Raw genomic sequence first — 109,970 nt, 5'->3', positions numbered from 1 at the left:
CATATACACTCATTTTATACACTATACTTGTTTCAGCAGACCAATTTAAAGCTCTGTTATGGAACTACCCCCCCCCCCCCCATGCCTGCGTGATTATTTATGTGTTTAATTTCCATCCTCATAATGCCCTTTTCTATAAAACACTGACATGTACATATCAAGTTCCCATAGCCTTTTCAGAAAAGGCAGTTTTTTCCAGCTTCTTCAACATGAGAGAAGCTTCCCACAGGATGGTAAAAAATCTGGCCATCCCCTGGATAACATCCTTGCAGACGGCCAATTCTCTCACACCAGAAGCAAGTTGCTTCTGACAGGAAAAAAAACCCTGTTTGATTTGACAGCCTTTAGTGAGTTCTCGCAGTGGACATAAAAACATTTTCTACACATAGTCGTTAATAGGCCCAGCCCAAATGATTATATTGTCTGAGGCAAAGGAGAAAGCGACTTCCTCTGTTTGCTCAAAAACCCAAATTAATTGTTAGTTCAGTTGGTCTTCAGCACTGAGAGTGGGATAGCACCCGAGGTCAGCATGGCACACCCAGTTTGTCTATTTTGTCTCTAGTTCCTGTTTCCATGGTGGCTGACTCATTCTCCCTTATGGTAATGCCCAGAAGTAGGAACTAACTTGGTAAAAAAGTTATACCATCAACTACAGACTTCCCCCATGTATCAACTCCTTGCTTTCTGACAATTTGCTCATTCAGTGCATTACTTACAAGTTCCAGTAATGTGATTGAAGTCGATAGCAACTTTAGGAGGGTCTTCCCCAGGAGGAGGCACCCTGAGACCCCACCAAAGAGGGATCACTACTTTGGCGAGCTAGGAGAAGCCTGATTTCAGCAATTTTTATTTGGGGATTTGTTACAAAGTTGGGGCTTGGCAGGGAAGTGAAAGGAGAGAGCATATGGCTGTGCAGAGTCCCTGGTTGAGCTTGCTGTTGGGGCACATTTAATCAGTTTGGCCCAATTTTAGCACCCAGGAACTGTGGAACTCCCTGCTGCTGGTCACACCAGCTTGAAGGCAGGGGCCTGGGAGGCCCTCGATGACATGACAAGGGGTCCGCTCTTTTGACGGTGGTTCTTGCCTATTAGGTTCACTTAGGACTGCTTGCTCACATGTACATAGTTCCAAGAAAGAACCCCTTCCTGAATTAGTTTTGAATGCATGCAAAAGTTCTTTTAGGCTTTTTCACATGCTAAAAAATTATATTGAATTTGTTGTTTACACATTTCAGCAGTCAAAATGCAATTTCAAGATAAAAATCCTGGGTTCCACTTTTTAGCTGATTCCACTTTCTGACAGTGCTCCAGTCGCTAACCTGTCATACAAATGGGGACAATCCCTGTTTGCGTACAGTCTTTACCCATCCCACAAGCAACATACTCCACTGTCAAACAGCTCTTACTGTCAGAATGTTTTTCCTAATGTTTAAGTGGAATCTCCCCCTCCCCCCAATATTTTAGAAATATTCTAATAAAACAGAGAACTAAATTAAATTTATATCTTTTCCCCTTAAGTGATAGGTTTCGGCATTAACTTGATACCAGATTAGATTAACTACATTTTTAATTAGTGGAACAAGAAATCACTAAAGAGCCAATTTTTTATTCTTTAGATCTTTTCAAAGTTAACATTTTAAGCCAAAAGAGGCAGCCATTTTTGTATTGAAGTGCATGTATTGTGTTCTGTACAGACACTGTGTAGTCTCTTAATCTGTTCAGGAAACTGAGTTCTGAAGCTTGCCACCTGAGAACATTAGCTGGATAGATGTGGAATCAATCATAAATCAGGAAAAGGTGGTATTTTTCAGGTTTATTCTGGTGTTTTAGTGAAGTTATTTAACATAATTTTAAATGGCAAATTAGCGTGCTCTTAATAGCTAATATTTTCACCTCCTAAAAAGGGCAATTGCATGTTTAATAATATTAACTATTGGCTAATCACATTAACCTTTTTGATAATTTTTCTATCTCTGCTATTGATCGTAACCTCCACAAACCACCAAGGACCTTAAGATCATCTGGCGAGGCCCTGCTCTCGGTCTCACCGCTATCACAGTTGCGTTTGGTGGAGACGAGATATAAGGCCTTCTCTGTGGTGGCCTCTTGGCTGTGGTACTCCCTTCCTAATGAGATTATATCTGCCCCATCCCTCCTGACCTTCCGGAGGAAACTCAAATCCTGGCTGTGGGATCAAGTGTTTGCAGAATAGACTGATTTACTGGTGATAAGGTTTTAGTGGACCAGCAAACTGTTTTAATGTATATTTATAACTGTTTTTAATGTTTGCTAATTTATTTTTATGTTATGTTATTATATTGTGCCAACAACAAATAGTTGCCTGTTGGAAGCCGTCTTGAGTCCTTCTTCTGAGGTTGGGAAGATGGGGTATAAATGTTCTAAATAAATAAATAAATATTGCCAACCCTCAATATTAACACTGATTAATTCCCTAGGACAGTGGTTCTCAACTTGTAGGTCCCCAGATGTTTGGGCTTTCAACTCCCAGAAATCCTAACAGCTAGTAAACTGGCTGGGATTTCTGGGAGTTGTAGGCCAAAACATCTGGGGACCCACAGGTTGAGAACCACTGCCCCAGGATAAACTCACCCTTTCATTTTTGTTTTATGAATACATACCAATATATGACAACTAATTTAAAGAAATAATAGCTAATTTATCTTAAATAATATTGGTATTACACCACAGCTGTGAAAACTGAAGGATGATTGTACATGTATTACTTTCCTATTTAAAACAAATATAAGCAACTTATTGATCCATTATAAAAATAACCATCCGAAATTTGTTTATTATTTCATCAATATCCTGCCTCCCTCCCAATATGGGGCTCAAGATATCTTAGAACCTAAAATTAAAAGGTGATACTACTGAAGTATTATTATTTTACTGACACAAAAACACAGTATGTCGCAGCAAACAAGATATATATGCTGTATTTCCAATCACAAAATCAGAAGGCGAACACTTCCCAAGCTTCTAGGACTGTGTGATATATTTTTGAATGATGAGGGCAGATCCAAGGAAGGTGGCCTTTTGCAGTTGAAGTATTATTATTATTTATTATTACTACTGCTGAAATAAATCCTAATGGCATGGAACAATTACATAACAGTTACATAAATTAACAGTAATTAAAATAGTTTTGAATTAAAAACCAATTTTAAAATATTTAAACATACCAGCTGAGAAAAGAAAATACAAACTAACAACAACTAGTTAATTATACAGAGCCATTCTAAATAAAAAGTACTTTAGCTGCCAACCATTGGAGGTCAGAGTAGGGAGGAGTCTGACTTCTTGTAGGAGAGATATAATGGAAGTAAGGAATATATTCTTGAAAGGGGAAGAGAACATTTGAGCTTCAGTAGCACACATCACTGGCATTTTAATGTTAGATTATCTGAAAAGATACTAGACAAAGGCTAACAGAACTAATTATACTTAAAACCCGTTAGTAGCCAATCTTATCACCATCTACTACACCCATACATTGCCCTTTTACAATGTAATAGGTGTGTTATAAAGCCATGCCTTGGGCATATTTTTCAAAGATGTAGCTGTAGTACTCTCTTGCAGCATAAACAGGAGGAAAGCAAGGAAGGGAAAAAAAGAAACGTGGCAGAACCTTTAAGGATAACTGGCTTTTTAAAATTAGCTTTGTGGTACAACTCCATTTTTTTAGATGCAGTAATGTGTGTTGCTAAGGGGTCAGGTTTAAAGCATATTTATACAGTTCTGGAAGTGGGATATAATGTAGTGTGATTCAGAAAAATATAAATCACGTCCCTGCCATTAATTTTCAAAGGGCTAGATGAAGCCATAGAGGTCTTTTAGATCTTTACAGTGGTCAGCGTTATGTGTGAAAGCAGTACATTTGCTCACCAAAAATAATTTTATTGGGTTCATTACTCATAAGAAAAATGTTGTTATATGTGCAAGCTTGTATCAATATATACAATGGGCCATGAAGCCATTATCTTTGGTTATGTCTCTGCTAATGGGTTGGAATTTCTGCATATAATTCAATTCAGCACTCTCTTTCTGTAGTCTTCTTTTGTAATTTCCTTCTTCAAGGACCATAGCTATAACTCTCTTATTGTATGTATGTCTAGGAAGGTTTAAATATTCTGAATATGATTTTTAGGGATTGCCATTTCAAATGTCTGTTTTACACCCATTAATTCCCTTGCATACGGACTGTTCTGTTTTGTCTAGCGTAGGTTATTGCTGGCATAGGATGGCACGTATCACATTGGAGGTAGAGAAAGTAAATGTACCTCTCATATTGTGATGTAATTGTCCCCAGTAATATTGTTTATGTAGATGTGAGCACCCGGTTGGCATCTGGGTTTGTGGCAGGGTCTGTATCTCTGTTGTAAGTTCAAGATTTGGAAACTGTAGGCCAATCAAGACCTGTCTCCCAGAGCGTATAAATGGCTGTGTTATTTTCAGAATTGGTTCTAAGCCTCATCTGGGGACTAGAGGTGACCACTAGGGTGTTCTGCCATTTTGTGTTTTTGCTCTGTCTTGTAGGAAATGGTTGTTGTTTCGGTTATATGTCTTCAAGTTGTTTCTAATTAATGGTGAGCCTAGGGTTTCCTGGAATTTTGTTGGCAAGGATTTGTTTAGAGAAGTGGTTCTCAACCTGGGGTCCCCAGATGTTTTTGGCCTACCACTCTCAGAAATCCCAGCCAGTTTACCAGCTGTTAGGATTTCTGGGCGTTGAAGGCCAGAAACATCTGGGGATCCCAGGCTGAGAACCACTGGTATAGAGGAAGCCTGCATTTGCCTTTTTCTGAGAGAATGTGACTTGTCCAAGTTGGTTTCTGTGGCTGAGTTGGGATTTGAACCCAATTCTCCCAGTCTTTGTCCCAACACTTAAACTACTATTTCACACTGATCTCCAAAAAATGGTTCTTAGCTATTGATCTTGCCATTTGAGTTCTTTCTTCACTTTCTTATGGGTATGCCTGCTGGAAATCCAAGAGTTTTGAGTGCTTAGAAGACTGTCTTCTGAGCAGTTGCAGTTGTATCAGTGGGCTAGACCGTCAACAATAGATTTAGTAGTGTGTTCTGGGTAAACACTGAAGGTTTTCACCTTCCAATCTCTGGGAGTACACACAGTGGATGGCTTATCCAAAATCAGGGCCTACAACTACTGGGCAAAACTGATGGCCATGGAAAATGATAGACTCCCAAAACTGTGCCTGTTAGAGCAGATAAAAAATCAACATCAGACCTCTTGGTTAGTTCTCCTGACAAAATACATTAGGAGCTGTGGACTTCCGACTCGGTATCCGAATCTCTTAGAAGAGTTAGACCCAAAAATAGTTGCTCAACGAGTATTGGATATAGAAGGCCAAAAAGACATCGCTACCCTCAGTAAAGCTGGCTCACTGAAATGGTTAGGCCGCTTTAAACATACCTTCCAAACAGCTCGATATCTAAAAACAGAAATGCCTTAACACCTTAGGGGGGTATTTACCAGAGCTCGTTTTGAACAGCTGAATACAATGGACAAGCATGGAAGGTTTAATCAAGTCCCATACAACGAACGATTTTGTATTTGTGGAGCACCAGAGGTGGAGGATATCACACATGTATTGTTCAACTGTGAGCTGTATAAGAAAGAGAGAGACCATTGCCTAGGACCATACATTATTCAAAAAACACACTGGGACCCATATATTAAAACCTCATTTTTGTTGGCCGGCCAGAACCCTAAAATAACACACAAAACAGCCCTTTTTTTATTCAAAGCAACACAGCTGAGAATTGCACATTTGGAATCGATTGGGGTAAGCTGTGGACGTGACGCAGACATTTGACCTGAACGAGATCTTGTTGACAGCTTGTTTATTTTAACTTCTTTTATACCGAGGGTTGTATGTTGTATGTATGACTATGTATGACTATGTGTTAATTGTGTTATGTGTTAAATATTTTGATACGGCCAATAGGCCAATCAATAAAACGTATCTATCTATCTACCTTCCAATCGGGATTTTCATAATCTTGCCTTATCTTGCCAGAACTATTTATTCTCCAACCCAATTTTTAAACTCTTACGATGAGTTCCCCACATTGACCACAGGGTGGTAGTATTTCTCTTGCAGACATTTTTAAAAATCTAAATCTCAGCATTGTACCTAAAGAACCCAGCAGGTAGGTAGAAGTCTGGGTAGGATTGTGAATATAAAAATTGTGCTTCTTCTGAGTGGTATCTTAATCAAGACTTTCCAGATACATAACTGTGTGAATTACAGGAAATTTGCGTCCCTTTGTTTCGTGATATGTTTTGCTTTTTCAAATGCTAGCTGAAAGATAGTACAGGATGTCTGTTGAGATTTTTGGATGGTGTTATTTTCTGACACTGTCTTAAATGCCCTTTTGTATGTGATTTTCACCATAATTTCTATGATTTCCCATGTCAGCATGGGTTTAATTATAACTGTATATAGATTTATTTCAAATGGACCCTACTCCATCTGCACATTCCAACTTTTGAGCAACTTTCTTTATGCTAGTGGTAAAGTAGGTATGGATTTTCTATATCAATGATGATCTGATTCTTCAAGGATAAAGACTGTATTTATTCTAATATAATGCAGAGGGGTTTTTTTTTTTTTTTTTTGCTTAATTGCTTAGCCAAAATGTCGAGGTCCTGAACCGGTGCTTGGCCGCTGTGATGGTCTGGATGAGGGCGAACAAATTGAAATTTAATCCAGACAAGACAGAGGTACTCCTGGTTAGTCGTAAGGCCGAACAGGGTATAGGGTTACAGCCTATGTTGGATGGGGTCGCACTCCCCATGAAGACGCAGGTTCGCAGTTTGGGTGTGATCCTGGACTCATCGCTGAGCCTGGAACCTCAGGTTTCGGCAGTGACCAGGGGAGCATTTGCACAGTTAAAACTTGTGCGCCAACTGCGCCCGTACCTTGGGAAGTCTGACTTGGCCACGGTAGTCCACGCTCTGGTTACATCCCGTCTAGACTACTGCAACGCTCTCTACGTGGGGTTGCCTTTGAAGACGGCTCGGAAGCTCGAGCTAGTCCAACGCTCGGCAGCCATGATACTAACAGGAGCGGAGCGCAGGGAGCATACAACTCCTCTGCTGCACCAGCTCCACTGGCTGCAGATTTGCTACCGGGCTCAATTCAAAGTGCTGGCGTTGGCCTATAAAGCCCTAAACGGTTCTGGCCCAAGTTACCTATCCGAATGTATCTCTGCCTATCAGCCCGCCAGGACCCTAAGATCTTCTGGGGAGGCCCTGCTCTCTATCCCGCCTGCTTCACAGGTGCGGCTGGCGGGGACGAGAGACAGGGCCTTTTCTGTGGTGGCCCCCCCGGCTGTGGAACGCCCTTCCTATAGAGGTAAGATCAGCCCCCTCGCTAATGGTGTTCCAAAGAAGATTAAAAACTTGGATGTTTGAACGGGCATTCGGTTAAACAGTGCAATGAATGTGATGATTACAGGAATGGAAATTTGGACGACTGATTGGATCACGACTCTAGTTATGAGATGCATTGTGTTGTCTATTGTTGTGTCAATATTGTATATTATGCTTTTATGGTTTTAAATTGTATATCGTTGATTGATTCTTATCCTTGTTGTAAACCGCGTTGAGTCGCCTGTTGGGCTGAGAAACTGCGGTATACAAGTAAAGTAAATAAATAAAATAAATAAATAAAATGGAGATGCATATTTCAGTTGATGGCGCATTAGGATCACACGCCAAAAGGTGCCTGCATCCCTCCATTAGGCTGAGTGTAATAGATTCACCAGGCTCTGCCTGATGGGGGAGTGACAGCTTTCCAAGTGGCTTAATTCAGGTCCCATAGTTGAGCCTGACTTGGCTTAGTGGGGGCAGTCACTTCTCCTCACCTCCCAGCTGAGATGCGAAGAATGGAGCCCCCCCACCCCAGCTGTTCCCAAGCCGTTTTCCTTAGCCTCCCATTGAGACAAGGAAAAATCTGTTTTCCTTTATTTAGTGTTTTACAATTATATAGACATATTTATAAAACGTAAGTTCACCAGTCTTATGACTATACATTTCCCCACCCCACTCCTTTATTCTCTCTCATCTCCCTGCTCCTGTTCTCCAAAGCCATATATTCTTCTAAAATCTCACCAAAAGTTAAGTTCTTCATATAGAGGTAAATTCCCATTGTCTTTTTCCAATACTTTTTCTAAAAAATCTTCTCCAGGTGCTTTCAAAGTCATTTTTTCCATAGTCCCTTTACTTTTAAATTTGATGTTAAGTTTATCATTCAACATCATTCTCCAGACTTCCTTACACCATTCATCAATTTGTATTGTAATTTCCCCTTTCCAATCCCAACACATATGGATTATGATTTAGATGGCATGATTTTAATTGATGTTTAACAATTTATGTTTAAATTGTTGGTTTTAATTGTAATTGTTTATTTTTTAATATATGTATGTATGATATTGAATTGCTGCCTGTTGTAAGGCTACCTTGACTCCCCTCCAATGCGAAAAGGGTGGGGTATAAATATGGTAAATAAACAAATATGCATCTATGTTTGAGTTTCTAGACGCTAAGGAAAAGGGCATTTGAAATTAAAAAAAAATTATTGGAAAAAAAGAACCAAAATCCCCTATCCAGCAGGTGGGAAAAAGCTAATTTGAAATGGCCTTTTTTTTAAAAAGGAGAGAGAAGTTCTTGGAAAAGTTTGCTTCTTTTAGGGGCTGCATGTCCTAGAATCCTCCACTCAGCTATTTTATGTAGCCTTTTGGAAAATGTCAATTTTTACAGTGCAAATGCGAGAATGCCTCAACCAGCATGGCTTTTTAAAGAAGTAGCCATCTTGAAACAATCTTTATAATAAAAAAAGAGAGAAAAATACTTGGACAAGGCAGATGCAGCTTCTCCTTACTTCTCTGGCAATTTTTTTCTACTGTGTACTTCAAAACTGAGGTGCGCATTACAATCGATGGCACACTAGATTTGAGTAAATATGGGTATTCAGTAAGTAAACCCAGACTGAAGGCATGATAGCCAGCAGTTGTGGTACAAGTTTTTGTTTTTAAAATTGCATCTTTCTACAAGGACTGAATACCACAGAAAGAAAATAAACTGTACATTAAAGTCATGTTCTCATGTTTCCATTTGCTACCATGATTAATTTCTCTGATATCCATGTTGAAAATCCAGTACCAGTTTTTTTGTATAAAAACTGAAATATGCAGAATTGGTGATCAACTTATAAATATATAGGTTTAGAGCCAATTTTGGTTGAAATTTCTTTAGTGGGCACCCTCACTTAAAACTCAGATGTTTGGGTATAAAATACATCTGTTATGTTATGCTATTGGAAAAGTGCAGTCTAGGGCTCTTTTATATTACATAGTGGACGCCAGTTTCCAACTCCTGGAACATGCACAGACATGCCTGATATGAGAAGTCTGTCCAAGCAGCTATGATATGTTGCAAGAGATTCTGGCATACACGCCTGGAATGACATGAGGCTTCATGCAACCTCTTGATTTGCTTGTGCTGAAGAACCAGTTCTAATGAGGAAGAAAAAGGTGCTTTTCACATGCTAAAGAAACTTGATCCATTGCAGACAGAAACAGAGTGGTTTGAGTGTTAGTCTGGAATACTGGGATTCATATCCCTGCTCAGCAATGGAAACCTACATTCTCTCAGCAAATTGGGCCAAGAAAACCCTGTGACAGGGGCACATAATTCAGAAACGACATGAGGTCACATAACAATTGGAAAACCTGTTGAGGGTAAACAACAAACATTGCTTTCCATATGGTTATAAAAATAACAGCAATACTAACATTTTATTATAACTCCATATAACAACTGATCTTAAAATGGTCTGAATCATACTTTGGGCTCACGATGAAATGTTCCAATGATTGATCAACCACAACTATGCTTGGATCCTTTCAGTCAGCCTGGATTGGATAGGAAAAGACAGTTTTCCAAATATCGAAAGAGAAGTGTAGATCCGGCTGAGTCATGTGCATTCTGGCTTTGGCCTAGTCTAAAACTACATATAAATAACCACAGAAGACAATGATTAACCACAATATGTTTAATTATTCTTTAGCAACAATAAGGAACAGTATGTTTTGCAGATTCACATTTACAAAGAAATTGGCAAAAAGAAAAGAATATCCAGTGTAATTTTTAGCCTATCTTACAGCCTTTGAAAGAAAATAGAGCATTAATATAAAACAGTCCATCCATGTTTGTGTTATACCTAAGTGCCAGTGAGTTTTAATGATTAACCACCACTGTAGTTGGATGCAGTATATAAACCCGGGAAAGGTATATTCCCAGGGCACGTACTAAAACAAATTCAAAATGTCTACTTTTAGGGGTGGAAGGGTATATGACACCCTACGTATTACTCAAAATTTCTCATTTCAACAAGGAAATGCATAAACTGAAATAACTCTATCACTTAACCACAGAGATTTACCTAATTCCGTAGTCTGCTGTGTGAGCAAGACTAAGATACTAACATTATTTGTAGCTTTGTAAAAGAAGCAGACCCAATTTACTTTTGTTCTGGCAAATCTGAAAAAATCCTAAGAATAGTGTGTGTTTATAAACCAACATTTTAACATTCGGTCCGATTCATATTTAGTCAGAAGTCAGTCGCATTGAATTCAGTGATACTCCCAAATAAGTGTTATGGAATTCCAGTCCTAATCTTCTGGCACAACAGGTATAGTACCCATTTTAAATTTTATCTAAAGAGCACTGGACAAATTCTGACAGAGGAGCCTATCTGAATAGCACCCAACTCCTCGGAAATCTCAGGCTGATCTACTTCATTATATGTAGTTTTCCATAAGACTACCACACATTCTATATATGGTAAGAAATAGTTGAAAAAGCCATGTGATACTACACTGGACATGGCTGCAGAAATGCTAAGTCAAACCATCAGTGAAGTGGAGCAGCAAACTAATGAAAGTGTTATGCCACACCATCCATTTTCCAAAAATATGTTAAGGGGAGATGCATTTATTAACATAAAGTGTGATTTGATTTTCAGGAAATGGTCTTATTTAGATACTAGGAATTAATATTCCCAGATAATCAAGTTAAATTGTCTCAGTAAGATAAATCTCAAAAGACAACTGGAAAAGGCACACTATGAGGTAAAGAAAGAGCAGGGGCTTTGGCATTATCACACAGACCAAGTTAAAGGAGTTGTTTTTACAGCTGAACTGGCTCAAAAGTGGGAAACAGCAGTAACTTTTTATTCTATATAATAAGATGTAATAGTCTTGTAATAAGTGTCACAGTATCTGAGAATCAAAGGGAAACATGTATTCCTTCACTCACTCCTAACCTGTGGGTACTAATCAATCTCTAAGACTCATCACATTGTTACTGGCACAGGAAATGCCCAAAGCACTGATTTCACAAATTAACAGGCTTGACTGTTTCCAACAGATTTTTTCCCTTTACATTAAACCGGCCAGCCTCTTACGAAGGAGGTAAACTTTGTTCAGTCTTGTTAAAAAATCTGCACTCATTTCCAAAACGACGGGAGGAAAGGATACCAAAGACTCCTGTTTCAGAAGACCTCTTCAGAGACACCAAAACAAAGTAAGTCAGATGCATGAAAAGGATGGTGACTAAGTCCCACTGCCCTCCCATTTCTTGTCCTCTTTGGAAGACAGACTCCTATTTGTGGAGTGTGATCAAGAGCACAATGTTTCTACATCTTCACATGTGTAAGTTACTCTGCCTAACAATGCCTGAACAGGGCTAGCGAGTTGCCAATATTGTGAAAGGAGAAGGGAGAAGCAGGACTGAAACTATAGTAGTCCTTCCTTGATTAGAACAACATAGAGTCCAATTACTGTGGGGACAATAAGACTCCTGCATCAATGAGAATCCCAACATTTTAGGAAAAGGCAGAATTGAGTTACACAGGAATATCCCATTCTTGAGATGGCACATGAAATCCTCCACGTGTGGGTTTCTCTCATGTGCTACCAACTTTTCAAGTTCATTGTGACTTTCTTGGCCTCCTTTTCCCTTTCTATCTAGATATTTTAATTTAGGGTTTTCAGACCAGATGTATTGACTGGATATGACATGGGAAATTCCATAATCAGATCTTTCTATATTTTTTGAGGTTAGGGGGGGGAAATCAGGTGCTCGGGATGATGTTGGATTTATATCATGGCAATAGGAAAGGGTGTAGTTAACTCTATCTTCTTCATACAAGTTCTCCAATTTATATTGGGCACATGAAGCTTGTATTAGAGAGTGGGGGGAAAGACAGGTATAATATATGGATCTACTTGTTTTCCTCACTCCATCGCTAATGGCACCAGAAGGGCAATTAAATACCGGAAAATGATAAATAAAGGGTTAATCTCAGTGCTTTGGCCAAAAACCAAAGTTGCTGAACTCTTAACAGTTTGTTTTAACCCAAGTGGGAAGATACCAGAAGATCTGTATCATGTGAATAAGCCTGGGTGAGAAATGGGAGCACAGAAAACCATCTTGAGGGCAGCAGAGGTAGCTGCTCCTGCTTGGTTCCAATAGTTTCACAGCAACTTAATACTTGATTTTAGTCTATGTCGGAGAAAGGGGAAGGGAAGCAAGAGTCATCATGATTGCAGCCTACCATAAATGGCAATTTCCCGTCAGAGGGAATCCTAATCGTACAAACTATTTACATTGCTATGGCAGAAAGTCAACTTAGAAGGCCTCAAGGATCTCTGCAGTATGAGAAATCTAATCCAAGCACTGGGACAAAAAGTAGTTTGAAATTTAAACAGCCTCTTTCCAAGATACAATGGGTAACAGAAAGGAGAAGCAGCTTCACTGCTGAAACATTCTGCGGTATTCCAAACTCCAGCCCATGACTGTTTTTACTGTAAGATAGGGGTTTTCAAAATAGCACCCAGGGGCTTCATGTGACCCCTTCAAGGCTGTTTTTCTTTGCTCACACGTGTCATTATTTTGCTATGGTGAAAATGGGGGGCATTTTCACCATGCTTTTGGCCTGAGCTATTTTTTAACAGGACGTGAATAGGATGGGAGTGGATAAAATGTCTCTACAGGACATTTGGGGGCAAAAAATGTTGTGGCTATAGGAGCTGGAGTATTTTCTGGGGGCAGAAATATGGCGTCCTAGGCTTTAGCAGTTTGCTGACCCTGTTGTAAGAACATGTCACTGTACTTATGTCTCTAACACTGCATCCCACTTAGTTCTTTTAATGTGGACAGTGGTGAGAAACAACCCCAACATTAAAGAGATTCATCTAGTGTTTCATAAGCTGCGGCTGATCTGCTGCTAAGAAATGGAGTCCTGGGAATGGTGTCCAAAAGGACAGATGCCCTTTAAGGTGAAAAGTTACTAGTGAAGGATTAAGCCAATAAATGAAAATGTCAGAGCTGATTGTTCTGTTCTAAGGCCTGGCATAAACTATTGCAGCCTGAGAAGGCAATTCTTTCTGCTTTGGGAACAAAGCAGATGTAAAGCACCCAGTTTTTAGGAAGTGGAAGTAAAATTCCAATAATATAGATGTTCATTCTAATGAATGAGCATTTAATGTACAGAGGATTTCCCAGTGTAAAACGTAACAGGTTGACACATTTTGCTATGAAGCAGTTGCACCGACTGACATCCTTATTTGCCTAGGAAGCGGCTAGCAGAGGATTTCAAGAATGACTTCATACATAGTCTGGGATTTGGCTCCACAATGTTTCAAAAGTCCTTCCGATATGGGGCTTTTTCAGTCATCAACATCCTGGCTTGGGTTAAGAAATACCTATTAAAAGGAACAGAAACAATCCCAGGAGCCTAGAGGCTGTAAAGGGAGAGATCCAAGGCTCAAGGAAGGTATTATTGGCAAGAATTCCTTGCTTTCTTCACACTCCTGTTTGAAACCAAACCATCAGACCACTCCTTTGATAAAGTTGGTGTCCAAATGTACAATTAGCATACGTAGGAAAGACATTTCTTTGCGGGTATTTTCAAAAATAATTCTGGGGTCATCAGACTGGCATCGCAGACAGTTTGGAGCCATCACCATGGCTAAGTTGTTTACATCCATCTTGGTTTTGCCCACATTAATTGGCTGGGCAAAAATCTGTGAAATAAAGGTATGTAAAGCTCAAATGTAGCGGCAACAATAATAACACTGTAATAGAGATACAGCAATAGCATAGAAGATGTAGGGTGCATATACAATACATAATTAATACAGTCTAGCACCACTCAATGCTATGGAATCATGGGAGTTGTAGTTTTTCAAGAAGCACAACTACACTGACCATTTAAGGTGGGTGAGGTTGGCAGAGGAGGAAGCAATTTCAACCGTACATGAAAACTTAAAACCAGGATGGCCTGGGTGATGTCTATACACACCAGAGGCTGGCTCCAACCAGGATCTACAGTGTCTGTGGCTTCATGGTTGTGGAGGATTTGGGGTTGTTCTCCATCTTCCCCTCCCCAATGTGCATGTCTGATCCCCAGAACACCCACCTCTTAATCAATTTCACCATGTGATGCGGTTCCACCTAGTTTCGTCTAGGCGTGCTAATGCACATTACAAGCTCTATTTTGGAGTATCCCCTTAATTTTGGTTATCTTGGCTTAGAGACTTTAAATCATATTACTCTGTGAATTCTTGCTATTTGTCATTTAAACATTATGTTTTAGGTCTTTATCCTTCTCTGCCAAAGTGTATTGGTGCCTCACCAAACTACAAATCCCAGGACTCCCTAGCATTGAGCCATGGCAGTTAAAATTGTGTCAAACTGCTTTAATCCTACAATGTAGATGCACCTTTAGTTTAACTGCCCCTTAAAAGACTGACCTGCTTCTGCTGGAGCTAGTAATCTGTTCAATATCGAAAAGCAACTTTTGGGTGAAGATAATAGCTTTATTATGGCTATTTGTAAGAACTACAGGGAACACTAACTCTGTTATACATAAAGTCAATACAGACTGAAACTTCAAAATTATTTATACTGTGGAGCAGAAGATGGCACCTCAGAACAGAGCTACCATATGGGATAATTGTTTTGAAATGAAATTCTGACTGCATATACCTGCAAGAAGTGAATGAGGTAACACAAGACCAATCTGTTGAGATCTGGCAGGAGGTCCACTACTGCTACAGCAGCATCAGGGTTCTCATAGTTGCTGATACACTCTTTGTAGAATTGCTGTGGAATTACAGGCTCCTCCAGTTCCCGATACCACAACTTCAGCAAAGAAGCTTCAAGAACAAGAAGAAAAAACACACTTTTTAAAAAGGTATACCAGATGAACTCTCTAGCTTGGAGGATGTGTCTGCTGTTTGACAAGACATGTGGTAGTTACTGTTCCAAACTGGATCTTTCACAAAGAACGTAACATCATCCTAACTGACTCTGTTATTTCTCACAGGAAAGATACCATCATCTAATTTAATGAGAACTACAGCTTCAGACCTTTGAAAATTAAAGAACACAAATACTAAAGGGAAATGGGCAGCAGTTGTTCTTGGCTTCAGAAGCAAGTACTAAAAGTTCTGTAGAAGATGAAATGTGAGCAAAGAAACACAAGATATACAGATACATTAATCTAACAGCTCCATTCAAATTCTCAGGCTAAATGAATTGCAAAGCCTCTCAACATAGCTATGTAGCTGCTCCATACCTGGTATATTGGGATCACTCAAATTATTAGGAATCTTCCACTGATCCACCTGTAGTTTTAGAAGATTGACTTCATCTATGTCACCAGGAATTCTGTAAGAAGACACAAACAGCCAGAAATAAAATCCAGTAGTGAAAGCCCTGAATCACATCGTTCCAGAAACGAGGTACTAGTATAGATGAGGCTACATATATTCATTGGAGCACTTCTGACAGGCAGACACATACTGGCTTGATAAGAATACCACAGTTGGTGAGAAACAAATGAACCTGATAACAAAAAATTGCAGCTAGGAGCAATTCTATTCAGGATTCTACCCAGCATCCTTGTTTCATGACATTCTGGTTCCGCTTCCCCTGGACTTTCTCTTTTGTCCCAAATTTTGTTTTAACCCTTTCAATAGTCAGTCAATATACCATGGTAACTAAGCACATGGAACTCTCCATAGCCTCTCTGTGCTTCCTCTTATTCCCCCCTCCCAATCTTTACCATAATTGTGCAAATTAAAACAACCCCCATATTTTGCTGGCTCTTCCCTTTTGTACATCAGTGACATTGTTTTGATCACATAAAGATCAACACCAAGAATGCATTTATCAAAATAAGACACACTAGTATAATCAAAATGTTGGTGTGTGTGTGCGCGCACACACACGTATGTATTTTTCTGGGAGTGTTGGCAATAGCAGAGAGAAGTACAACCACAAAGTAATTCATTTTCTGTAACTATGATACTGATTTCTAGGCAGTTATTAATCAGAATCTGAATCAGAATAATGTAAGTGATCCTTTTTTCTTCGGATATGTTTGTAGCATTGCCACTGGTAGCCAATGGGCCCTGTAACTCCTGACACTTTTTTTGCAGTGCTATTTGCATTTGTCACTTTTTTCCAGATTTGGTTCCTTGCTCTGCATCTTAGGGACAGAATACAAACAAAAAACAAAACAACACATTCCTGATTTATTACTATTGCTCCTTGCTTTCTCAAACAAGAAGCCTAGAGCTATATCTATTTAGTGGAAGAAAAGGGAATGGGAGGAGTAGCTTCAGGAAACATCTATGTGTTTCCCACAATTTATCTTTCCCATCATAGCTACCTCCAGAGAAGATAGCAATAAATTGGATACTCATTGGTAGGGTTATAATACTGGAAAAGAAGGAGAGGCAAAACTGCTGATGAGTTTATAGCTTATAGCCCTTCCCATTTGAACATGCACTTGTTTAGACTAGTAGTTGTAGCGTCCTCTGATTTGGCTAGAAAGCAAAGAAAATCAATAGTCAATGGGAAGGGAAATTGAGAGACAGTTCATTTGCAACAGAGCTTCTCCCTAGATTGACCTGTTAACCAATGACTTCCAATCGATCATAGTTTTTTTTCACTCCACTGGGGTTAAGCTGGGCTTTGTGAAACTGTTTGAACTTTACAGAAAATGTCTATGGCAACTTCTCTGCTAATGCATATTTTCAACAAGTTGACCAGAGCTAACATGTCTAACATGAGGGCTAACAAATTGAAATTGGATCCAGACAGGACAGAGGTCCTCCTAGTCAGTCAAAAGGCCGAACAGGGCATAGGGTTACAGCCTGTGTTGGATGGGTTTACACTCCCCCTGAAGACGCAGGTTCGCAGCTTGGGAGCGATCCTGGATTCATCGCTGAGCCTGGAACCCCAGGTTTCGGCAGTGGCCAGTAGAGCTTTTGCACAGTTAAAGCTTGTGCGCCAGCTGCGCCCGTATCTTGGGAAGTCTGATCTGGAAACAATGGTCCACGCTCTTATTACATCCCGAATAGATTACTGCAGTGCACTCTACGTGGGGCTGCCTTTGAACACTGTTCAGAAACTTCAACTAGTTCAACGGACTGCAGACAAATTACTAACTGGAGTGACATACAGGGAGCACACCACCCCCTTGTTTTGTCAGCTCCACTGGCTGCCGATCCACTTCTGAACTCAATTCAAAGTGCTGGTTTTGACATATAGAGCCCTATGGTTCTGGCCCAGCTTACTCATCCAAATGCATCTCCCACTACATCCCACCTTGCAGTTTAAGATCATCTGGGGAGACCCTGCTCTCACTCCCGCCAGCGTTGCATATACGTTTGACGAGAGACAGGGCCTTCTTGGCTGTAGCCTCCCGCCTGTGGAACTTGATTCAACAGGAGGGATGATCGGCTTCATCCCTCCTGTCCTTTAGAACGAAATTGAAGTCATGGTTCTGGGACCAGGCTTTTGGATAGCAGACATAAATAACGCTTTGGATATAGAATTTGACTGGAATGGTGATACGGCGGTTAATACTGTTTTTATTGTTTTAATTAATGTTCTATTTATTGTTTTAATTGTTGTTATATTGCTTTGTTATATTTAATGGTATCAAATTGTGCCAAATGTAAACCATCCTGAGTCCCCCTTCGGAGGCTGAGAAGGACGGGGTAGAAATGCTGGAAATAAATAAATAAATAATCAATAAAAAAGGGTAAAATTTTGGTGAGGTAACAATTTTCACAAGCAATGTTTGCATTTCTGTAAATTTAAAGGGCCAGTGCTTTGAATGATAAAAGGCTCTTGCCATGCTCTACTATAGAACATCCTATCAAGATGGGAGTGTAAGTATTAAGCTAGAGGTGAAAACTTAAATGGACGCAATTGGCGCATTATGTTTTCATGGCTGGAGTTAAAATGGTCGCTGTTCACCTTTCACCCTTTCAGAAACAATGGCTCATCTTTGGGTTGTATCTGAAACAGATAATAACCACTCTTGTAACAGTGGGCAGTCTTGATCTTGCTGCTTCCATTTCAATCTGCCCTGATGCAAATGTATAAGCAGTAACATAAACTACTTAGAAGTAAATGTTGAGAAGTACAAACTGTCACAAATTCGTTTGCTGCAGTGGAGATATTGCTTCAAAGCATACAATTCTATGTGGATTTGAAGGAACAAATCTTGTGTGGCCAAATACATGCTAGATTTCACATCAATAGCATCAATAAGAAATAATCAATGTAGCTTCTTAGCTAAGCTCACCTGAATATTCCTTCAGTCTGTTCTCCGCCCAGTTCTAGAACTTGCTGAGATAGCTGTGTCTGTACCCAAGGCAGCTTGTGATCTGGAAACATGTCCTGCTGCCGTAGCATGATTTCTTCCAGAGAGCTGCCGAACAGTGAAGGTGTAACAATAGCATTCTTGGCATGTATTATCTCCTCTATTGTAGGCTTTCGGAGGCCCTGTACACAAAACAAACAATAAAGTTTAACTGGCAATTAGTGGACACTGCATAAGAACCATCAATCACAGGGAGTGCTCCCAGCACCATCTTCTACAGAAGTGATTAGTTTGAGCTCCAACTTTCTAGTTAGCTGAATCAGTTTAACCTTCATCTCTTTGAATTTTTCATTCAATCTTAAGTAAGAATCCAATAATTAAAGACAATCATAGAATCAGAGAGTTGGAAGAGACCTCATGTGCCATCCAGTCCAACCCCCTACCAAGAAGCAGGAAAATCACATTCAAAGCATATTCAAGGTTACATGCCAAGACTTGAAGAGGTTCAGGGATACACTGAACTCAAGGCTCTTTACAATCAAACATGTGGAGACAAGCACTAAAACTGCATTTGGACATCACAGTAAGTCATCCTTATGGCATTATCAAAGGGAGGAGAGGTTTGGAATCTTTCAGTTGAGGTTTGGATTAAATACAATTTCTTATTTTATTTGAACTAGCAAATTCTGTTTAATATTTACTATTATATGTTTGAAAGAGGTGGACATGTTATCACTCCTAGAATAAGTGCTTCATGTGTACAGATTGCAAGACTAGGTAAAGGTTTTTCCTTGGCATTAAGTCTAGTCGTGTCCAACTCTGTGGAGTGGTGCTTAGCTCCTTTCCTAAGCCAAGGAGCCAGCATTGTCCGTTGACACCTCCAAGATCATGCAGCCAGCATGACTGCATGGAACGCCATTACCTTCTCACCAGAGCGGTAGCTATTGATCTACTCACATTTGCATGTTTTCAAACTGCTAGGTTGGCAAAAGCTGGGGCTAACAGTGGGAGCTCACCCCGCCCCCCAAAATCAAACCGCCGACCTTTCAGTCAGCAAGTCCTGCAGCTCAGTGGTTTAATCCGCTGTGCCCAATTACAAGACTGGCATATCTTAATTCTGAATATTGGAACAGTTTCTCATCTATCTCTTATAGGACTACTCAAGACAGATTAACATTTTAAGGACTCATGCCTTTTAAAAAGACAAATAGAAGATTTCAAATAATTCATTTCCAGTTTACCACAGATTTTGAATGAATGTATGCATCTATCCAGACAATCTTTCTTATACCTATCAGAATAACAGCAACAAATAAAGAACCCTAAGGTAATAAGGATAAAGGAAGAGTTCACTTAAACAACTAGACACGAATATCATGACTGACTCACCTTTTTGCCTCCAGTGACTGCAACCTTTTGCAGTTTCCGGTAACAGTATCTGGCATAAGTGCTGATCGGCAAGCCTAGCAGACAGAAATGAATAAATGTAAACAGCCTCAGAGTGGCACTGGAAATTTTCAGAGAGGAGAACATGGTTGCAGTACACACATTTCTGAAGATTCTCTATAACTGACCCTCAAACTTCCCTACTTAGGAAAATAAATGTTAAGCAGAGTCTGTTACTGTTTTACTGTGCAAGTAACTCATCCTTATAGTAAATCTTGCATTTCTTTATAAAACACCACTTTTGTCAGCATAGCACTCAAAGTATTTTTCTATAACAACAATAAAATATTTTGCAGTGATAGAAGGTGCATTTTCCTTGCTTACAAACATTACTATCTATCCCAAAAAACTGTATCATTATCTATATTTCTTTTGTTGTTGTTTTCAATGCAAAACCAAATTAGAAGCCCTGATCTGTTTGAGAAAGACAACTTTTCCCACTGTGATTTCCATTCTGTGACACATTTCTTTTAATATTTGTATGGAGAGGTAGTTGTTTTTAAATTTTATGGTCGCTTTCTTTATCACAAATTTCTCTGGTTTAAAAGATAAACAAAAAAGCCATGAACAGAGAACAGTCTCTGCCCTACATTATGCAGAACTTTAATATAATACCAGCTTCTGCTGTGATTTCTACAAATAATGGTGACCCATTGATTTCCTTAGATAATTGTTCCTTAGTGGAATAACTTTCAACATTGTACTTCTGCAATAGCATATAAGCATTCTCCAGCCGGAATGCCCCATATTACTAATTGAATTTTACTGCCTGAGGCAATATGGCTCAAGAGTTTATTTCACTGATGGGATTAAGAACAGGAAACACTTTTAAAAACCTAATGCTTTGCTACTGAAAATACTTTCTCTTTCGGTTGTTATAAGTTTTTTCGGGCTATATGGCCATGTTCTAGAGGCATTCTCTCCTGACATTTCGCCTGCATCTATGGCAAGCATCCTCAGATAGATGCAGGCAAAATGTCAGGAGAGAATGCCTCTAGAACATGGCCATATAGCCCGAAAAAACTTACAACAACCCAGTGATTCCGGCCATGAAAGCCTTCGACAATACATATTTTCTATTTGCTGATACACCATATATAGGTTGTGTGTCTGACAAATGTGAAGCACAGTTGATGGAGAATGACATGCCAGCATCACTGAAAAGGCCATGGTGTGATTAGTATCTCAGGACATGAACATCTTACTTTGGAAATATGGATTCAACTAATTGTTGTAGTATCATATCAACTGATTCTTATTAATGCATTTTTATTCCATGCTGGAAATCAAAGGCCAGCCTCCTAAATCATTTATTTTCCAGTTGAAATCCAATTCATTCCAGCATGACTTTTGTTGACATAGTGCTTTCTTGATGGCATTAAGGAAACATCAACAATTTTTTCAATTAGATTGGGAATTCCATGTTACAAGAACTTTCTGTTCTTCTGCACTTCCAGAAACAGGGTTATTGTACAAAAGCCAGAGTGAAAAAGACTGAAGTAGACTGGGTATTATGAAAAACAAGGCAGCCAAGTTCTGGGGGACACAAAATTATTTCAAGATGGTAACAATAAGAAGAACTGGGCAGTGTTCCAAATGGATTCCCCCTAAATGACAAAATGGCAAATGCAAGTGTAAAATAGAAATTGGGCTACATGTGAGTCTTAAAGCCATTTTTGGGGACTCCTAGCCTCCATGCACAATTTCTAAAAAAATCAAAATGCTTCTCATAGGAGAAGGGGATATTTCATCATTTCCCCCCTGTTTTAGGTCCAGGAGATGCATCTTTTTAAAAGCAGGAAATACACTGGAAGTCACTTAGGTGATATGAGTATGCAGTGAAAAGGGTGCGTAGGTATCACAAGAACTGAAAATACGAACGCCAATTATAAAGTTATATATAAATCAGTTGTGCAACCATGGGCTTCATCTCAAAAAGGGTGTTGTAGAGAGGTCAATGACAGAGAAATGGACTAGCAAAAAGAATAGAGAATTGGAGAAACTTGCCTATGAATAAACGACCTCTGAATCTGGTAAAATGGCAAGAGGAGAAGAGAGAAACATGGCAGAAATGTATAGAATATGTATGATATGGATAAAGAAGAGAGAGAAAATTCTTATTCTGTTGATAATCCTAGAATCTGGTAGTATCAGAACTAGTAATGTAGATTTAAAGGCAGAGATTTAAGATAAACAGAAGAAAACAGAGGTAAATGGAGGAACTCTCAACCCTAAGATGTGATGACTGCCTACACAGATGGTTTTAAAAGAGGGTTTAGCACATACATGGAGAATAACGGTTATGTATTAGTGTCTACCAGTCACAATAACTACATACTACTTCTAGGATTAAAGGTATCATACTTCAAAACATCAGCTGCTGGAAGACAATATTGTGATAGGCCCTTTTCCTTCACTTCCTGTCTGTGGGAATTCTGGGTGGCAGCTGTAGGAATAAACTGCTGGACTTTATTATATTTTTCCTACCATTGAGGAAGTCACTAGGACATTCTGACTTGTGATGTTTTTTGGGGTTACTTCCATCAGAAGTCTTTTTTAAAAAACCAAGAGAGACAAACAGAAGCAGGAGCAAGTCAGTCTATATACGTACAACAATATTATTATACTCAGTGCCCAGATAACATACTGAAACGCAAAGCCACCTAAAATAAAGCAAGAAATGACTTCTATAGATTCTTTAAATTCTTAAACATTATTTGAATATAATTCAACTAATTTAAAAGAAAATGAAGAGTCCAGTGCGAAAAGATGCTCATTTAGAGTTAGGTAAGGTGGAAAAGTAACAGTTTGTTTGATTTTACTTCTTCTTAGTTGTTTTGGAATTAGTATCACCTACAGATTTAATTCAGACTGCTCAAGCTCCAAAAGGAGGGGAAAGCAGCTCTCTACTCTAAACACAGAGGAGAAATAAAACATATGACCCAATTAGTTCTTCTGCTGGACTTCCATGTGGTTAAGAGCCAATGATTAACTAATGCCACCAGGATGAAGGGATACAGATTGTTTCAACGAGGCTGCAACTGCATACATATTTATTTGGAAATATGTTCAACTGAAATAAATCAGACCTTAAACAAATTTTACCAGCAGCAATTTTGCATTTCTCTCCATTCCTGAAATGTTGGTGTTTGCAGAAGCCCTGGATTTGATTTTTCTACAATAAAACACATACAACTATACCTGAAATTGACAGTATACACAGACATATGTAACTGTGTCTCCTCATCATTAGCCCTCCTCATAATCCAGGGTGTTTTTACCTTCGTCCTCTGTGTTTTGCTTCCTCTTTTTCCTGGATTTTGAGTTCTTTTTGTTTTTCAGATCCAGAAGCTCCTTAATGCGGTGTGCAACTGAAAATCCAAAGCATCATTGAGTGATGGCAAAAACATAAATCCACCTTTACATGGTGAGACATGGCAGAACAAGGGCCTGTGTTTACTGAATTTACTCATCACAATGTTTGTGCCACACTTTTTTTTTGCTCTTTTGTTAGAAATCATCAAGCTCGGAAACATGGGGTTGAGGAGCAAGCTGAATACTAAATCAATTAAATTGAAATAAGTTTCAAAATAAGTTTCAACATTTTTTCATATACCATTTCTTTTACTAAACCTCAGTTGGCAAATTTAGAACTCCCAGCCTTTAATATTTTTGAAGATGATGGCTCAAGTCAGATAAATGGAGAGAATCACAAGCCATGTTAAAGAATGATAGCCAAAACAGCTTCATTACTAGTCTAGGATGTGGATAGTAGATGGAAAAGCACACAGATGAGTTGTATTTGTCAAGGTGTCCTTCAGCTACAGAGAGATGTTGTGAATCTTGGTGTGAATTCATTTTATATGTAGTTCACAACAAAATTGACTTATTCCCACACTTTCAAAAGTATATCTCTTTATGTAAAGATATCTAGGAATGAATTTCTTTGTGTTCTTTATCATCTTATAAATTCAAATAATTGGTTAATTATATATTGAAGTAAACTCCTTAATGTCAGGGAGCATGTTGATTTCCCCCTTCCCATAATCCAATAGGCCTGGCTTCTTCACCTGGTGGCCCTCCAGATGTTTGGGCCCCAAACTCCTTAACCAGCTTGTTCAATGGTCAGGAATTCTGGGAGCTGAAGTAGAAAACACCTGGAGAGCTGCAGGTTGAAGACCTATAGGCCATCAATCTATTCAAGTGGGCTATGAAACCCTAGAAAGGTTTTCAAGTTACATAATGGACTGTTGGTGACAGAAGAAGGGAAATAGAAGAACCCGCAGGGCTAGCATACTTTTACTAGGATAACACTTAATTTAATCCTTTGGTTCCTATAAGCTCACTCTATGAAGATAAAAAAGAATCTACTTTTCTAAATAGTTGACAAAGCATCCTAATTAATTCTATCCTTTCTAAAACAATTTATTTTCCTCAGAATACAGAATGCGTTCAGAACACACGGTACATGGTGAGAGGGGAAAAGGACCCATTACACTTTCTACAGTATTTTACTTGGAGAAAAGAGATTTTTCAGCTTTTCAACAATATAACATCAACTTCTCAAATGTATATTCAGGAAACAGAGCAACATAAAAGCAAATCTAGCAATGTTGTCACAGTTATGCGCTAGCTGTAATCTAGAAAGAAAGAGAAGTGATAGAAATAATTTATACTTATTGCCATGATCCTTAGAATCCTTATTATTAGTATCTTAGGAGGAATCTGCATATTTCTACTTGTTACTAAAAATATAAAGCTTTTTATTCATTTAATTTAACTGGACCTCTGCTACTTAGTCCGCCACTTGAACTAAGGTACTTTTATTATCTTAACCTTGGGCTATTAATGTCAATCTGCAGTACCAAATATATCAAATTATTAATAACATATATTACTTTTTTGCCTATGCTTTCTTGCAGACTGAGGTGAATGAAAGCAGAGCTTGAACAGAATCGATATTTCATTTATATCTGCTGTTGCATTTCCTCCTTGCTGGGGAAGGAACTTACTGTTTTCATCGTTGACCTGGCTGAGGTGACGATAGATGTAACCTTCCAGATAAGACTGGAACTTAGGCGATGGTGAGAAAAAGGCCAGACTGATGGCCATGAGTTCCCAGCCCCATGCTAGGCCGCGATAACACATATTGTCTGTTGTTTGTCTGATTAGCTGGATATATAGCTCATCCCGTAAGCCTTGAATGGTCCAGCACTTGGTGATGGTGATCAAAGCCACATGTTCTCGGTCCATCCGGGCTTGCCGATCCCCCATGTAGATCTGTACCAGTTTAAACATTTCACAAGCTTCTTTTTTGATAGTATGGTTGCTGGTGATGAGCATTGGCTTTTTGATGGAGCCGCCATTCCAAGAGAGCATGTTGGCGATGGAGAGCCTTCGGCGAAATATACCCTGAGTGTGCATATTTAAGTTTTTGGAAGCCCAGTCAGCCATGCTACTTTGAGAAATGGGCTTCCTTATGGTGTGGAAGGGAAATTGGTAGCCCATGTTTGTAGAAGGCTGGTCATTGTTTTCTTGCTGGGAATCAGACTCCATTGTGCCAGACTGCAATGGAGAACAGATAGAATATTACAGGGAAAGAAATCATCTTGGCTGTTCACTTTTCACATGCAGAATAGCTAACAACCAATCCCTCCTCAAGGGAGAGTAAAACCATTACAGAAAGCTTTGTTTATTTCAGGCTTAGAAAGTCTAATCTCTTAAGTAAAATATTGTTAATCTAAACAATGCATTTAATTCCCACTTCCACACTTCTGGTTTCACCCTCTGCAAAATTCAACCCAAATCTACCCTACTTATTTCTAACAGGTTCTCAGAAGCTCCAACCTTTCCTCCAAAAGGGTTCTTCTTGAGTATTCATCATGGTACTGAACAGTGACTTGAGAATTCTACATAAGCATATTAATGATAATTATATTTCTTCTGCTTTGCTTATGTGGAGCTATAGTCTCTGTGCAAAGCTAAAAATGGCAAATGACTTTAATCTACAGCCAATATGGAAAGTCAACTAGCTAAGAAAGTACTTTCCATCTTGCTTTCTGTAACATAACATGCATCCATGTTTATTTCATTTATTGGTGGGGGGTGAGCAAGAATGGAAATCTATCTTTCTGGTGTAAAAACACCACTGAAAACTTGAAACCTTAAAACACAAGAGGTTGGAGACAGGATAGAAACCCAGAACGAAAGCACAATTTGGAAGCAGCCGACAATGGTGGCTCAACATAAGGAGAACAAAGAAGTAGTGGGAATATTTCAATTCTATAAAGAATTCAGTATGTTCCACTGAGTATCATTGCCCACCAATTTCTCTCCAGCCCAATGACATTCTAATGCCCAGAGAGGTGGCTCTTTCAGTAATCTAGAAAGATGTCAGATCTACTCCCAGCTTCATGAATTTATACAATAAGCACTCTTTTCTAAATAATGCTAACAGAGTCACAGTGACCTCTTGATTAACTAAGATCTTTTTCATTCAGTTCCCACCGCCACCACCACCACAACCATCCAATCATTGTTCAGTGACACTGGAACAACTCAACCAACTTAGTTACTTACTTAGGTGATCCCCTGTAGCCCATAAGTAAGTAAGTTAGTTCTGTGATATTGGAACAACTCAACCAACAACTTCCAGGGGTTTCATCCATCTCAATAAACATTGAACATCTTTCTATCCAATCAGTCTAATTATGATAAAAATATACCTGGGGTGATGTTTGTGTTCTGTCTGATGAAGACAGGTTTGTCTGACTTGCCTTGTTCTTTTCTAAAGAATCTATTTTTTCATAAGTTCTCTTTTGCCTCACAGTATCTTGCTGTACAGTTGGGTCATTTGAGGCACTTGCCCTACTGTCCATTCTAGGCCTGTATAAGGACCTGTTACTAGAAGTCACATCATCTCTTGAACTCCTGCTGTTACACTTTTTCAAGCGTTCTGATTGAAACTTAATTTTATTGACCTCTGGCAAACTAGCATTTTCCAGCATTTCTGCATCTAAGCTGCCTTTACTCCCTCTGCAAGCGGCAGACCTATTCACCACAGCCCGCATCTCTGCAATTAGCTTATCGTTCAGAGCACTGAGTTCACTGCTACTGCCTACAGAGCCGGGCCTTCCCTGGCCTGGAGCTTGCCGTCTCCCTTTTCTCTTTCTCAGGCTTGGAGAAGGTCCTGTCGAGTAGCCTGAATCTTGCTGACTTATAACTGTAGGATATTCTTGCGCTTGAAGACTGTTTTGCCGACAGTGGTGAGCCTCCATATTTTTGAGAACATTTGCTTCTAAGACTTTCCAAGACTGCTTGAAGCTGTCTCTGGAAATAAGCTGCCCTAGCTGTGGTTTAGCAATGCCTTCAATGTGCATCACTGGAGAGTGAGTGTTCTTGGATGTTTGATCAATGTTGACCATATGTTTAATATATTCTCTTCCAACAGGGCTGTATTCTGTTGCAGATGGGCTTCTCACATGTTTTTTCCCAGCTTGGTGTTGCTGCATACTTGGATGCTGTAATAATTTAACTGGTTGGGGCTTCTTTTTCAAGCTATTGCTTGGTGACATTTGTGGTGTTATCCCATTCACATTTGCACTTCCAGTGTCCATATCTACAGGAGGTTCATCATAAATCGGGGAGTCAATTGATGGCTCATCATATATTGGTGCTGGCGAAGCATACTTTGGAGATGCAGGCTGTGGTGTTCGTGTCTGACTCCCTGAAGGAGGCTGAGAAGGGAGTCCATTAGTTAACACTAGGCAAAAACCACCATTCTCCGTCTTCTTAATTTGCATGGACTGCTTTGTTTCAACTGGAGCTGCAGGTTTTGGAGCCAACGAGCTTGGTGTTACAGACTGAGGTTGGGCATATACAACTGGTTTTGGCTGCAGAGATTTCTGACTGCTGGTTTCTGCATTGCTTTGCATTTGAAGTAAATTGCTTGAAGAAGAATTCACTTGTCTCAGACTGTTGACTTTGACCAGCATGGCTGCCTTAGTGCCTGGTAAAGGCTGCCACCGAGTAGGAGTATCTCTGCAAAAAATTAAAACACAATGCTTAGAATAATAAAACAAAAACACTACACTGGATTCATATATAAAATTTATATCTGAATTCCTAAGTGTTGTATGTCTATATCTTGCCTTTTAGCGACAGTGGTGCTCAAGATGGTTAATACATTGGAAAATAACTTTCTAATTTGCCCACCAAGTTATACATCTGGTAGGTTTCTTTTAGTAGTATCATGTAATTTATTATATTCCCCAATTAACACAGGATGAAAAATATCATTTAGTAAAATAGGTCATTGGAATTCACTAGAATGGGCACCTTCTCTCTTTCTCAGATTCAGTGAAACAGGAACATCTGCTTGATTCAGAAAGAGGAGGGTTAGGAATGGAAGAAATACATTACATAACTGTTGTTAGGCAAGTGAGCAAGAGAACGATCTTCCTGGAGATCAGGTCAAGAGCTCAAGAAACAACAAATGTAAAAAATGTACAAGAAAGAGGAAAGTGAGTCTTGGAAGGGGGGAGAACTTGATTTGTCTTGAGACCAGGGCTATTTGGCAGCCAGAATCCTTCAAAACAGAAGGGCCTTTAGACTTGAAAGGCATGTTTCCCTTGAATCCCATGGAATCTTGGGAACTGGAACGGGTGCATTGGTTTTTTTTTTTTTTAAACTCCTTCTCTATTGATTGTATCCTGGACTGGTTTTCATTCATAAAGCTCTCTCAATTGGGAGACAGTTTGGGAGCAATTAACAACCCATTGTATTTCCATCTCCACATAATTATCCAACTGCCACACTGTAGCAAGTCTTTTTTTTTGCCTTCTGTTGTTACAATGACCAATCTTATTTCCATTTGTCTTCTCCCTCTTTTAGAAATCACACCTCTCTTGCTCATTTAGTTAATTTACTGTATTTAGTAGTTGCCTTATAAACATAAACACACCCAATAATAAATATATCCTGGTTTAAAACTATTTAGGCTTTTCCTATGTTTATGTCAGGATTATTACAGTCGCGAGTGGAAAATAACCAATCATAATAACAACAGGAAAATGCAGGTGTCAGGACATTTGTCTCCTATCAGAAATACAACGTAAAGAAATACAATGTAAAGGTGAGTTTTGGCAAACCCCTCCTCAGCACAGGTGTGATTCTATAAAGCACCAAAGTACCAAGTTCTGAAATTCGGAGCACTAAGTATGTTTTACTGCCCTATTTTCCAGTGGTCAGTAAAGAAAACAAAAACAGATTTTTGCCATCCATAGATAACTGGGCGTGATGTGGGCGAAGAGATGATGACAATGATTTTGGTCACTTTTTTCAAAGAAAAAAAAACTTGGTTGCTGTGAGTTTTCCGGGCTATATAGCCTACAGCCCAAAAAAATTCACAGCAATCCAGGGATTCTGGCCATGAAAGCCTTTGACAACACACACACACACACACACACACACACACACACAAAATCTACTTGTAAAGGTGAGTTTTGGCAAACCCCTCCTCAGCACATGCTCCCCTAATGAACAAAAAACACAGGTGTTCAACACCTGCGTCCTTCCCTGTGTACATAGTAACAGTTATCTATTTTATTTCTATACATCTTTGGTAGGGACTACAATAAAAGACAGGTAATTCAGCTTGGCAAAGGTGAGTCATTGGAGAAAGTCAAATTGCTGGCAATAAACTATTTTGTCTTTCAGACCAACAAATCAGAAACAAAGAAAATTATTTCACAAATCTCATGTCATTGTGGTGGGTTTGAGAGCAGGGAGGAAGGGAAAGTGAAATATTGATTTCATTCTGGACAACTGCTGTACATTTGTCCAAAGAAGAATACCTAGCAATAACTAGATGTAAACTTTCTCTTCAAAGCTGCCAAATATGTTTGAACCTAATATGAATTATAATATCCCTAAACTGTTTTCTATCTTTAGTATAAGTATTCTCTCAAGAAGGCACAAAAAACTACATCTCTATATTATGACAGTATGCATATAAAATAGAAGACAAATAAAAACCACAACCTAAGGTACATTATATAGATAAAATGAAGGCAATAAGATTAGACTTGTTAGTATGTTAGATAATAAAGCTTGAAGTCAAAATGATGGCAGCATCAAATGTAAATATTTGATCACATATATACCACTAAGGAGTTCAATTGAGTTCTGTATCTTGGGAGATCATGAAATCATCATTTTTAAAAACAATGACCCATCAACAGCCCAGGGAGAATCTCAAACTTTCCAAAACCACCAATAAAACAAATAAGCTCTGCAGCCTTTAGGACAAATTCCTAAAATGTTATCTCTCCAAAACATTCTAAAGAGAACTACGTCTGTCTCGATGGTCAGGGAATTCCATTGGTCTGTTGAAAGCAGGAAATTGGAAAATTAGGTGGAGGAGGAGCTGAATAGTCTGAAACCTATACCGAGGTCCACATTTGCTCGGTAAACAATATTACCCGACTAAGCAATTATGTCAGAAAGGATTCATTCTAATCAGATATGCACACTAGCAAATAGGATAGTTAAATAAGAATTAATCTAAACATCACTGGAATACACGTCAGCATCAAAGTAGCATAAGGATTTCCAGGCAAACAGCATCTGCAAATTCTTTAATGAAGTGCTTGCACAACAGAATTATCCAGAAACAAAACTCTCATGTCAAAGCGGCAGAGGATTGAAGGAAGGACTTCAATATGCAGTTTTTATCTTCTGAAACATTAGTAGTAACGATGATGCAGAAGAGTTAATTTGATTGCTCCTAATAAGTATTTTTAGCTTTGTCAGTTATGAGCGGAAGCATTTTTATTTCAAAACAAAGGAATATAGGGAAACATACAATGCTGCATCCTGCTCACAAAAGGATACAACTGTGTTCAGGACAATCACAATATCCTTAATGGAAACTGGCATGGCAGTTTGAGTTTGGTCAGGAAAAGCCTATGGAGATGTAAGAAGCACTGTTTCCAACACAAAGCTTTTTATTACTCAAAACTGTAATTGCCACAGCTCCAAATGGCTGAAAAATACAAAGCTACTCTGGAACAATTCCTCTTAACTTGATATGTCATTCCCTCCTTTCCTAATAAATCTTAAAAAGTACATAATCTAAAAAAGTGGGGACAAAGGAATGGACTTACGTATTCCGAACCTTCAACTGATGAATTTTCTTTAAATCACAACTCTTTGACTTGACTACTAATGCAATAATGTTAGAATTTTGAAAATTTGGGAGTATAAATCACAGAATCCTCAAGCAACCTGACCAGTGGCCATGGTGACTGGATAGTTCTGGGAACTGAAGTCAAAAATAACTTTTACACACTGTGATTATTGTCCTCTGAAAGTTGGTCTGAAGATGAAAGATAGTGCTTAAGAATATCACGTATATTCATCTGAGATCCATAAAAGAATGGTAGAATAAAATATAGGACTTATTAAAAAAACCACATATTTCAGATGCATCCAGTCCACAATCTCTCCAATGAACAATTCACATAAAGTTTTGCATTTCAAATGTAGTTTATATAATATGTTATACAAACTGTTTTTGAGTAGTGCAGTCTTTGGATGCTGTTCAGACAGAGGGTTCCCAAAGCTCAAAAAGAACACACTGTTCAGCTATTTTGACTTTTTTTCAAACACAAACAGAAAAACAAAAGAGGGAAAGCAATTGCAACAAATGGGAGGATGACAAATTGAAGATAATACAGCCAACCTCCTGCAAATGTTTATGAATGAAGTACTGTGACAGCAAAGTAAAATTCTTGTCTGGAAGATAAATTGACTGATCTGATTCAAGTTCCGTTCATTTAGAAATCTTGAAATTAATGGTACTCAAGCCACACTTTAACTCATATAACATATAAGCTCTCACTGAGCCCAACCAAATTACTCATACAACATGTTATACGTGTATTTTAAAAGATATGGGGGAGATACACTATAGGCATGAAAGGTTGCTCAACACCTAAATGCTCCAAACATGGTTTCATACGTTTGAATAAATGGTCTGGATTTCATTTGCATTTGGGACACTCACAGTGGTCACCATCCCGAATTTAGTATTAACTCTTTGTATATTGTGTGCAAGTCTGAACCAAGAAAGAATAGAACTTAGAAAGCCCCAGGGAGATGGATTCCATTTCCACAAGTTAAGCTGGACCTTTCTCTTCCCCACATGCTCCTCTGAAGTCACACAATTCACTTCGTTCTGCTGAACAGATATTCTAGCCCTCAGAAAGGCATTTTCAGGGTTCTTCTGGAAAACTGTGTGAAAACACAATACTCTGCAGGAAAACACATCACTCTGCAATGTCAAAGCACAGTAGCTTTCTAACAAAACAAGATGGACTTTTAAAGAAATCACACAAGTGTGCATGTGTCAAGACTAAACTGTAGGAAATCAGTATGTCTAATTGAAAGCTGTTGCCTTGCTATTTTAAGCACCACTTTCTTCCTCCCTCTGTGAAAGCTGCTCTTTGAACATCTCATCCACCTGCCATGTTGTTGAAACTTGAGAACTCTAAATGTAATAAACTGATAGGTTAGAACAGATGCATCCCAATACCACCAGAGGAAAAGCAAGCCTGCCAACTTGGGCAATTCTATTACATCTTACCAGCTTTCAGTTAGAAAAATAGCTGCATAGGTGCCAACTCTACACATGTTTGTCAAAACTGCAAAAGGGCTTGTGTTTTTCACCATTATTAGACAGGTGTTCCATTGGTTTTGTATAGTTGTCTTTGTTCATATCAGAAGATAATTTTAAAAACCTCATAGGCAGCTGTTCATACAGGATTCAGTGAACTTTGCAAGCTATGACCTCATAGTATTTTGTCTGCACTTCTGTCTCAATGTGCTTTATCAACATTTTGTGTAGTTATTCCTATTTATTTTCCTTTAACTACATAAGTTTAGTATTCTCAGACCCACTGCTATAGACAGAAGAATGAACAGAAAGGGTCTGACCAATGACGCCAAATTTTACCATAGTTCAGATAAGATTTGTTAATGACAGATACTCAGTGAGTGGGAAAGCAAGAACTGCCATATAGCTTTTAAGACTGGATCAAGAAACAAGGTCAGGAAAAGCCTATGAAGATGCATAAAGTTGGCACTCCTGCATACAGAACTTCTCTTTTAAAAAGTATTTTTTTAAAAAGGAATATCATTAATCCAGCTAGCAAATATTTATTCTGTCATCCTGAAATATCTTCGCAGAAAGAGATCACTCTGGAAATAACAACTTGGTATATTTAGATTTTTTAAAAGAGATTATATGCCTAACACTGGGAGAAAATATTGTTTCTTGTCTTTTGGTCAATGATACTATGGATAGTTTTCTTTTCCTGTGAACAACCAACAGAAACAGGCAACTTCACTCAAACTTTGAGTCACAAGGAACTATGTCCCCTTAGTTTCAAGAACAGAGTTGTCTATACAATACTGATCAGAAGACAATGACTGGAGCTCTTGTCTTGTTTTGCAGTGTTGAATCTTCAAATGGGTTGCAATTAAAATAAATCCCTTGTGTCGATACACTTTGGAAACAATCAATGTTGGTGAAAACGCCCCAGAAGAGACCACTTAAGACTCAGCCTGGGAATAGGATTAAGAGGCTACTATTTATAAGACAAGAAGGTAAAATATTATCCATTTTTATTCTGGTAGAGCCCCAATGCTTCTGTATTACTGTTAAATTGCGGGACTTACCAGCTTTCCGCAGGGCATGTAAGACATACCTGTTTTGACAGGCTTTTAATGTTTGATATTGTTGTTTTTAAATTGTTTTAAATTTCTTTTAAATTTTGTTAGATTTTAGCTATTCTTGTAAGCCGCTCCGAGCCCCAGGGGAGTGGCGACATATAAGTTTAAATAATAAATAAATAATAAATAAATAAATTTCATCTGTTACTTATTATCTAATCTATTGTCCTTAAAAATGCAGATGTGCCAAGGATAAAAAGCCTGGCAATCTTATAAGCACATTGGCGTATGATATTAACAAATGAAATTTGTCAAAAAAGACTCAAGGCCCGAATTAGATGTAAACTTGTTATTTTTTTACTTGTACAGTCAATGCTACCCAGCAATCAAATTATGCACCTCTACAACATCTCACATAGAAGACAGTGCCCTAAGCAAGGTTTAGCAGACCTGCAGGAGCCAATAATTAAAATGATTGTGAGTAGATTACAATGCCTCTTCCTCTTGCAGGGTGCTCATTCAGATTTAAAAACATGTTATGTCAAAGAAAAAAAAAACAAGGACCCATTCAGTCCTTCATTACAATCACTATACAGAAATAATGCCATCTTTCACCACCAGGGATGTTAAAATAACTTCACATGTCCCATGGGTTGCTCTTTTGAACTTAATCACTAGATAGGTCATGCCCAAAAAATAAATTGCTCCTGACTCTTTCATTATGTCAACATATAAGCCTGTAAGTTAACTTCCAGATAGAGGGGTAAAAAACATGCCAACTGTGCTCATAGCTTCTGGCAGTACCTTACACATAATTTTTACAAGCAGATGAAAGGCAGGAAACTGTTCCTGGAATGCCTAAATTCACTATAAAGTGGGAGATTTCAGAAATCTCTTCCTCTGGTTGGTTAGCTGAAAGTCAAAGCACACACTAGAAATCTGAGTGCCCACCTGCAAATTGTGTATATTATAAGTATTCAGTTTAAAATTGTGATAACAGAAGGAATTGTTACTTATCTGTAACCGTGTTCCTTCGAGTGGTCATCTGTGAAATCCGCATATCGGGTAGCTATTGCCATATGTGCCATTTTACAGAGACAACGATGAAGAAGGAATGGTTGCTTACTTGTAAACTTTAAGTGGTCATCTGTGAAATCCGCACACATGGCAATAACAACCATATGTGGGGTTTCAGAGACCATGATGAAGAAAAAGGAAAGACAGAAGTTATTTTTTTAAAATCAGAAATACTGTTTTGACTGGATTGTCCTGAGGACAAAAAATGCAGAAAAATGCCTAGACAGGACCAAGTGGTGTGCTACTTCTTACAAAATACCTCACATCAGTTGGCAAAGAATGTAAAAGAAACAAAGCTAAAGTGTGGACTAATTAAATGAGAATCCATTTATTGTATCCTTAGTAAGTTGTTGATATGCTCAAGGATATGACTTTCAGCACTTCTCTGCATGCCTCTAGAGAAATAGTCCAACAAAGCTTATCCAAGAGAACGAAAGAAAGAATCAGGCTGACAGCTGCAGTCTGAAAAAAGGATTTTGTTGTTCTAAGTTACAGCCAAAAGCTGGGAGCTCTGCTTTAAGGAATGTCATCTCAGTTTTCAGAGTGTTATAGCTATGTTAATCAAACTAAATAGGGAGCAGAAGAAATGAAGGAGACAAGGTAAGTATTAAAAACGAATCAGTGATAGCACACAACAGTCTTGTCATAGCTACCAAGACATTTTTAAAAAAAATCATGACAGATGCTACATTTGTGCACCTAATTTCTGTACCCTTTTTATGGTAAACAATAAACATATCTTTATGAAGTTTGGCTCTAATTATAATCCTTTACATAAGAACATGTAAAGAGCACAAATTACCTATCTACAAAATGAGAATTTAAGACTGTAATCTTATACACATTTATCTGGGAGTAAATATCATTAAATAAAGTGAGGGTTACTTTTGGTAAGCACCCATAAATTTGGACAGCAAAGCTCTTATATCCATGGTAATCTCAAGAAAAATATTAGAAAATTAGATCTTCATTTATATTGTGCCACATTTCCCAAACTAAAAAAAACAAAACACAAATCTGATGAAAGTGTGTTCAATCTATATGTATAAAAATGCTCTGTTCGTTTTGAGTGACATCATAACTCTAAATCCTCTGGACAAATTGCCACCAAATTTGGCCACAAGACACCTACTAACCCAAGGAGTGACCATCACTCAAAAAACTTGATTTTGTCATTTGGGAGTTGTAGTTGCTGGGATTTATAGTTAACCTACAATAAAAGAACATTCTGAATTCCACCAATGATGGAATTGAACCAAACTTGGCACACAGGACTCCTCTGACCAACAGAAAACACTAGAAGGATGGGCATTGACCTTGAGTTTTGGAGTTGTAGTTAACTTACATCCAGAGAGCACTGTGGACTCAAACAATGAATGATCAAGACCAAACTTGGCACAAATACTCCATATACCCAAATATGAACGCAGATGGAGTTTGGGGCGGGGGGGGGGGGGAGAGAATAGACCTTGACATTTGGGAGTTGTAGTTACCGGGATTTATAGTTCACCTACAATCAAAGAACATTCTGAACCCCACTAACAACAGAATTGGGTCGAACTTCCCACACAGAACCCCAATGACCAACAGAAAATACTGTGTTTTCTTATGGTCTTTGGCGACCCTTCTGACACCCCTTGCAACCCCCCAGTGGTCTTGACCCCCAGATTGAGAAGTGTTGCCTTAAGGCCATCTAGTCCAATTCTCTTTACCAGGGCAAGAAAACATAATCAAAGCCCCCCTGACAAAGAACCATTCAGCCACAGATAAGAGATAGATATGATTCACACACATACACACATATGTATATGACAGATATGTTGTCATAGATTTGAAAGGAAGCCTATAGAAGGACAATTATATGTTGTATGTTCCAGAGTAGGCAAACCAGACAATCTCTACATCAACACTGACAAAGAAACAACAAGAAATACTGTTTACCCACAAGCATAAAGAAATTACATATATTAGAAACCAACACTTTCTCATTACTTTATTTTCCAGATCACCAGACTGGGCCACAGCAACATGTGGCAGGGGACGGCTAGTGTTTTATAACTGCATGTTTTAATTTTGTAATTTTGTCTTTCACACATAAACTAGGTTCAGTTTAATGTCTTCTGATAACTTATTATTAGACTTTTTAAAAAGTAGTGACATTCCTTATCACAATGAACAGTCAGACTGACAATAAAACTATTCTTGACCTATTTTTTTCCTGAAACTAGGGATATGGATGAACATATTAAATAGCTGCAAAACTGTAATATGTGGAGGTCATTTACCTTCCAGTCTCTGATCTTTTCTCCAGGCTGTTATTTTCTTTACCCTTCTCCATTTCTTGAACAAGAGCCATTTGGATAGGAGTGTTCCGCCCATCGCTACTTGTGCTGCTCCGGTGCTGGGATGTCCTGAAGTCAGACTGGGAGTTGCGTTTCATGGCTTGGAGCTGAGCCAGAGGCACAATGTCACAGCCCTGTGGCCTGTGCCATACTGTCTGCTGTGTAATGGCATTATAGTAGTAAAAGCGGTTGTTGTTTTGGTCAAAGAGCTCCCACCACTGGTTCTCATCAGATTGGCGAACTCTGAGGTTGGCTGGAGCATCCCAACCACACTCTCCAGTTGTCAAGTTGACATACATTCGCTCCCGAGAACGGGGTTCAATGATCTCCACCCAATCTGAGCTGAAATAACAAAAACAGGGCACCATTAGTCTGGTCTGAAATAACAGGGTAATCACATCAGAACTAGGTTTGGTATCTGTGGTCACCTACACATCAGATGTGAAGTTCTTGATTGCAAACACCTCTTATATATTACTATGACTACTTCTACTATTGCTGCTACTGTCTCTCAATCTCTCACTTACACACACACAGACACACACTAATGGCTGTTTAGACAAGCTACAAAGATTTTCTAGCTTTCAGAAAAAAATGGTTTATTACATTTATACCTTGTCTTTCCATTGAAGTACTGGTCAATATTATTAAAAGCATAAAACAAAGTGAATAATAAAGCTATTATACCTCATCCATGTAATTTCAAAAAAACCCTTTTACTGAGTGACTTTTGGTATTATTGAGCATTCCAATGAATTTCAGGGATAAAAGCGTCCCTCTTTCTACATGAGTGAGGATCTATAATAAAAGATATTCCTCAATATAAAAACATCAGAAGATTTATTCTGAATATTGTATTTGATAGACCTCATTTTCTGCAAAAATATTCATGCAACATAATTTTTGCTTTAAAAGTATTAGTTATTTCCCAATAAACATAATATAAATCTTTATAGCAACGTGCCCAAATCAGCAAATTAACATAAATCCAAAATAATCAGTTTATTTATTTGCAGAAAGGCCTAGCTGTAGCATTAATGATATTGTGGAGTAATTTTCTATCTCAATAACACAATTATCCCTGCTGAGGGAATGAAGGATCATTCTCTGTGCCTGTCACCCTACAGACAACAGTATGTCACTTGGATGCTGTAATGATCCTAATAAACTAATTCCCCACATGTGGTGTACTGTCTGCTAGTTTTTAATCTGCTGCCCAACTGTACAAATAACAAAGGCGGTACGGGGGGGGGGGTGTGTGTGTGTGTGTGTGTGTGATATAGCTTATTTTCCTGAATAATGCTAATATACATCAGGTTTTTCATTAGCAAGCCTTCTGTCTGTTATAAACCAGTGAAGAAACACTGTTTCCCACCTTTTAATCCAGTGCAGCAATATGGGTCAATTAATATGTCATCTGACGCCAATAGAGAGAGGATTCACAATGTATACCAGGTTGTCTATTCAGGTAGCTGTCTCATTTCAGATGAGATGATCTCTTAGTACTGCAGCTCCAGAGCACTTTTTGCAATCTTCCCCTGGTTTATCTAGTATGTACTATGAGAAGGAGCAATTATCTATGAACTCAAACAGGTACCCCTTAATTATTACATATGTCCCTGGTGTGTGTAGCCCATTTGAAGCTGCTCAGTAAACACAGTTTATCAGTAACTCTACACTTCACATATTTTCCTGTCATTGGACTTCAGTAATTTGTGAGTAACAGCTTCCGACTCATCATTGCTCTGAAATAGCAGTACTTGAGACTAGATGCTACACTTCTATATATCAGTCTCCAAAACAATAGACAAACATATGAGTCTACTTTTGTAGAGAGAAAAAGTGGTATAATAATAATAATAATAATAATAATAATAATAGGGCTGTGACTCAGTAGTGTCCCTTTCATTCCATGTTCTGAATACATACTCTTTTTCACTATTTGCACCACAAATTATGTACTAAAGAATGCTTTCTCTTAGAAACAGTTCCAAGATTTCTAGCATTGCTTGTTTGTTTTTTGTTCTGGCCATTTCTGAATTTTATCTCTATTTGCTCTATGGTCAAATGTCTGTGATGTCAGTTTCAGGTTCACAGCAGCATCTCTACTTCGTCATTCATAGACCATATCAAATGAGCATGAGCTTGTTGCCCTTCCACCTTTGCTTCCTCACTTTTTAATGATCAACAAAGCATTCTAAGCATCAGGTTTTCTGTATCCCATTTCAAACACAAATGACAGGAGAATGTATGTCTCAAGACATGCTTGTACTTTGTAGGGGGAAAAAGTGTCCCAGTAGCAAATGCAATAGATTTGTTGGAATACATTTTGTTCCAGCTGTTCATTGTCAGTACATAACACAATGGCAGGTGACTGGAACATTATTTTAAACACTTCAGAATGATGTTCTAAAATACAGTGAATTATTTGTGAATTCTTCAACAAAACATGACATTGGGGTACTGAAACATTTAATCTGGAGGGATTAATTGATATTAATGCATTAGGTAATAAAACACTCAAGAGCAATATTCTACAGGTATCAAAATGATTTAAAAAGCTAATCTGAATATGCTTTATCTACAACAGGTCATCTTCTGTTTAAAAGCCTTGAAAGTAGGAGCTTCCACCACATCCCAAGGCAGTAAGTTCAAGTCAGTGTAAAAGGATTTGTTGAGATGTGTCATTCAAATCTGTAAGCAGAGACAGACAGAGAAAATGCAGCACAGGAAATTCAACGTGGCATGTGATTCATTTGAAGTAGATAGATATACCCACGTGGTTTGCAGAGCTCTTACCATGTGGAGTGATTTCAGACAAGTTCCTTGTCACATGGATTTTCTAAAACAAAGCTTTTTTAAAAACATTACACTCCACATATGGGTCACTGCCTCAAAGTATTTGCATTAGAATGTTATAACAGTTCAACACCACTTTACTTATCATGGCTCTATATGAGAGAAAAGTTTGGCTTTGTAGTGTAGAGGCATTTACAGTTCCCTGCAGGAAAACCAGTGCCCTCCCCTGAACTACAATGTTCTATAAGTCCAGCAAAGAATTGCAAGTGTCTTGCCAAACTACAAATCCCAAGATTCTGTAGGATGAAGCCATGGGTATTAAACAATATTACATTGCTGTAACTATGGAGCAGAGATATACTCTCACTTAACTTTGGAGGACAGAAAAGCAATACTGTTTTACTACATGGGAATTTTGCCACAAGAAATGACAAAAATTAACTTTTGTATATATACTCCCCCCAAACGCTTGAGAAAGTATTAATCACAAACTCAATATTGAAACATAATTTTAAAAAGTAAACATAACTTTTTCTGTTGTAGATTTCTTTAAACTCTGCATAAATAAGATAAACTGCATATTTGGTGAGATGAAGGAGAATTAGACAAGAGTTAGCAGTAAATTCTACCAGCAAGAGAGAGGGGACAATGCTACGGGAATTAATGCCTGGGAGCCTTTAAATTCCAAAGTATTATTCTCAGAAGTCTGAACAAAAGAAATTCCAACTTTGACTGACCTGAATACTACTGCTTTGTCAGGGAAATCTGCAGAACACTCAGATCGTATTTTGTAACATTCAACATACCATAGAAAAGTCTGCCACATCCCTCACTGGAATCTTATAAACAAGGCTTTCGTTTAAAAGAGCTCATTTATAACAATGAATTTGTTACACATTGTTCAGAATTAAACCAAAATGAAAGTATTTAGGAGATATCTTCCTTTTAATTAGAAATGTGCTCTTTTAAAATTTCTTACTTCTTCTCTTCTGAAGAAGGTTATAATATATAGTCAGAATTATAGTATGTGTATGCTTCTCTAACTTGCTCTTCTTCTAAGCCTATGTTTTACCCCTATTTCTCAATGTAAGATTTCACAGTCTGTAATTAGATTCAAGGATATAAGTTTTTCTAATGATGCCAGAAGGAATTCCCAAGGTTACATTTGCAAGAGTCTTTATTAATTTCTATTGGGATTCTACATTTAATTCCACAAATTCTTCCAATTTCACCATGTCTAACAGTTGCTGGTATCCTCACAGCCTCTGAGGATGCCTGTCATAGATGCAGGTGAAACGTCAGGAGATAATGCTTCTAGAACATGGCCATACAGCCCGAAAAACCTACAACAACCCAGTTGCTGGTATGTACTGTATGTAATCCTAATACCGGTGCTAAATTACAAAGTCTTGTTTTTTGATTGAGATGCCAAGACAACACCATGCAGAGAGAATACAAAAAAATTGTCAAAAAGTACGCATTTGTAACATTGTTATATTAAATTTTTTAAATTCCATATCACTGTCAAAAAGTACGCATTTGTAACATTGTTATATTAAATTTTTCTTTGTGTACCTATGTACTTCTATAATAATAATAATAATAATAATAATAATCTTTATTTATACCCTGCCACCATCTCCCCCAACAGGGACTCGGGGCGGCTTACATGAGGCCAAGCCCAAACAATAAAATAAAACAAAAACAAAAGCAACAGCATAATAATTACATAAAAACATATAATACAGTGAGCAATTTAAGAAAACAATACACACCATCACAATGACAATGGGCGGGCCGCATGTGCAGGATAAAATGTTAAAAACTCAGGGTCAGATAAAAGAGGAGCAGGTTATTTGTGAAGGAGGGCTCATAGAACGGGGTTGTAGAACCAAACTTTCCCACGTGGGGGGACGGACGACGACATAGAATCATGTACTCCAATGGCAGAAATGTTGAGGGGAGCAATAGTATGAGGTTGTGTGCCTACTCACCAAAGGTGCAGCGGAAAAGCCAGGTTTTCTTTTTAAAGATTTCTAAGGTGGGGGCTTTCCTAATCTCTCCGGGTAATGAGTTCCAGAGTCGGGGGGCCACAGAGGAGAAGGCTCTCTCCCTTGTACCCACAAGATGAGCCTGTGAGACTGGTAGGGGCGAAAGGAGGGCTTCCCCCGAAGATCGAAGGGCCTGGACTGGTTCATGGAGAGAGATACAGTCACGAAGGTAGGTGAGTCCCAAACTATTTAGGGCTTTATAGGTGATAACCTGCACCTTGAATTGGAACCAGAAAATAAATGGAAGCCAGTGAAGCTCCTTGAACAGGGGGGTCGACCGCTCCCTGTAATTAGCCACAGTTATTAATCTGGCTGCCGAACGTTGGACAAGTTGTAGTTTCCGGGCCATCTTCAAGGATAGCCCCATGTAGAGTGCACTGCAGTAGTCCAGTCTAGAGGTAATTAAGGCATGGACCAACATGGTCAAGTCAGTCTTCACGATGTCAGGTTGCAGTTGGCGCACGAGTTTTAATTGTGCGAAGGCCCTCCCGGCCACCGCCGACACTTGTGCATCAAGCATCAATACTGAATCCAGGAGGACCCACAAACTGCGGACCTGTGATTGCAGGGGGAGTGCAACCCCATCCAGCACAGGTTGCCACCCAATACCCCGGTCAGATGGGCGACTGAGCTGGAGGATCTCTGTCTTATCAGGATTGATCCTCAGCTTGTTCATCCTCATCCAGATTGTCACAGTGGCCAGGCACTGGTCCAGTATCCGAGGGGCTTCCTTGGATTCAGGTGGAAATGAGTAGTGGAGTTGGGTGTCATCTGCGTAAAGGTGGCACCGAACTCCAAAACTCTGGATGACCTCTCCCAGCGGTTTCATATAGATGTTAAATAGCATGGGGGAAAGAATAGAACCTTGCGGGACCCCACAGGTCAATGGCCAGGGGTCCAAGCAGGAGTCCCCCAACTTCGACTGGGAACAACCCTCCAGGAAGGATTGGAACCACAGTAAAATTTTGTCCCCGAGTCCCATCTCAGCGAGTCTTCCCAGAAGGATACCATGGCCAATGGTATCGAAAGCCGCTGAGATATCCAAGAGAACGAGCAGGGTCACACTCTCCCTGTCCAGTTCCCTGCGGAGGTCATCCACCAAGGCGACCAAAGCTGTCTCAGTACTGTGCCCAGGCCTAAAGCCAGACTGCGAACGATCCAGAAAATCGGTGTCATCGAAGAATCCCTGAAGCTGCGAGGCAACCACCTGCTCCAGGACCTTGCCCAAGAAAGGGAGGTTGGAAATTGGTCTATAGTTCTTACATATGGTCGGGTCAAGGGAGATCTTCTTTAATAGAGGTTTACCACCGCCTGCTTAAGGCAGGACGGGAATTTCCCCTGGTCCAATGAAGCATTTATTATTGCAACAATTAATGCAACAAACCATTCCAACAACCCCTCTCTGGCCTGTTTAATTAGCCAGGAAGGGCAAGGATCCAGAGCGCAAGTGGTTGCTCTCACCAACCCAAGGATCCCCTCCACGTCATCAGGGAGAACAAGATGGAAAGTAACCGAGGCACAGACAGGTGCCTCGGTTACCTCATCTGACACTGCGTTTAAACTGGAGTCCATCTCAAGGCGTATCTGAGCAACTTTGCCTGCAAAATAGTGCGCAAAATCGCTGCACCGAGTTGCTGAGTCGTCAGTAAACCCCCTGACCTCAGGGAGCTGGAGGAGCTCCCCAACCACTCGGAACAACTCCAATGGTCTATTTGCTACATGCTATGCTTCATGATTTGGTTTGCTATACTGACTTTTCACCTGTTTCCCAGTTATGCAACCAAATGCACCCTTTTCCCTGCTAAATATTGGAAAACACATGTACCTATTTCTATAGAGAAATCATTTTGTTCGACATCCTTTGATGAAGGCAATCTGCAAGCAAGGAGACAAACACTTGCCTAAGTAACACCTATTATCCTGTTTGAAGCTTGAACACAAGTTCAAACACAATAGGGCTTTTTAAAGAATTAAATGCACTTATACAGCATTGCTTATCTGAAAAGTGAACACATGTAGACAGTTTACAGCTATCTGTGATTCCTCCCACTACTGCAAGTCAGATACAGACAGCAACAGGACTTGCATCAGCTGCACATGTAGTCCCATTACTTTCCTTTTCGATGGATTTGATCTGAACTAGTTTGGCAGGAAAGCACTGAAGCAGGAGCAGAAATATTTTCTATACAGATGAGTCCTGTAATTGATCTATTTTTTATACAATTGCTAGGATATACCTGTTTTCAAGGATTTTATAAGTTTATTGCACAAACTAGGTTAATGTAAATGAAAATTCAAATGTCTAATCCACTTATCCCCAAATTTCTGTTCAAACAAAGCTTTATCTCAACAATTATTTATAACCACTAATGAAAGTCCTCAGGCAGATCCTCAAATCACAATAATGTCATTTCTAAAGCCAAAAATATATTTCACTTTAAGCATATACAGAACACTGTAATATATACACAAGTAACAGCAACTTCCGATATTTTCAGAACTGTGGGTATCTCTTTACCTGTGAGAAATATATTAACAACACTGAAGTAATCCATTTCACACAATGGGAGTGATTTTATTATACCAAATACTCTGAAGCAAAAGGGAGCTGTTCTTATTCAAAGAACCTTCTATTTTCTTACTTTCCTTCCTCTTCTGTTGATATACTTTACTTTCCAGAAAGTAGTCAGTATTACATAGACAACAGCTGTTCTGGTATTTTTAGCCCTTTCACTCCCTGTTGGCTCGTCTTACCAACAAGAAAAGCTGAACGTACCAAGACCAATTTATGTGACATTCAAACCAGAGCTTCCAGTTAGTTACACCAAAAAAATTAGGAATTATAAGCCAAGAATAAACCATAATTTTGAATGCTAGCTTGCGAGAGACACAACAATAGAGGAACCACAGTTTGCCAGAACTTCTTCTCCTGCTAATCCACTCCCATAGGTAAGAGGATCCAAAGAAGACTGAATGGACAGCTTTTGAACAATAGGTAAGGAATTGTGTCATTACCTTGTACGAACAGACAGTTAATGATGCCAAACTGCATTAAACACCATGCTTTTGTTAAGTTTCAGGACAGTTACCGTACACTCATTAACATGACAATATCGAAATGAGCAGCACACCATGGGCTTTAACCTGGACTATATGCGTCCGCACTGCCAGATCATCTGGCATAAACAGAAAACCTGGGATCAGACCCTGGGATATAGGGCCTGTCTGGAAGGGCCCCAATACAGCCCTATATCCCAGAATATCAAGGTAGAAAATCCCACATTATCTGAGTGTGGACTCAGGGCCCTTCCACACAGCCCTATATCCCAGAATATCAAGGCAACGTGGAAGGACCCTGAGTCCACACTCAGATAATGTGAGATTTTCTGCCTTGATTTTCTGGGATATAGGGCTGTGTGGAAGGGCCCTTAGTAACCAGAACCAGGTGTAGCATGATACTTTTTATCTGCAAGAGGGCAAACAACCTTTTCTAAGACCCCTTCCACACATCTGAATAAAATTCCACATTTTTTGCTTTGAACTGGAATATATGGTAGTGTGGACTCAGATAACCTGCTTCAAAGCAAATATTGTGCGATTTTCTGCCTTGATATTCTGGGTAATATGGCTGTGTGGAAGGGTCCTTAGATTGTTGACTGTTGGTTGTTTTCCAACAGTTATGGGTTGTTTTCTTGGGTTTAGGGTAGCCGTGTACATTCTTTACTACAGCTACGTCTGCATCCTTTCTTTTTCCGGTACCTAATAAAGCTATTAGTTGCTCTCAGGGCCCTTCCACACAGCTCTATATCCCAGAATATCAAGGCAGAAAATCCCACAATATCTGCTTTGAACTGGGTTATCTGAGTCCACATAGCCTTATATCCCAGAATATCAAGGCAGAAAATCCCACATTATCTGAGTGTGGACTCAGATAACCCAGTTCAAAGCAGATATTGTGGGATTTTCTGCCTTGATATTCTGGGATATAGAGCTGTGTGGAAGGGCCTTCAGATAACCCAGTTCAAAGCAAATATTGTGGGACTGTCTGCCTTGATATTCTGGGATATAGGGCTGTGTGGAAGGGCCCATTGTATATTGTTTGCGGTAGGTTTTCTTTTTTCCCATATGGCCACCACAGGACCTTTAAAGAACACCAACTAGAGCACAACGTATATAGCAGTAATCCCAAATAATAACATGTTAATTTTCCCATATTGTATACTATCTTCTAGATCTACTGTCAGACAAAAAGGTGGAATACAAATATTCCAAACAAATTAATACCTCACCAGTAAAAGTTTTCAGAATAAGGTCTGATCTCATGATAGAAGACTGTGGTAGTACTAAACATGTTCCCTTGTAACACCTTAAAGGATGCTCATTTTGAATAACTTATATTATATAGCTTTTAGTTCTTTGTAATTAACAAACAAAGAATATTTGGTGAAAACCACAAATAAATCTTGATTGATAGAAGCATACAGGGAAATCTATAAATGGTGTAAGCATTTGGCAGTGCACAATGATTCATACAAGGGAAGCTGTAATGTACGTACATGTATAGCCCAGGTGTATTTTAAAGAAGTACAGCTGATCAAAAGTCTATTAATATCCTCTCAATGAGCTCTGCTCTCCTCCCTTCCCTGCAGGGACAGACCAGTATGAACAAGCAACAAACCAACCAAAAGCTCTGTGAGATATCATTTCAAGTAATTACATCATGCACACAAACCTAACATCAGCACACAACTAGTGTGATGCCTAGCCCATAAAGCATTTACTAGGCCTCTAAGTGTAATGCCTGCATTTTAATCTTTAGCTTTCTTAGTCATACATTTGGAATTTTACATCATTCTCAATATTGTACTCTAGAATGCCCCACAAAAACAGACTTATAGAATTGAAACAAACTATGCCCTTTGGACCAGATCTCTTCTAACTAAAGCATTCCTAACAAGTATCTATCCTACTGTTTCTCACAAAGCTGCAGATTAAAGAGTCCAGAAGACAGTTACATAGATCAACTGAACTCCTTCTAAATCTAGCAGTACCAATTTGCTATTCCACTGCAGTTTTTCTAAAGTGTGCCCTTGAATGTTAAACTGTACATGGTGCTCTCTCTGGAGAGCAAGCACATTAACATCCAGATATGGCAACTTTGCACTTAGCAACGCCACTCCCCCACTCCACTATCTTTTCTGATTAGGTACTGGTTCTTAAGGGTTTAAATATCCCATAGGCACCAGATCCTGTGTGATCTTAAAGGCTAAACAGGATCAGCTCTGGTTAGTGCTTGCATGGTAAACTACCAACAAATACCAGGTGTTGTAGGCTATATTTAAGAGGAAGTAACTGGCAAATTAATCTCTGAATATTCCTTACCTTAGAAAACCCTATTAAATTCATAGAGGTCACCATAAGTCAACAGATGACTTGCAGGTACACATACACACACAAGTTCTTAAACAGAGAGGAACAGAACCATTGTTTAATATCATTGCAACAAGGTTTAAGAGGAACAGTGATACAGAAAAGTATTGTAAGCAATAAATTATTAGATCTCTAATGCCAGGTGGGACGACTTGCAGTATTTACTTTTTTTTCTTTTTTTACCAGAAGGCTGCCATCTAGAAAAAAGGCACACATTTATAATTAAAGAATTATGAGTTCATAACGTTTTTTTCGTACCAGATCAAAACTCCTATTACCTACCCAGCCCACACATCCATTCACACACATCCATACACCTATTCTGCTTTATCATATCCCAGTACATTTTCACAATATTATTATGTGTGCATGGGGCAGTGGAAAAACAAACAATAACAAGTTAGAAATATTCACAGATCTACTGCAATCACCCTAAGAACTGCTCGCTTCAGATCTACCTTTTGACCTCCACTGCTATATTTAAGTATCTGTAAAGCTGCTTTAAATACTATTAATAGTATTATGCATACAGAGCAAGTGAATAATAGATGGGCCTCCTTTTTTAATCATGTACTTTTCACTTATAAATTTGGTAATGGCGAACATGAGAAGGAAACACAAATTTATACACAGGTCATATGACTAGGTAAAACATATGGCTTTTAGATGTATCATCTTCTTAACAAAGAACAATATGCAAAACTGAGGGTTTAATTCTTTAAGACCATGCAATTATTTATTTTCAACATGTATACATAGTAAAAGTATTTAAAGAAACACGATTTCCTCATCATTACTTAAGAATTAAACTGTGTCCGTTCAAAATATTCCCTTAGATCAAAATATGAACAGCAATGTAATACATAGAGTGTTTTCAACATCTTGGATGCCATGAACAAGGGAAAAATACAAAGACTTCAATCTATCTTCCATCTATTAACAGATATTTGTTACTCATTAGTTTTAAAATCTATCTTCCATCTACTAGCAGATATTTGTTACTATAACTCAATAATTTCATTTTTAAAATAAATAATTTTTAATAAAACATACATAATAAAATCTACAAACCAAACGTTTATTTAAAATGCAAAGGTACACTTACATAATAATGTATATAACTACTGGCAATTTGCCACCCCGAAAATTTTGCAAAATAAAAACAGTTTCAGATGTACTTAAAACCAGAAAGTCAAGCACCCGCTACAAAAAAAATGCTCTGTTAGTTCACAATTTTATTGCCACTATCAGAAGGCCTGTGAACTTCACAAATTGATCTTTGGGCTTGGGAGCAATTATTGTATATGAGTGTAGGCAGTCATTCATCTAAGATTTTAAAGCTCTAGAACTAGGTTCAAAAAGTAAAACCCAACTCCCAACATGTGCTCTGAAATAAAACTAGTAAAGAATACAGATTTCACAGATTCAGTATAATATGTGGTTACTATCTTGCTGCCATCACTAATCTTGCAGCCGTTTTTAAAATTGATTATAGTTTTCAACTATTTTAGAGCACATTGTGGTAATCTAGAGCAGATGTAATTTGCACAGAGATAGTTTATGTTAAACCTGCTATCTCTTAGGGACACAGTTGGAAAATCAACATGTTAGTAAAATCTAGGGAACAATCCCAAGCCGCAAACTTGATTCTTCAGAAGTTTAACTCCATCTAAAATAGACTGAACAGTTCTATTCCGACTAGAAAATTTTCTGATTTACCGCATCTTTGTCTTGCCTGGGTTAAAGTTCACCTTGGGTGCCCTCAACCACATAAGAGCAGTCTCTGGATATTGGTTCATGGTTTCCACCACCTCCCTGAAAGTTACTGATGGGTATAAGAGTTAGAGCTAAGTTAACCCACATACTAAGTGACACTTCAGACCAAACCAGCTGATAATGTCTTCTAGCGGTTTCAGGAACACATTAAAAACAATGGAAAAGATAGAACCCTGCGGTAACACAAAGACCACAAGGCATGTGACCTAGTTCTCTTTTTTTAATGCATTTCCACAATGTGTTAGAACCACTGCAGTGCTATACTTCTGCAATATGGCTCAGAAAAATACCATGGTCAATAGCACTATGAATGATTGAAAAATGTAAAAGAATTAGTGATCCCAATGTCACGTGTCCACCACGCAGTCCAGCTCACTCAGCAAAAAACAGAGGACAATAAGTCTGAAAGACATAAGTGGAATGATCTCAAAATGACCTCAGAGTGGAGATGCATTCACTCACTGTAACAGTTTGCCTGCAAATTGCAGAACATAATCTAGGAGTTATTCAAGTTCAGCAAATCCAAGGCCAGTAATGCCACTGTTTTCTCTATATTCTTTCTCAATAAAGCATTATTCACCTCCAAGACCCAGTTGCATTGGCCAACTCTGACTGCTTTTGTTAAAGAGACTGGCAATGGCTCAGAAAATAGGTAATAGCCCCAAATGTCCAGCCTGCCCACAGCCTCAAACCACACAAGCTGAACGGTATCCATAACAACCTGGCTATTTGGTACACTGGATACATTCATTTCTGATTCTGCTAGAATTAAATCATCCCAGTCAAAATGTGTAGAGAAGTATTATCTTTAAAATGTGTAATGAAACTAGTTTACAGTAAACTACTAAGTAGATCTCTGAAGGAACATGTTGCAAGAAATCCACCAAAATGCAACTACTTAACTCTTGTGGAGTAGCATTTTGAGTGCTGGACTAGGGTTCAAATTCCTACACTCCCATGGAAACTCACCGGATGATCTTGGGCAGGTCACACTCTTTATTATTATTATTATTATTAAACTTTATTTGTACCCCGCTAGCATCTCCCGAAGGACTCGATGCGGCTTACAAAGGCCAAGGCCTCAACACACAATACAACAATAACAAAACCTAAAGCCAATTAAAACCATTAAAGCAATATAAACAACAAGCAATAACAAACCACTGAGACACAATTGCAGTAGTCCAATCTGGAGGTGACCAAGGCATGGACCACCCCGGCCAGATCAGCCTTCGTGAGGTACGGTCACAGCTGGCGCACGAGTCTCAATTGTGCGAAAGCCCTCCCAGACACCGCCGACGCCTGAGCCTCAAGTGTAAGCGTTGAATCCAAGAGGACTCCCAAACTGCAGACCTGTGGCTTCAGGGGGAGTGTAACCCCGTCCAGCACAGGTTGCCACCTATACCCGGGTCAGGTTTACGATCGACCAGGAGGACCTCTGTCTTGTCGGGATTGATCTTCAGCTTGTTCCTCCTCATCCAGACAGACACAGCGGCCAAGCACTCGTCCAGTACCCGAGAGGCCTCCTTGGAATTGGGTGGAAATGAGTAATAGAGTTGTGTGTCATCTGCATAGAGGTGGCACCTAACTCCAAAACTCCGGATGACCTCTCCCAGCGGTTTCATGTAGATGTTAAAAAGCATAGGAGACAGAATAGAGCCTTGCAGGACCCCACAGGTCAAAGGCCAGGGATCCAAGCAGGCGTCTCCCAGCTTCACCATCTGGGATCGACCCTCCAGGAAGGATCGGAGCCACGACAAAACCGTGCCCCCGAGACCCATCCCGGAGAGTCGCCCCAGAAGGATACCATGATCGATGGTATCAAAAGCTGCTGAGATGTCCAAGAGAACCAACAAGGTCACACTCCCCCTGTCCAGCTCTCTACGGAGGTCATCCACCAAGGCGACCAAGGCTGCCTCGGTACCGTGACCAGGCCTGAAGCCAGACTGTGACTGATCTAGGTAGTTGATGTCATCTAAAAAGCCCTGGAGCTGGTAGGCAACCACCCGCTCCAGCACCTTACCCAAGAAAGGGAGGTTGGAGATTGATCTGAAATTGCTCAACACTGTGGAGTCAAGGGAAACCTTTTTTAGGAGTGGACGAACCACAGCTTGTTTCAGGTGAGATGGAAAAACCCCCTGCTCCAACAATGCATCAATGATCAACACAAACCAATCGACCAACCCCTCCTTGACCGATTTAATTAGCCAAGACGGGCAAGGGTCCAGAGCCGACGTGGTTGCCCTCACAGCTCCAAGGACCTCCTCCACGGTCTCAGGAAGAACAAGCCTAAAAGAATCCCACAAAATCGGACAAGCAGATGCCTCAATCACCTCCTCTGGCACTGTGATGAAATTGGAGTCGAGCTCAAGGCGTATCTGAGCGACTTTGTCTGCAAAGTGGTGTGCGAAATCGCGACACCGAGTTGCTAGGTCGTCAAAAGTCTCCTCCACCACAGGTGGCTGAAGGAGTTCCCCGACGACCCGGTACAACTCCGATGATCTATTTGCTGCAGACGCTATACGGGTAGTCGTATAAGACTCCTTGGCTACCTGTATAGCCACGGTATACGCCCTAAGAGAGGCTGTAGCCCGTGCTTGGTCAGACACGTCCCGAGAACTCCTCAAAGTGCGCTCTAGCCCCCTCCTCTTCACAGCCAGCTTCCCGATAAACCAGCTCCCCGGTAAAACTCTCTTGGCTTCACAGGACAACAGGCATCCCCCTTATGATAAGGTCACATTCAGGTAATACAGTTATATTACAAAAGAAAATATAATGTACAAAGGTGAATTTACATCATTATAGTGAGCAATAGTTTTCAGTTACTTTCAAAACATACTTTTTAAGTATTTTTGACAGACATTCTCCAAGTTTTATTCCATTTTCTTTTCAAACTCCTTTTCTTTTCTCTAAAAAACAACACGGATTCATGGAAAACGAATGAGATGCGCAAGAAGTAATACAATGAGTTACTTCAACACTGTAGTATGTTACTTTCAAAACATTGTAACAAATTACAGAAAATAAATATTTTTTATAAAGCAACTTTCCAAGCCCTGATATCAAGGAGTTAACCAACTGTTCTTCTGTGTCCGATTACAACTACCTGCACACTAGTAAGAAAAGTTATTATTTTTATTATTATACTACATGTATACCCCACCCTTCTCACCCCAGGAGGGGACTCAGGGTGACTTACAATCCATGGCATACAATGCCGCATTACACATATAATAATAAACATAACATATAAATTTAAACAATTAACATATCAATTTAAACATACAATAATAAACATGAGATAATAATTCGAATATAAATACAATAACAAGCTTAGAAGTAATTCAAATAGAAATACAACAAAAAAGCTTAAAAGTAAACATACAATAATTCAAATATAAATACAAAAAAGAGCTTAAAAGTAAACACTGAATCCCAACCAAAGTGGGTTGATGGAAAAATGTCACTGGTTGACATTATACAGAGCCAATAGTGATGGTGAGTGGTGTCTAATGCAGTGATCTCACACTTATGATCATGTACAACATGGCTCTGCTATACATCAGAGGTGTGAGACCACTGCATTAGACACCACTCATCACCACTGTTATATTGTTCCCCATAATCCACCCAGAGGTAAGAGGAATTATGACTGGCCTGAACTATGCAAGATGTATATGAAAATGATGCTCAACATAGCACCTACTGTTGGTTTACATGCTTCTTGATCTGCTCTGAAGTATTGGAACAAAAGAATAAGATACATAAAAATAGATTCTTCCTATGAAGCAACAAAAGCTTCAAGACTAACCATTCTCTTTTACCCAATTCAAACCACCAAGCCAGAGATTTCAGTCAGTGACCCTCTGATTGCCAGAACACACTGTCAGATAAAATGAAGACCTCCAACCTAACTCTGTTTACGTTGCTGCAAATTGGAGGTGGAGGGTACTGATGAGCTAATATCATCGCTTATAGGACATTCAATTCCTTGGCTTTGCTTACTTGGTATGATTCACATTGCTTTGTGTATTATCCCAAAGTGTTTTCAGGTCCACACCATGATGATATATTTTCTCTTATGGATCCAGACTGTCTGCTGCTTTTTTCATTCACCAGACACAGCTGGCTTTAGAATGAAGAGGATTTTATGAATTCTCCTACTTCAAATACCACACAGGAAAGTACAACAGCCTAATCTCTATGCTGCCACAAATGTGTCCCATGAATCATACCTAGCAGCAAATGGGAATTCACTGGGTTTGTATAATGCGCTATTTAAGGCTCCAATAAGCAGCTTTAGTTTCTGATCAGTTCTCTTGTATCACTCAGTGTGAAGCTTTCCAATGTGTTAGTGGCAAGACCCGGTGAACCAAGGCAAGGTACAAGGAGAACTAGTTGCAATCATTAATCTAAAAAACGCACAAATCCCTTAAGAATTTCCTGAAATAAAAGGTGTCATTATATTTGAAGAGTAATTATATTACTAATGTGAAAGCAGAACGAGGACTATAATGCAGTATAAAAATGACCCATGGTCTGTTTAAACTCTCTAAATCTCAGACACTTATGCACTTTCTTGGCTAAGGAAAAAACTACCCTCATTCTTGTAATTGAAATGTAGTACAGGTGGTCCCCGAGTTACAAACATCCAACTGACAAATGACTCATAGCTACAAATGGGGCTGAGACAACAGGAAGTGATAGAAATCTACCTCTCAGAATGGAAATTAGCTCATGGAAGAGTTATCATGGGGAAAAGGTGTCTCCACTGAAGATTTATCACAAATCTTTCTTTTCACAACAAGCTATTTTTTTCAGAATCCAATTATCACAGAGACAGAAAGTGAGGTGAAATATTCTGAACAGCGACACAGACAACAAAATAAACCTTTCCCTTTGCTAACCAAAGTGTGTGCGCGTGCATGTATGTGTGTATGTGTGTGTATGTCTATCTGTCTGTCTAGTGTTACACTTAAAAATGTATCAGTTCTGACTTACAAACAAATTCAACTTCAGAACAAACCTAAGAACATATCTTGTTCATAACTTACAGTCTGCCTATACTGCAAATATCAGACCCTTTGCTGATCAACCCATCTTATGACATGGGCCATAATTGCAGTGGTGATAACATCGGGGAGCAAGTGTCTATCAGCATATTTAGTGGTCATGGTGGCTGGCTAAAGATCTACACACTGGCTAGAATTCAACTGTAAAACAATTTCTGTGAATGCAATTTCTATATGTGTGGACCTTCCAAAAGCCTCATGGAATACTGAAGAGAGTTTTAATATAATTTGGGATATATCATGGAAAGCTGGGGCCATCTGTCCACATGGAAAGAAAGTTTAAAAAATTGGTGTCTCTGCAAGTAAACTACTGCCTGTTGATCAACTGCAAAACACAATTAGCAGTTGCAAAATATAGCCATAGATTTATATCCCAGTCATAGACTTTAGGCCTGTCAGTTGAACAAAAAAGTACTCCCTCTGTTGCCTCAATGCACCCCAGATATTTTGGAGAGTGGAAATACAAGGTTCATAAAACTGTTTACTGCTGAAGATATACTACGCCCACTCTGGACAAAAATCCTGAATGTACTGCAGCAGAATCCAGGAAACTGTAACAGACAATAGAGCATCTGTTTAAAAGCAGTATTTTTGCCTAAATGAGGACAATAAAAAGGAAAGTAATTTTCAGCATGAGAAAATCAGATGCCAAGAAATGGGTATGGTGTAAACATTTCACTGTCAGACCAATTTTCAATATATAGGATTTTTTTAATCATCTAGGTTCCCATCTGCAGTTTGACTTAATACATGCCAGGCTAAATTCTTGATGTAGTCTTTGTGGCAACTAGTTAAAGGTCTCCAAAATAAGAGATATCACAAGCACAGATGCACAACACTGAAAGAGAACAAAACACTATGAGAACTCCCAGGGGCTTTAATTATTTCTCACGGTGACTTCATCCTTTCTCCATCATATGACCTCCTCCAAGAATTGCCAATTGAAAACAACATGCTCTGTCATAGTGCACACAAAAATATTTAATAGGAGACTACATGGTTATAAACATAAGGAAGACTATTACTGGTGTATATGTATCAATGTGTATCATTGCTTGTGCTGTGATGAGACAGAAATTCCCTAGATAGTGAATCTGCAATTATCTTTGTATTCTTGGATTCACAAAAAGTGGAGTTCTTTGAAGTACAGAAGAGAAAGGAGAACCCATTAAGACTATGAAATCAAGAAGGGAAGTCAGCTTAGGACATATTTCTAATTTTTTGTCATAATCAAACAAATGCTTTGGGCCTCATTAACCACATCCATTATAATAGAAATGTATCTTATCTTTTCAGAAGCACAGATTTCAAAGGTATAATGTCAGAAGCTTCAAGATTCTCCAAGTCGACAGCTTGGAAGAAAAGCATGGATCTTGCAAAATAGTGAATTACTGTTGAGAGGTTGAGAGAAAGCTCAAACCTGTCCACATCCTGAAAACAGTGATTAAAACTGAGAAAGGGACAGTTTATAGTCTGGGTTTTGGCTTTATTCAACATATAGAAAACTCTGGATGAAGACCTGAAAAAAACATGCATCTTGAATATTGCTTTCAGAAGGAGATCCTTATATCTGAACACTGTTTTCAGAGGATTTGTACATAATTACACAGTCATGTGTGGAAAGAACAAAAGGGATTTAAACAACTCCACTTAAAAGTGAAAAATGGCAAACGTATAATGATTATGTGCTGAAACAATTTGAGACACACCATTGTGTTCAAAATTCTTTTGGCCGGGAGCAGAGTTAACAAGAATTTGGCTCTGAAAACAAGAGCTGTCAGTTGAAGTATTGTTATTTTCTGAGAAAGGCGGAGGACGGAATATTTGCAACTTGAGGGCATATTGTAGAAAGCAACTTCAAAAACTATAGTAATGGCATCCACCCATAAATTTGCATGCATGCCTGCTAACCACAGATTATTTTTCTCTTCCAGCTACATTAAGATTTCCCTGAAAGAACACTTTTAAATACACCAACTCAGTTTTGGGCAATATTCCTTCAGGGTCGAAGGGCAACTCTCCCCCAGGAGATTAAACAAATTATGCCAATTAAGATGAGACTGTGTACCAAAGAAGACATAAGAAATATGGAAGGTTTTCAATACATTCATAGTGTTACACTACAGCACTGCAATGAAATTACATTTGAAAAGTCTCAACAGAAAATTTCAAGACAAACTTTATTGAACTGAGGATAATTCATGAAACCAGCTGGGCAGAAGCTGGTCAAATACAACCAGCCAATCATGCTCCTCTGAATGCTATGAAAAGGTACAGATAGGGAAAGAATATAAAAGGAAAAATTGGGGTATTTAACTGGCAGATAGGTAAGTGGGGGGGGGGGGAGAGAATGGGATAGGAAGGTGGTTGAGTGTTTTATCTATCTTAAATTCTGCCTTTCTCTCAATATGGAACACAAGACAGAGTGGGCCAGGGCTGCAAAGGAGGAGTTGGTGGTGACATGTCTGTGGGGGGAGTTCAGAGAAAGTTGAAAATAAACAATTTGTTATACAATATAAGTAGGGAGCCATCTCACAGACTTGACAAAACCAACTTTTGTATCTTTTCATGTCAGCCCCTCTAGTGGCGCAGTGGGTTAAACCGCTGAGGTGCTGAACTTGCTGACTGAAAGGTGGTGGTTCAAATCTGAGGAGTGATGTGAGTTCCCTCTATTAGCCCCAGATTCTGCCAACCTAAGAGTTCTGTAACATGCAAATATGTGAATAGATCAGTAGGTACCGCCTTGGCGGGAAGGTAACAGCACTCCATGCAGTCATGCTGGCCACATGACTTTGGAGGCATCTACGGACAACGCCAGCTCTTCAGCTTAGAAATGGAGATAAGAACCACCCCCCAGAGTCAGACACAACTAGACTTAATGGCAGGGGAAGCATTTACCTTTACCTTACATGTCAGTCAAATGAGCGTTTTGAAAGAGAACGAATCTTACATAAAGAAACTAAAATTTAAACCAGGACACATTAACTGATCCATTGTTATAGCCACCCCTTGGCCACAAAGAATAAAAACAAGGAAGTAGGTTCAAAGCTTTATGGAAAAGGTAAGTAATAGGCTTGGGCGGTTCCGTTCACTAATTTCGTAATTCGTTATTAATTTGTATTTAAATTAGCTTACGATCCAATATTGAGCCATGCAGGAATAGTGTGAGGAGTAAATTAGATTCAAAACAATTTTTTCAATTTATTTTGTAATTATTTTGTAATTATTTTGTAATTATTTTGTAATTATTTTGTAATTGTTTCGTAATTATTTTGTAATTGTTTCGTAATTATTTTGGCATGTCTGGTGCAAGTTTTATAGTTGTTGTTTGTTTTATCACACCAACAGTCAACAACAGAGGGATAGGGAAGCTTCTGAAGTTCCCCCTGTCCCATTTGGAGTTTTTTTTTTAGCATATTGTGCAATAGCATCCGCCATTAACTAATCGATTCGTAATTATACGAAATTTCGTATATTTCGAAATTTTTTAAAGGAACATTTCGGAATTATTTAAAAAAACGAAACGCAAGGGCCCCCTAAAAACAAAACGAGTTTAGAACCAAATTTTTCCGTGGTTACCCAAGCCTAGTAAGTACAGAGGCCTATGGTCGATGTCTATGTGAGGGACCTGGCAGAAGGTGATCTGTTACACCACGTAGTACAATCTTATCTCTTTGTCTCTAGCAGTAATCCTATCGTCTCAATAAAGCTTACTCTCAGGTAAATTCACAGTGGTTTATAGAAGAAATTCTGCTGGGGAGGGATGAAATACAAACTATTCTCATTAAATTTTTTAAAAAATGCTGTCAGGAATCTGAGAAATAAGTACCTAAACCCCAAACAAATCTACAGGCTTTCAAATAAATGTGTCTGAGCCATGAAGTTGCAATCAAAGTCCAAATTCTGTCAAAATACAGTATGATGTAATATAAATAAAACTGTGACATTAATATGATCTGTCTCAGGAATGTTCCTGGGAAAGAAATTTGAGTGTTTCTTATTCTAACTCATAAATAGCAGAGTGCAGAAAAGAGGAAGTTGGAATGTAAACCTTTTCACAAATGGTGGTGCACAATGACTAAAATGGTCTTTTATTAAAGCAGAGGCTAGCAAATTGTGGCCCATGATTTATTTATTTACTTTATTTAAATACCGCTTTTCTCAGCCCTCAGGCGACTCAAAGCGGTGTTTTCTGAGTCATACATTTCTTTTTGGGACCAAGTGTGGCCCTTAGTACCACAGTGTCTAATGTCTTCTTGCATGTCTTAATTCACTGGTTCTCAACCTGTGGGTCCCCAGATGTTTTGGCCTTCAACTCCCAGAAATTCCAACTGCTGGTAAACTGGCTGTGATTTCTGGGAGTTGTAGGCCAAAACACGTGGGGACCCACACGTTGAGAACCACCGTCTTAATTCAACAGAGTTCATATTTTAATAATGTTGACTTGGATCATACAAAGAAGTAATTTTTATTAAAAGAACCTAAATTTCCTGACTTTAGATAGAACACAAAATGGTGATGGTCCTGCATTCGGCTCGTTCATATATATAAAAAGAGAAGGAGAATGTCGGGAAAGCATGGAAATCCAGGACTTGCTATGTTTCATTCCTAGGCACACAACCCATCTGAACTAAGCTAAATTTTTTATTAGAATTAGGACACTATTTCCCCTTTAAAAAATGGGGGAAAGGAACAAAAAAGTTTCATTTGAACCCTCAATGTTTTCTAAGTCTAATTTATTTTGATCCGTTCAGAGAACATTTTTGAGACCACATAATCCAAAATCAATTGTGCCCTCACTGTGCACCTAGGCTTAGGCATTCTTTGCATACTGATATGTAATTGCTCCAGCTCAGAAACAAACATTTACCTTGGTATACCCACGGGCAAATACCACTGCAGTATATAAAGAAAACCTGAAGTAAGACAAAATTAACAACTCCCTTAATATACAAAATCCTGTGCAATTTTAATTCCTACTATGATTTTTAAAAACCCTGAAGAATATAAAAAAAAGTGTGAGTGATTAGTTCTTTGTCCCATGTTTAATATCTGATGGGGCAAACTGTCAAATCTGATCCTATCTAGTTACTTAGTAACAGGTATGCCTACTAACCTTGTGTTTTGGTTATGGGTTAATTTGGTTCCCAAACAAAATTTCAGCCACTTTAAATACAAAGTCCTTTTCCCTCCTCCCTCCCTCCCTCCATTGTATTGTTTCATAAATCTCTGGCATTTCCTCTGTATTCATAAATATATATATATATACATTTTTTTCTACAAAGCTAAAGGCTATGAAAATAAATCACAGCTCTGAACTGTTTGCTACTGTGGAACTTCCTGAATAAGAAAGAGCAACACATACACACGCATAGAAAGAGAGAGAGGGTTAGTTACTTATCCAGAGTAAGCTGGCTTTATATATGATCCAAGTGATGGGAGTTGGTGGATACTGGAAGACTTTATCTGACTGAAATGCTGATTCAGCTGATCATGTTGGGGGGGGGGGGGTCACCCAACCGTGCAATAAGTTGTTGCAGATAGCAGTTGCAATGCCCTTGAACAAAAGCAGCATCATAAAAGCATGCTGAGTTCCTAAGATACTTTGAGTATCTTTCTCTGCTCTGAGTTTCTTTTAAGAGATAAAAAGCAGGCTATAAAATATAATTAATAAATAGCAAAAAAGAGAGAAGAGTGGAAATGAACACCCACACCAGCTTCATCTTATTGCTAGAATCTACAAGTACATACAACTGGAAATAAGAGTAAAACCATAGGAATATGAAAGTACAAGGCAGATGCTCAGTTACACATATTACTTGGTAATGTGGTTGATGCAAAAGCCATGTGCTCACTCACTTAGGAGCCCCCAGTGGCACAATGGGTTAAACCCTTGTGCCAGCAGGACTAAAGACTGACAGGTCGAAGGTTCAAATCTGGGGAGAGCTGGTTGAGCTCCCTCTGTCAGCTCTAGCTTGGTATCCAGTGGGAGACCAAGGTTTGGGTTACTGCTCAGTCCTAGACACATAGGTGGCACCAGAGGAAGGTAATGGCAAAGCACCTCTGAACAAGGTTGCAACAGGTTCATCATAAGTCAGAAATTGCTTAAAGACACAAAACAAAAACACTTTCGAGTAAACAAGTTCACAATGGAGAACTCCAGCTCCCCATGTGGGGACATGAGAGAAGCCTCCCACAAGGATGGTAAAACATCTAAAAAAACATCTGGGTGTCCACTGGGCAACGTCCTTGCAGTCAGCAAATTCTCTTACAGCAGAAGCGACTTGCAGTTTCTCAAGTCGCTCCTGATACGGAAAAAAACCCTCAGTTATCCACTACTTTGTAGTCAATCTACTATATACAGTTGTGTGAAGTAAATAAACAAAACACTGGACATCACTGCTTCAGACCATTATAATTTGTTGCAATTATAGGCAGCCATCACTTCCCCATGCTACATCCAATGAGAAAGGAAAGTCTCAGAAGAAGGATTGCTGGAGAAATGCATAGTGAGCCTGTGATGGCCTATTAAATGTCATGCTATGTGTGGTGATTCTGCCTGCTGCTTCATGGCTTCCTTGGGGGAAGAGAAAGAAAGACAGGAACCCTCAAGCAATCAGTCTCTTTCCAGAATACCAGACCTGAGGGCAGGCATCCACCCACATCTTTATTAGCCTATATTGATATTTTTGGAGGGTTTTTTTTTTTTTTGTGGGATGTGTGCCTTTGTGCTTTGAGACACTGTTCAATTATCCACTCTCATTGATTTGATTTTATCAATTTTACTGGGGACTAACTTCCTCCTTCTAGGGAAGCAAGCTACAATGAGATTAACTGAACACAAATGTGAAAGTCCTGGATAAATGACAACCTGCCCTGAGGCTCAGATCATTTGGGTGGCCCTTCTATTTTCCCTGAAATCTTGTCCTCATCCCCGGACTCTTCTCAGGACAGCTCAACTTTCTCTCATCTTCAAAAGTGTTCTCCAATCACCCAGAAAGATGGATGATAACCAAAAGAATACTTTCGAAGGTTGTTGTTGTGTGGCAAGTCATTTTCAACTTATTGAGACCCCAGTGGCTTTTCTTGGCAAGATAGTTGCCTTTGCCTTCTGAAGCTGACAAAGTGTGACTTGCCCTAGGTCACCCACTCTGTTTCCATAAAAAGGTAAAGGTTTCTCCTTGACATTAAGTCTAGTAGTGTCTGGCTCGGGGGGGGGGGGGGGGTCATCTCCATTTCTAAGCTGAAAAGACAGCATTGTCTATAGACACTTGTTCATTCCGGGGCCGATTAGAGGAAAGAATCTGGGTAATTGGTAGGAAGAATAAGGCCGTATTCGACAATGTGTAGGGCTGAGTTAGAACTGGTCATTTTCAAAGGCTTGTTGAAACCACCAGGTCTTCAAGCTCTTACGAAAGGAGGGGAGGGATAGGGCCTGTCTTATTTCCCTTGGAAGGGCATTCCAGAGGAGGGGGGCCATCACCGAGGAGGCCCTCTCTCTTGTCCCCACCAACCACGTTTGAGACGGTAGTGGGACCGAGAGGAAGGCCTCCCCGGAAGATCTTAGAGTTCCGCGCCGGTTCATAGGAGATGCAATCGTGGAGATAGGCGGGGCCCGAACTGTTTAGGGCTTTATAGATAATGACCTGCACCTTGAATTTGGCTCGGCAACTTATTGGCAGCCAATGAAGCTGTTTTAATAGGGGTGTTGTATGCTCCCTATAGTTTGGTCCAGTAAGGAGCCTGGCTGCCACCCATTGTACCAGTTCAAACTTCCGGGCCGTCTTCAAGGGCAGCCCCATGTAGAGCGCATTGCAATAGTCCAGTTTGGATGTAACCAAGGTGTGGACCACCCTGGCCAAGTCAGACTTCCATGTTCACTCTCAAACATGTTTGACAAAACTAAAGCAAAGTGCTTCTAGTTTATATTTTAATGAAGGGTGCTTCCAGATGGCCTTTTTACTGTACATCAGTATTGCCTCAGTCACAAATTTTATGGGAGGAATAGATAGTATCTATGCCTGCACAGCTATACCATGCCTTGACTTTTTTTTTCCTTAGCAGGAAAATTGTGTTAAGGGTATAGTGCACAAAAACATTTATGCCAGGGATCTCAGGCTTGCCTAGAGTCCACCTTTGTTAGCAAGCTTTTCCTTGACTTGAAAGCCTTCAGATACTATCTGAAAAGCTAGCTATAGCTTGATGCTTTATAGAGAACATTCCTCGTCAATGACTACTGTGCTAGTTGAGTTCAAAGGTTTAGAACATAAATATAAGTTCAGACAACTCAAGAGAGTAAACATTAGGGTTTGGTCATGCATCTCTGGCAGACAAGAAAGACGGTAATTTTACTAGAGCTCACGTATACTTATTTGGATATTGCAACAACAATAATCAAACTGCTTAAAACAGTACATTAAGTTTATAAGGGAGAAATGGGGATGGGGTAAATTTTTTAGTGTTTAGCGTTAGATGGGGGTATATTGGGAATATAAGCAACATTTAACATAATCAATGTGTTGACAAAGGCTTTCATGGCTGGAATCACTGAGTTTCTGTGGGTTTTCCGGGCTGTGTGGCCATGTTCCAGAAGCATTCTCTCCTGATGTTTCAACCACATCTCTGGCAGGCATCCTCAGAGGTTGTGAGGTCTGTTAGAAACTAGGTAAGTGAGGTTTATATACCTGTGGAATGTCCAGGATGAGCGAAAGAACTCTTGCCTATTTGAGGCAAGTGTGAAAGTTGCAATTGGCCACCTTGATTAGCATTTAGTGGCCTTGCAGCTTCAAAACCTGGCTGCTTCCTGCTTCCTTCATTAAATAATGAAGTCTTATTTTGTCAGAATAAAAAGAAATTAAAAAAAAAAGAATTACCCCACTCTAGTTCTTGTTTGTATAGGTTATATCTTCTAGAAAGGTTAAATCACAAAAACAGATATCTATAAGAATTAGAAAAACCAGAATGTTTCTATCCTACTTGGCATCCATTTATTTTCTTTTTAATACAGAATCCAACACACTGGAAATATCCCATTGCAAATGGTTATGTTTTGGAGACATAATTAATTAAGACTGACTAAAGCAACAGTGATATGTCCTTGTCAGATCAGATGTTCTGTTTTTATTTGGTTCTTAATGCATCAACATGAATTAATAAAACATTTTTAAAAGCATTTTATCATTCTAATTCTTTTATGGTGTGTATGTTAATTACATTACATATTATTTTCCTCCACATTTAGTTAACTGAATTTAGTGATTTTTTTCATCAAAGTATTAAGAAACATTTCAGTTTAAAACAAATACTATTACGGCAGGAATTGAACACCTAACTATAACAGTAAGTCCCATGACCCTTAAGGAGCAGGACAGTGGTTATATGCCTTCAACTTTATTTATCAGTTTATTCAGAGGAGGATTGCCCACTGCCTTCCTCTAAGATGGAGAGAGTGTTACTTGCCTAAGCTCTCATGGTCTGTTGACAAACCACGAGGGCTGCCAACATATTTATCTTGAAACAAGTCTTCATGAACTAAACAAGAACATCTGGGGCATTGTTTTTGCCACAACAGAGAAGATAGAAATCCCATGAAAAACTGAAAACTAAAAAACAAAAACTGAAGTTTAAATACACACGATTTAGTCTTAAAGGTGTTGCTCTATTCCTCCCCCGCCCATCCTTTTTATAATGCAAGAAACTGACTGTTGACCACTCCTCTGAAAGTTTCTCCTTTCATTATTGCATGTAATGCAATATGTTTACAAATGTTAGGGCTGCTTAGATATTTGTTATTAAATCAGATGCATTTTGTATAGCTCGTTGTCTAAAAAAAATGAAAGAAAGCCACCTCCCAGTCACTAGTGAATGCCCTAGGACGATGATGATGATGATACTTTATTTTTATCCCGCCCTGTCTCCCCGAGGGGACTCAGGGAAGATGATGCCTAGGATACTATTGTCATTCTTAATCTGTAGTCCATGGAGCTTTAGTGATGTGGTTCAGGAGGTCAGCCCTCTAAAAATATGAAGAAGAAAAAAGAAACAAACTGCTGGTGTACCAGTGGTTTCTTTGATCTTTTCACAAGAGCTGTTGTAATTTTGGGTTATCATGTTTCAGCAGGGTCTGCCCAGTAGGTTAATGCTAGGGCCTTTTAACAGAATTTATATTCTTTCTCCCACACAGAGCGTAAGCTGGAACTCATATTTATAGTAACAAGGGATGGCCACTGACTTCAAGCTTTGCTTGCAAAGTTTCAGACTCATTAGAAGGTTGTTTTGGAAATATAATGCAAACTACATGGAACTTTGGTTTGATTCAGCAAGGCAATTGTTATTCTTGTAGAATCATCATGGACATCTCTGTTTTGCATATTAATATTTCAGACACACAGATCATGTGCAAAACTAACTATACTTTCTTATTCCCTTTATTTCTCACATACATTTTTTTTGTTTGACTGCATAGTGCAATTTCATTTGAGAAGAGCAGTAATAGAGTTTTACTCCAGAACTTTAAAAGAATGTGCATTTGTGAAAACTTCATATGTTCCTCAATACCATGGCAAGCCAAATCCCAGGCTTCTCTTCTAAGTTTCTTACCTCAAACCCAAAATTTTATTTCTCCAAGACCTCCAAGTAAAGTTCTCACTGTAAGAATATCTGGTACAATGGGCCCTCTGGACATGCATGATCTGGACCTGTGATTTCCAGCAACTGTGTAGCATCATACTCTATATTAGTAATTGGTGGCATGAACACTGAAGTATCCACATTCATGTTGCCTGTGCTTTTTTGTATTTGCAGCAGATCCTGGAAATGAACCCCAGTGGACACATTGGGTTCACTGCATTAATATAAAAAATAAAAATAAAACTTACATCTACTGTCCCAGGATCCATTCAAGAATAGGAAAGGAGATAAATAAAAAGAGTTAGTGTATTGGGTTGCTGTGAGTTTTCTGGGCTATATGGCCAAATGGAAAACTCACAGCGACCCAGTGATTCCAGCCATGAAAGCCTTCGACAACACACACTTAGTGTGTTAATGGTTACAAAAGCTCCTAAAGCTGGCTTTTGTGTGTAAAAATAAGTGAGCATCTATTTTGTGGTTTGAAACCCAACATGGATGAACATTAAAAAAGAAAGGGATTAAAGAAGCTCAGCATCTCCCTTAAAGAGCAGAATATAGAAGGAGGGAAGCAAAAAGGCTTAAATACACACATCTAAGGGAAGATTGAGTGTGGGGAAACATGGGGAGTATCTAGCTCCCCGCTGCATCTTTCCACTAAACATTTGAATGTACATGAATGTACTAAAGATGTTTTACCTTTATTTACATCAGAGGATAGCAATTTATACCTCTCAAGAACATATTTATTTATTCTGTAGAATTAATGCAGTTTGACACCACTTCAACTGCTCTGACTCAATGCATGGAATCCTGTAAGTTGTAGTTTGATGAGGCACCAGCAATTTTTGGCAAAAAAGGCTTTGTAATACTCTCATGATTTTATAACACTGAGCTATGAAGTCAAACTACATTAATTTTATAATTTAGATTCACTTTATTGCTCTGTTTTATATTCTACAGTAAATATTCAACTAGTAAATATATGTTTAACATCTCTTATCATAGGCTTGTATTTCACCTTAAGATATCTTTCTTTTAATTGACCTCTGAAGCTGATGAGTTCTTGTCGAGCCACAGGATCTAACTTCATCCACTGGCCCATGTTCTAAGTAGTTTTTCGGAGGCTACTGAAATATAGCCTAGCAATGACCACCAGACTTTACAAGCATTATGTTGCCAATCTTAGGATTTCCTGCATCACTGAAAATCTTCTAGTTTAATTATAGGGAATATTTGGAGACAGTGGTGGTGCTATTCAAGAGTAAATAACACACCAGGTGCCCGCTAGCCATTCTTCAAAAAAGAAGGATGATGCCTTTGTGCTTTCACAACAAACCTAAATTGAGGAACTTCTGCATCAGGCTGTAGTGATACAAATGCAAAAAAAGCTGTAAGTGGTTTAGCATTCAAATGTGGTTTCCTAAATTAGACATGTAAAGTACCCAGTCATTTCAAGTCCAAAGAAAAGCAGATATAGTGAAGGAAAAAGGAGGAAATGGAACAAAAAAAGCATTTAAAATGAAATAGCCTGCAAATACAGACACTGCTATTTTGAAGACTACAAATGTTGAATAAAAACATTTGGTTGGGTGCCTTGGACCATCAGAAGATTCAACCAGTCCATATTTCAGGAAATGAAGCCTGACTACTCATTGGAAGGAAGGATAGTAGAGGCAAATATGAAGTACTTTGGCCACATCATGAGAAGAAAGGAAAGCTTAGAGAAGAAAATTATGCTGGGGAAAATTGAAGGAAAAAGGATGAGGGGCTGACCAAGGGCAAGGTGGATGGATGGCATCCTTGAAGTGACTGGATTGACCTTGAAGGAGCTGGGGGTAGTGATGGCCGACAGGGAGCTCTGGCGTGGGCTGGTCCATGAGGTCACAAAGTCAAGAACGACTGAACAAATTAACAACAAAACAAAAAATATACACCCAAGCAAATTAAGATTGTTGATTATTGCTACAAATACATTGGTTTTGTACACAAGCTGTCTTTAAAAATACACAAGAATAGAACTACTGGTAGAGATTACCCGACATAGTGGAATGGTGGAAGGACAGAAGAGTATTAATATCAGTGATAAAATTTTCAAGGAATGATGGGGAAACACAGCAATAATGTTTCAAGATGGGCAAAACACTAGCAAGAATGAGACAGGCCTGTCTTTCATCTATTGTAGCCCACAGTGTACCATGTTCACAGTGGAAACTGTCATTTATAGTTAGCTATAAAGTATCATGGCAGACCCATAATACCTAAGACACCCAACCAATCCTGAACATGGTGTTGCACAATCACACACTTTTAGCCTGATTCAGCAAGGCACATTATATAGAGTAGATTCCTTTAAGTTGTGCATCCTTTGTAAGGCAAGTCTTGGTACTGTATACAGAATGTATTTACTGTATGTTTTTAAATTCTATATGACCTCAAAGATGCTCTTTAAAAACTACTAAAAACAATCCTAGAATCAAGTTTTGAAGCATTTGAAACATCACTTCCAAATATTAATGCCATGCAGAACTGCACTGTTTTGGCTATCCAAATATAGTAATATGGTGTTCCTATAGTGGATTAGAGTAGGCATAGGACTGCAAAATTAGATGCAAACCTAAGACATTATACAATCAGGCGCCAGGTATTTGCTCAGTTTGAACATTTGGTATCAGCCATTCAATGTTACTAGATGCCTTGTCTAGTTTCTGAAAGAAAACAAATTCTATTTTCTGTCTGGGTTTTCTGCCAAATCTGGAAAGAGGTATAATTTGAAACTTAAAAAGCAAGCAATTATATCTATGCCTAAATTTATCATGAACGCTGTCAGGAAAATTATAGAGAAATCATAGTAAATATAACTGCAGCCAGTTTCCCAAAATGTCCTCTGACTTTGTGATTAAATTCTGTGAATGCACACTAATGTCTATTTAGTAAGACATGCACTCTCCTGCTTTGCAAAATATGGAACAAACATATTTAATAAACTGCTTAGAAACCTTCACCTGTCTTTTTTGGAAAATCCTTTAACACACAATTCCTAAATTCACATAAGAGTTTGTACTAGCAAGTAAACCTGGGGCAAGTAAACCTGATAGAAACTACAAAAGACCTTGGCATCAAGGTCCTGCTGAGTCTGAGGTAACTGTAAGGTATAAGAATAATTGTGGTTATGCATCTGTTCAATTACACATATGGAGAAAGGATATACAGGCAATCCCTGAGTTACAAAGAGCCAGCTTACAAGCGACTCATAGTTAAGATGAGGTGAAACAACACGTTGTGAGAGAAAGCTACCTCTAGAAAAGGAAATTCACTCCTGAAAGAGTTATCATGGGGGAAAGGTGTCTCCACTGAAGCTTTATCACCAATCCTTGTTTCCACTACAAGCCACATTTTAAAGGACAGAAAGTGAGGTGAAATCTAAAATTACAACAGCAAAACAGCAGAGAGGAAACAACCAGGCACATCTTAACACCTCTCAACAGGGGATTTTCCCAGGCTCAGCCAGGCCTTCAAATGCTAATGAAGGTGGTCAGTTGAAACATTCACACCTAGCTCCAGCAGGGAAGAGCTCCTTGCCCCACCCCAGCCATTCCACAGATATATAAACCCATTGTCCTAATTCCAACAGATCTCACTACCTCTCAGGATGCTTGCCATAGATGCAGGCGAAACGTCAGAAGAAATGCCTCTAGAACATGGCCCTATAGCCTGAAAAAACCCACAAGAACCTTGAGGTGAAATCATCTGAACAGGGGCACAGACGGCAAAAGAAACACCACAGGAGTGTTGGCACTTCCCTATGCTATCCAAAACTAAAAGATATATATTTTTGGCTGGAGTTACACTTTAAAATGTACCTGTACCAACTTACATACAACTTCAATTTAAGAACAAACCTATAGAACCTATCTTATTCATAACTTGGAGGCTGCCTATATAGGAAAGTTGTGGCTTTATGAGAAAACCAATATAAAATATTACTCTTTCGCAACTATATATATATTTGAATAATTAATACAGGACAGTCAGAATGATTTAATTGTTTAAATGATGAACTAGATTTCTGAGAGACCAGGGTTTGAATCACCACTAGATCACACATAAATATATGTGTGACAATAGGCTAGGTCACACTGTCTCAACATCACAGTCCCCTTTGCGCCGGCAGGACTGCTGATCAACAAGTCAGTGGTTCAAATCTGGGGAGTGTGGGTTGAGCTCCCTCTGTCAGCTTCACCTCTTCATGCAGAGAAATGAGAGAAGCCTCCCACAAGGATTGTAAAAACATCAACCATCTGGCGTCCCCTAGGCAATGTCCTTGCAGATGGCCAATTCTCTCACACCAGAAGCACTTTGCAGTTTCTCAAATCGCTCCTGACACAAAAAATAAAATATATTTAAAAAGCATCACAGAAAGGCAATGGCAAACACCTCTGAACAAATCTTACAAAGAAAATCCCACAATAGTATATTTTTGCCATAAATCCAAAATGATATGAAGGCATACAGCAGCAACAAAAACAAGTAATACAGGGCTGGCTATCCAGTTCTGGAAAGCTGATTAAGATTAGTGACGTAAAATGCACTAAGAGAAAACTGGAAGAAAATACCATTTGACTATAGCATCACACAACTGCCTCAGTCTGCATAGAAAAACACCATCACGTGGCAAGATGTATTTTTGGATGGTGCCTGTGACTGCTTAGTGCAAGGGCTACATCTGGAAATTTGAAAAGGTGCTATAAATGCCAATACTTTGGCTGTTGTGGGAGTTTGGGACAGTTCATAATTACTGTTGTGGCATTGCCAGTTATATCAGTAAAGAAAGTATTCACAAGATGCCAGTAAATCCAACATCATATCACAGAACACATCTAGGAACATAGAATTGACTTGTGATTTGATGATATTTTGAAGAATGTCTTGTAAACCCTGTGAGATCATAAGCATTTACACGGAGTACCAGTTTTTTTCATGCTGTAAAGTTTGGATCCAGGATTTTTATGGTTAAGAGATGGAAATTCCCATGACAGTCCAGGTATTGTCCAACTGGAACTCATAGAAGTCAATTCTAGCCAATGGTGAGGAATGTTGCCAGATGCAGTTGATTATCTGGAGGGCCACTATGATTCTAAATTGGTTTTAATATACATGTTGTGTTAATAGTTTATGCTTATGTTTTATGTTTCACATTGTATGTCTTTTGTATTTTTTGCATATGTGGAAACTGCTCTGAGTACCCTAGGAGAGATAGGGTGGTATATAAATAAAGGTTGTTGTTATTATTATTATTATTATTATTATTATTACCCCCACCCTGAGTTTAGTCCTAGAAAGACAGGTATGCTCTCTGATTAGATTGTGGTTGGTTGCTGGGACCCTTTTTGAAAATTATGCAGATTTAAGAAGGACAATTTTAATTCTACTAGATTTGATATCTACAAATATATTTGCATAAGCAAATGCATCTTTTCTGTATAAGCACACATTTCTTCTCCCTTTTGCTGCATAACATGCACTCAGGTAAGGTAGCATCACTAGTCTGTCTTTGAAAGACCTGTTTTGCTTAATAGCTAACCAATGAGAAAAACAATTATAATTTCAGCAAGATTTAGGAATTACCAATCCTTATTTTGAATGTATGCTACTATAAAAGGACAAGCTGTAGTAACTCCAAGACATATAAGCCAATACCTTCAAAAATCTGGGAACTACTCCAGAGCAGGATTTTTTAAATGCTGTACTCCCACCAAAATCAGTATCCAAAATCATATATCATTATACTTCTTGTTTGACACTAAAAAAGATTAGTATAAAAATATACAGGTCATTTTACAATACCTCTAAGAGACATTTATTGCAACATACCTTTCTCATTGGATCATAGAATCATAGAATCAGAGAGTTGGAAGAGACCTCATGGGCCATCCAGTCCAACCCCCTGCCAAGAAGCAGGAATATTGCATTCAAATCACCCTGACAGAAAACTTTGCAGAGCAATTTCTTTGTCAAAGGATACTACTCCAGAACATTGTCTGTTGTATTAGTCCAACATGTGTTGGATCCAGATGCACAACCAATTTGACCAAGCTCTGGCTTAACTAGAGTAAAACAAAGACTAATTTGGAACACACTTAAAAGTGATTTGAACCAAGTCAGGCTCAATACTAAATAAAATGGTGGCATGACAGAAGATGCAAGAAGTAGTGAAAACACTATTAGAATGTTCACCTGCAGCCCAAATGCAGCTGAAATGTCAGGAGAAAATGCTGCTAGAACACGGCCATACAGTCCAGTGATTCTGGCTGTGAAAGCTTTCAACAATCTATTAGAATTCCTTTCCAAAACACTGGATAGAAAGCAGTGCAGCAATGTTCTTCTGCTGTGACCCTCCCCTGAACTTCTGAAAGATGAACAGCTGCTAAATAATATCTCTTTATATTCAGCAAACAATATTCTCACATCAAGGACACAAATGAGCTCAGAATTCTTTTGTAACATTCAAGAAAGATTTTAAATTCAATGCTAGAAGTTTGAGGCCTTTATTTCCTGAAGAGATTTCCATTACATTGGCTGATGTTTTCTTTCAAGAGCTAGAATGGATGTCAAGCCATGCTGATGGTTTCCGTTTCCTTGAAATTATAGGCCACTTGGTTAAAAATTTTTTCCAAAAAGTTCACATTCAGAAAACCTCAAAAACTACTTAGGTGATTTGGCAACAGTCTCTGCCACTCAACCTGCAAGCTGAAATTTGAATGAGACAGAGACACAACTGAATTTTATAATTAGGTTTTCTGTGCCGGACAAACTGTTTTTGTAATTAGTTAAACCATCCAAGTCTCACCACAGCTGCAAACTATTTTAACTGTCAAGAGATAGTATTACAGTGCATAGCCCCTCTGTTCAATAACATGGACTACCAGCAGAAAGCTGTACTGCTATCTCCACCAGAAACAAGTGAACAGGGGTTTATAGTAAACAATACAATCTAGGAGATGACAAGGAGACCAATAAATACTTAATCAGAGAACTAGAGAACTAATGTTGGATAATTTCACTTATTCTGTAAATATTGGTCATTTAGAAAAGATCATCAAATGTTAAGTTTAAAGAGGTGGCAAACAACCTTGGTGCTTCTAATTCTACTGTAGTCAGTATGGTATAGTGGTCAAAGTGTTAAACAAGGACACTGGTAGACCAGGTCCTGACCCCCCACTTGGCCACAGAAATCCAGAAGCAAGAGGAATTCTGTTGTTACTTTTATGATAGTCCCCCCCCCCCCCCCCCGGAATATGTTATTGCTGTATTCTACATTCCTAACTAGAAGCCAATGCAAATGCCAAATGGCTCTACTCAGTGCGGACCAAGGCCTTTTAATATGTTTCCACAAGTATTGTCAAAACTTGGGTTTAAATCTCTACTAAGCTATGCTGCAGTGCACTGAATGATCTTGAGCTAACTTTCATTTCTCACTCTAATCCAAAGGTTCTCAACCTCTGAGTCCCCAGGTGTTTTGGCCTACAACTCCTAGAAATCCCAATCAGTTTATCAGCTGTTAGGATTTCTGGGAGCTGAAGGCCAAAACATCTGGGGATCCACAGGTTGAGAACCACTGCTTTAACTTATCCTCTGCTGAGAGTATATCATAGGGTATGGTTTGTGTACTCTTGAGATCCTTGGTGAAAGAACAGAATATAAACATAGATAAATAGTGAAGAATGCAGAACAAACTAGATCTTAAGCCAATTTTATATGAATTATCCATAATGCAAACATGTAAAAACTGGGCTACGTTCCAAAACTAATTGTTTTCACCTTAAATATCTAGTTTCAAATTAGTGGCACCAAATCTAAAAAAAACCCCCACTGTAGCAGTAATTGACGAGCACACCCTCAATTTCTAGTTTTTCTTCCCTTGAAGCCTCCAATCATGTTTCCTTCATCTCTACTATTCTCTACTATTCTTCTTTTAACTGGTTTTTACCTCCCCCCATAGTACTGAAAGGACTTTAAATTCTGACAATGTTAAAACAGCTGCTGCGAAACCAAACTTTCTAACTGACTTGCCACCAGCCATTGCTTTATACAACTGTGAGCACAGTCGGTGGGAGAGGGCCTTCTCGCTGGCTGCCCCTGCGCTTTGGAAATCCCTTCCCTATGGTTCTTCCGAAGGCTTTTTATTCAGGCAACTTTTAAATCAAAACGTTTTGAAAAATGGATCAGGAGATGATGCATGGTGTTGTGAATTGTTTTAAAAAGTTTTTAACTTGTTCATTCTAATGAGATTTTAATGAAGTTGTTTTAGCAACTATAACATTTAATCCTATTTTAATCTTATTTTGTAAATTGTATAGTTTTTAAGGTTATAAGCTGCTTTGGGTTTCAGTCCTGAAAGAAAAGTGGGGTACTGCTGCTACTACTACTACTACTAGTAGTAGTAGTAGTAGTAATAATAATAATAATAATTTATTTGGAATGTAGGTGTCAATTGTGCTATGCTTTATAGTTTATACATACTGTATTTATACAGGGTGGTTCAAAATGTTGGACCTAATCTCAAAGGAGTGTTACTATTACACAAAACATTACAAACGGTTTAATGAATTGTCAAGTTTTATTCATCATATTAAGCAAAAAACAAATCTGAAAAATAACCCTGCAAATGGAGACTATCTCATTAGGACTTATGTCGCAGGTATGCCATTTTGTGAACGTCTGTGACTAGGGGCTGTTTGTATTATAGGAGAGGCATCTAATGGGAATCACTTGAAACTCTATGCCCCACCCTCTCAAGTGGTAAGTCCATGGTTGCAGAGCTATTCCGATTTCAAATTAGGCCCCTCTATTAGAAACATCTTGTACATCAAATGGTTGGCAGCAGGATTTGATGTTTTCTTGTATTAAGTCTGCAGTCTGTGGTTGCTATGCAAAGGATGCTACTGTAAGCTTTTCTATTTTTTCTTTTCTTTTCTTTCTTCTTCCAGAGCAGCCCACATATTATCCAAATGTCACAGAGGCAGTTGCTTGTTTGCTTGCCAGAACAACTTTCTATTTACCAAACATGTCCTTACTGAGAAAAACTATTTTGTTCAAGTTTCCCCATTAAAAATGGAGATCGGTCTTGTAGCAAGCCTCAATGGAAGACTTAAACTCAGCTTTTAAACATTAAGATATTTACTCATGCTGGTTATAAGCATTCTGACCTGCAAATTACATTTTTAAGTCACAGGACAAACCAAAATGTCGTAACTAGGGCAATGACATTTCTAGCATATGGTGTCACTAAATAATAGGCCTTCTGTCTTTCTTTCATTAAAAAAAACTTAAAATGTTGCCAGTCTTTTATAAGCCAAACATCTACAAATGCATAGCTTGGAAAGGATTTGGCTATTTTTCAGGTAGCCAAGTTTACAAGCCACTTGCCATTGAATATATCAAATAATGTTAAATTTTGTTTTCATTACAAGTTCCTTGTGAAGTTTTATTCTCCAGCAACTTTTTCTGATTACAGCTGTCTCTGTTCCTATTTTTTTTAAAAGGAAAAAACTAAACACTTTAAAATACTAGCTGTTTAGGCAAGTTAAGTGCGACTGAAGTAAATTACGGCAACTTCAGGGTACTATAGAAATCTAGCAAAAAGTCAAAAATCAAGAGAAAATTGCTTCAACCATAAAGGGCCAGATTTGACGTTTCCTTGGTTATCAATTAATTTCTAAAGCCACACACAGGGATTAGACTAGCTCAGTTGGGTTTTGAAATAAGAAGGTGTGTGGTTGAAAAAAAACACCATGGTATTAAACTTAAGAGGAAAAGTCAACTAGTCATCCAAGCATAAAAGAAAAAAACATATCCTTTTACAAAATTGTCATGAATAAAGGAACATCATAAACATTTATTCTACAAACAAAAAGAGAGATATAACTCAACAAATAAAAGGCAAAAGGCACAGCATTTGGCAAACATTTTCAAACGATTAGCTCCTTCAGTATGTTTTATAAACAAACCAGTCTAAGCACAGTTTGCCAATGTTTATGTTGTAGGACACAAAAGCACAAATAAAGTGCAGTCTGGAAGGCTTAGGTAAATTTCTTAAGAGTTTGAATTTTCACCTAGTTTCTAACAACTTTTGCTGTGAGACACAGCTTTGCTTTCAAATGAGAGTACAATTTATATCAGAAGTGAGGGAAAATAAAAAAAAGTGGGATGAACCGTATTTTGTTTTTTGCATGCCAAGCTGTTCCGAGCTAAACAGAACTGGCACTCTCAAGAGAGAAAACTCTATAACTACAATTCTTTCATCACCAACACTTAAGGTGCTAAAGATTTAACAAAGGCAACCTTCCCTACTAAAACTCAGTACTTCCACTTGTGAAGTATGACTGATAATACATATTATGAATATTTTAAAGTGAAACTGACCACCAAGTGAAATCATGTGAAGACCAATAGCAAGTGACTCATTCTAAGGACTTTTCTGAGCACTTTTTGGTATGTTTGCCAATTTGGCAAATCTAACATCAATTATGCAGGGACTTGTTGTACTGCTCTCAAACAATTCAGACTGCAGTCCTTGGGATTAATAAGATGGAACAGCACAGGCGGCACAGTCCAAAATGAAATTTCCTTTCGGATTAGTATATGAGCCCCTGCATAACAATGTACCTCTATCTTCTGGGATTTCCTTCAGCCTTGAAACTGAAATAGATTTAGATATTAATCATGAAACTATCAGCATGAGAAGCTTTGGCTTTATGTATAGTCTAAATTTCACATTAAGGCAGCATAAGCATTTAAAACCAAAGCTGTTGAATTTTTCTTTTGGGTTGATAATGTCTTCACAACTGGAAGAGGTGTTTGAAACATGGTCATCTTTTTACAGAAGCAAAACACCAACCCCTGTCTAAGGCTAGGGCCCATCAATATGATTTCGGTCCCTCTGCTTCCCCTTCCACTCATTTTCACTACCATTGGTTTTACCAAGAGTTTTAGAAAGGATCAAGTGTACAAGTCAGGGAAGTATTTATGTTGCTATGGCATGCTGCTGGAATAAATGCATTCCATTTCTCTACATCAAGTCATGTGGAATAGCTGCTTAATAAACACTGCAGTTCAGTTGCTCCAACATAACTGAATGTGTAATATCCAGAAGGGCAATTTATAAATTTCAAAAGGCTGGAATGTGAATGGTAGCTTCTGAAATATTACTCATTGTCTTAGCACGTACCAAATATGGTTTTAAAAGAAAAGTAAATAGCAACAGTAGAAGAAGTGTGCTGGATCCGTTAGAATTTCCTGGCCGTGTTTTCAACAGCCTATTGCCAAGACAGTAATTGCAACATCCAGATTTAATAATAGCTGGATAGTCATGATTCTGAAGAATTGACATTCTACATACTTTTCTATAATGGAATTACACTTTGTCAATGTTCAACATAGACACATGCATCATCTTAAATTAACTCCAATATACTTGTATCATTTGATTGTATACCACTTGCTCAAATAGTTATATTGTTTATGGTTAATGGATTTGATAATATCAGTAAAACGCAAACTCTAAAAAAGTCTTTCAAAGAGTTGGCACTAATTTGTTTTAACCAAAAATGACAGCTTGATGGTTGCACATTACATAAAACGGCTAATTATGGAAGATGTCTGTGGAACATTGTAAGCAGCTCACAAATCAATAGGAATCAGAATATAACATCATATATTCAAAGGGGCAATGGAATGAAAGGACATGTAGGATGTCACTACTACAAGCAGTGTATCCAAACTATAATACAAAGGCCCAAATACCTACTATTGGTAATCGCAAATAGAGCAGACACAACGAACCAACAGTATGCAAAGGTGTCTTTTAGCACCTTAGAGATTAAGAGAGAAAGGTTACTGGGCTCTATGACCATGTTCCAGAAGCAGTCTCTCCTGACATTTCGCCCACATCTACGTCAGGCCATACTCAGAGATTGAGGAAATCTGAGGATGCCTGCCATAGATGTGGGCGAAAGATCAGGAGAGAATGCTTCTGGAACATGGCCAAACAACCCAGAAAACTCACAGCAACCCAAGGATTCCGGCCATGAAAGCTTTCGACAACACAGAGAAAGGTTGGTATATAAGCTTTCTTATTAAGTTGACTTTCTGTGATGCATGCACTCTAAGATCCTTTTGCACACTGATATTCCAGACTAAGATGACTATGTATTTGAATTTTGGATCTATTGTATTTTCATATATATTGCCTCAGGATTTGATACGTAAGGGTCTTCTCCAGTTGGAACACACAGATTCATACAAGCCACTTTTCCAGAAACATTCAGAAAGAAAGAAAGAAAAAAGAAACAAACTGAAGGTAGAGCATATCCCTGAAATCAAATGTTGAGCACAACCATTGGATTGCTGCACATTACTATGCACATTACTAACATGAAGTTGCATCATGGGAAAACAGAAAGAATGCAAGCAATGATAAGTACTGAAACATGTTTAACATAGCTATTGGGTTGAAAGAGTTCTTTGATATCAACCATGTGTGAATTTAAAAAGCTGCTGTAGACAGGGATATGAACCCTCTGAAATTCCAAGTGCATGATGACAGAGTCTACACTAGGCACCAGGAAATCCAAATCCAGTGAGAATGGATAAATATATAAGAAATTATAAATCAAGCCTAAAAGGATGTTATTAATAAATGTATATGGCATGAAAAAGGTAGAAAAAATCTGGATGGCAACCGTGATTTTAATTATCCTTATACCATCCTTCCATTCTGCAAATGAAATGTACCATATGGATTACAATGTTCTCTTCTACAACTTACATGATCCATTGTTGCGATCAGACACAGAGAGAATAAACTGCTATCAAACTGGACATCTTAGGTTTATAAGTTCATTTTTAAAAGGTGAAGTACAGGTTTGGTGAGGGCTGCTTCTGTTTGGTATAGGTGTTTCTGATCATTCATTCCCTTTCTCAATCTTCAGACAAAATCTGATGGGTACTGAACAAGTGTGAAGAGAGCTAAGTCTCAAAATACATACAAGCAATTTACATATGCAGATTCTATAGTTCCCAAGCACACAACACATCAAAGCAGTTACTATACTCCCAACTCAAGAATGGAAAGGACAGGAAAAGAGATTCAAAGATGGGCTTAAAGCTAACCTTAAAAATTGTGGCATAGACACTGAGAACTGGGAAGCCTTGGCCTTTGAGCGCTGTAACTGGAGGTCAGCTGTGACTAGCAGTGCTGTGGAATTCAAAGAGGCACGAATAGAGGGAGAAAGGGAGAAACGTGCCAAGAGGAAGGCATGTCAAGCCAGTCCTAACCGGAACTGCCTTCCACCTGGAAACCGATGCCCTCACTGTGGAAGAACATGCAGATCAAGAATAGCGCTCCGCAGTCACCTACGTATCCACCTCCACGACACTACACTTGGAAGGCCATCATACTTGGACAAAAGGGATCACTTAAGTAACTAAGTAAGATCCCAATCCCTATGTTGCTTCTAAATAACGACTATGTTGACAATTTTTAAAAGGCAAACACGGAGAGAATAAAGATCCTTATTCCTCATGTGTGGCTTTCATTTAGTGCATTAGTGCACCCTTATTAACCAAACCCACAATCACACAACTCTGAGCTGCCATGTAATTCCAAAACGTTCGGTACAGGTTTCCTTCAGTTAAGCATTCAAACATCTCTTTCATGCGGGACAGCTATCTCTATAACTCTAGTGTATACTGTATAATTAAATGGTGGCTGTAATAAAAACTTATGCCAAATAAAATTTGGTAGGCTTTAAGATTATACAAAATTCATTCTCAGTTTTGCTGCAACAGGCTTAACAACAATCCTGCTCCAAATTCCTAAATACTGTGACTTGGAATTAATCATTTGACCATTTCATGGTTCAAAATCTGATTTTAGTAATGGGATGGAGACAATAAAGACAACAGAACCTAGTTCAGTTATTAAGACGTTGTTTACACCACCAAAACAACCCAGATTATTCAACCCCAGATTCATCTCACAAGCACCACACCTACCTGTAATATACTGAATTGAGATTGTACTGCTGTTCACGCCCCAAATTTGAGCAGTTGAGGATCCCCTCCTTCCCCCTCTTGCTTAGACACTCGCCTGCTTAGACACTCGCCTGCTTAGACACTTTCCTGCGTCTTTTCTTTGGCTTCTATATAGCAGCCCTGTTCAGATGGCTGGACAGGGCTGACCCGGAGCTGTCACCATCACTGCTATGGGACACAGCCCCTTCTGACACCAGCTCTTGGGTCTGTCATGATCATCCTGTTGCTCAGGAACCATAAGAGAGTGGCACACTACCATCAGAGCTGAACAGGAATGTGAGTGTGAGGTTCTCCTGGCAAGGAGATTGCAGCAGTGGCTGCAATAGCAGCCGCATGTGGGACAAGCGCTCGTCTAGGCAAAGAGGGGGAGAGTGAGCCTCCACTCACTGGAGAGTAAACCATCTGAAGGGAAGCCCTCGCTGACCAGGTATTGTGGTACTCGCAAAAGAAATATTAAAGGATGTGTAAAGTTACAACTTATATACAGCAAGCAGCACTGGGCACTTTTTAAAACTGACAGTACTTGCCACCCCTCCATTTAAATCGTACATATGTAGCAAAGTACAGCAACAGACTGTATTTTCCAGGAAACTGTGGAATAAGAAGTGAAATTTGGTATATCATATTAAAGCCTATTAGAAGCTCTTGAACTACTAAAGCAGGAGTCCTCAAACTACGGCCCAGGGGCCGGATACGGCCCTCCAAGGTCATTTACCCGGCCCTCGCTCAATGTCAACCTAAGTCTGAAACGACTTGAAAGTACACAACAACAACAACAATCCTATCTCATCAGCTGAAAGCAGGCCCACACTTCCCATTGAAATACTAATAAGTTTATATTAGTTAAAATTGTTCTTCATTTTAATTATTGTATTGCAATTAAGTGTTTTTGCACTACAAATAAGGTATGTGAAATGTGCATAGGAATTCATTCATTTTTTTCAACTTATAATCTGGCCCTCCAACAATTTGAGGGACTGTGACCTGGCCCTCGGTTTAAAAAGTTTGTGGACCCCTGTACTAAAGGGATTGGATGCTGTGTGTCAGGATCAAGGCAGCTATAAGGTAAGTACATATTTTATCAGTACACATAGTCCCAAGTTGTAAACAAGATAGGTTCTGTACGTTTTTTTTAAAGTTGAATTTGTATATAAGTCAGCACAGGCACATATTTAAATGTAACTCCAGGCAAAAATGTATACTGTATATATTAGCTTTGGATATCATAGGGAAGGATCAACACCCCTGTGGTGTTTGTTTTTTTGCCTGTGTAGAAGATTTCACCTCACTTTCTGTACCTATGATAATTAGATTTTGAAAAATGTGGCGTGTTGTAGAAACAAGGATTGGTGCTAAACGTTCAGTTGAGATACCTTTTCCCCATGATAACTCTTTCAGGAGTGAATTTCCCTTCTGAGGGGTAGATTTCTCTCACTTCCTGTTGTCTCACCCCTGTTCTTAACTATGAGTTGGATGTTTGTAACTCGGGGAGTGCCTATATAGACAAAGACCTATGATACAAAGAAAAGGCTAAGATAGACAACTGCAGCCAATTTAAAAACATCATATAAAGTTCCTATTTAAAATAAAATAGGTGGACAACAAAAAGAGGTTTTTCCACTACTGAGACAAATTAGGACCCTTCCAGGTAAGATGAACTACTATGAATCGGAAATGGTATAATCTCACTTCAGAAAATACCTGGTAACCCCGAATTGCTACAAACCTCTCTTCCTCCAATTTACAAATAATCTTTAGGAGTATAACTAGATCCCAAAATGGCAACACATGCAGTTTCTTAAATATGCATCACAGGAGAGTAAATGGAAGGGGTAGGTGAGGAGGATGCACATGTAGCTAGAGTTCAAACAAAGTATCACGACAGGATGAATGCAACCCCATATGCAACTGGCTCAAAAGATTGTCCTCTTTAACACTGCTACAATCACAACCCAGTTTTCCTAGTTATAAGTAATAAAATTTCTTTTGGTACATGCACAGACTTGTCTGACCTCATTTGCCTAAGGTCTGCAAAAGTAGTTTGATGAGCCACTGTAGTGTACATTTAATTATGAATCTATACATGCCATGCCGAGGGCAACATCGACACAGGCTGTGAACTTACTAGTACATCCTCAGTGCATTTCTGTCCTCTCAACCAAACAGAAATAACTAGAAAAATAATTTTAAGTTCTTGCAAAATGTTCCAAAAACATGAATTTGGATCACACTGAATGTCATGATGCTGCCGTGATATTGAATGCCTGATATATTTTAAGACTAAACATACATACATACATACATACATACATATATATATATATATATATGTATATATACACACACACACACATACAACAGTTTTCCTAAGCAATATGTTTAAATAAATTATCTTTTATTTGTTTTAAAATTTTATAAATATGCGCCTGATCTTTTCCTTTTTGCATATTGGGGTGGCATATGTTCTCCACCTTCCTGTTGCAAAATCAAGCTCTCATCCGCAAACATGAAATTGCTGACAAGATATCAAAACAACTCTACTCTGGATTCAGCAGTCTGTTTCTGCATCCTGGTTAACAACCAGGCCATCATTTCACTACACATACACTATTACTGTTCCATTTTTCTCCATATACAACACATCACCCTCAGTGACTTCCTACTAGACTAGACTGTACATTCCCTGTTCAGTTCCCCATGCAAAGATTAATTGAAATTGCTATGTTTTAGTGAAGTTTGATGGGCATGACCAAACAGATCTTTGCTGCAAAGTATGTCCTTAGCTTAATAAGATTATGTCCCCTCAGCACAGACCACAGCTCCTTATTACATCACCATCTAATCTTGTCAACCCGATAGCTTAGTTATTTCTTTCTTTAGAGTGCTGATAGATCCATGAAAACAAGCTGTGCTTTTCCAATTCCCCCCTTTTGGTTTTACAAATAGGTCTGACTGAATACTTCCAGTTTGCAGTAATACACTGGCCAATTTACTCTGGAAAACTCAGTAACATATTGAAAAGCACTTCAAGCACAATGGCAACATGCCTTTAATTCCAGCCATTTGGACAAAGCCTAAATTCTTTGAGCCTGACAGACAGAAGAACACACTGAGGTTTGTGTGGGCTGCTTTAGGAAGGGGCTTTTCACAAGATCCCCACGAGAACCCTTTGGCGGCAGCGTCTGTCTGCCCCTTTTTAATGGTGTGTGTGTTTTCAGCAGTTATGCACGGAGGATGGTAGAAGCATGTAATAAAAACTTCTAATTTAAAGCTTTATTTATTAAAAATGCATGCACGTGTTTTTGTCTATGCTAGAGTAATTTATATTTATAACCTACCACTTCAACCAAATGGGATGATCACACTTTTATATACAGTACTGAAGTGGAAAATTTAATTTTCCATTTGTATATTGTTATATACATTTTTACATAAATGTGATCATAAGATTTGTTTGCAGTTGTTTGGTAAATTTCTTTAATGTGATATATATATAAAAAACACCCGCTGTTTTGACACTTGCAGATTCAATCATGCTCAGATTTGCAATTGCCTTGCCCTGGCCAATTCCCTTCTTCTTTCCAGGATAGAAATTGCATTTGGTTTTAGTTCCTTGACTCATAACCTGAACCTACGGCTGCTGTGCATGTGGTCTTGGCCTCTGGAAGCGGTCAGTAGCAGTAGGGGCCTGCAACCAGGCATGCATTCTTTGCACTTACTGCTTCTCGGGGAGTCTCCCAGCCACCCATTTGGCAAGTCTGGGGAACACCTGGGAGCCTTGTTCCTGCTTATTAGAGGTTCTGCGCCCATAATCCCAGCAAATACAACAAGTACAAAGACTAAGGAAGTTCTCCAGTGTATGCCTTAGCACAGATCCATAAGAATAATCGTAACATCAAATGGTGAACAAAGCCACCATATGAATGAGTATCAACAGCAGGAATCCTAGACAAAATACTGTACTCACATTTACACTCAAAGTACCAGCTAGTCCAAAAGGTTTCACAAAGTTCTATGGTTCCTTCAGAACTGTGCTAGCTTTCCTCTCTGAGAAAGAAGCCATCAAGAGCCATCAAGGAGCCATCAAGAATAAAGTTCTGCTCTTGGTCTATGAAGGTAAAAAAAATATCTCAAACAAGTCTTTCCCTGTAAATCTAAAGGCACAATTGAGGAAAAGATGGTTTATGCCAGCTGTTTTTAGCTTTGTAGTAGTTATTTTACCTCTGATTTTACCTCATGTCTTTTTTCTTTTCTTTTCAGGCAGCTACTGTAGATTTACTATGGTTCACTAAGCAAAGTCCAAATGTTAAGGCATTTTGGGACTCTACACTTAAACTTACCAAAGATACGGAAAAACAATTATAAAAAGGGATGATTTACTTTTCTTTTTGGACAGTAATGCATTGTTATATAACAAATACTTCACAACTTTCATCTCTTAAATACAAACAAACTGCCCAAAATTGGAAATTTGTGGTTGATTTGGTCATTCAAAACATGGTTCCAAGGAGTTTTGGATTTGAAATTACATGAAAAAATTACCATAGACATATGAAGAAATCAGGAAGAACCAGTCAGTTGAAAAATGAGTTCAGTCTATTGATTATTTGAAAAAAAAGAATGGACTTCTGAAATTTCCACTACACTGTCAGAAAACTTTGAAGGACATGCTGATAACAATCATACCAGTCCTTTGGACGTAACATTTGAAACGGCGTGCCTTTGGCAGAATCTTAAAAGTACACATGTGATATTCAGGTATCAACCATTTACTTTGTTTGTAAGCTGTTAAATAGTTTTCAATTTAAAAAAATGAAAAACATTAATGGGCCACACTAAAAGAATTATCTTGGATCAAACAGAAAATACATAACTACTAATGATAATTGACACCCCCCCCCCCGCAAAAAAAACAGAGAAAGAGAAATCCTCGCATAATATTCCTAATTATATTCCACTTAGCTCGGAAGGTCTTTTAAAATGGTATAGCGGGTGTTCTGGCCAAACTACTTGCAGTTATAATGCAAATGACAGATAATATCCCAATATTTGTGGACATAACATACTCTGATCATTCTATTCCGTTCCATTGTCATCTACAAAGTTAGCACTCGAGAACTGTACAACTGAGTTACAAAAAATAATACAAAAAATTCCCATAACATTTTAAGTAAGTTTACAATTTTGTGTTGGGATGCATTCATAGGCTTCCTGGGCTGCATGCAGCCCCAGTGGTTGGACAAGCCTTCTTTAGACTTTGAACTTTAGAAGATTTCAATCTTGTTACTAGGGGTTTCTTGTCTCCAGCAACATGTAAAAAACTTTGTTCTCAAAGTTTAAGTTTGCTGAAACTCTGGCTTTAACGCTCTGCTTTTTATGAGAAAATTGTGATGGGAAACAGAGCTCAAGAAAAAGAAAAACAGCTGCCTTCAAAAATCATATCCCAGTCAAATGTTTTAAAGAAAGTAAGACATTCTGAATTAGTTCTTTGAGGAATTTCTCTCTATTACAGCCAGAAGTCCCAAGTGGCGCTACTTTCCAGACTGTGACTCTGAATCCAAATTGTAGTAAGGGTGGAAAAGATAGAATCTCGCTGGAACATTTCTGAAAGGAACTATCTGAAATCTTGAAAATGTTGAAAGGGTCCTAACAAGTATGTCAAGTACCAAGAAAACAAGGTCCAAATTAAAGTTGACAATAGAAGTCTTTGAATTCAGGCCTGCTCTCATCATGTAACAAGAATAGAGTCACATTTAAAAAACAAAAAGAACAGAAGAGCACATTAAACACTCCTGCACTTTTGTAGAACTGATCATACCTCCACATGCTTTTCTGGCGCATGAATCTCTTTTAACAACAGAGAATTGGCAACAAAATATAGAGGAGATTGAGTTGAGCAGAGTTCTCCCCCACAACTTCCACACATCTTCTCAGCCCTGAGCCTCGCCCATTACCTGTGAGGACCCCCACGTGGATTTGGTGGTCTTGGTTCGTTAAAATCATCCCCTCCAATGCCATGTTTCCCAGCACAGCCACTGCACTAACAGGGAGGCGGGTGGGGGGGAGGAGGAGGAAGAGGAGGAGGAGAAGCGGAAGAAGGTGCACGCAAGGGGGAAGGAAGAGGGGGAAGAGGAGGAGGACCAGGAGGGGTGGGGAAGCCAGGCGCACAAGGAGGAGCCAGCAGGAAGTGTGGTGAGGGGAGGATGGGGGGAAGAGGAGAAGAAAGGGACGGTGAAAGGATTGAGTGAGAGAAAGGGGGATGGGGAGAGAGGAGTGGGCGGTCTAAAAGTTGCTGCTCAACTAAAGTGACTGAAGGATTTTGTTTATAAGGTAAAGGAAAAGGGTTATGTAGTGTATAAGTGTGTGGAGAGGGTTTATAAAGACTTAAAATCGTGTATACTACTGAAATAATACATAAATGCTAAAATAAATATAGCTAAAATAAATATACTTTGCGGATTTGCACTTATTGCGGGTGGTCCTGGAACATAACACCCGCGATAAGTGAGGGAACACTGTATACCTTCTGCAATTTTCTAAAGACATATCAGAATTTGGAAATAAGCTACCAATATTGGCAGAGTTTACAATTATCTTCAACATGCAGAATGAGTCAGGAAGTCAGCCACTCTGATGCAATGCTTCAACTCCTCCAAATGCCTTCAAATGAAACATTTGAGCAGTGCTGCACATTTGGTAAAAGCTGGCCACAGATAAACTCTGCCAGCCCATGCACTGGTAACACTGAACTTCAAATACAGGATCAGAATAGTGGCACAGCCCAAATTATTTACTGCAGACAGAACAGCTATATTAGTTTAGTACTACTCAGTTGTTTCTCCCCACTTCCAGTTTAAGATTAGAAATATATATCAAATAGGAAAGCTACACTCAGGAAACAAATTTCTTTTACTCTTGTTTTAATCTTCCATGCCAAACTATGGCCTCAAAAGCTCATGATTCGATTGATAGTTTGCCACTTGATAAATATAATTTTCACTCTTTCTGCTTCATAGGATAAGTAGTTTGATGGACCAGATGTGTTGAGCTTCATTTTTCACTACTATAGGTGAATGAGAAACCTTCTAAACAGTTTAGATACCTAGTCAAAATAAAAATATGATGCAGGTAATTTGCTGAAGGGCCCCTTCTGTGTCTCACCAATAGGACAATACATTGTGGATGGAGGAACTCAGCCTCCCAATTATGAATACCCTCTCCTTAGGGCTTGAATGACTCCAACACTGGTATCATTCCAGCTCCAAGTAAAAACATGAACTTTTGACTGCAAACACTGAGGCCTCATTGATTTCCTTCAAAACTGCCTATATGCAAGATTTTAATTTATCTTAAACTGATTTAATCAACTTAATTGAAGATTGTCAAAACTTTTAAACATGGATTTAGTCTTTTTAATTAGTTTTTTTCTGTTAGGTTAAATTGATTTTATGTATACCACTCAGATCTTTAGGTGTAGAGCAAAATAATAATATTTTAATAAATTAAAATAAGCTAAAGCTTTATAATCAGATGATGTCTGTGGGATTCAAAGCTGTACTACTAACTCGAGGTGATCAATGTGGAACATAAACAAACCAGGTAATAGAAACAGCATTTATTTATTTATGTACATATTTACCTATTAAAATATTTCTACACTGCCTATATAAAATATCTCAAGGTGGCTTAGAAGTGAAATTAAAACACACACACACACAAATACCCTAAAACCACATTAACTGGTGAGTTAAATATATTTAAAAGTTTAAAACAGTTTAATACTTTTATATTGTATTTGAGTAAAATCAATGAGGCCCTAAGGCTTTGATGACCAGCCAAGATTTTACTTGGTACCTAAACGAAATCAATGTTGCCACCAATTGTGCCTTCAAGGGACGAGTAGTTTGCATTTGGGATGCCATGGCTGAGGAAGCCCTCATTCGAGCACATCTCATTAGTGGGACACAAAAATGATCCTCTACCCCAGCAGCTGGGTCGGCAGCTGCATCTATATTCTATCTCCCCAACCCGATACAATTGTTGTGTGCCTCAAAACCATTTTCCTAAGGTAATCCATAAGGTGAATCTATCGTGGAGTTTTCTTGACAAATTTGTTAAGGAAGATGGAATTGTTATGAATGATGGTAACTTTCCAATTTCCCCAGCCCTCCAATCTAGGTTGGTTCTGCACTGAATATCCTGGTGAACAAAGCTGGAAGAAGTCAACCCTGCCAAGGTCATCAGCTCAGTTTCCGTAATATACATCTGAATACCATACACATCTACAACCAAGACACAGAAAGTAGCTGTTTCTTATAACCTGGCATTCAAGAATAGCACTAACAGATCAGTGAATACACTGACATCGTATTCTGAATCTTGTGGTGCGGGAAAGATCCTGTGCATCTGTTCCACCTTTCTCTTACCTATCATGTCCACTTATAGGATTTAATCCATCACATCAATAGGGAAACCCCCCAGAATTAATTCTAACAGATGTACAATACTTAAACACAAATAATATGGAACACACATAGGTGAGGTGCCAATGTTGCAGGTTAAAGCACCTGTATCAGGCAAGCTTGCCAATGTTTCCAATGACCAGGAGCATATTTTAAAAGCAAGAGCCAAGATGGGAGAAACAGCTATTTGGCATCAGATACTATCCTCAGCAAGCAGCATAGTCCCAATTCTGTGGGGGAAACAAAGGTTTGATGTAAAGGCACTCACTCCTCCGCCCCAGCTTCAGATAACCTGGCTGCAGCAGCACCGTCAAGCAGACAGTCTTAATACATGGCTCATTTTTTTCATCAATGTAGATTAAACTAGATTCCCATGTTTACCCTAGTTTTCATCTATATTTCAGAAAGTGACATTACTGGCAGCTCAGACTGCCTAAAGGGATTTTCATGTAGATTGCATGTTAGAACAAGAAGCTGTTGCAGCAAGCAACAAAGATTTAAGACTAAATAAAGCATTTGGAAAAGGTATATAGGTTCTAATCATAGATAACCGTGAGTCAGGGGGAAAAAAAACAACTAAAGCACAAAGACCATAAGGGAACGCATGAAGGAAGAGGAGGGAGGCACAGAGGAATACTTATTAAAATAACATGTATTACCTTTCCAAATCTTCAATTACATTTAACATTGGGGGGGGAGGGACTCGTTGAATTAAGAGTGTTGACAGTGGAGTTCTTTCAAATATTTATTGCCTATCTACCCAAAGGACTTTCAGCTTCAGATGTTGTATAATGAAGGCTTTCAAATGCATTCATTTTCTTCCTATTCTCTTTCTACACTATCAATGATATATAGCCTTCACAACCATACTGAGAAATGGCAAATACAATGGTACTAATAATTCTAAGTTTAGTATTCAGTGACATAGCTTTACACTTCAGGATCTTGGCTAGTTCTTTCATATGTGTCCTCCCAAGTCCTAGTCTTCTGATTTCTTGACTGCAGATTACCATTCTGATTAATGGCTATGCTAAGGTATAGAAAATCTTGAACCTTTTAAATTTGTTTATTATCTAAAGTTATATAAATGGTGGTCATAATTTTGATTTCTTGAAATTCAACTGTAAAGTTGTCTCTGTGCTGACTTGCTTAACTCTCTTTAGTAATTGTTCCAAGTCTTTGGTATTTTCTGCTATGCATAGCTGAAATTAGGAGTCTTCAAACTTTTTAAACAGAGGGCCAGGTCACAGTCCCTCAAACTGCTGGAGGGCTGGATTATAATTTGGAAAAAAATGAATTAATTCCTATGCACACTACAATAATTAAAATAAAAAACCATGTAAACAAATATAAACTTATTAGTATTTCAATGGGAAGTGTGGGCCTGCTTTTGGCTGATGAGAGAGGATTGTTGTTGGGTGCTTACAAGTCATTTCAGACTTAGGTTGACCCTGAGCGAGGGCCGGGTAAATGACCCTGGAGGGCCATATCCGGTCCTCGGGCCTTAGTTTGAGGACCCCTGGCTTAAATTATTGATGTTCCTTTCCCCTCTGAGCATGGCAGCAGCTAGAAATTTGTATCAACTGCTACTGTGTGACTTGTAGTTGTCCTCTGCTCTGCCTCGGTGGCTTACTGAGTGGCTTCAGATCTGGAAGTCTCATTTTCTGACACTATTTATTGTTTCACCTTGGATTGCCTCACCAAAGATTTTTTTTGGTGTGACATTCAGAACAGGTTTACTGTGCCTCCTTCTGTGCAGTACTAACAAGTGTTAGCTACGGTATCACTAGTGTTGCTTTTTAGTGTTCGGTAGATTTAATTTAGTTCCTCAACAAAAGGATTTCTGACATGAAAAACCCCACCAGCACAACTGCATATATTTTGCTTCACAAGTGCACCCAATCCCACCACCATGGAAAGGTAGTGCCAAGACAGGAGTGATTCAATTACATCTAAGCAAAAATTATCCTTAGGTCTTTCACATATATTAATTCAAATCAAGCATGAGAGGGATGAACAACTATAAAGAAAGTGATATCCAACAATACTACTCTATCACTCAAATACCCCAGTAAGTCAGGAAACATGACACTTTTGATCTTGTTGAATTTCAACTCTCAACAGTCATACAGCCAATTGTGATTAATGTTATGATTTGCAATTCAACAATGTGTGCAGTTCCTTTCCTCCCACAAAAGTAGTTCAGCTGCATAAATATGTGTATATAAACGACCAATACCATGTTTATTTTAACTGAAGATTAATTTATTATAATGTAATATATATAAGACATAAGGTATTTCTATCTCATCTTTAATATGTATTCATTCAGATCATACTTCTCACTGATTTTGATGGGAGATTCCCATGTAAATGTGCTGAAACACACAGATATGGAAAAAAGTTCCACTGAAAATTATTTTCTGACATGGATTATCATGTTGGTAGTTTTATTTGTCTACAATCTTTTAGGATTATGTTCTCAATATCTATAGCTTTCTTTTGCTGTGGAGCTACTAACTTTCAGGAAGCTATATCTGTTTATTTCAACACTAACATGTTTAAAGTTTTTGTCACCTCTCAGTCTGCCAGAAACTGGGGAAATACAGAACTGATAAAAACATTGCTTAAAACATCAAACAAATAAACACATTATTTAAAAACATTCTGAAACAATATATTTAAATTATTTTTTTAAAAAACATATACCACTTGAACATGAAAGCTGAACACAAAAGCAACTACTTCAGATTTAAAGGATCAATGGTAATCCAAATAATACAAACTTCACTGCCACAGGTGTTACTACAGAGAAAACTGTCTAGTGGGCATGAACAGGGCTTTTGATGAGAATCAGAAAGTCCTAAATGGCACCAAGTTATCTGGGGCTTTATGAGTCATGATTTATTTTAGGTTACCCTCAGAACTTGGAAAAGTTAATCTTTGTGATGAAAACCAGTAAGAACAATAATGAAAGCTGTAATCTAAAAAGGGAACTTTTCCAATATTTTAATTTCACATCCTAGTGTACTGTGTACTCTTTGGGAAAAGGAAGAAGCCACCTTGGATCTCACTTTGAGAGAAAGATGGGATATAGATAAAAATAATAAAGAAGACATTCCATCAGCTTTTTAAAATTAGGTTTTTGCCTTACCTTCCTGTAAGTGCAATTTTTAAAAATCATTTGATTCAAATATAAAAAAAACCCTGAAAATTCAAAGACCAACCACAACCACACAACACAACACAATTATTTTAAATATCTCCATGAGCAGAAAAGCCCTCCTTAAAATTACAGTTTTTTACAAATGTCGTAGGTGCATCCACACTCTAGAATTAATCCAGCTTGACATCACTTGGCTCAATGCTATGGAATCATAGGACTTGCCATTTTACAAGGTCTTCAGCTTTCTCTGCCAAACACTGCTGGTGCTGCACCAAAGTACAACTTCCAGCCTCTAAAAACAGGGACACATAATTAAATCCTTCTCTCCTTTTAAAATAAAAGTTTATATGTCTTTAACATAATTTAAAATATATATTCAAATAACTGTAGACATCTAAATCCAACAGTAACAAATATGTTTTCTATATATGTGGTTATTTTGACACAGATTTTCTATATATGTGGTTATTTTGACACAGATTTCCTATCATAATATTCAAGATGGTTCACAGGACAAACAAAATGAGAACAATAAAATCTGCAACCACAATATAAGTCTGAACTGATATTTAAATTCATAAAATAAACTTTAAATAAATAAATAGATTTATCCTAAACATGTCTACCAAGGACGAAGGTAAACCACACTCAATGGGGCTTTCTTACAATTTGAATATTAAGAAAAAAGAGAGTCAAGTCAGCCCTAGACAATAAACCTGGGTTTTAAGATATTACAAAATAATGTTTTGTAAAAATCGTATGGTGTTTTGCTACTTCTGTTGATTACAAAGATCTAAATGAAAAATATTACATACTTTCTGAAGATCTGAAAACTAATTATAAACTTTAGAAACCTGAAATTCTTAAACAGTCATCCTTTTTATATTTATTTGGGATTAAACCTTAATTAGGTAAAGGGACTTTTACCTCTTAGTAAATACATACAGAATTGCCTAATATGTAAATGGTTCCCCTAAAGTCTTGATCCTATAATACTGTTTCTCCTGTTGTTTTTAGGTTGTTCAGAAATATTTACGATACGGTCCATTTGTTCCTTTTGTCGGACAAAGAGGCTCTTTAATCCCCTAATTTGCTGATCTGCACAGGTGGGCAAGTTGTAAACTCCACATGACTGCATACAAACCAGATTAAAGAACAAGCAATGTTTATAACAACATATAAAGACTACTGACAACAGAGAGATTAGGATTTAGGAAAACAGAATGTATTAGTGCAGACTCATGGAATAAATCCAAGATGCATACAAGATTATATTTGCTTCGCTATCAATTCAGAAAGGAATGGCAGACACTGCTTGACCTTTTTGTTTATTTTTAAAACATCTCTAATATTTTGCTTAGACTATCCAAGTCTCCTTCCTTAATTTTGAGAGATAAAATGTCTCTCATTTTTTTGGCATACATAATTTACACAGATTTCTGAATTTAACAATTTAATAGCAGGAATTATCAGATACACAGAGAGGTTTTTATTTATTTTGTATTACATAAAGTCCATTCTGAAAGGAGAACTCACATAAACTATGTAATAATATTCACCTATATGTATGTGCTCCCAACTCTTATTATATCTTTCATTTTAATGGAATGAAAATAATAAGAATATATTTAACACAAATACCCTGTTAACTAAAAGGTAAACAAGATTACAACAGGAATGAACAAATCTAAGTCAGAATTAATTGGACCTGTTTTGGGGCAGAAAAGAGAAAGAAATATGTACCCCTTTTTACTAGCATGGAGAAGATTCTGAAAAAATGTCCAGACTAATTTCCTGGCCTGTGCAAAATGGATTTAATCTATTTATTTATGTATTTATTTATTTAACGTGAATGTCATACATTAGCTAATGTTACGCTAGCTGATTTGCAGTATAAGTCAAAACAAAGTACACCGAAATTACAATCACTATTTTAAAATGTAAAATCAAATATCACATATTAAAAGGAGCACTGATAAAAAAAGCTTAGAAGTAGTTAAAATCTAATTATCAGATTATCCCCATTAAAAGATCCTTTACTAGTAACCAGTTAATCACCAAAACCCAGTCTAATTTTTTAAAAGTCTTTGCCTTCTGGCAGAAGAAAAGTAGAGAGGGAACTTGCCTAACTGCTATAAGATTACAGGGTGTATCTACACTCTAGAATTAATGTAGTTTGACACCACTTAAACTGTAATGGCTCAATACTATGGGGTCCTGGGAGTTGTTGTCAGAGGCGGCCCTAGGTTATTTTCAACGGTAAGCAAACAGTATTTCCCCCCCCCCCCCCCAAACCAATCACTGATATATATTTTCTGTTCGTCGTGGGAGTTCTGTGTGCCATATTTGGTTCAATTCCATCACTGGTGGAGTTCAGAATGCTCTTTGATTGTAGGTGAACTATACATCCCAGTAACTACAACTTGCATATATCAAGGTCTATTTTCCCCCAAGAGCGCCTCAAGAGCGCCCCTGGGCAAAATCAACTATACTGCAAATGCTTACTTTGCGTAATGGGTTGAGCCACCCCTAGTTGTTGTTTTACAAGGTCTTTGACCTTCTCTGTCATAGAGTGCTGGTGCCTCACCAAATTACAAATTCCAGGGTTACATTGCACTGAGACATGGTAGTTAAAGTGCTGTCAAATTGCATTAATTCTACAACACATATACTGTACACCTATAGTCTTTCAGATAATCTAGGAGAAACCAAAATTTGAATGATAAAAGAAACTGATAAAAGGAAAAGTGAAATTAAAAAGCACCTGACATTTCATGATGCCTGGCACTTTGTCATTCATCATCAGAATGCTATAATAATTTGCTAGCCTCAGTGTGGAAACTCCCATGATACAAGAATTACTGAAAATCCAAGACAGGCAAACCATTATTATACCTAATTTGAAATTACTTATTAGACATGGGGAAAATAATCCTGGCAAAGTATTAGTACAGACAACTCCTTTGCAAAGACTGCGAGAAACCTGGTGAAATTAGAATCTTTTTGACGTGATTTGTATAATCTGTAGAAACTATGGTACTGAACATCAATGTATTATTCTTTATTTTCTATCAAAATATTTACGCCTTCGTCTGCATCCGAAGTTGTCAAGGTGGCGTGTAATAATGTTTACATTTTCAAATAATTTCAAAAGTGAAAGAGTAAAAGATAATCTACAATCTAAAATGTATTAAACTGTGTAACAAACTATAGAAATTGAAAACAGTCAGAATTGCTAAGAAATCTGGTTTGTTGACCAAGTGTTGTGGTGTACACTGCTTAATCTCTCATGCCTGGCAACACGACAAACCAAGTTTGTTTAATGGTTTGTGTTGTGTTACTCTCCTTTCAAGACATTAAAGGCAGACGGATTAGTAGTTAAACACATTACCATTAGTATTTAACCAAGAATCATTTTCTACTAATATATCAGATTTTTTTGTCCAAAATCCAGATAACATACATTTTACCCTCTTAAATGAATGGCCAGACATTTTATTGTTGGGGTTTTTTTGTCTTGCTACCCCTTACATACTACTAATATCTGTTAAAATTAGTTTACATTACATTTAATTTGATCAGTTATAGGATTTTCCTCAAAGAAAGCACAGATTGGGATATTCTATGCAATATTCACTTACAACTTTTACACAGCAAAGTTAAACCATATTTAAATATACAAGGAATTTCAAATAATGCATACACAACTTTCTATAACTTACTGCAGAGTTCCCATAAATATTGCATCCCTTCTATAGGTATCATTTCTAAATCTATTTTAATTTTTAAAAGTAAGACAACCCCTTCAAACAGAACTGAGTTGTAAAAAAATCATACTTGGCATAAAATGTTGGATCTAGGTAACTTTCTTGATATTACTGTTGCAGAAACATCAATTGCTTAACCATCAAAAGCTGTTGTTTCATGTAAAGAGAAATCACAGTTATGGTAAATAAGGTAATTGTTCCAGGGTTCTTGTAGTAATGAGTAAGTGCATACATCTTTATTTACACCATCTTCTGTTGGGTGTAATACGAGCTTTCAAATTAGAATCTAAACTACGTTATACTACATAACATGAAACGTAACTTCACAAACATGTACTTGCAAAAATAGAAAGCCATTCCATTTAAATGTATCAGGTTGCCTGTTTACTCTTTTGCACAAACAAAATCAGCCGATACTACAAGAAGAGAGACATGAAAAGCCACTGGTTGATCAGTCAAAGAAATAATCTCTTGATAGCTAAATCTGCAAAGCAAGCATTCATTAACTTTGCCTCCATAAAGCAAAGAATTAAATGGAGCCCTAAATTTGTTGATACATCTCTGATAATTTATACAGCCAAGAATTACTGGTGATAAATGTATAAACCCCATACTCACTGTATTGTGCATATTTTCTAAAACCTTAGCAGAAATGGAAACAAAGGATTCTTCCCATTAATCAAAATGAAAATGAAATCTCCATGACAAAAAGGGGACATGGAAGTATGACATCCCACTGTATGTGCTGAACAAGCAAAGCGTGACCGGGTTCTGAAGAAACTGTGCAGACCTACAGACTGTAGGTTCAGTGCAGTTTAACACCACTTTTAACTGCCATGGCTCAATGGTATGGAACCCTGGGAGTTGTAGTTTTACAGTGCTCAGCTGTCTCTGCCTAGGATTAAATGGTACTGAGTCATGGCAGCCAAAATATGGTCAAATTGCATACATAAGCATTAAAATTGATAAAAATAGAAGGAGCACAAGTGGCTAAATATCTTTTGACCAAGATGAAGGATTCTTCTAGGTGGTGTCATTTAGCCAGGTTGTCTTTTGATCTGCCCACTCCACTTGGGAGTCTGTTCAGGGACTTCCAAGTTGACCATTCTTGGTTTGCCCCTGGAGGAAGACCCTCGGGGAGGGGGGGCAACCAATTGGGATTTCCTGGTTTAGCTGCCCAGAGGGATGCCCTTGCTGTTGCTGGGGGAACGTTATGAGGAGTGGTGGTTCTCATGAAGCTTCTCATTGATTTGAGTCTACTGGAAGGAGACTGATAGCCACATAGTAGATGGCTTTCACAGTGTTCAACCTTATTTCTTTCACAGTTAGCAGCAACTTGGGGGGGGGGGGGGGATGCCAGCTAGCTTGTAGAAACTATCAAACTGCATTGATTTCACAGTTTAGATTAGAGCTTTCCGATCTATGTCACGACACATTTGGTGTGTTGGTGTGACACGTGAATGTAATGAGAAACTTCTGAATCTACGTGAAAGAAGCAATAAATTGTATATTTTAAACATATATAAGCAAAAGGTTTTCTGTGAGATAGGTTGCATCCCCATACAACTTATGTGTGGGTCTGTCCCTATTATAAAGTCCGGTAGTAAAAACTGAATTACTGTGTCACGAAGGGATGCCAGTCTAGAAAGTGTGGCGCCAACATGAACATGTTAGGAAAGCTCTGCTCTAGGTGGACCAAAGTTACGTTCCAACAACCATAACATCTTTAGAAAAAGAGATTCACAGCAGGTATGGGCAAACCTGGGCCCTCCATTTATTTTGGACTTTTCCTGTATGGCAAGTGGTTGGACTAGATCGCCCATGTGGTCTCTTCAAATTCTATTATTCTATGACTCCAAGATGTGTGTGTGGATGTGTGTGTGTGTGTATGTATATTAAGACACCCCAGTGGCACAGCGGGTTAAACCGCTGAACTGCTGAACTTGCTGACTGAAAACCCGGCTGTTTGAATTTGGGGATCAAGGTGAGCTCCCATTGTTAGGCCTAGCTTCTGCCAACCTAGCAGTTCAAAAACACGCAAATATGTGTAGAATAGGTCCTGCCTTGGAAGGAAGGTAACGATGCTCCATGCAGCCATGCCAGCCGCATGAACTTGGAAATGTCTACAGACAATGCCGGCTCTTTGGTTTACAAATGGAGGTTACCACCACCCCCAAAGTTGGACATGACTCGATTTAATGTCAGGAGAAACCTTTATCCTTTTTTTTTACTATATGCATATGTATATACATAAACTATCCACATAAACACACACATATATATAAAACACATCTCTCTCATACATACACATGTAGAATCATAGAGTTGGAAGAGACCCCATGGGCCATCCAGTCCAACCCCCTGCCAAGAAACAGGAAAACTGCATTCAAAGCACCCCATCCAGCCTCTGTTTAAAAGCCTCCAATTTAATAGCCTCCACCATACCTCGGGGCAGAGAGTTCCACTGCTGAACAGCTCTCACCATCACGTAGTTCAAATGGAATCTTGTTTCTTGTAGTTTGAAGCCATTGTTCTGCCTCCTAGTCTCCAGGGCTGAGAGGGGAAAGGAAGGGGCCTGAGGCTGTTAGGAATGGTGGGAGTTGAAGTCCAAAACACCTGGAGGGAGGGCCCAAGTTGGCCCATGCATGAGCTATCTCAACCTACTAATTTGCATATGGTTTCTGATTGGCCAGCCTCAACATTCTAACACTCTGAAGCGACTGAGGGGGGAAAGGAAGGGGCCTGAGGCTGTTAGGAATGATGGGAGTTGAAGTCCAAAACACCTGGAGAGAAGGCCCAACTTGGCCAAGGCACGCATCTGCCATCTCTCACCATAACCTGACACTAAAGAAACCAGTCCTGATGAGCGAGCTGCTTCCCAAAGCCACCACAAAACATGTTTCTATGAGTAACTCATGAAGAGGCGCCAGATCTCCTCAACCTGTGGAGAAGTTGGAGGAGCAGCCAAGTTGGGGCCTCTCTAGGATCCCCTCCAGACCCCCAACTTTTCTCTCAGGACGTCTCTTCCCTCTCGGAATGGCGGCGGGAAGAGGCGCCTCGGCACTTCTTTCCTCCCACCCACCACCCCGGCCTCGCCCAGTTCAACAGGTAGTGAGTGAGGGAGAAAAAGAAAGAAGGGACTCCATTCTCTTTCTATGTATTATTCCCCTTTCCCAACTCCTGAAGAGTCCCGACCTCAGCGCTTACCTTTCCGCCATGTCGCCGCCTGGGATTCCTCCTCTTCCTCTGGCTGAGTGAGTGTGAGAGAGAGAGAGAGAGGAGAGGGAGAGACGGGATCAGGATGTGAAACCCGATCCCTCCCGGCTTCGTGTGGACTGAGCCCAGGCGGCGCTGCCTAGGCCCTCTGGCGGGGAAAGGCCCGCTCGGCCCCGCGGGGAGAGGAAGTTCAGGCAACCCTTCACAGAGGAGGGAGGAGAGCCCATCCCTGCTTTTTCCTAATGCACGCTTATCAGAGCAGAAAGTTTTAAACAATGGGCAAACTTGGGCCCTCCCTCCAGGTGTTTTGGACTTCAACTCCCACCATTCCTAACAGCCGGTAGGCTGTTAGGAATGGTGGGAGTTGGAGTCCAAAACACCTGGAGGGAGGGCCCAAGTTTGCCCTAGGAATGGTGGGAGTTGGAGTCCAAAACACCTGGAGGGAGGGCCCAAGTTTGCCCTAGGAATGGTGGGAGTTGGAGTCCAAAACACCTGGAGGGAGGGCCCAAGTTTGCCCTAGGAATGGTGGGAGTTGGAGTCCAAAACACCTGGAGGGAGGGCCCAAGTTTGCCCATGCCTGCCGTGTAGTGCCTTCATTAACTAAAACATTGTGTAGTGTGGTCATGGCCTGAACAGTTTTCAATGGTTTTACAACTATTTGTTTTTAACAGATCTACCTTTAACTCCTACGGCAGGGTTGTATACTCTCACCCAACCTATTCAACTTGTATGCAGAACACATCATGCAATGTGCGGGGTTTGACGAATGCAAGGCTGGAAGAAACATTAACAACTTTAGATATGCAGATGATACCACTTTGATGGCCCAAAGCGAAGAGGAGCTGAAGAGCCTTCTAATCAAGGTGGAGGAAGAAAGTGCTAAAGCTGGGTTGCAGCTAAATTTTTTTTTAAAAAAATAAGATTATGGCAACCAGACTGATTTTTATTTTTATTTATCGTGTCAGGAGCAGACCAAACAGTTGCATTGCAATTTTTTTAAACAAACACAAAGTTTGCAAGCTTGATAGTTGATTAAATGTCCTTTGACCAGTAGCTGGCCACTTGGAGTGCCTCTGGTGTTGCTGCAAGAAGGTCCTCCATTGTGCATGTGGCAGGGCTCAGGTTATAGAATCATAGAATCAAAGAGTTGGAAGAGACCTCATGGGCTATTCAGTCCAACCCCCTGCCAAGAAGCAGGAATATTGCATTCAAATCACCCCTGACAGATGGCCATCCAGCCTCTGTTTAAAAGCTTCCAAAGAAGGAGCCTCCACCACACTCCGGGGCAGAGAGTTCCACTGCTGAACGGCTCTCACAGTCAGGAAGTTCTTCCTCATGTTCAGATGGAATCCCCTCTCTTGTAGTTTGAAGCCATTGTTCTGCGTCCTAGTCTCCAGGGAAGCAGAAAACAAGCTTGCTCCCTCCTCCCTGTGGCTTCCTCTCACATATTTATACATGGCTATAATATCCCCTCTCAGCCTTCTCTTCTTCAGGCTAAACATGCCCAGCTCCTTAAGCCGCTCCTCATAGGGCTTGTTCTCCAGACCTTTTATCATTTTAGTCGCTCTCCTCTGGACACATTCCAGCTTGCCAATATCTCTCTTGAATTGTGGTACCCAGAATTGGACACAATATTCCAGGTGTGAAATTGCATTGCAGTAGGTGGTCTGTGGTTTGCTTTTCTCCACACTCGCATGTCATGGATTCCACTTTGTAGCTCCATTTCTTAAGGTTGGCTCTGAATCTTGTGGTGCCAGTCTGTTCAGCAGTCTGTTTAGCACCTTCCAAGTCACCCAGTTTTCTGTGTGCCCAGGAGGGAGTCTCTCATTTGGTGTCAGCCATTGATTGAGGTTCTGGGTTTGAGCCTGCCACTTTTGGACTTTCGCTTGGTGAGGTGTTCCAGCTAGTGTCTCTGTAGATCTTAGAAAACTAGTTCTTGATTTAAGTCATTGGCATGCTGGCTGATACCCAAACAGAGGATGGGCCGGAGATGTCACTGCCTTGGTCCTTTCACTATTGGTTGCTACTTCCCGGTGGATGTCAAGTGGTGCAATACCAGCTAAACAGTGTAATTTCTCCAGTGGTGTAGGGCACAGACACTCCGTGATAATGCGGCATGTCTCATTAAGAGCCACATCCATGTTTTAGCATGGTGAGATGTGTTCCACACTGGGCATGCGTATTCAGCAGCAGAGTAGCAAAGCGCAAGGGCAGATATCTTCACTGTATCTGGTTGTGATCCCCAGGTTGTGCCGGTCAGCTTTCGTATGATATTATTTCTAGTACCCATTAACTAAGACACTATGTCGTGTGTGTAGTGTGGTCATGACCTGAACAGTTTTCAATGGTTTTATAACTATTTGCTTTTAACAGTTCTACCTTAACTCCTACAGCAGGGTTGTATACTCTTTCCCAACCTAGTCAACTTGTATGCAGAACACATCATGCGATGTGCGGGGTTTGATGAATGCAATGCTGGGGTAAAAATAGCTGGAAGAAACATTAACAAACTTAGATATGCAGATGATACCACTTTGATGGCCAAAAGCGAGGAGGAGCTGAGGAGCCTTCTAATCAAGGTGGAAGAAGAAAGCGCAAAAGTTGGGTTGCAGTTAAACATTAAAAAAACAACAAGATTATGGCAACCAGACTGATTGATAACTGGCAAATAGAGGGAGAAAACGACTGAACGAATGAACAACAACAACAATTATTTAATTATATATATATATATATATATATATATAATTAAATAATTGTTGTTGTTGTTCATTCGAAATAAATAAATATAATTTTATGATATAAATATAATTTTATATTTATAAATGAAATAAATATATATATATATATATATATAAAATTATATTTATTTCATCTTTTAATGAGACTCATAGCAGCTCACGACATTTAAAAAATACAATTGAAAACTTACAACAAATAAATACTAAAACAGAATTAAAGAACTGTTATTGTTTTTATATTTATGTATATCTCGCTTTCTTCTTTTAATGACACGCTAAGCAGTTCACAACATTTAAAAAATACTATTAAAAACCTACAAGACAGAAATATTCAAATAGAACAAAAGATAGAACTATTATTGTATTGTCGAAGGCTTTCATGACCGGAATCACTGGGTTGTTGTAGGTTTTTCGGGCTATATGGCCATGTTCTAGAAGCATTCTCTCCTGACATTTCACCTGCTTCTATTATTGCTATCATTATATTTATTTATACCCTATATGAGACTCGAGGTGGCTCACAACATTAAAAAATACAATTAAAGACCTACAAACAATATATATATATAGATAGATAGATAGATAGATAGATAGATATAGATATATATATTGATAGCAATAATAGCTCTATCTGTCATTCTATTTTAATATTTATATCTTGTAGGTGTTTAAAATTAATTTTTATGTTTTTAGACATTTTGAGTCTTGTGCAAGAGAGGAAAGTAGGGTATAAATAAATATAATAATAAAAACATCTTTAATTCTGTTTTAATATTTATATCTTGTAGGTTTTGAATCATATTTTTATGTTTTTAGATGCTTTGAGTCTCATACAAGAGATGAAGGCAGAGAATAAATAAATGTAATAACAACAACAGCAATAATAACAATTCTGTCTTTTTTCTACTTTAATATTTATATCTTTTAGGTTCTAAATCATATTTTTTATGTTGTGAGCCATTTCAAGTCTCCTACAAGAAATATAATACCTATATAAGAAGAAATATAATAACAACAGTTCTGACTGTAATTCTATTATATAACAATAAATATAATAATAACTACAACGGTTCTAACTTTAATTCTGTTTTAATATTTCTATCTTGTAGGTTTTTAATTGTTTTTTTTATATTTTGAGACATTTTGAGTCTTGTAGAAGAGAAGAAAGTGGGGCATAAATAAATATAAATATAATAACAACAATAACAGTTTTATCTTTCATTCTATTTTAATATTTATATCTTGTAGGTTTTTAATCATATTGTTTATGTTGTGAGCTGCTTCCAGTATTGTTTAAAAGGAAAGCGGGATATAAATACATATAATAATAATGATAACAATAACAGTTCTATCTTTAATTCTGTTTTCCTGCTTAAATCTTGTAAGTTTTAAATCATATTTTTAATGTCATGAGCTACTTCGAGTCTCACTAAAAGAAGAAAGCAGGATATATATAAACATTATAATAATCATAATATAATAACAATAGAATTTAGCAACCCCCCCCCCCCCATTTTTTCTACCTCTGTAAAGTACTTGTACCTGAATTACATCTACAGTGGGATAGTATCTTGTGGAAGCCCCAAAGGAAATTGTACAGAAACTTGCTAATTTAAAACAGATGATAGTAGCGTTGGTTTATATCTTCCTCTAACTAACAAGGCATAAATGGCCTTGAACAAATTGTTCAGCAGCCAATTATCTCCCTTTAGAAAGTGTGGCCTCATTTCAAATATAATACAATTGCAACCCCTGCTGGCAGTCCTCAGTGAAAGGGGAAATCTCGGCATTTTGAAGCACCAATAAAAGTATTTCAGCCAATTGATCTGTGTATGTTTTCCTTAAGGTCACCTGTCCATGCACAGAGGAAGAATTGTTTGAAGCTACGGACAATGCAGTTGCTGTTGCCTGTTTAAGGTCTAAAATTATTTAGCCATTTGTGCGTCCTTTATTTTATCAGCTTTATACTTATTTATGCAATGCTTTTGAAACTAAATAAATAAAACCCATCCATTCATTTCACAAAGTTTTATTGGGAAAGGAATGTTCAAAGATGGTTTGGCCAGTTCCTTCTTCTGTACATGATATCAACCAGGGCTGACCGTACTTAACTTCCAAGATCAGACAAGATCTAAAGCTTTAAGGTACAGATCTACTTGCAGCATATTCTGTCTCGATGAACTATAAAACATACATTCTGTCAAGAGTGCTTTGATCATACTTTTCCTGCATTGCAGCAGGTTGGAACTGATGTCACTTGTGGTCTTTTCTAGCTGTGAGATTCTATGATTCCAGCAGTGTTGATCAAAACAGCAGAGCCCTGGGACATTTATTATATTTCAAGCCACTTCAGTTTATACATGTTAGATACAATATATACACTTAGAGACCATCTACACTACACAACCCACATTCTCAGTATAAGAGGGCATCAAAGCCCCCCCCCCCCCCAAAACAAATGTTGCCAAGAAAAACCCTTTATAGTTTCATTTGAGGTCTCCATATGTTCAAAAAATACTTGAGGGTATACAGCAGGACTTATTAAACTGTTTTATCATTAGCTAGAGCTACATAAAATATGGCAAATAATTTGGACAAGGTATCCTGGTTATTATTATTTGCTTACAGCATCTACTAAGAAAACCTGAATACAGGACACATGCTCTTCTAATAATTATAAGAGCTCAAGAGAGAGATGAAGGCATTGGAATATATGAGGTCATCTAGAGACAGACTTACCAGAAGACTAAGCAGTACATTAGTTACACTGTTATTTCATATAAATGTCATACAAGAATGCCAAAGGCTTTCATGGCCAGAATCACTGGGTTGTTGTGAGTTTTTTGGGCTGTATGGCCATGTTCCAGAAGCATTCTCTCCTGACATTTCACCTGCATCGATGGCAGGCATCCTCAGAGGTTGTGAGATCTATTGGGAACTCTTTATTGTTGCCCCCAATCCATCTCAAGGGACAAGAGAGCCTGGGGCCGCGTCACTCCTCTCTAGGCCTTTTGTGGGCCAGACACATCAGTTGGAATAACAATAAAGAGTTTCCAATATACCTCACAACCTCTGAGGATGCCTGTCAGGAGATAATGCTTCTGGAACATGGCCATACAGCCTGAAAAACTCACAATAACTCATGCAAGATTCTCTCAGTTCTTGTGGGTTTTTTCGGGCTATATGGCCATGTTCTAGAGGCATTTCTCCTGACGTTTCGCCTGCATCTATGGCAAGCATCCTCAGAGGTGAGGTCTGCTGGAAATGGGGAAAAAAGGGGGTTTATATATCTGTGGAATGGCCAGGGTGAGACAAAGGCGCTTATGTAAGTTGGGCTGGGTGTGAATCTTTCCACTGACCACCTTGATTAGCATACAATGGGCTGACAGTGCCTGGAGCAAACTCTTCTTGAAAGGTGATTAGATGTCCTTGCCTGTTTTTCTCCCTGCTGTTTTGCTGTTGCAATTTTAGAATTTTTTAATACTGGTAGCCAGATTTTGTTAATTTTCATGGTTTCTTCCTTTCTGTGAAAATTGTCCACATGTTTGTGGATTTCAATGGCTTCTCTGTGTAGTCTGACATGGTGGTTGTGAGAGTGGTCCAGCATTTTTGTGTTCTCAAATAAAATGCTGTGTCCAGGCTGGTTCATCAGGTGCTCTGCTATGGCTGATTTCTCTGGTTGGAGTAGTCTGCAGTGCCTTTCATGTTCCTGGATTCTTGTTTGGGCACTGCGTTTGGTGGTCCCTATGTAGACTTGTCCACAGCTGCATGGTATACGGTAAACTCCTGCAGAGGTGAGAGGATCCCTCTTGTCCTTTGCTGAACGTAGCATTTGTTGGATTTTCTTGGTGGGTTTGTAGATTGTATGTTGTGTTTCCTCATCAGCTTCCCTATGCGGTCAGTGGTTCCCTTGATGTATGGCAGGAACACTTTTCCTCTGGGTGGATCTTCATCTTTACTCTCGTGGCTTGTTCTTGGTCTTGAAGCTCTTCTGATGTCTGAGGATTATCTATACATGTTTGTACAGTTCTCTTTCTAATTGGGATATGAAATATGTATACAACACACTAATTCTCACACTACATCACACTGATTCTCTTAAATAGCTTGTTTATAAACACAGGTAAGGTTCTCATTATACTTTTTTAGGAGGCGTGTGTGTTCTTTGCTCTTTGATCATACAATGTGTGCTCTGGTAAATTATTAATCAAGATTTGAAGTGGTCTAATTGCGAAACCAATCATTGGATGCTATCTTTTGTGCAATGAGCCATTAACAGCTCAAGCAAGGTACATAGTATCTGCCTAAAATTAGTTAATAATTTTAGAATGTTTCCATTTTGTTTAATCTTGTTAGATTTAATAGAGAGTCAGAATAAAAGACTGTTTACATTCCAGGAAAATAAAAGTATGTTATGTAGTGTTGCTTGCTAATTAAAGGTTTTCCTTGAACACACCTTAGAATGCATTAAAGTAGTTATCATACAAAAGATTAGAAAAGAGAAGGGCACAGTCATAGTTTCCAAAAGTCAATTCTGCAATGTTTTGCTCTTTGATTAATCATTTCCCTTTTAACTTGTGCATATATTAACTACAGGATAGCCATTAACCCTTAAGTCTTAAGACAATGGTTGTTTGAAGGGATTTGTGCAATCTAAGTCTAGCTTCAGGTCAAACAACCACAAGAAGAGGCAGCAGAGATTTTAAGGGCTGATTAACATTTAGTTTCTGCAGACTGAGTCCACCATGTCAGGTTTCCCCACCATGATGAGATGTATTGCATGTATAAGCTGAGTGTATACCTCTTGTGACTACCTCTGGGTTTCAGTCTAAGAAGTTAGCTCAATCCTATATTCTAGGACGAGGGACATCTGTAGTGGAGCCACCACTGTATCACAGCCCCAATACTCACTGTTTAGGGCTGGAATAGTGTGCGAGGGAAACAGATCTGCTTTCCTTTTTTCCCATTTCCTCAAACTGATTTACCATAGACTGGTTAAGGTTACAGTTCCAGAAGGAAACAAGGGAATCTAGGGTCCTGTGTATTGCCTGAAACATCCTAGTTTAGATGCCACCAATAAATTTACCAATGGCACCTGATCACTAATTTGTGAGCCACCCTGCTATAGGATTGCTCTGTTATTTCTTCTTAGCATTTTTTTTGTCAGTGCTATTGTTCTGGTAAATCTCTGAATATACTGTAGCTGAACTTGTTACTATGCTTTCACTATGAAACTTATCTTTAATGTGGGAATAGATGCTTGTGATGTCAAGCCTACGTAAATAATCCAGCTACTCCAGTTCTGAATCAGTTTAAATTATAACAAATTTCAGTTAAAATAGGTTAAAATTAGAAAACTGCAGCAACCCAACCTGGAGATCACCAAAGCATGTAGTCTTCACTCTCGTTTACTCTAATATTGTATTATTTTTGATAAGTAGACTCAATTTTGTCCTTTCTCCATCTTTCCTCATTCACATTCTACGAATCTTTCTCTTACTCTTCCTTTCCAAGGTTGTTGTTGTATGCCTTCATGTAATTTCTGACTATTATTCTTTCCCCATGTTGCTGTGTGCTTTCAAATTACTTTCAAGATATGTGTTTGTGTGTTTTTGTATACACACACACGGCAACTCAGAGGAGTGTTCTTAGCAAGATCTGTTAACAGAGATTTGCTTTCCTTTGAAGCTGAAAGAGTGTGACATTCCCAAAATAATTCCATGGGTTTCCATGGATGGGTGAGGATTTTAAGTCCTTATTCAGCATTCAAGCCACTACACCACACTGGCTTATTTCATACTCAACCTTCCTTTTTTGCTTACATCATTTTGTGTCAATGCCCCCGCATGTTTTTATTTAATGATCTTTGTTCTTTGCTGATAACAAAAGTCTACTAATGTCCATGCAGAAGTATTGAATACTAGACAAGATCAACTGAAGTGCGAAAATACCATTAACACTTGACCAGTTTGTGGTTACCTGAAACTTCAAATACATCTAAACGCTGTTATTTAACGTGACAACTAGTCTGACGTACCAGAGTTGTTTTAGGTCTACAAGTATCCTTTGTAGGAATTAACAAGTGTTCTTAAATGCAACTCTATGGTAACTTCTGAGGGAAGCATATCATAGAATTGCTTAGAGGACCTAGGACATTCCTACAAAGATATTTTTTCTCTGGGCAAGGACTAGTGAAACCATGGATATGGGTTCTGTGGTTATGGGGTTCTTATGTACTAATTAAAGTAAAATTTCATATCCTGAAAAGTTTAAGTACTCACGACGTATTTTAGGGTTCCAAAAATAAACTTATATTCTATACTTGCTGACACAGAGTGCTCCTACTTTTATAGAACAAGCAAATGAGATGTGATTTCTCTTCTTTCTGGCCTTTTGCAGGACTCAAGGGCAGGAACAATGTGCCGCAGATGCTTTAAACAGCTTGGGAGGGAGTGAAACCAGTCCAAGGGGAGAAGCTAATGATAATTGTAAATTATGCTGATGAACCAAACCAAAATTTGTGGACATTTCAAATAAGATCAGGCTCTGGAATCCCAAAAATACATTGTATTTCTGTTATTAATTTAAAAATTAAAAGCCATCTTTCATATTAGTTTAGCTCCATAGCCACAGATAACTCAAAACATTAAATAATCAGTCTACAAGACAATAATATCTTTATTGGCCAACCAAAACACTGAAAACATATCATGCAATCTTTCCAAGTTCCACTGGGCAAAATAATGTATTCTGCTTAAGAAAGTGGCCTATAGTTTTAGAAAATACAGAAACATACTGAATCCCAAGAGGAGTTATTTCACTGTTGTTGATAGGGTTTAAATGTTGAGTTCTCCTGCCTTGGTCCCTATATGCCAAAAAGGGCCAACAATTAACAACAGAAACGACATCTGATACATAAAGTAGGTCCTGTGACTCCAACCCTTTTGAAAGCTTGCGTGAAGTGTTTTGCGTATATTGGGCTAAATAAAACTATTATTATTATTTTAAAGTTTTGCTCTTTTATGGAGTTTTATTTTTCTGTATGATAACATGGCTTCCCCTGAATATTGATCCAGTACAGGCCGCCCCCAAGGATTGGGTTGCTGTGAGTATTCCAGGCTGTATGGCCATGTTCCAGAAGCATTATTTCTGATGTTTTGCCCACATCTATGGCAGGCATTCTCAGAGGTGATGTCTGTTGGAATCTAGGCAAGTGAGGTATATATATCTATGGAATGTCCAGGGTGGGAAAAAGAAGTTTTGTCTGCTTGAGGCAAGTGTGAATGTTGCAATTGGCCAGCTTGACTAATATTGAATGGCCTTGCAGCTTCAAAGCCTGGCTGCTTTCTGACTGGGGAAATCCTTTGTTGGGAGGTATTAGCTAGCCTTGATTGTTTCATGTCAGGAATTCCCCTGTTTTTTTAGTGTTCCTTTTTATGTACTGTCCTGATTTTAGAACTTTTTTAAATACTGATAGCCAGATTTTGTTCATTTTCATGATTTCCTCCTTTCTGTTGAAATTGGTTCACATGCTTGTGGATTTCAATGCCTTCTCTGTGTAGTTTGATATGGTGGTTGTTAGAGTGGTCCAGCATTTGTGTTCTCAAATAATATGCTGTGTCCAGGTTGGTTCATCAGATGCTCTTAAGGTTCTTAAGTTGAATTTCGAAGTTGGAACAGCTACATTTTAAAAGTGTAATTCCAGTCAAATCTATCTATCTATCTATCTATCTATCTATCTATCTATCTATCTTTGGATAACATAGGGAAAGGGTTAACACCTCCGTGGTGTTTGTTTTGCTGTGGAGACCACTGTTTGAATCCTCACTTGGCTATGAAACTAACTAGGTGACCTTGGGCAAGTCACTCTCTCTCAGTCTCAAAGGAAAGCAATGACACACCCATTCTAAACAAACTTTGCGGGGGGTGGGGGATTAAGGGTACTTTGATCTGAATTATGAGGCAATTGTTGTTTTGCCCCACAGGACAGCAGTTTGTAGCCTTGTGGTGGGATCTTTTAAAAGAAAAAAAACCTTAAAGTACAAACTTATTTTGAGAAAGAAGTAACTTAAAATAACTTTAATATCTGGAATAACTGCCATTAATTGCTTTTAAAACAAAGTCCAAAGTTTGGCACCTGATTAGTATGAGCATATTCTTACACCACACATTTAGAATTTGTAATTATTTCCTCAGATTTCCTTTGACTCTCGATTTTTAATATCCCATACCCACAGATCATGCTCCAGAGTGAAGAGAGGAGCGGGGGCAAGGGACAGTTCCATCTTGTCTCCTGCATATGTCATCAGTTGGGAACCCCTTTCCCCAGCACTAACTGCCGCTCTGGGCCAGAGTGAAGAGAGAGGGGGCCAGAAGATGGTTCCACCTTGTCTCCCGTGCTACGCTAATAATATAATATATATTGTATATACATTTATTTATATGATAACGTAATACAATACTACTAATAATAATGATATATTTTATATTGCATGTAATGTTACTAATAATATTACAATATAATGGTATAGTACAATATAGTAATATATAATACTGATATTTTATTATGCTAATAATATAATATATTGTATGTACAGGGTGAGGCAGCATAACTTCCTTTTTTAAAATGCGTGCCATTCAGTTGGTTGAAGACGTAGCGGAGCGCTAGTGGTCTCGTTCGAGACGTGGGAGTATAACGTTTTGTCCTGACACAGTTCAGTCGCCATCATGCGTTGGAACAGTGAGGAGTGTGCTTTTGGAGTTGAGGCCTACTTTTCGAGTGAATTTGGAGTGGCCGGCCCACTCTCCAGATTTGGCCCCTTGTGATTTTTTTCTATGGGTTTTTTTTGAAATCCCGTGTTTATGTGAACCATCCAAGGACTCTATAAGATTTGAAAACCAACATCCAGGAAGAAATTGCCAACATAAAGCCTGCTATGCTGGCAAGAGTCATTACAAACGCCAGAAATCGGTTTACTCAAGTGTATGGAGGATGGGGGACGTCACTTACCTAATTTGATCTTCAAAACTACGTAAAACAAAACTTTAGGTATGCGCCTACATTATAAAAATATATACAAATTTCTGATTCATACAATGGGTTTTATTAAGTGTCGAAGGCTTTCATGGCCGGAATCCATGGGTTGTTGTAGGTTTTTCCGGGCTATATGGCCATGTTCTGGAGGCAATTTTTCTCCTGATGTTTTGCTTGCATCTATGGCAAGCATCCTCAGAGGTAATGAGGTTTTATTAAGTTTTGAAAAAAGGAAGTTATGCTGCCTCACCCTGTATTACTAATAATATTACAATATAATGGTAAAGTACAATATAGTAATATATAATACTGATATTGTATTATGCTAATAATATAATATATTGTATGTATGTCTTTATCCAAAACGAAGTTGAGCTTTAACTTTTCTAAATGTTCAA

General features: G+C 38.5%; 1 protein-coding gene across 2 annotated transcripts; it reads right to left on the bottom strand.

The window, feature by feature from the left end:
• Window positions 1-10,084: 10,084 nt before the first annotated feature.
• On the bottom strand, window positions 10,085-97,948 carry LOC132773265 (rho GTPase-activating protein 39-like). Of its 2 annotated transcripts, none has more exons than XM_060772403.2 (10): window positions 97,789-97,948; window positions 37,279-37,677; window positions 26,908-28,222; window positions 25,195-25,747; window positions 23,464-23,553; window positions 20,126-20,199; window positions 18,719-18,918; window positions 15,692-15,783; window positions 15,100-15,269; window positions 10,085-14,135 (listed from the first exon to the last, which is right to left on the bottom strand). In XM_060772403.2, the coding sequence occupies exons 1-10, from the start codon at window positions 97,797-97,799 to the stop codon at window positions 13,941-13,943; spliced, it is 3,099 nt and encodes a 1,032-aa protein (XP_060628386.2). In that variant the 5' UTR covers window positions 97,800-97,948; the 3' UTR covers window positions 10,085-13,940. The 2 variants fall into 2 exon arrangements, with proteins under 2 accessions (XP_060628386.2, XP_060628387.2); XM_060772404.2 differs by lacking the exon at window positions 97,789-97,948 and adding an exon at window positions 95,200-95,243.
• Window positions 97,949-109,970: the final 12,022 nt, after the last annotated feature.

Source organism: Anolis sagrei, chromosome 4 (assembly GCF_037176765.1).
Source record: "Anolis sagrei isolate rAnoSag1 chromosome 4, rAnoSag1.mat, whole genome shotgun sequence".
In the NCBI taxonomy this organism is placed as follows: domain Eukaryota; kingdom Metazoa; phylum Chordata; class Lepidosauria; order Squamata; family Dactyloidae; genus Anolis; species Anolis sagrei.
This window is presented reverse-complemented; position numbering and strand designations above follow the sequence as displayed.

Bases quoted from the DNA above. Each gene is read 5' to 3' on its own strand.
- LOC132773265 (XM_060772403.2), bottom strand. The intron at 15,784-18,718 runs GTGAGCTTAGCT...GTCTTCTTACAG, and splicing joins CAGACTGAAGGAATATTCAG to AATTCCTGGTGACATAGATG. The intron at 14,136-15,099 runs GTATATGCAGTC...TTTATTTCACAG, and splicing joins ACCTCATTCACTTCTTGCAG to ATTTTTGCCCAGCCAATTAA.